Source organism: Channa argus, chromosome 24, assembly GCF_033026475.1.
Source record: "Channa argus isolate prfri chromosome 24, Channa argus male v1.0, whole genome shotgun sequence".
Taxonomy (NCBI): Eukaryota; Metazoa; Chordata; class Actinopteri; order Anabantiformes; family Channidae; genus Channa; species Channa argus.
The window spans coordinates 5,934,933-6,051,805 of NC_090220.1; the positions used below are offsets into that span (position 1 = coordinate 5,934,933).

The following is a 116,873-nucleotide window of genomic DNA, read 5'->3' on the forward strand; positions in this document are numbered from 1 at the left end:
CACACTGGGACATCCTGTGCTATCCAAAGACCTTTGTATTTATTTGTCTGTTAATGTGTTCTCAGAAAGTCCTCTTGATGTAATTGCTTCATATATTTTTTTTCATATATTTAATTATTCAGCACTAATAACACTGCCAAATTGATGTCAAATGAACGTATTTGATTGAAAAAAAGAAAAGAAAAACAAAACAAAACAGAGGGCGTTTGTGCAGCTTGGATGCTCATCTCAGCTGCAAGTGCAACATCACATGCGCTAGATGGTGCACTGTGTAAGTGAGCAAGTTTAGAGGGTTTGATCATTAGTAACAAAATCTGTTGCTCAGTAGCGCCGCTTGCGCTTGGCCTAGCGGCAATACCTATCAGTCTTGTGTTATTACAGCCCTCATGACCACGATACTGTCACGTTTGCAATACTAAACTGCGGAGCTTCATAGTCGGACTGCCAAAATAAAGCGCTTGCAAAAGACAAATGACTACAGCCTCTTGTAATGACCCCTGGTACCTAATGTAAAGCAAATTTGTTATTGAGCTATAAATTTCATTGTCAGATTTTGTTTTTCTTAAAATTTTGCTCGTACCATCATTCGGGATATTAAGTGAAACAATTCGGTACTTTTACTTTGCCGGAAACGTTGACAGCTGTCTAGTGTGTGTGTCTGGGGATCACTCTGCTGACTTGACAAAGCTTTGACCACGAATGAGCCAATAGGCTGTGGAAGGCAGAGTTGTCCCTGTGGCCGCCATTAAAGAAAGGAATCCATGAATTCAAATGGAAACCAACAGGAACCGAGGCTGAAATTATGATCGAAACAGTCGTCAAAATATAGGCCGATGCCAAATTTCGATAGGTTTTTACGGGATGAATTTCGTTTTTAGACTGAATTTTGCGACGGAGGAGTAAGGCAGGACGTTTTTATTTTTTTAAGCAGAGACCGTTTTGGGGCTAAGGGGGAGGGGGAGAGTTGCTTCTTTGCTCTCCTTTTCTTTTTGTTTTATAAACATTTGTCGCTTCCTTCGCTTAGTTTTAACTCTACGCTTTTGAGATGTGGACTTAAAACCACACCGGCTTTCATCGGCTTTAAGCGCCGGTGGGAAACTGCAATCGAAAGGTTGTAGAATTAACTATCTTCCAGCCAAATGTTACAAAAAATATTTCTCGTTGATTAAGCCTGCACATCTTTGAAAACACAAATCCGCAAATTGTTCTTTATTTCCCGGGAAGTGAAATGATGGAGAGTTGGATCTCGCATTGAAGAAGGATGAGTTCTTGTTTTGTACCAAACGGGGCCAGCTTGGAGGATTGCCATTCCAATCTATTCTGTCTGGTAAGAGATTTAAAACTAAAGGAAAGCAGCCATTTTTAACTAGCTGAGCAGGGGCTAAGCTAACGTTAGCCATCGAGACATCAGTTGATAGTAGCTTAGCTAGGCTTACGGCCTGTCGAGCTGACATCATTTCAGGACAAGGTATCCCACTTCGGTAATGTTACCATGCAACGTTACCCTTGTTGTAGTACTTTGTCACTTAGTTTTTTAATGACATGTCTATTAAATTTCTAAATTTGACTACCTTAGCATTTTCCTGTTCGCAAACAAAACACTCGAGATAAACGCCAATCGCTTGTTAAGCTTCACTTAACTACTTAAAACAGGACAGACCGCAAAATATATCATCTGTTAGCACGGAAAGAAATGTTGTGCATTTTGCTGCCAAAAGCACGGACTGTGTTTCCCGGTGACTTGGTTGTTGTGGCACTTTCTCCCGTTCGTCACAACACTCTGTTTATTATTAACTTGCTGTCCCGTTCTTGTTACATTTCCACTATCTTTTATCAAGTGGTGACACGTAAACCAAACACTTCATCAACTTCGGTTAGTCTTAAACTATGTCACTGAAGCTGGGACACCGTGGTGCGTCTGTTGTTAAATAGCGTTTTGTACAACACTTAAGGAGGAGCGACTGTCAGTGCCCAACTTGCATAGCTTGTTGAGAAGAGCAGACCCCCCTGTGCCTTGTGCCTTGCCCAGAATCCTCTTTTATTGCAACAAGCACACAACAAGATTGTTTGTGGTAACAGTGTTTCTTTGCAAACGTTATTTATGTAATATGTCATCATCTTGTTTGTCAGTCTTTGGACTTCATTTTGCAGTTTTCACACCAACTAGGGCACAGGCCCCAGGCTGATTATATAATGTCTGGCATGAATTTCTTGGCAATGCAAACTTCTAGGTAGCTGCATCTCTCAGTTACACGGAATGACTAGGAATTGGAAGGCAGTGTATAGTGTGCTTTTTTCATTGTCTGTATATCTTTTTGATCAGATCATGCTGTCAGCTGGGGCTAGTTGACATCACCCTAAATACTTGTGGTTGAGATTCTATCCAATTGAAGTTCACTGGTATTTTCGAAATCCCTTGTGAGATAAATAGTGCAGTGAGCTGTGTGATCCGCAGCTCCTCTAGCTAACGTGAAGGTGTTGCTTGACCGTTGAATCTCAGATCTAGCTGGATAATCAGGTACATGGTCTGAATGTGTTTGTTGTTGCAGTTAATTGGCTTGTCAGTAGGCTTAACTACAGTTTCACTTTTAGGTTAGCCATGGACTGTAAGCCACCGTCATGTGCTCATTTAGCTTCCACAGTTGGAAGTTGTTTATGTGACTTGTCAAGTGCTGAAAGGTAACTCTTACAATTATACAAGTAGATTTTTGTTGTAGTTTAAATGGCACAGAACCAATTTAGGTTGCAATGGTGGATGGATAAAGCCTCAAAGTGCATTGGCTCTAGATTTTTCCCCCTTTTCTTTTTTTTATACATCTATATAAAAACATTAATGTGGATGGGAAATGAGAGGCATTTGTGCAATGACATAGAATTTTGTGTAATTACAATATATTAAAATAGCCGTGTACCTGAGGTTGACAAAGCTTCCAATCTGTCAACCCCTTTTGAGGTAATATTTCATTGCTTCCCTCTCTCAATACTACTCTGTTGGGTTGATGTGTGTGTGCTGAACTCGTAATTACAATGTTTACAACAGCACTTGAAGGAAGCGACACTGGCTACAGTGGACAGAGGAGGTAGAGAGGCTGGTAGTTGTGGTGCTGTGCTTGTCTGGCTGACATTTTCCTGCACACAGTGAGACTAAGCATAACACCACTGCTGTTATGACTCACTTGCTGAACAGACTCCACTTTGTGGTTTATGGTGAAAGAATGGGAACACATTGTGGTGTTTTTGCCCCCCTTCATTTTTCAGTACGATACTACTTGTTGCATTATGTTTTGTTTGGTTTATGGAATTTTAAAGTTGGCCTGTTGGATAACTCGGAAAGTAATACTAGTATGTTCATATTATGCAAATATATATGAAGTTGTTTGTAGTTTAAGCTGCCATGCATTTAAGTGTTATAAGTGAGTAGGTTATAACCATTTTAAATCGTTACTGTCGTAGAGTAAACTAAAAAGAGCTGTGAACAATCAGTTCAAATGAAACTGATTGAATTTGCAATTTCTTTAACCAGAAATGCAAATCAAAATTTGTTAGTTTCATATTTGCTTTACTACAGGGTTAACTGTCAAAAGGAAGGGATGGACAACAACAGAGTCTTTGTAGAAAACGAGCATCTGCAACATGATTTGAGCAGCTTCACCTGTTGCTTGTGGCGTATACTGGAAGGCAGGAAGGCGTCTGTTTACACACGGTGTTCCCTACTGAGACCCAAAACCTTAAGCGGCCAGAGGGAAGGTGAGCAGCTGGCAGAGTCACAGGTTTTAAACCCTCCAATACACGTCACCTCAGGAAGCCATCCAGCCCATATCCAGTGGCTTTGGCCTTAGATTCCCTCTTATTGCAGCAGTGTGATTTTTGGCTTTGGCAAATGAAAGGGAAAAAAAAAACTTCTCATGATCCTCATTGCTCACATACCTGAGTGTTTACTAAGACAGAGAAAGTGGCAAAACTGCTCATTTATAGCAGCAGCCACAGTGTTTGAGGCACACTCATACACACAAACTGCACGTGTAACACAAGTTGGAAGGAAATACAAATATCTGTGGCATCCTCTGTTTTTGAACACAGCCTGCTGCTAATATATTTTCAAAGGATTGGACAGAACAACTGCAGAAGGCACATTTATCCTTGATAGAGCAGTCAGCCTCTTGGATATTGTTGATGAGGAGTGGAGTGTGTGTCTAGTCTTTGACAGAAGGGCTATTCAGCTCTGTCTCTGAGTAGCTCTGTCTCAAGCACGAGAGTATGTAAGGACAGAAGTACATTTTTTGTGTGTGTGGCAGGGAATAGATTCAGCCCACTGTTTGGCTTGATACTGTATCAAATCTTGAATAAAACACTTGCAACTTGCCACAGTGTTGCCACCAAGCAGTGTTCAACAGACCTTTATCATGTGCAGTTGACAGTTTGTATCTACTCTGATACATTTCAAGTATTTCAACAGAGACATCAAGATATTATTTTATTGTTTGTAAAGTCATAGATTGCATACACATTAAAGGTAACATATCTTTTTAAAATTAACATCAAGTGTTAAGTCTTGACCAACAGTTATGGATCAGCAGTGCAGATATTTAGCTTACTTCCTGTGTAAACAAAACCAATTCTGCTTGAAGTCTTGCTGGAAGAGATTGGTTCCATTTGCATATGAGGTTTAAAATGAACTCATGCCACTTACTGTAACTGTTAGGACTTGGTGCTGTGCTCTCTGACTTCCAAGCAGTGCAGAAGAGAGAGGAGAAATCGGTGTCAGTGAAGAAATTTTATCTCCACATTGTATAAATTGTCATTACACTTTTACTAATGTTTTCTTTTTTTTTTCTTTTTTTTTCAATGTTGTCCAACTAAATGTAAAAATTTTTTGTTGTAGCATCAGTTATTTATCAGAGTGTTTTATAGGTGATAGATACTGAGTGGTAATAACGAACAAAGTTGTCCGTTGTCTTTGCCCAATGTGCGGTAGTCAGGTCCCTGCAGGCTGTTTTTTCAGATGGTTCAACATGTTGAAGTGGTACAGAAGTGACCACAGTATTAAGAACATTAGTACATATGGTACTGTTGTTGTAAAGTACTATTAGACAAATCCTTGATTAGATGTAGTTATGACCTATCTGTGGTGAGCACAGTAAATCTTGTAAATGTTCTGCACTTATATAGCGCTTTCTACCTATTGGCACTCAAAGCACTTTACACTGCTTCTTATTCACCCATTCACACTCACAATCACACACACTCATACACCAGTGGGGGAGCTGCCCTGCAGCTGGCCAAAGCTCATCGGGAGCAACTAAGTTGGGGTTTAGTGTCTTGCTCAAGGACACTTCAACATGTGACCGGAGAAGCCACTACAAACCAACAACTGTGAGATTGGTGGACAACCGCTCTACCTTCCTGTGCCACAGTTGCCAAAACAAATATTGTGGCAGCTATTAACTTGCAAAAAATAAAGATGGCACACATTTAGCTTGAGATTCTGGATTGAGACAACATGGATTGTTGACACTGAGGTCAGGTGTAAATTTTAAATATGTACCAAATAATATCTAAGAAATTTTGGTGGAGGTTCTCAGTCATCCAGGTTTAGTTATAGGTTTGGAAATGTTTCACCACTCATCTGGATGACGAGTGAGATGTTTCCATCCAAGAAGAAAGAAGTCATGTTGACATGACTCAACCTTCGTATAATGTCTTGGAACATCTGACTGAATCTCAAGACTTTCAGCAGAGCAGAGCTTGCAGTCAGCTTTACTTATATTGTCCTCAGTTAGCTTAAAAAATCTCCAAACTGCTGACCATTTTCTGCATCTGCCAACTCCTCAGCCATTGTGAGTTTAATGTATGAGTGCGATTTCTGAAAAGTTTTACGACATAGCTGATACTGCTATTCGTATCAGGACATTTCTAGTATTCTGAATTTTATTCAGTTGCCTACTTGGCAGAGGAACGTCAACATAGATGCAAATAATCTGATAGCAACAAAGAAAGTCACATAGTTGGGTGATGACTAGATATGTAATATAAGACTCAAGTCTTCAGCTGTAGTAGACTGTTGTATTTCATCCATGCCTCAACAGTGCAATAGCAGTATTTGTTTAGCTCTAAGAGCTGCTACAGAAGCTAAATTTTAGAAATTAACAGGATTAAAGTTTCACTCCCCACAAGAAGTGGCCAGTTAATTGTGACCTGCATTAAACCTTTGTAGTGCAGCAATGGTAAAAAGCTCCATGCCGTTTCGGAAGTCAGCTGGAAAACATTGTGGCGCCACTGAATGTAAAGTTAGATATAAATCAGCAATAGTTACTGAAAAACAAATTTGAGTCCAAACCAAATAATTGTTTCCCTGTGACCAGCCTGATGCCTTGCTCTGTGTGCAGCACATAATCAGGTCTAAAAGCGTGAAACCAATATCTATGGGGAGGAGAGGCCTTTAATAAAATCTGTGGGGCACATAAGAGCAAAACCTTTTATACAGTGGAACACACAATACCTCTAGGGACTGGCTATGGTCAGTTAGATGATGTGGGGGTTCACTTGCTAATTACGTATCTGTACTACTTATGATCTAGTTTCACAGTTAACCGTTGTCGCCACCCTCCCTTTGCATTGTGTGCACAGATGTTTCCGAGCAAGATGCAGGTGTAATGTAAGACTTCTCACACTCCAGCAGGAAGAAGAAGTCTAACTGCTGCAGCTTTGCCGTTACACACAGATTTTGCCCTGCTGTTTGCACCTTGGAACTTGTTCTCAGCATGTTGAACAGCTTTTCGGTTTCTTAGAAGCCAGATTGCTAATCATGGATCGTGATCTTTTGATGATACACCCTGATATGTTGCGATGATGTCATATTTAATCTTTTTTATGCTTTTCTGACAGAAAAATTGGTTATGAAGAGCAAATGAAAAACATGCTTAATATTTATTTTTGATATAACAGTGTTTAGATAATGACTGTAATATAACAATAAATATAGCCAGGACTATTTTTAACCACAGGGTTTTTGATTATTTTTGTGCAAGCTAACAAAACAGACAGCAGTGTGTAGCATCATCTTACTCATTTGTTGATATCCAATTTTGTTCCATCTGATGCCACACTGCTCTATGTTTTGAAAGTCTCCAACATACCCCAATTCCTTAGTGCCACTATCACAATTAACACCACAAGTCTCCCAGCTTAGCCATAGTCAGGCAAAAAGCCCATTGTTCTGCTGCACTTGTTCGAGCTCAGCACCTCTGCACTTCAGTTAAGATGTCCACTGGATTAATTGGTGGAGTACACTGAGGGACAGCTTGCCAACTCAGCCTGAACTGAATAGGACTAAACGGTATGAAAATGAGCTGTCCATGTTCACAGAGATTACTTAAAATGTCTACAAGGATAGATAGAGGACCAAGATTCCCAACAAAAATAGGGATGTACGCTTTAAGGCATTGTGTGTGCATGTGTTAAGGTAGACAGGGATGTCGGTGCTTGGGTGATAAGCAGCAGTGCTAGCTAGCAGTGGAGCGTAATGCTCCTGCTTGAACACTTAATAACGCCGCTAGTGATTTACTGCCCATGAGGCTTTTTCCTGTGTGTTTTGTTCTCTCAATAAAAGCCAGACAGTTTTTATAGAAAGGCAAAGCACCCCCCCAGCACTCACCAATAATGAGGATTATGGTGGTGAGACCACATTTACTAGCATTAGTTTGTTCCTATTTGTGTTTAGAACATGTTGTTCACCATGATATTGAAAGCACCTGAAGCATAAGTACACAGCTAATTGCAGAAACAAACAGATTTTTAGGGGCAATTTGTGTTTTGTATGCAAACACAGTGGCGCTCAATTGTCCTATTTTCTGCATATCTTTCAATCTTTGCATTTCTTTCACTATTTTGTTTTTCACATTTTCACAGCCTAGGTGTCTAGCTGTCACAAGTAGTTGGTAGGTGTAGTACCCCATAAAACAGGAATAATACCTACATTTACACTCTTCTCCGAATGTTTGCTCCAAAGTGCTGAGTGCATCCTGAAACAGTGAGTGTGCACCCTAACACTCTCTTTCTCTCTCCCCCTCCCTTGTCTTGCAGGCTGACTTGACAGGGATCAAATGGAAGAGGTTTGTGTGGCAGGGTCCCACCTCCGCACCCATCCTCTTCCCAGTGACAGAGGAGGACCCCATCCTATGCAGCTTCAGCCGCTGCCTGAAGGCTGATGTGCTAAGCGTATGGCGGCGCAGTCAGCGGCAGGGTCGGAGGGAACTTTGGCTCTTCTGGTGGGGGGACGACCCCAACTTCGCCGATCTCATCCATCACGAGCTTGCAGGTGGGGGCCCCTTGGCATACACATATGGCCATACAGCTTGAAAAATAGGCATTTTGTGTGCAAGGGAGAAACGTTTTGCTGCTTTCTCGTCAAGGTCCGGGGTCAGTTATTCAGTAGAGTTCAGGTTAACAGTGCAAGTAGTGCTTCTGCCACTACTTTGTACTTGTTTATGAAAATTGGATAATTAAAAGAAGAGAGGCCGGCAGTTTTTTAATCTGAGTCACTATTCTGGCAAGAAAAACAATCTATGATTATGCCTTCTTTACCAGTGCATCTTTTGTTGGATTGACTGAAGGTTATATTGTTGTAAGAGTGATGGCTGTAAAATATAATGGAAAGTGTAGCTGCTTGGAGCTTTTGTAACAGGGAGTTGTACATAAATCACTGTCAAGATACATTAATGGATGTACATTGAAAAATGATACAGAATTCACTGCTTCATTGACATGTAGACACAAGGGAGATGCCCTGTAAGTTAGAGCTTCAGGGATATGTTAAAATCTGTATAATCTAATACCTCTTCAATACCTCTTCTGGCTGATCAGCAAGAAAGCAGGGCTTGTAGTGCCAACACCTGTAGGGGAACTCTGTCTCATTATTGCACGTGTGTCTGATAGAAAGTTATCGTATTTAAGTTACCACAGCCCTGCAGCAGATGAAGCAGCACTTTGCTTCTTGCAAAGCAGAACAAGTAGGCTGGTCACATCGACATAATGGTTGTGACCACAGGATGAACAAGAAAGGTAGACGGGTAAGACACTAAGCTTTGTCCTATCATAAAATGAGCAAGAAAATACGTGCAGGTGCAGCCATGCAGAAATGAAACAAATGCATCGGCCTCCACTTTATTCATTTCCCTTTTCAGTAACGTTAGAGGTGGAAGTTGGGGAAAAAGGCCGTCTTTCTTCATCCTCTTTGCTATGTAGATTGAACTTTGGAGCCAGAGTCAACTGTGACCCTTCTTCATTATGAGACATTGTGCCTGAAATTGCCCCACAATGGCAGCTCAAGGCTACTTTGGGCAGCTCATTGAAGCCAAACGGGTTCTCATAATAACCTAAAGCTTGCTGGCTTCAGACCTCTAATGGAGTGTGCTACATTTCAAGTAGAAGGCAGTTGTATGGAGAGTCTATATTTGGACATTGTTAGGGTCACTGCTATGTTCCTAAACAGATTAGGAGGCTATTAGGTATATATTTCAAGAGATTGAAACTGAATAATTAGTGGATCCGTGCTACATATTTATTCGAAGGAACACAAATTGATGAAGATTGATGTGGCTCTTGACAGGTCTTGTTTTAAGTAGTGTTGCTAAAATTTTTGAAAATGTGCCATGGTGTAGCGCTTTTCTCCTTCCATAGCCCCATAGACAAAAACTTGCATTCTGAGCCCCTGATAAGTTGTTTTCATATTCTCCTCTCCCCGTGTTCCACAAGTGTTTTGCACCCTGTCTCAATGCTGTATCGGTGTGAATGGTTCCCATATGGGTGGTGTCCTAATCTGTTTCCTGTTTAGGAAGTTGCTGCTCCCTTCTCTCTTGTGGAACATTTCTTCCTTCTCCTTCTTTCCCCCTGCTGTAGCTGCTGTGGGACTTTGCCAGTGAAATGAAGCGTAGCAGCCTCTCTAGATGAAGCTGCATCTGCTGATCAGTCTGTTTAGGATGGTGTGTCCTGAGACCTAATAACACAGCTGAGACATGGATGAAGAAATGTCAGGATCTGTTTAGATGGCTTTACCTGTATCTGTGCTGCTGTCTGGTTCACTAGGAGTGGATGCTACTGGTTTCTTTTAGAAATGGCACCGGATTTAACTTCCTACTTGTAAGCACCTAGATTCTGATTGGTTTTGACTCTCACCAATTTAATGGAAATAACTGAGATGCCAAATGAATGCTGAAAGAAGAGAAAACTATTGGTTTTCTGTGTTTTGAGCACCAGGATTGAAGAGCGTTGCTCTGTCAGCTTGTTTGCATGTGTGTATCCCAGTAAGTAGAATGGTGATTGATGGCCTGGTCTCTCCTGAGTGCTCTGTCTATGGAAGTGTAAATTGACAAATACCAGCTAGCATTGGCAGCGTAGACAGTGACACGGCCAGCCCAACTTTTGCACCCAACTGGAACGTTGGAACGGTTGCCTTACAACTGCCACACTTTTTTTGCCACTTGTTCAAGATATTATAGTTTGCCTTGCATCCTAGCCATTTTTGGGTAATTTCTAAAGATTTCTTTTCGTTTTGTGTTTTCAGCCTCTTTTAAGTCTTTAGTGCAATGTTGGCGGTAAACATGAAAATCCGCTCTTTTCCTTTCATTTCGGCAGCTGAAATGACGCCCCCCCCATCCTCATTAGATTAGCGTCCTGTGAAAGTCTTTTAATTTTGAGCAAGTGCCATTTCTGTATACCAGTGTGCCAGTAATCCTTTCTCTCCAGGGAGATGAGGGGAGAAGGAGTGAGCTAGAGAGATGAGAGTAGTGAAGGGCGGAAAACTTCAGGGATCTTTTTAACGTCTGACACTTAATCACCATTGAAGGAATGTAAGAGTAACAAACCACCAAGCTCCTTTTCTACACTGTTGGACAACCTGCCTTGCTTGTAAAACAAGAAAACCAATTCTAATCTTCCCCTAACCATGCTCAGAAATAATTGTTAAACAGATATCACTGCTGAAATAAACTGCCTGCTTGCCTCCCCCTCCCTTTATTTGAATATAGGCATGTAGTCTTATGCAAATGCAATGCTCCCTTCTTTATCCTTTACCCTCCAAAAGCGGGTGGAGTCTCCTGACCAGGGGCATCCAAAGCAAAAGATAAATGGCTGCCGTTTCCTCCTCTCAAAGACTTCCTAATCTTTTTTGCATAGAAATTAGGAATGGATGTCTGTATGTCAAGGTAATTGCTCAGTGGTACATTTCTTCTCCTTCACAAGTTATAACTAGTTTGCCCTCAAGTCCCTTTGGGGCAGCCAGTGCAGCCCGTGTGTTTACATGCACTTAACTAACCAGGTAAAATCGATTTTCTTGGGAAAGCTGGTTTCTTAACTGGCCTGTAAACAGGAATGCTAGTTTTCGCAAATAGGGTATGAGACTAAGAAAACGTTGTTTCACCAGGTAGATTTCTCTTGGAGAACGCTGATTTCTCTGCCGTGTGTGTGCATAACCAGGTTTCTAATCCGCTTTCTCCAAAATCACATGTGCATAACAAAAGCAACCAGGCAAGCAGCTGAGTAAAAGGCTAAATGAAGGAGAGATCAGTACGCAGCAAAGCCACCTCATTTTTTATTTAAAATCTGACAAAAATTAAACTGACACAAAGTGCTTCGCAGAAGTCCAAAATAAGTATTGTTCCATGAGAAATCAAATTACTTATCTGCCGTGTGTATATGGTGATTTTCAGTTACTAGATTTCTCAAGTGCATGTAAAATCTGTACATTTACCCAACACACTACGGGAGATTGCACAATTCAAAAAAAAGTTTTTGTAAACAGCACATGAGATCCATGCATCTAGCGAAAACCAAAAGGTGTTTTCACCCGACTACAACGGCAATGTGCTCCACTCATGAGCTAACGCAAATAAAACAAACTTGCTTGCTGAATAAAGTTGGGATAATAATAATAATTCTCACATACACCGCAGATGTCAGAATTCCAGTGCAAGTATGAAATGGGCTTAAGTAACCTGCTTAATTAAGTGTGTGAAAACGCAGTCAGTGTGGAACCACCTTCCCCTCTTGGAGGTTTCTTATCTTTCAGTTGACTCAGCTCCACGTGACTTGACATTGGTCTGCAAAATGTTGCAACCAATCTTTATGTGCATGATTACGTTAAATGTGGAAAAAATTGAGAACAATGTAGAGATTTTTGGAATTGTCTAATTTGACCAATAGGTTTAATTTTTGTATTGGTCTTTTGAATGCAGGTATGTGGAACATTCATTACTGAGGTAGATGGCTGGCATTGTTGTGGGGGGAAAAAACATAAGATGAACTGGTAATCAGCTGCCCTCAACAGGTTATCAGTAAGCCATCACCACTTTGCTCTCTGGAGCACATATGCCCATTTTCTTTAGTGAATGCTGGGTCAGATCTCTAAAGAACGAGAGAAATAGGAAGAGGATTGCGTTTAGAAATGCTTATCTCTTCAACCAGGTGGTGATAAACAACATTGCTTGGTATCCATCCAGTGACTGCACAAATGAAAGCTCAATGTAGCAGCATTCAGTAAGCTTTTTTCACAGGATCTTCTGACAATCTTGTTTGTTGCTGCTGGTATGCAGTAATTCTTGGAATTTTATTCAGCTTTGCCAAGTTCATAGGATTTTTTTATTGTTCATTTGACCATTGCCATCTTTGCATATTTGAATCAAAGGTGAAATAAAAACAACTTTCTCTGCACCTCAGGGCAGAATATCCAGTGCCAAATGACATATTTCAGGGGTCTGTGTGTGCTGTGTTAGCTGAAAGTTTAACTTTTTTATTTTTATCTTTTTTACAGGTCAGCTTTTTCTGTCCTGTCTTCTGTGAAATAATGTCTCATAACTACAATGACTGAATTTCCCTCATATCTGTAAGAGACCTTTTGAAATGCTTCCTGCAGTTTACAGAAGCTTGTTAATGACAAGATCATTATGCTTGTCATTTAAATATCAAAATATCTTTTAAAGTTATGGTAAATAGTCGCTTATATAGTGGTTTTATCCAAAGCACTTTACAATGTTGATTCCCATTCACACACACACACACACTCACTCACACTGATGGCGGTTGCTGCCATGCAAGGTGCTCACCTGACCCACCAGGAACAACTTGGGGGTTCAGTGTCTTGCCCAAGGACACTTCGACATGTAGCAGGGAGCAGGGATCGAACCACTGACCCTGTGGTCCATGGACGACTGCCTATACAAACTGAGCTACACTCTAAAGTTATGTCTTTAAGTGCCTTCAATGCTGTTGTCAAAACATTGGCCTTTATAAAGAGTCACTGACCTGGGTAAAAATGTAATCTGCTATTGATTTAGTGTAAAATGCACTATGTTTGTCAATGTTTTAATTTGTTAAAACTCTGCAGTGGCATTTAGGAACTCTAAAGAGTAAATGATACTGATACTGATACTTTTAGAAATCTGGGACGGCTGTAGCTCATTTGGTAAGGCAGTCGTTCGTGGACCACTGACCCTGTGGTCTGCGGTTTGATTCCCAGTCCCTCCTGGCTATGTATTGAAGTGTGGCAGCTTCTGCCATCAGTGTGCGTGTGTGTGTGCCTGTGTTGGTGAATGAGAAGAAACACTGTAAGGTGCTTTGTATAAAAGCACTATATAAGCGGCCATTTACCAAAATTCGATCTTTTCCACATGTGACTGGTGCTGCTGTAGCCTTTTAAAACAACTTTATAAGTTGATTTATTGGTTGTGAGGCACGTGGTAAGTTTCAAACTCGCCTGTTTCCGAGTACATATATTTTGTTAGACAAGTTTTTGAGTTTTAATAAATCTAATAAATTATGTCTATTTGATTGGTGCTACTCCTATGCAGCCAGCCTTTTTTTCTTGTCTCCCTCTGCTTGTTTCCATCAGCTGGAAACCCATCATTGCTAACATGTGTTTGTTTTTCCCAGGGGCCTGTACCTAAAAACTTGTCTGTAATGTTGCTGTAATCTGCATGACTTGACTGGGGAAATGTAGGATCACATTTGCCTATAACAGAACCATATTTTTTATGCAAAATGTCAAATAATCTGTTATGTGAATGTCTGACTCTGCGCTTGCAATCCTATTTTAAAGAGTGAAATAGTCTATTTGCTCTCTTGGATTGTGACAGGACAAAAAAAAAATCAGTCCCACAGTGATGCAAGGCCTATTGTGAGCACTGCAGCCCAGTGGATGCCCCAGGCAAGGATTCTGAAAGGAGAAATGCCACTCACTCTTAAGGATTTCCAAATGTTATTGACTTGGACAGCCTGTAAAAGTAAAATACAATATTTTAAATGTGTACATATGTTTAGTTATCTTCTTCTTCTTCTTCTTCTTTTCCTTTCGGCTGTTCCCTTTCAGGGGTCACCACAGTGAATCATATGCCTCCATCTAACCCTGTCCTCTGCATCCTCTTCTCTCACACCAACTAACTTCATGTCTTCTCTCACTACTGGATGCTGTAATGTTATGAGTAAAAAATTCCAGAACATGAAGTTTTGACAATGGGTTATACAATTAGAAAAAGTAAGACAGATTTCTGGAATGGCAGTTTTCTGTGAGAACCATATTTTGTCGTTAATCGATCTAATTAAAGTGGATTTTTACCAAACAACCCTGAAATGCCGACCCGCGAATGTTAGTTGAGATTACACACTGAATTCACAAAGTTGCTGATGTATATCAGAGATGATAAGTCAGTAATGCACTTGGATAACCTTGGCTTAAAATTTATTCTTTTCTTCAAAAAGGGTTGTAAATATCTGTGCAATACAGAGAATGATGAATAGATAAAGCCTGACCAGTCTTTAGGAAGAAAAAGTAGAGGAGGCCGATGGCTTTTGTGCTTGGGGATCAATTTTCCAGAGCTAAGCTCCTGTGAGCCACCCTCCGCTTTCACTGCTTTCTACTGCTTTCTACTGCTCCATCTCCCACTCCTGCTCTCTCTGATAGATCTCTGTTGGCTGGCACAGTGCAGGAACTCGGCCATGCATGCAGCTCTGGCTCATGGGTGCAATCTCTCTTTCTTTTCTCTCTATCCATCTCTCTTTTGCCTCTATGTTTAAGAAATATTCATTAATTAGTAATGGAGACTTTAGCGAGTACTACTGTTTTTCTCTCCCATTCCTTGCATATAAGGAGGAAAAAGAGGAAACGGTAGATGAGAGGAGAAAACTTCTGGCCAGAGTTGGTAGAATCCCCCTGAGCACAGTCGATCACAAGGCATTAATCCTGCTGTTTAATGACCGACTGATGCTCTAATTGCTTATACACAGACGAGTAACTGGGTGGAGAGACCACCTCTAAAAATGGTATCCTCGGCTTTTACTAAACTTGTCAAATTTTTATTAGTTTATATAGACCCCAGAAAGAAATAGGTGCCATTTTGTGATTTTTAATTATTATTATTATTTTTTTAAATTTTTGTTGGTTTTAGAAGGGGACAACTGCTGCAGTATATTGCATTGTTATACAAATTGCATTTTTGTGCACTTTGTGTTTCCCTTGCTAGAGGTAGATGTGAGTATTCTTAGTAGAGCTATTGTACACCAGCTTAAGAGCTCCTATAAAGGTCAACTCATCAGGGCCTGCTGTACATGAAGCAGAGATATGAAAGTGTCCTAACTATCAGCTGAGCTCATAAATCTTTGTTTAAATGAGGCCACTCATTGTTTGACCTGTGTACTGACCGCTGTGAACAATGGTTATCAACAAGCTGAAATGTATAGGTCACAGCTGTAATAGAAAATGTAACAGCAGATGCTTTTGATGTGTTTAACTTGTGCACCTAAGTGTTCATTATGCAGGACTCTCAAGATTATCTCTAGGGGTACTGAGATTCTTTGAGCTTCATTAATACACCTTGGTTTTAAACAGCATGAAGTCTCCCAATTCATTTAAATTGCTTATATGACATGCCATTTTTGTTTTAATCTGTTAAAGCAATGAACTGCAACGGCAACAATTTAAAAAGTTGTGACCTTAATGTTGTGTACACTGAGTTTTGACAGAGCGTTATCCAACGATTTTTGGGATTTTGCTATACAATGTTTTTTGTTGTTTTTTTTTTTGCAACTTTTACATTTCTAGAGCACCAATACCATGTACAACATCTAATTCAAACATAAGATTATCCATTCATTGTTGCTTTTTCTGGTGATAGTCATATATGTTTGGCTGGTCCAGCTGTCATTGGATGAGAGGCAGGTTAAATATTGAAGAAATCGCTGGGTTTTCACAGCGTTGACACGCACGCATGGATAGACAGACAGACAGACAGACAACCGTTAATGCTCACACTCACACCTAGACACAGTTTAGACTCCCCAATTAACTTAACTGTGGACTGTGGTAGGAAACCTATGGGGGCCTAGGAAGAATATGCAAACTTGTGTGTCCATGTATATGTGCAGAAGAGCTAAGCCACACTGTAAGAGGAAGAACAAACACTGAGATAATAACCTGCACCTTACACACTAAAACCATCACTCACTTGTGTTTTCAAGTGACAGTAAAATGCCACAAGTCCTTACAAATTGAGAACTGATTTCGAATCCGCATCTCTAATTACCTTTTAACACCTAAATAGCTTCAAATTAGCACACTCTAATTTTCAGTCACATACTGTATGTGACAGAAATGTTCACACTGTAGAACCATGTTATCATTATGTGCTATACTTCAAAACTGCATGTGTGCAGGAATAGTAGTAAAGCAGTGGTGCTGGACATTATGAAGATATTTGATCACAGCATCACTGTGAATAAATCACAGCCATGCATCATGCAAGGTGAGCACCTTGCATGGCAGCCACCGCCATCGGTGTGTAAGTGTGTGTGTGAATGGGTGAATGGGAAGCAACATTGTAAAGTGCTTTGGATAAAAGCGCTATATAAGCGACTATTTAACCAATTTTTTCAAGTGTAACTGACTGTGAATATTGTTACAAATTGATCTTCATTTATTAAATGGCACCTTTTTTTTGAGTTGTTATTTGAGTTTTATTTAGTTGAAGTTTTACATTAATCACAAGCTTTGTAATTGTTCTAAGCAATCCATTTATTCATTATTCAGTAACTTGATGCTGTCTGCAATCAACATGGTATGACATGTTTGTTACGGTGTGCATCCAATTATCACTGCCTTTCAGTTGATTATATGCACAATATCTGCATTTAGATTGTCTGGGTAGATTCAACCTTTTTTTTTTTTTTTTTTTTTTTTTTTTGCAGGAGTAATGTTAGAAAGCCTAATGGGTTTCTCTGAATGACCTGGGAAGAGGGGAAAAAACATGTCTAATGATTATGTTTGTATATAGCAGGAAGAGAGAAGGTGGACAGATGATTGTCCCCCCTCCTTTGCTGAACCCACTCTGTGTTACCCTTTCAATAAGGCCAATGCCACTGAATGTGGGGATTCAGATTTCAAAAACAGAAATCCAAATCTGGCTTTGTTTTGACTTTTAATATCATATAGCTATTTCTAGGGAGTGAGTGCCACATTGTTTACATTGTAACAAATGCTAGATTTTGACTTGAATGGTGCTTCTCTCTTCCTCTGAAGGAGGAAATGTAGCAGCAGGCAAGACATGGTGTACATAAGGTTATTGGGAGCACTTGATGTAAAGCAGATAAGGGCAGATGTGGTCTTGGCAGAAGGAAGCAGACACCGGAGCTATGGTATTTGATGTAAAAACATGTTAAGGGAGGTTAGCAAGTTTTTATTTATTTATTTCCCCCCCAATATTAGTAGCGGGCTAAAGTAGGACTACAGGTTTAACTGGAAAATGGAAGCTATTTGGATGTCTCACATTAGATTTGAGGCCTGCTGCTCTCCTCATATTCCCATCTTTTAGACATTATCTGTCACACTGATCTGTCTCTTCAGCATTAGGTTTTGGCCTAAATTCTATTTTTCTTTTTTCCCCTTTGTCCTTTCTCTTAATCTGCTGTCAGTGCTTTAGTGGGATGGCTGTCTTTATGTGTCGATTTTTCTTTTCTTTTTTGTTGTCTTGCCTGCTGTATCTCTTAGGATGGCCAGACCAGGTGATGCGTCAATCAAAACAGAAAAAATGTGCTTAATCCCCCTTTTTTTTTATTTATTTTTTTTTTTTGCACCCACATTATCTAGAACCTTAAATTGCTTTTTAATATTATTGATTTATTTTTACTTGTAATTTTGTAATTTAAAAAACTTGTAATTGTTAATGGGGAAATTGCTGTTTTCCCTATTTTAACCTGTCTTTGATCTGTCTTTAAGCGTTCCTGATTTTATCCATCAAGATGTGTGTGCACTTGATGAATTAGTTTGTTCCCTTGAAACTCATCTGGCATGTAGCCCCTTTGGCATCTAGCCCTATGTTGTTTTCCTTTGGTGGAATGTATTGTTGTAAAGGCTATAATAATATAACTTCTGCATCAAGTAGCACTGTGGCCTTTCAAATTTGATTTAATGGGGTTATGGAGGCTCTCTCTCTTTTTTTTTTAATTGTTCCTGAAATTAGACGTGATACTCCTACTTAAAGAAAAAAACTTCTAAAATAGCATAACTGCAGCATATAATGGGGGAAATTATATCTCTTTAACATCTCCCTACATGCTTTTCAGACTTGCCAGCCTGGCACAGGGCTCATGATGTGCCTCTTGTCGAAGGAAGGAAATCAGCGTAATGCCTTCTTTTGGTTCCCTTAAAATCATCTGAATATAAACTTAATCTTATCACAAAAGTAAGAGTTTGCTTAATTATTTATTTAATTCTGGTTAAATGGCTTTTGGGATGGCTAGCTCTCACAGAATGAGGGTCCCACTCTATTTATTTTGTCTGTTCTCAAGCACAGACAACGCACTTGGGAAGATGTTTGCTGGAGAGTTGACTGAAAGGAGCTTAAGTACTGTAAGATGTGAGCAATGGCTGTTAATGAAATTAGACAGGCATTCAGGCCAGTGCAAAATGTGATTCAGAAAGCAACTCTGCTCTCAGTTTAACAGTACATTTATTCACCACGCCTGGTAGAGTTTGATATGTTTAATATGTAAGTTTGGTATGCAAATAACTTTATTGCTGTGAATCTAACACTGTCTAATTACAGGTTCTTTGCAGGTGTAGAACAGAAACTCAAAAAGGAGAGTTAGTGGGCTGTCTCTCATTTCCATATCACTGAAGTAACAGGGCTACCTTGCTTTATTATCATTTCATCGTCTTTACCTGTTGTGGATGCCAATACTCCAGCTTGTTGACTGGCAAAGCTCATATGTGCAGGCATTCCCAAGGCAATGTTGAAGGCAGAGAAAGCACTTATTTTGATTTAGGGGAATGAATGAATGAATGAATGAATGAATGAATGAATGAATGAATGAATAAATAAATAAATAAATAAATAAATAAATAAATAAATAAATATTTTTTTTCATTAACCCTGTTAAAATAAATTTTTTATTAATTCAATATATCGCCCTCTATTATATTCAGGTTAAAGCCTATTCTCCACACTAAAAGCCCAAAAGAAAAGGTAGCAGTTTCAGTATGTGCTATAATCTGTCCAAGAAGATATGGTATTTATACATTTTATGCTGTAAGTGTTTGAGCAATAATATGTTTCCACATGTGCACTTTGTTTTATGCTGTGTCACTCACTGATTTGCAGATGACAGAAAATGTTGGTTTTCCCCACAGAACTGAAAACAAAACAGCCGCACTATTGAACTATAAATTTGTGTATGGTTGCACTCCTCATCTCTGGTATTAAAACTCGATATGTGGAAGACCAAACCTGAAACCTCCAAAGCCTTCAAGCCGGCAGCAGCAGGTTTCTGGGTTCCAGATGTCAATCTAGATATGCCTTACTGTTTTGCATTGAACGGAAATGTGAAATTTCTGTATTGCAGTGTTCAACAATAACTGACATGTCCTTGTAAATGACTTGTGATGCTCATCAAAGAGTTGTCTTGGTATAATTCTCAATAGGTAATTATTGTGTATTAGGTGAGTGCACCTAAGGCCCTACTTTGATCAACACGTGTCATTAGTCCATATAGTTGCTCTCCGCTTCGTCTAGGCTTATTAACAGTGTTGTCTACCTGTAATTGCAAGGTGAATCATAATTTAATCTAAAGGGGTGTGTTTAGTCTTTGTCATTGTGTTCTCAAGGCTGCAACAGTATACATTCATATTTAGGCTGCCATTCTTCTCCTGTAATATCCTTTAATGAAAGTTAGTGTTCTGAAAAACAGCAAACAAACACTTGATGTTGCTGCTTAAAAGAAATAAGACAGACTTCTTTATTAATAACTATTTTCCCTGTAGTGTAAGTAAAATGTGGTTATAAAATAAACATGATTTCAAAGTTCGATATTGTAGATCCAGTGTGACTGTAGGTTTATTGTGGCCTTATTATTAAAAACTAATAAATATCTCTAATGAAGGCTGTGCCTTCTGATCAAGTGTAAGGCTGTTTAATGCTACAAGCCGCAACAGCAACACACACTGTTCCTGCTGTAATTATAAATTGAGTTTTTGTATTGTTAAGATTGTCACCGTTTGCTCTTGAAGGTTCTTACTGTTTGAAAGAAAAATGGCGTAAATTCTAAGCTTTTTTTAACTAATCTCATCTTTTTCTGTTTCTCTCTTTTTTTTTTTTTTTTTCCTCTAGCTGAGGATGATGGGCTGTGGGAGAATGGCCTTTCTTACGAGTGTCGCACGCTGCTGTTCAAAGCCATCCACAACTTGCTGGAGCGCTGCCTTATGAATCGCAGCTTCGTCCGTATCGGAAAGTGGTTTGTCAAACCCTATGAGAAGGACGAGAAGCCCATCAACAAGAGGTAGACTGGCGCCACTTGTTCTGTTGAGTTCTTGTCCAGGTCAACATTCCTGTATGGCAGTGTTCTCCATTGGCACCTACACTATGAAAATTGAGATTTTTGGCCTTTTAAATTTGCTCTTCCAGACATGTCCCCTGTTGCTGGTTGTGACGTGGTTTGGTGCCGCTCAGTGGGCTGAGTATTGCTGCAGTAGACATAAAGTTGCATTTTTTTATGTTAAGTGTACAGGCTATGAAAGTGACAAATTTATTTGGGGATCTGTTATGAGGTTAGATATGACAGACCAGAATTTACAAAAAAAAAGAATGCAAAATAACTGATAAAATCTAGCAAGGATCACAATTATAAAATTAAAAGACAGAGATATGTGTACGTGATCCATAAGTAACTGACAATTTACTTCAGAAGTATTTTTACATCCCGTACAGTTTTTTGATTTTAGACAGGCAAGAATACCAGGGTAGAATGGTCTCTGCTTTCTCATCATGCATCCTTGCTACTGATAGTTCCATTTAAATTGTACATTGATAAGCATGGATGTCCCGATAGAAGTACTTACATTTGAGTACATACTGATACTGAATAAAAATGAGTATTAAACTGTTTTGCTTCTAGTATGAACTGCTGGACAGACCTCACTGATTCACTGCAGTTAAGCAAATCCTGTGAGAATGCAAATTCTTGCAAGTTCTTCTGCCAAAACAAATGTGGTGGTGGCTAATGTTTTATAAACAAAGCATATCTCGCTAAAAAGAACAAAAAGTAAAGAAAAAGACAAAGCACAGATTTAGAGTGAGATCCTGGATGGAGAGGTGTGGACAACACAAAATGTTGAGTCAGGAAAATTTGAGGTAAAATAACAACAAAGCAAACAGCAAGTAAAGTTCTAGTTACTGTATATAAACCCTTGTTGCAGATGTCAGTTGCAAATATTAAACAATTTAAAAATATTCTTGAGTATGGCTGTTAGTAACCAGATGATAAGACTTTAGCCAACCAAAGATTGCATTTCGGCTTTACTTGTGTCATCATCAGGTATTTTCGAACCGCTTTAAAACACTGACTTTTTTCCCACCTCTCCGACCTGCACAGATTAACGTGGTAATGGGAGCAGTATCTGAGAAGTTTTATGCGTCTGAGTAAAAGAGCATCTACAATCCCATTAAATCAGTGCTTATCAATAAGTTGATTGGTCAATGTGATGTAGTTGGAAGGTGGGATTGAAATGGAAAGGAAAGGAAAACAATGGATGAACTAAAGAAACAGAAAGATAGAGCAGCTAGAGGAGTGGTTAGTAGATGTGGTGAGAAAATATAAACACAACTGGGGAATACTTTACCTTCCACTTCCTTTTTAATTCTACTTCTACAGTAAATTTTGGTTTGCTAAAAGTGACACTGCCCCTTTCTGGACATGTACATCTTCTGTGCAAGTATAACAAAAACATTTTTGCGAATTTCTCTGAACTTAGTCACGTACATGCAGAACGCAACAGTATGTGGAGGTTTCCAAACCTAACCTTTTTTTTTTTTTTGCTCCAGTATTTCAGCAAATATATCCAAAAATTATTCAAAATCTTTTTTACTTAAACTAGCACAACCTTTTCAATATTCCTACTGTAGGCAAAAGTGTCACAGCTTATGAAAATTCTAAACAGGAGCTTGTAATATTTAATTAAAATAGTGCATTGCATCTCATGTAAATGTGTCTGAAGGCTTAACATACTGACTGAACTATTTGAAAGCAGCAGCAACAACAACAGCAGCTCAGCATGGTTGCACATTGTTAAAGTTTGGAGTCAGTTAAAAGTGCGGCTGCTGTGTATTTGTTTTCTGCTTCCCACAGTTAACTTGCAGGTCACTTGCTTATAGGTCAGCACTTTGGACAGCTGCTGTATCTAAGGCAAACAAAGAAAGCATTGTATAGTAAATGCATCAGGCCTTATTTAACACACTGATGTATCAATAATTGTCAGTATTGGCCCCTATCCCAATACTGTAGATCAGCTTGGGACATTTCTGCAGTGTACAATACATTACAGTTATGTTAGGACTTTTAAAATAGGTGCTGTTGTGCCATTACTGTCTGTTACCCATCTCTGCTCACACTCTGAGTGTGTTTGTGTACAAGTAAGACATCGTCCTCCTCCTCTTTACTATCCGCTGAGCTGGATTTCTTGCCATCGGTGTCTGGGTTTATTGATAAGAGATGGAGGCACATGTCGTGGGGAGAAGATGACTATAGCACTTCTGCTATGCACCACCACCAACTCCCTTACTCTTACTACTTCACACTGTCTCCACATTTCACAGGCTGCCAGTGTTTTCAATTTATTTCAGTTATCAATTTAATGCTTTTCTATGTAAAACAACTCTAGGGCAGCCTCTTCTATTAAATAGTCACTTAACATCTTGCAGATTCATTTCCTGCTTTATTTTGTGTGCATGTGTTAGTGTAATATTGGTTTGGGAGTTGGTAAGGTTGTGTTGTCAGATTTCCCAGTCAAGTGACCATCACAGGCTGTGCAGCAGGATAATCTTGTGTGTGCAAACACGTGTGGTTGCAGGTTAGTTGTGCTGTACAGGTTAGAAATGGCCAATACTGTGCTATCCGTGTGTCTTTATCATCAGTACAATATGGGCCGGCACACTGCGGTGACGGCACACTCAGCTTGACAGTGGCTCACATCTCTCAGGAGAAGTATGATAGATTTTTACCTAACTGACAGAAGGATAGACAAAAGAATACAGAAAAGCTAGCTGGTGATTTAAGCTACTGTATATTCATACACATTTTTAGCACTATTACCTATTTACACAGTATGCTAATCACAGAGGGCCCCAGTCAAGGGGAAAATAAACAATGGTCTTTTCCTCTGCTCTGGAATTCACAGGCCACCCTCTGTCTGGTTATCGCTCTCGCTCTCTTTCTTTTTCTCTCTCACACTCTCTTTTCTTCCCTTCATCCCCTTCTGCTGTCACAGAGCCGACTGGGCAGGTTATAAATAGTGGTGCAACCACTCTGAATCTCGGTTGTCGTCAAGGATGTTTTTCCACTCCCTTTGGTGTGTTTTGTTGTGCCCCAGCCATGCGGCAATTTCAACAAAGCATCACAGACTTGTGATGAGAATTCACTAGACCCTTGCTGTATTTTTTTTTTTTTTTTTTTTTGTATTGTTGTTTTTTTTTTTTTTTAATGTGCATCACTGTTGTTCCCAGACCAGCAGAAACATTCTTGAACTATTATTGAGGTCTATACCTGTGGTTTGTTGTAATTGCTTAGACGGCTGTAGTAATGTTGGATTTTATTTCTGCAGTACAGGCGAATACTGAGTAATAGGCTTCCATGTGATCAACAGATCCTCTTGCTTCCTTGTTTCATGTCACCGTAGAGATGCTCAAGTTTGTCCTACCAGCTCTGCTAAAGAGAACTGAGCGTTTACCACTAGGGAGACTTCATCCTCATGGGCAGCATGATGGTAGCTTTTTACGAATGCTCACTTCTTACATCATTCTCTGTGATTAGATGATTGCAGAAGGAATGAGATGGAATGTATCCAGGGAATTCCCAGTCTTTGTCCACTGTACAGTGTACAGTGTACATTATTTCCCTGTCGACATTTTGTCTACCCTTTCTAAATACACACATGAACTATGCTGGTTAGTTAACAGGTTTTGCCAACACCTCTGCTCAGCTGGCTGATGTTGACCTTTCATCTCTGAGTGGGTTAGACACCATTTAGTATTCCCTTTTGTACTTAATAGCTAGTGGATTTTCAGCAAGGAAAAACAAAACTGTCTTTTAAGCAATATCCTCCTCTCTGAGTGACATTCATTATTTGATTTCTGATGGTCTGAGTCCTGAAATTAAGAATTGATTTCTTGAACAACCAAACTAGGATAGTTAAGTTGCTGAAAGAAAGCTCTTTAACATCTGAAATGGATCCCGATATGCACTTAAGTAACCGGGTTGGTTGAACAAATCAGATTTCTCGGGTAATTGGGGAACTGAGTTTACACGCATGTAACAATGATACGCAGCTCAAACTCTGTGAATAAAGAAATGTATTTATTTTTTTTAAATGCTAGTTATTTAGAATCCTAAAAGGCACTTTGTGTTGGTTTAATTTTCATTCAGACTTTATGTAGACCTTGATTTACAAAGAAGGGGGTATCACAAAATCAATGTTCTTTGAAATCTACCTTGGGAAATTCGGTTTCCCTAATCCCCTACCCCAAATTTGGAAACCTATGTTCCGGTGTTTCACAATTAAATAAATGGTTTTTGGTCCATTAAACGTCCAACAAAAGTGGAAAACGTCTACAACCTTTAAATTGTCTGGACAAAATAAAAATATTTTGATGTCATCATGAAGTTTAGAGCATTAATTTACTGTGTTCTAAATTCAATTAAAAGTGAAAAAAGCTGATTATTTAACAATGAATTATTTTGTTGTAGACTTGATGGGTTATCAGAATAGATTTTTTCCGATAGATCATTGCAACCTTTACATAACGGCACCATTGTGACAAGCCTGTAGTTGTTAGTCATCAGTTTGAAGGCTTTTTATGAGATGCTCCAATCAAAATATCTAAATAACAGATAAAAAACTGGATACCTATTGGGCAACTCCAGTGCAACATCCAAAGCTTCCAGTTGGTGGAGGCTTTTTATGGAGTTCATAATCTCAGAGCTCAGCTTGTGTTGAAATGCTTACATCATCTCAAACCCACTCCCCCCTTCCTCCTTTCTCGTTTTAAACCCGATGTGTGTGGTAAGCAGCAGGCAGCAAACTGAATTTTCAGAATCTTTAATAATGATAACGATAACTATTGGTGCTTCCTGGTGTTTCTGTTGCATCCATTTCATATCAAAAAATGTAATGAGGAATAAACCGTAATGTTATCTGAGACGGAGTCTATAAGAAATATTTAAAAATGGATCTAGAAGTCTTAAAAACTGTTTAAAGAAATATGTTAAAACAGTTAAAAATCGGTGCTCAATTATTTGACAAAGCCTCCCTCTTTTTACATGAACTCCAAATGCAGCAACATGTGTTGATACAGCTGACAGTAATTTTCTTTGTCTGGAGTACTGGTGCCTCCAAGTTGTGCAGCCTGGTTGTTACTGTGAACCTTGTGCTGCTAGGTAGACTTGCTTCAAGAAACAGAGAGAGCGCGGAGAGAACACAAGGGAGGGTGGGAGGGACAGAGGGAGTGAAGGATTGAGCATGGGAGAGCTCATCTTGGTTGTCATGGCAGCAGGGAAATGCACCCTGGGATCGTGTGTTTCCAAGGTGAAGCGGGATGCTTGTTCTCTATTGGTCAGCTTAAGGCAGACTGACTCGTTTTCTTTCTCCTAATTGGCTGTGTTACTGAAATTTAGAGCAACGTTAAAATCAAGCCTGCTTTGATGTTTCAATTTGATGAGGACAAAAGGGATCTCACTTCTTTTTATCTCTTTGGTGGGCCTTCTGTATTTAAAGCAGCATTTACAAGATCCACTATGTACTCCAACTGTCCTGCATTCAGGAGTGTTAGATCACCACTCAACGGTATTTAAATATGCGAAGTCTGCTGTGCATTTAGTTGTCTGACTAAAAGCATCATTAACAAATCAAGCTGTTTTAAAATCAGGCCGCTGTGCAGCAACAGCTCATATTCAAAGACCAAATGATAATGAATGAATGCAAAAAAGTTACACAATAACACCCGCATAAACAAAAGCGACTGTACTTTTCTGTGTGACTGTGTGTTATATGGCTGAGCACATTCTTCCTCCATTATTTTGGCCCAGTGTTGGGAGGTGAATGTGAGCGCCCTGGTGCGCTGTGGCAGGCGGAAGCAGAGTACAGCACTCTGTTAAGTAGGACAGTGCAGGATAAAGGGCCACAGCCTCCAGTCTGGGGCTAAAGCGCTAAATTTATCCCCCTCCCAGCACTGCACAAACATACAGGGGCACGAGAACACAAACGTGCTTGTCAACAATTGCCATGCAAACCAGTCCACACTGAGGGCAGTCAGAGTTGGCATACAAGCTCTTCATTAGAATTATTGATGTGAGACAAAAGAAATGCAGCCAGACAAAGCTGCATGTGTAACATATACTGTGCATGTAAAATAGTAGCTGATACAGAAGTACAGCACAACTCAGCACTTCCTCTCAGTACCTCTCCTTGACACCGTGGAGACACACACACACACACACACACACACACACACACACACACACACACACACACACACATACACACACACACACACACACACACACACACCTTATACCATTGGTCTTGGTCTTGTTCTTGGTCTTGGTCTCTCTAGCAACAACCCCTCCAGGGAACCTGTGGGACCATGTGACCGAGCTCTTTGGATATATCATGTTGCTGGAGAGATCCTGTCTAGAAGATAAATATGGCACTTAAAGGAAAATACCTGTGGTTTACATTAGTATGGGTCATTTTCCTAATTACTATGCAATTATACATTATTGTCTGTTTACAACTTAAAGTGATGTTTGTCTTAGATCTTTCTTTTTAACCTTTATTTATTCACAGAGCGTTTACTGAGAGGCTGTCTCTCTTTTACACACACACACACACACACACACACACACACAGCAATGCTGTCAATTAGGGTCAGCCTGCAGGGATTGAAGGTTCACAAGTTTGCTTTATTTGATCATCAGTGTCCTTGACCTTAAAGAGATGATACATTTTTTAATACCTTTTTAACTAAATATCCATATTTTAACCACATCATCCACAAGGCAGACTGTGTCATTTATGTTATCTAAACTAGTTAAAACAAAATTTCCTCAGGCAAATGGGGTAATTATTTGACTTCTCTACATCATACGCCACTCAGTTTACAAGAATAAATTATGGCTTTCTGTCCTGGATTGTGAACAAGGTGTAACAATTCTAAGTAAATGACACAACACAATCTGGTTTGACTTTGATTAACAGATTTCATGATACTGAACCAAAAGTAGTGTGTAAGGAAACTGGAGAGTGCTAGAAATGTGCAGCCTGTAGGAAGATTATTTCAGCAATTTCCGTTCCTGAATGCCTGCTAGAGGCCCTGAGATGGCAAAGAATTCTGTCGTTGCTAAAAGTTAACAGGCGTCACTGGCTTTTTCTCTATTGTAGCACTGAGAAAACCCATATTCAAAGGTAGCAGCAGAGACAGGTTTCACTATGTAGGAGTGATGTCCTGTGTTCTTCTCTGCACCCTATCAGTTTTCCTGTTCTTTTCAGCTTCCTGACTACTCAGTCATGGCACCCTGCATTCCTCCCATCTTGCCATGTGACCAGAGGCTATCAGAGTGCACAGGGCCAAGCAGATGTCCTGCACTGCACTCAGCACTGCTAATCTGTCAGGTGTCTCCTGCAGTGTCTCTGTCCCCTCATCTTTGTTCATTTCTAAGTGACTGTGCTGCTGTTGGTCATGCAGTGTTGCAGACAGGTGGCCACATTAAAGGGTAATCCCTTATTTGGTGTTAGATCTGTCACCACAGCACTTACGTCTATAGTGTGGCTGTACTCTGATCTAGTCTTGAAAGATTAGAAGATTAGAAGATTTACGGAAACTTTTTATATGATGAGAGAAATCCAGAGAAGCCTGAAACGTCATAACTTCAGTCATGTCTGTCTTCATTAATGATTTCTGAGTTCAAATGGTTTAACATGGGGCTAATGTCCTTTTTCTTAAAGTTGATTGAGATAGAAATTTATCATCAAACATATAGTTTTTCTTTTCTATTTCCCTACCTGAAGCAGTATCTAGGAATGGGTTGTATAGTTTAGTGGAGGGAAGCAAAGTGCAGGGTAATATCTAGCCTCATACAAGACACAATTACCCAATGATGCAGTTTCACATTGTTCACTTTAGTTGAGCTCTGTAATTCATTGCATATTAACATAAGACAGTTCTGTTTTATGAAGAGTTGTTGCTTGTTGTTTTGATGTGGTGCTGAATGCACTTTGAATATAAATCTTTTGTATGTCTTTGCTACACAATTTCCATGCCATGGTATGCCCAGCATTATTTGTGCATGTAGTTTGTGTCACAGATGATTTCAAAGTTTAATTAAGCAAACTTCCACTGCCACTGCACAAACAGCAAAGAAACACCAAGGAAAGTTTACACCTTAAATTTCAGTTGAGCAAATTTTTTTTTATTTAATTAATTAATTTATTCCACTGTACTGAGGCAAACACTGATATACTTGGAATAAATGTATAGGCCTGTCTACTGTTGCTAAAGCTCCTTAAAGTATAAAATTACATACTATGTATTATATCTAGAGTTTCACTTACTACTTTGACTACTTCACTTGAGCTTTAAACTTATGAGAAGGTAAATGATTGACATGTGTAAAGCTGTTAACCCCCTTTTGAAGTCTAATTTCACTGCACATAATAAATGAGCTTTCTGTTATTTGATCTGACTTTGCAGGGTTGTTTGTTCAGTAAAACAAAGATGATGTCCTCGTGTTAGCCTATTTTAATTTCTGTGTGAAACAAATTTGGTCACAGCATTTAGTTTTATTTCACTGTAGAATGTTTCACAGTTGAATTTCAAATCACATAACTTGATGTAATCACGTATCATCATTATTTTCACTAAACGTTTCTGCTCATTTGAACGAGAAATGGCAAACGTAGGCCATGCCATTATGGGTAAAGTACAGAAACCCAGCTTTAATTTAGGATGAGGCTGACTAATTGGCCATGGCTCTGGGTAATGAAGCTTTAGTATTACAACTGAGCAATTTATATTGCTAATGACAAGATGACCTAATGAGTCACTATGAGCACTGCTTCAAACAGGCTTAAAATCCCCTCTTTGTTTCATGTTACTATAATACATTTACGGTTATTTTTATGTCAAGTCAAAAGGATGTACTGTATTAGGTGTTCTTTGACTAGATTGCAATTTCCACGTATCACTCTTGCACAGTAACAAGCATAATTACTGAAAATATTTCTTTCAGAAGAGCTAAGGTATCTGGCTCAGAATGAGATGCTTAACATTTTTAGATGACAGCAGGTGTTTTAGTGGACCCATGTTGTGTGTGTTTGGTTGTCTTTATTTGTGTGTGATCCAGCCTAAACCTGGCGGGAGCTATAACCCGACTTGTTGTCGAGGGTTATGTCAGTATTATCTTTAGTCAGCTCTGGCTGTATCTCTGTGTGTCTGTGATACACTTGCAGAGGATCAGATTTCCCCTCTTTTTATGGACTCGTTCTATCTATTTCCATTTCTCTCTCCCTTCTAAGTTGAATCTGATGTGTTTAAAGGGGCTTACTCTCTTTTCTGTTTGTGGCAGAGGGAAATCAATTCAAAGTAAAAGAGCTCACGTTGGCTTTGATTACTTATGTACATGTGATTTAATTTATTTATTTATTTTAAAGAAATTTGCAAAGATTTCAAACTTTCACACTGTCATTATGGGGTATTGTTTGTAGAATTTTGAGGAAAATAATTAATCCATTTTGAAATAAGACTGTAACATAACAGCATGTGGAAAAGTTTACGTGCGTAAATACTTTCTGGAAGCACTGTATTTATGTGCAGGAAAATGTGTTTGGTTATTGTAGTATTTCCTTGTACACCTGCCCTGAAGCTTTTCACCTGCAATGCAACTATGCTCATATGAATCTTCCAACAGTCTCACTAATTTGAGTCAGTGGCTTTTAAGTTGAGTCTTTTGGTATCTCTAGGACAAACTACCCCTTTTGTTTCCACAGATTGTATTTGCTTAGCTCCGGTTGATGCATAGGCTGTCTTGTGAGATACTGATGCATATATTTTTTTCATATAGTTTAGTAGATGACTTTGTTAATTAATGCTGACTTTTAAGTAAAAAAAGAAACAATGCATTATATGTTTTATTGCACATTCCCCTAGACAGCTGTTGTTAGCTCAGCTTATAATGGCATGGTCATAAGAAAGTTTCTAACAGCGATGCTCCTACATTGTTAATCGTCCTCTGAGAAATATGTTCCATATATGCATAAGATTGTTAGCTTTGCAAACTGTATATTCATTTCAAGTTTGTGCACTTATAGACATAGCTTGGTCCATTCAGCATGTCTCCGTGGACGTCTGTAGAATGCTCTTGAACATTTCTTTTTTCAGATCTCTGAACAAACGCAGACACAAACTATGCTCTGTCCTAAAGGGCACAGATGAGGTAGTAACAAATCGAGGGAATCTGGATAACAACAGGACAGAAACCTGGGCCAACTTAAAGATGTCTCTTTCTCACTCATTCTCTCACACGCACTCGCACACACACAAACAGGAACAGTGGGTATTAGGAGCTTTACTTAAGAGCACCACAGTGGTGTCATTGAGGGTTGGCTCACAGGGATTGATGGTTCACAATTTTGCTTGTCTAACTATTATGCCACACGTGTCCCTAATCTTGTAGACGCACACACACACACACACACACACACACACACACACACACACACACACACACACACACACACACACACACACACACACACACACACACACACACACACAAAAACAAGTTACTCTTAATTCTCAACAACAATTTAGCAATGATCTACTGCCTGAAGAAATAAAGAAATAAAAATTTGCCTTAAATAGATTCTGACTTGCTCGATTTTAGCTGCAATTTTGGAGTGTGTTTTGCCCACATGTAAGGCTGTGGATTTTGTCTCCTTTAAAGAAAGTTTTGGTTCAGTGTTTTCTTCAGCACCTAACCTCCTGTGTGAGCTATGTGGTAAAACTGGAGATGATGCGTCTCTCAGAGACTTGTGTGCTTGGTATTTTGGCAGCAGACGGTAGATGTTGTTACCCAGTGGTCAGGTGGCTAGACAGTAGGGAAGATTATATCACTCAGGAAATGTGTCCTCTAATTCTTGTTTCTTTTTTATTGTCACCACGTCTGACCAGAATTTTACTTGAAAATCACCTTAATATAATAATAATAATAATAATAATAATAATAATAATAATAATAATAATAATAATAATAATAATAAAAGAATCTTTAGCTTTAGCATATTAGTGTTGTATGTAATTTAATAAGCTCACTTTAATATAAAGGTACAATTTGTGCTGCCTTGCAACATTTAGCTATGGTCCTTGTGTCTCCCTAGCACATTGGTCAGTCTCTCAGTCTCTGTTCATAGTCAAAACAATGTATCCTTGTTTATGTGGTGTCTGTTATTGTAAGCTTTGATTCTGGAAACATTGTTTATTAATGTTGTGCCAGAAACAGGGCCGATGCCAGCCCTGTCACTACTGTAGCGCACGACCATTCAAAACATGTTTACATGCCCCAGATAATAATAACAAGCTGCTACAAATGGCAGCCTTCCATGTACAAAACAGACCAGAGGTGATAACTGTATATACAGTACTGCGAACTGCCTAGAGATGGAAGCATGCCTCTTCCTAGTGCAAGACACACTACTGCTGCTGTTATGGTGCTGAGGAAAGGTACATTGGCTAAACGGAAGCTTAGTTCTGAGACTGTGGCCAGCCAAGCCCTCCAAACATCTGTGGAATGTCACAGCTCTTGAGTCTAATTCCTGTTTCTTCCCCTCTGTCTGCATATCTTCCCCAACTCTACCGCTTCATTTTGGAGGCCATGGGACCCATGGCCTCCAAAATGCTATTGATTTCCTCCAATTAAGTTAACCATATTGTTTTTGCAAATGGTTGAGTTCTTTCATCTTTTGACATGCACAGTTTTTCACATTTCCGTGCAATCAATAAATAAAACAACAACAAAAAAAACAACAGCTGAGTCAAACTCCCTGAATGCTTTTAAAAACATCTTATCTTGAACCAAACAAGACAATGAAAGATGGCACTAGAGAACTATTTTGCTAGGTAATAGCATATTAAGAACCAAATAACCAAAAATATAACTCAATGTAGATGTCTCTGAGGTATGAAAATTTGGCAGGGGCCCCATGGTTAAAAAAAATTACAGTGCACATTAATTTCTAGCAACTTATGCAGTAAGTGAAAGAATTTGTATGCTTTGTCCCTTTAGGTCTACGTAAAATGAGAACACAAACATAGTTCTCATTATACCACCAATTAATATTTCAGAAATGGGTGATCACTTGTTTGTGTTCCATCCATGTGACAGTGACAGAGGCTGTCACTGTCCCACTCGGCTCTCTTCCTCTCTGCCGTGCCGTCGTGCAGGTCACCGCTGGTTTTTGGCACCTCATTTTAATGGCAAGCCAGCTGAAGGCAAATGTGCCCACCTGCCCTCCTTTCTATGTGGCCCCGCTCCAAATCCTTACTGGATTGTCTTATTGTCTCCTTACTGAGCCAAAGGCCACTGGCCATTTGCATCTGAGAGGGGTGCCTCTGTGGATAATCACAGTGGTGTGTGAGCGAGTGCATGGTGTGTGTGTGACAGCGAGGAGTGGGAAAGGAGAGAGAGAGAGAGAAGCCCAGTATATTTGCCAGTTAATACATGAAGAGCAGAGGAGAAGTGGGAGGAAAGGTGGAGACTGAGAAAAAAGATGATTAAAAGATCTGTGGCTTTTTTGTCAGGTTACAGCGGCATCCCTCCCTCCTTCATACTCCCTCAACATGACTGAGGAAGAGAAGCAGAACAAAACAAATGAAGTAAGATCCTGCAAATCCAGTTAGTGATAACAGAATTGTATATTGACAAGTATCTGGTTGTTTAAAGACTGTTTAACTCACTATTTTATATACAGTGCTGCACCAAAGAGTTTCTTTCCATGAAAGAAAGTAATGGAGAAAAAAAATGACATGAGAAATATGAATTTGTAATAAAACAAAAAATAAAAATGTTTTTGTCCTTTAGCGTATGCACAGTGTACTGCTGACGTGTGCTGTTGAATCGTACACATGCTTAGCACTGGCCTTAGTTTTTGGCTGTTTTTGAAGTGCAAGCAGTATCTCAATAAAGGGTAGATGACATGCTAAAATCCCCGAGAACCTGAGTCTTGAGGCAGGTACCACATCCTTTCAATAAAAATAATGTGTAATGAAGTAAGAACCCTGAGGGAGTTTCTGGGGACCCGTAGGCAAAGTAAGAGAAGGTTCTCAAATGAAATCACAATTTTCTTTAAGAAATTGTTCAGACAGTTACTGTGTTTGAGCACATAATGTCCCCTACTTGTTGCTTTTGTACAAAGTAAACATATGAGATGACTCTTGTTAATCAGTGACTTGGACAGGCAGATTTGATTACTATTTTAAGCTTTTATGGCTGCATTCCCTGGAAATCTCCTGTGTTTCTATATTGGGGTGTCTGATCTGTGGATGTCTTGTCCATCCACACATAGACGAACAGACAGGCGTTTACTGCAGGTAGCTTCACAAAGCTTTCCTTTAGTGTCTCAGTGAGAGAAATAGTGCTACAGAGAGGTGGTGCTGCTCCTGTTGATGCTGCATGCTCCACTTGGTCAAGTGTTAAGCACCTGTTGACATCTGAACCATGTCTCTGAGTAATAACTCAGCCATTCACTGGTCCAAGTGTATATGGTATATAAAAATCGCATCATGTACTGCAGTTTCCAAGTCGACCTGTAATACTAACATTACAAAAGCGCAAAGTAAACTTTTATCCTGCCACTAGAGATTGGTCTTCTTTAAGCGGACTAGATTAGATTACACAATCGAGACACTACTGTGATGTATTGTTATCATTAAGAATGAGACTCCATAATAAACTCTACCAATAGTCTGACTCTAAGGAATTCATCTCTACAACCACATTTTAAAAGAAATGAATTGGAAATACTATGGTTGGGGTTGTACTTCTGCTTGCTGAGCCACAGATGGCAGCCCTCTACCTCAAACACAAATGTGTGTGGTCGGTAGTTTCAGGTTCTCATTATGTGTGAGAGGAGAATGGTATGCTGCATTTGTGTTGATGTCTGCAGAATACAGCATGTTTGGTCTCTCTGTGTTGTAGTAATCTCTCACTTGCTCTCCCCCTTTGTCATACTCTAGGCCATTGCCCTCCCTTTTCTCCATTTACATAAATACATTACAGTATTAGCTGCATGTGTTTTACTGTTGTGACAACATACATTACACAGCAGCGTTATTATTGCTTAACAAGAGAAGCTGGGTAATTTCCAAATAACAAAAAAGATTAATGCTTAAAAGGTCCACAACCTTTGCCAGTCCAAGTTTACCACTGCTTCCTCAGTACACGCGAGAGGGGATCATGTATGTGTACTGTTCTGCTCCCATCCTTTGGCTCACCAGGTGGTTTGGTGAGTCACAGCAGCCAAGTGTAATTTGCTACATCAGCACCAGAGCAGTTGTGACACACCTCCCAAACAAAGACGTCTTTGCTCTCTGTGCCAGCATGTGGCCTAATTCCCCGGTTGTCTTTTCACAGCCTCACCTGGCTGCTAACCAGTGTTTTCTTCTTGTGTTTGGGCTTATACTTCTGCCTACCCTTAGCTGACTGCTGATTAACTGTTATAATACCATTTTATCTTTCATTCCACCTCTTGCACTGTTTAACTGAACCTGATACAAGACTTTCCTGTTAACAGTAACATGAAAAAATAATTTAAGTTGTGAATGTGCTGCTTTGGAGAGTAATCATGGTGTCATTTTGGCTTTCATGGTGAGGTTATAAACAGTAGAATTACACCAATCCTCAGAAAATATTTCTTGCACTTGTCCTTGCAGATTGGGGGACAAGGTTCCATTGCCAGCAGGCAAATGTTGAGTGAGGATCACCTGTGCAGAAACACAGAGGGAACTTCATTATAAAGAGAGACAATTATCAGTAATGAGCGGATGGATTATCTCAATGGCTTATAAGTCAGGATACATATAGTCAAAGAAGTATAGTATTGAACATGTTCTTTAACATCATTGCAGTATCAGTGTACAGATATTTAAAAGATGTGGAAATGGCTGAGGGTATCTTCATGTTTCACTTGCCTTGACATACCTTCATTAGCCTACTTTCTTCCAGCTCAGGGGGGCTTAGAGCAGCTCTCTTCTATGTAGGTGGTATTATCTTATTGAAGTGCACACACTCTCTCCATCTATTTCTCTGCCTTGCTCTCCCTGTCTGTTCCCTTTCTTTAATCCACTGCAGAGTAGGTGTGCCAGAAAGCGAGAGTGACAGTGAGAAAAGACTGATATTTGCTTAACCAAATCCTTGGAGGAGGCAACCCTCTTTGATCCACTTGAAAATTCACAGCGTCCACTTTCATTTGGTCATTCGTCACTTGCGCTGTCTCCTCTGTTCTCTGCATTTGTGTGATGTGTGTGTTTGTGGGTTTGAATGTTGGGTGACATGGCACAGGAAAAAAATAGGAAAGCCCGCAGACAATGCCCTACATTTTTGTTCTGCCCCTCTCTCCTTTTACTCTGCCTCGTCCTTGCTCTCTATTTTTTCTTCAACTCGCCACTCTTGTTCTGTGCTGTTGAGGTCAGACTGGCACAGACAGGCGTTGTTGTAAGAGGAAGAGCTTTTGTGTTGTGCATGTATGTGCGAGAGAGGAAGAGAAAAGATATTGTTAAAGCTCCTTTGTTTTACACACAACACTGCCCTTCCTAGGGCAAACCAGCACAACCCACCACTGCAAATTGCTTTGTTGACCTGTTTGTTTACAAAAACTATTATTCAAAACAAACCCATGTGATTAGTAGAGTATTTAACATTGTAGTGGAAGGATGCAGCTGATCATAAAACTAAATATAAAAATCTGTATCAAAGTAAAGATTCGTCCAGTTAATAGAATAATTTGATATAAAAGGTGCCTTAAATACCTATATGTTGAGAAGGTGCAGAGATTAGAAGCTTCCTCTTTCAATCTGTCTCTAGCTTCATCTTTTCTTTCAAGAGTCTCATGAGTTGAAGCAGGAAATGGAGAGATTTCATTGTAACCTTTGACAAAGAAATACACGGGTTTTTCTAATCATATTTTCTCTTTACCTTTTTTCTTTTTGCTAGTTCTTTTCTTTTTCTGTGAACAGGAACATGAATAAGACCTTCTGATATGCTTCTTACACCCCCCCCATCTCCCCATCTCCACACTCTATTGGAGTTGCTCACTGCAAGTTGTACTTCCTTTCAAATGTGCATATTAAAGTAGTGTGAATCCCAAATTACTCATCTCGCTCTTTCTCCTCTCTCCTCTAACACACAGCGAGCACCTGTCCTGCGCCTTCACCTTCTTCTTGCACGGTGAGAGCAACGTGTGCACCAGTGTGGAGATCAACCAGCACCAGCCCATCTACCATCTGACGGAAGAGCACCTCACTCTGGCTCAGCATGCGTCCAGCCCCTTCCAAGGTGAGACTCTGATGCCCCTGTCAACTTTATACTCATACCAGTGAATTCTGAGGTGCTCTTAAAAGCAGTGTTTCAGATGACACAGTGACACCAACATGTTACACAACAACACTAAACACTGAATCCTGCAGGAATTGTGCAGCTCATTTTGGGCCAGTTGGAAACACACACCATATGTGACCTTGTCCTGATATAGAATCATAGTGACAGGTTTTCAAACAATTCAGTGCTGTTACACGTTATTCCCACGTTTACAAAAAATCTGAGTACCAGGAGCTGGATGAGGGGATAAACAGCGCATACTCTGTCACTTTGATTTGTCCCTGAAGTTGTAGTGTCAAACTGTTGTGGCAAGGACACATCATTACCGTTAAGCGTTTTGAAATTCATAATGGGTGATGTCTGAAGTATAGTAACAGATGAACAAAGAGGGCTCAGTAGACTGAGCATGATTTGGGATGAAATAAACATTGCTATGTTTTGCTTCTTGTCTTCTCTTAAAACTTTTTTTTTGCCTCTAGGCTGCCTTGGAATTCTTCCTATAAAAATAAAGGGCCAGAAGCCCACTGATATTTGAATGTAATTGTACACATGCTTGTGCATTTAAGCATTCGGACCAAATAAACTTGGCAGGCTATTTTTCTTGCTTTTTTAAATTCAAAATGTCAAGGAGAATGCCGAGGAGAATCCTCGTACCCCACAGTAGTGCAAATACATTTAGATGAAGTGCAAAAATGTATTTATTGTGACAAAATGTGCCTTGTATTCCCCAAAAGTGCATCAAACTGTGTAGAGTTGCAAAGTCAGATAATAAGTGAACAGTTTTCCTTATGGCAGTCCAGTAGCTTTTTGAGTTTAAAACTTTAAAACCTTTGCATGCTTTGGCTTAGCAATCAGGTAGTTTTTTTAAACAAGGAAAATGCTGGACTGCTGTGGCAAATCATCAAGGATTAAAAGATGAAAGTACATAACCCATTGACCCAAGAACATACGGTACAGTTTACTAAACTTCAAATAGATATATTTTATGCAGTATAGTTATACAGAAAATTTTGTGGCCTGAATGATAATCCATCATTGCTTTAGATTCTTTACTCCAAAAGTATACCTGTATGTGTGTCAGAAGTGAAGTATGATAGCTGAACAAAACATTAGTCAACTGTTTTATTTGTGTACCTTCCATGATCGTTCTATCTCTGCCAATGTCACCCAAATGGACCTTTTGACATAACAACAGCAAACCCCCTAACCAGACACTAGCTGGAAACAAATTTAATACCATTCATTCTGGATTAGAACATTTCACAAAGCATTTCTGGTTAGTCAGCTTGACTGTCATTGCACTTCGTACAACAAATGGTAATGGTGAGAGTATTTATTTATTATATTATGTAATTATAGATTTTTATTGTATAAATTATTTATTTTCTTTATTACAAATACTAATAAATTAACTTTAAGACAAGAGAGTAAGCAGCAGCTTACATTGTTGTATCAGTTCAGTATTAAACCAAAAAACTATTATATAAAATGCACACACACACACACACACATACATATATACACACACACACACACACACACACACACACACACACATATATATATATATATATATATATATATATATATATATATATATATATATATATATATATATATATATATATATATATATATATATATATATATATATATATATATATATATATATATATATATATATATATATATACACACACACACACACACACACACACACACGCACCTACTGTTGTATAGCTTTAGCTTTTTTTGTGTGTCCTTTACATTGGTGTTGAACAATAAGTTTATTCTACTCTTTCTTTAAAAACAATTAAGTGATACATGAGCCCCTTTTTCTTTTTTAATCTTCTTCCTCTATTGTTAGTTAGATGTTATTCTGCCGTCCCTTCTTCATACGCCCCCTCCAGAGTAATAACAGTGATCAGTTCCTCCATTCACCACAGTGATTTCTGTACAGCCAAACCTTTTACTGTCTCCAGAGCTCTCCTGATGGGGTGGTAATGTCCCATCTAGTTAAAGGCTAGTGCCTTTGATAAAAATGAAATGATCGTAGGATGTATTCTTATGGTTTTCTATAGGGATGGTAATGGGTTTTGCTAGTCATTTAGGATGATCATACTGCTCCCCAGTCACCAACTAGTAGACAGTTAGTTATGACTCATGTTATTGATCTGTGAATGCCTGCTCCACTTTCTTTCTCTTTTCCTTGTCATGTAGTTCAGGTCTTTAGTTCCACCATACACACCTCCTTTTTGTGGATATCTGTGCATGTATTTTACAATCAGTTATGGGTATGGTGTAGGTCTGTGTGCAGGTGTTTTTTTCCACTACCACAGTGTATCTGCTCCTAGTTAACCAAGCATAATGATGAGGAAGGGCTTGACTTCCATCCCCCTTTATCCATCCATCTCCTCCCCATCCTCTCTCTTCACCCGCCCTCCTCCCCCTCACCTCTGCCAAGCTTGGTTTACTGTGCAGTAGAGCGCTCCGGCAGGCAGACCTCTCCAGGATGTGACCTCATAAAAGGGCGCAGAGTGAATGTAATGAACTCTCGGCCCATTACACTGATCTGAGCACATTTGACATGTCTTCAGGGAGCCGGAGATAGACTCACAGACTAAGAGAAAGAGGCATAAGGGATGGAAGGGGGAGAGGGGAGGGTGTGGTGGTGGTGGTGGTGAAAATGGTAAACCACTTCTATAATTGTGCTGAATTTGAACGGTCTTCCTCAGCTGGCCTCAGGTCTTAAGAATGTGCGTGCAGCAAGAAATGCAAAAATTCAAGTGAAAAGGAGTGCGGTTCAGTTTTAATTTATATGATCAGCCATAGCTGGAAGATGTGCACTGCAACTACTACTTGTTTTCCTCTTCCACAGCAGCTTCTTCTGAGCTGCTAGAGACTTGTCCACAGTGCTGTCTACAGTGTCAAAGACAAACAACGACAACAAGGCTAAAGCAAACATGAACACATTGATTGTTGTGGATAGCACACACCCCCCAAAAGGAAGCTTGGGTGCGATCCTTTACACCAAGCGTGTTCAGGCTTTTAACAGTCACTTTTATTGAAGGGTTTAAATGCGGTAAAGAATTTTTTTTTTTATCTCCAAAAGGTGTCTTAACTTTGCCTGGTAATCCTTAGTATTGCTACTCTGTCACTGTGTTACTTATCTTTGACCACCAGCTGCCAGCAACATCCTTTAAATTTTGATCTGTTAGTTCTTTGCCACTAGGAATTTTCAAACCTTTCCTTCTAAAGTTGTTATCCTTAAGCTTTTGGGACTGGTTGATTTTCATGACCCCCCCATGTTACTGTGTTAAAAGCAAATACAAATTAACACTATAGAAAACACTGCAAAAGTGGCTAATTTGAAAAATAACGTTCCTTTTCTTTATCTAATTTAAGGTAGTAAAGATTGTATATCAGTGTAGGCAGATTTGTGACTTGTGAGTTTTGGCTTATATAAACAAAACTTTAATTGATTTAAAGGTGGATAGCCTGTCACCTATAGCTCTTCATTTAACACTTCACTGTGACCACTGCTGTCTGTTCCATAACCCCTCTATTAAAATGAAAGATGGCCCACTGCTCAACTTTTTTTTGCAGTGTCATTGTTATTGCCATACGTAGAAAAAATCTTTGCCCGTCACATGCTGGTAATAGGATGCAGAAGGAGTGAAAATGATCGGGTTGTTATAGCATTGACTTGTCCTAACAATTTTAAAGGACTATTGCAAATAAAATGTAGGCAATAAAGAATATCAAAAATGAGCATTGGTGTCAGTTTTCCCAGAGCCCTCTCTACTGCAACAATGCTTGTGCCTTGTGTTCTTTCTCCACCCATTTCTTTCTTTTGGCACCCCTATTTTCCCATTTGGAAGCTGTTTTATGATTCAGCCATAGGATCAATACATGGAGACAGCCTAGTGAAGATATATTAGAAAAGCAGAGCAGAGAGGGAAGTTACCAAATGCTAAATTTCACACTCACCCACCCAATCTGTTGGTAGAATCCTTTATATTGCCTGCTTGTCATTCAAATGTATGCTGAATGCATAAAAACAGAATGGGAGCTTAACAATTTGATGATTTGTGTCAGCTTGTTATGTGCTAGGTTGATGTCCATGTAGTTTATAAGCTCATATGTATGCATTATGCATATTGGTTTATGGTATTATCTGCATTCTCAGATGGATGTAGGTCTGTTTTTTAGGCAGTTTGATCGGCTCCCTGCATGATTCCCATAGGTCTATGCAGTTTAGTGTGTTTCCAGACGAGTGGCCCTTTTTATAAGCCTCTGTTTATGAGCTCTGAGAGGCCACCGCTTGCCAATAATTGGCGTCTGGATTGCTCTGTAAGTATTTGGCAAGACAGCTGGGACAAGCTTGGTCCATTGGTGCTCTGGAAAGGTCAAGAGCTCTGGTGATTTGGCCAGAGGTGGCAGAATGATGGGGTAAGGAAAGGACAAGGAAGGAACGTAAGATGATCAAGAAGAAATCAATTATTGCAAGAATGAAAATAAGGAGAGATGATGGAGATCAGACAAAAAGTAATTAAGGAAGACAAATTGTGGAACAAGGGTGAGAGGATTTACAGTATCCAGAAGAAAATGCACTGTGAATACTTAGGAGCTGAAATGATTTTCTATGCAACTTGAAAAAAGTATCAAAAAGGCTTTTATTTTGAAAGTGTTTTTCATCTGTGTGTGTTTGTCTGTCTCCATTGTGTATCATGGGAGAAAATCTGTTGGGTAAAGTGCTTGGCCACAGGTCTGAGGCTGATCACATGACCTGATACAGCTGTGTTTGTTGGCAATGACCTGCTGAGTCACAGCGGCAGCAGCTGTGAACTGCTCAGACTTTGCCTCGCAAAATGTTTAAAAGTATTAGTCCTATTTAAAAAAAAAAAAAAAAAAAAAACAGTTACATTTTAAAACAGTCCCCTTTTGTGATTTGAGGAGAATTTCTGGACCTCTGTTATAATGGGCGCCAATGGGGGTTTCAGATGGCACTCTCTCCTCTCCTGACCAATGACTAAAAGAACCGTTATTTCTGTCACTATGAGAATTGCATTTCCTGAAAGAACGCAAAAATACCTATGTTTTAATGTTTATAATGTTGAGGAAAGAGGAAAGTAGACTGAATAAAACAAGAAAAAGAACGAAACAAGTTGAAAAACATGGAAGCTGAGAAGGTAAAGTGCCCGTGATGCCACCCATTCTAGCTGGGCCAACATTACGCAATACACACTAATGGAGGAGTTAAAAAATCACCAAAAAGTACCTCAAACTAAAACTGTAAAAGATATTAAAAAGCGGAATACAAGGTTGATAGCTGAAAGTCTTGTGATTTAAGGAAATTTTGAATGGTCTCTCTAGCCTGACGTATCTCCTACTAGTTAAAGCTGAAATAGGACAAAGCTGAAGAGAAGTTGAGGAGTGTCTTCATTCCTTTGAATTAGAACAAATTGCAGTGTATATAGTATAAAAGATAATACAAAGCTGAATGAAGAGCTCGTGTCCTTAATAAGCTGAAAGTTTTAAAGTTTAAACAGTGTTTCTAGCTGAAAGTTGGCCGAAGCAGTGCCAAAAAAAAAACATACGGAAGATGAAAATCGGAAGAATGATAAAAATAATACGAAGAAATGTTAGGATATCATATTCTGTGAAAGCTCCAGCTTCACAGTAGACAAACTAAAAATGGATCAGACTGGAAGCAGTAGCAGGCATATGTAAAAAGATGGACCCAATAAAGAAAGAAAAGCCACACATGGCAGATAAAGAATTTTTAGAATGGAACAGAGGAAGCACATAATACACACATTAGTGAAAGAACATGGGTGGATGATTTGTGTTGTCAGAAAGATGCAGGCTTGATCTTGTCTCTGCTTCCACCATTCATAGTTATTTTCATATGCCGACTAATATATTCTCCTCTCCTCACCTTTTCTTCTCCTGCTAGTGATCTTGAGTCCTTTTGGCCTAAATGGGACACTGACTGGCCAGTCGTTCAAGATGTCAGACCCACCCACCCAAAAGCTGATCGAGGAGTGGAACCAGTTCTATCCCATCAGCCCCAGCGCCAAGGGGAGTGTCTCAGAGGATAAAGCGGAGGACATGGACTGGGAAGATGACTCCCTGGCCTCCGTGGAAGTCCTTGTTGGTCAGTTTTTAAGAATGTGTGTCAAAGAGTGTAATCTCTATGAGGTGGTCTGTCTTTATATTTTAGTTTATTGTTCCTATTCTGCCTGTGTGCAGGTGGAGTGCGGATGGTGTACCCAGCCTGCCTGGTGCTTGTGCCCCAGTCAGACATCCCTGTTGTGGCCCCTGTGGGGTCCTCCCACTGCACTGCCGTCTACTCGGGTGGCCACCAAGTGCCTGCTTCACAGCGAGAGCCCGCTATGTCTTTGGTGACCCTCACCCCTCCCACATCGCCTGAGGAGGTGCAGACAGGTAGTGATGTAGTTTATAATGCAGAAGAATAAGGTGTCATTCGGCTGGTTGCTTTATTACTAAATGGTCTGTTAACCTCACTCTTCCCCTCTCCAGTGGACTGTCACTCGGCCCAGAAGTGGGCAAAGATGCCTTCCTCATCTGATGTGTTCAGCGTGGACAGAACAAGTCACCATGGAGGGAAGATTCCACGTCGGCTAGCCAGTCAGGTGGTGGAGCGTGTCTGGCAAGAGTGCAAAATCAACCGAGCCCAGAACAAGTAAGTCTGTTATTGTGTCTAGAAAGCAGCACAAATTGATTAACCATGCTATAAATGAAAAATACCACAGCCCCAGATATTTTCTTTGCATATTTATTGGGACAGTGGCAGATTAGAAAAGCTTTGAAAGTACCCTGTGTTGCCCTTATCAGCATGGAAAAACATTGCTTCAGAAAGTGTTTGTCTCTAACAAAAGTTAGTTATCTTAACATTTGTTATTGACCATTTGGGTTATTCTTCCAATGTAAACCGTTGAGGGCTTGAGGTCTTGTGCAGCTATAAAGTGTTGATTTTATGGATATGAGTTAGTAGATGTTCACAATCTTTGCCTGGTTAAATAATAGGCTTAAAAAAAACATCTATGTACAAAAATAAATTGCTGTCAGTGATGGGAGAGATTTGGAGATGTTATGTGGGTGGGTTATAGTTTAATAAAATGAAACAGACAAGCATAGAAATGAAACACCAAAACAACCTACGTAAATGTTTCTACTCACCTTTCTTCCTGTTTGACTTGTGCTCTGCAAAATCAACAACACTATGTTCAAACAATTTGCTAACTCTTTCATCTTAGTCACAAGGGGCTGCCTGGATGAGCTATTTTCTCTGCTAACAATGCTTCTTGGGTTTTTCTTTTATTTTTAGGAGCACTGATGAGTTCTAGGTGTAACAAGCAGAGTAAAGAAGATTGCAGTCATGCACAAATAACCTAACTACGTCAGTTTCTCCAAGGCTCTGTACACGCATCTGGCCTAGCTAGAACCTTAGGTCATGGTGTGGTTACATTTTGAAAAGAATTATGTGCGATAGCTATGCTTTGTATAAAAAGTTAAGTTTTGAAAACATAAAAATGTCCTTTACATGGAAACTTAGTAAAAAATAAAAGATAAGATAAAAAATTATGATCACAAGTAATTAAAGTGAGAGAGAGCTTGCAGTTTTGTCCCTTGGTCTTTTGTATTGTTCAGCATCAGTGAATCTGACACATTGAGAGCACGCTGGGATCTGTTGCCTCTTGACCAAACACGGAATGTCAGCTGTAGTTAAATGTTGGCTTGTCAGCCAAAATATTATTGCTCTAAGCAGGGTTGTAAAATCAGCCTCAGCATAAAGCTTTTAACAATTGCCACTGTATGAGACAAAGCTGTACACTTTTGAAGATTTTGTCACAATTTTAGGATTTGTGCTGAATGAAAGAAGAGGACAGTCCCCTCACTTAAGTAATGCTGAACGAAAAAGAGCTGTGGAAACTCTAGACTGTCAGACAGCAGAATTAAGTTTGAAAGCTTTTTTTTTTACCCCTCCCTAGGCGAAAGTTCTCAGCAGCAACCAATGGTACCTGTGAAGAGGAGCTGATAGAGAAAGTGGGAGCATGGGATTTTGTGGAGCCTTCACAGAGGTCATACTGCGGCTGTTCGAGGTCAGTCATTTTCTATGCAGATGTACATTGTGTGCACGTGTCTTTACTCACAGACACTTCAAAGAGATTATACAGAGCATGCAGAGCTGTTTTATAGTAGAGTACAGTAGAGTTTGGCAAGGCTTATTATTCATATTTAAAATTTTATTATCTTGATCCAGCGACAGTAGTCTGCGTCTAATTGTTTTCTATTTTATTTTATTATCTTTTATTAAAATTATTTTATTTAACTTGTATCTGTTTGGGGCCTTTACGGTTTGTCTGACCTTTTATTGTATTGGATTCTTGGATCTGTACTGCAACCTTGAGTGTCATGAAAGGAGCGTAGAAATAAAATGTATTATTATTATTATTATTGTTATTATTATTATGTAAATATTGCACCAATATCCAATTTTTAATTAGGAGAATAAAAAATCTGTTTATAACAGAATAAATTAAGAAAATGTGTGCCTTGTCATTGACATTTTAATGTTAAAGATATGTGTTTAAACCTGCATCATTTTATTTATCATCATGAATGATGGCTTTCTAAATTTAGCTTCCTGGAGAAGCTTGTTTTTTTATGTTTATTTTATTGTCAGTCACATTTTTGTTGAACGCCTCTTTAGAGCTTTGTTCCTGAATTTAAAAGCAGATCATTTGTCCCCTTCATCCTTCAGCTTATCACCTGTCTTGGACAGCCACAGATGCAGCCAGCTGTTTTACTCAGAAGGCCACATGTTAACACAAACCTGTGCCATTCACTGCCATTTAAAATGTCCAGTCAGTGAGAAGGTCTCCTCAATGGAAGTCTGGCCCATTTTAATTGATTATTTAATAGGAAATACAGAGTCGTGATTAGGAAGCAAAGTATTTTTTGTCTGGGTTTGGATAGCAGCCCCAATATAAGTTTGTGCATATCCTGTAAGGAGAATCCAATGCATCAGGAAAGCTGACTTGGACCATAGACAAGAGCAAAGTGGATTGGGCAAGTCAGTCGGAGCATGTTAATTTGTTGGAAGCCACCCAGCTCTTTGGTGACACAGAAATGGGAAGCCCCATGTGTAGCCACTTCTAATGGCCATTAGCGTTGTGTTGTTGATGGAAGCCTTCCACGTATCTGCTTGACTGTCCAAATTGTGTGCTATTACGGGGGCACAACTTTTTCAACACGTAATGTGTAACCATAACAGTGGGCTGGTGAACCGTGAGATGTTGACCTGAGAAACTATGGTACATGTCTAAATGGGTGCAGGATTAGAGCATTCTCAGTTCGTTCTCCGTTTGTGCAGAAAGTCCAAAGATGGCTTGGTTAGCTTGTCAGCAGGGTAGGTGGCCACACAGCAGGTGGTAAGAAAAGCAGAGTTATTGTTCCTATTTTTAAATTCCCATAGTAACCAATTTGCAATTGTAAAGTCAAGTATAAATACAAAATATTTTTAATGATAATTGTTGATTGGTTGTTGTGTAATTTGATTGACTTGAGATCAGATCCAATGGTAGTGCAGCACATGTTGCAGGGTAGAGTCATTTAGATGAAGATTTAAATGGAAAATCCTCAAATGCATTCTATGCTCTGATTAATTCTTTGTGTGCACACTGCCGTTTTGCTTTGTGTCAGTGGTGCCTCATAGTCTTAGCATATTTCCCTGTTTGTCATATTCCCTACAGATACAAATCAGTGAAGCAGCGAACAGGCAGCACCACAGGCCAAACTCAGTCAGCCAGCCAGCCCTCCCAGCCTCCTACCAAGCACAAAGCTGGAGGAGAGAAACCAGAGAAAGGTGACAAGCAGCAAAAAAGACCACAGACGCCCTTCCATCATCGGTGTCTGACCAGTGATGAAGCCTCAATGGAGACCGAGGCAGTAGCAGGCCAAAGGTTGGCCATGAGGAGCCAGGATGGAGGAAGATTCCCTAGTATTCGTTCTGCAGATGTGCCTGCCATCCAAAAAGCCCCCCAGCTTCATAGTGGGACAGTCAGCGCTGGGCCATCTGAACAGGCAAACTCCCCCCAACCACCATCACTTAGCCCACACCCCTGTGAGCGTGGCGAAGAGTCAGGGGAGGGCATGAAGAACCCTTCCACTCCCAACAGCCAACACTTTTACCAGCCCCCTCCTGAACCTTGCCTGGTTGGTGTAAAGGGTTCAGGCGACGAGTCTGGAGGCCCTGAAGGTCTGAATCAGCACTTCCACTCCCATCACCCCCACCCTCATTCAGGAGCCTCAACTTACTCTGAACCTCCCGAGCCCACTGTGTATGTGGGTGCAGCAGTCAACGTGGAGGAGGAAGGCTCACACGCTCCATGGAGATTATTCAACCTGCCCCGCAGGAAAGAAGCTAAGCTGCCCATGCCATTGCTACCAGGGGATAAGCTGAGGGATGAGTCCTCTTTATCACAGGATAATGTGGTCTCCATCACAGAGTGAGTAACACCTGGCAATTAATAATTGCCATTTGATGACCCCTTACTTTCTCTATCACACACACACACGTACACTCATGCCACACACCTAAAGATCTTAACCCAGGCAGGGACACAACTGTAAATCCAACCCCTCAACAAAAAATCAATCAATCCAAAAACAAAATGCTTGAACAAAACATGTTGATACAGCACCTCTGTAGATCTGATTTGCTTCACTTGAAAGATCATGCAAATGGCATTGCTTAAATACGGATAGGGACTTTTTTAATTTCCACAAATATCGGTAGGTACAGTACATACATGTGTTGTTTATATGTAAAACTATGCACACACATGCACCTGCATATACACACACACTTAATGATACACTGATTAAACAGGCAACCAAGTCCCGCTATTCCTTTCACTGCTATAGTCACTGTGGGCCAATTTGGAGCAGTCTCACTTGTCCAGAAAATGGAGTTGGGTAACTTGATAATTTGAAGGAATAATTATTTAAAAAAAAAAAGTTCCCATCCCACCTCGGCCCTCGTCACTCATCTCTGTTTCAGAATGTTCAGCACTTAGCTGTGCACAGCATGTGAATCTGTTATGTGCCCTTTTGACATCATATATGCAGGGCCAGCACTACTCATTGATTCCTACACAAACACACACCAGAGATAAAGACAGTGGAGAAATGGTAGAGTTGGATGAAAATAACGCTTTGCTACAGAAACACTTTGTGCTGGTTATCAGTTTTGCAGACAGTGAAATGAGATTGCACCAAGAGGACAAGCAGGGCAAAGGATCACAGATGGACAGAGTAAGGGGACTTGTCCTGTGCGATGGCAAGCAAGGATTACCAGCAGGCGGTAGAGTGGCTGCAGTAGAAATTATGGTTATGCAATCCCCAGGACCCACCACTTGGATGGGCTGTTCTAGTGAACTGTAATCTTCCCAGCACTTTGTGGCGGATAATCTGTGGCCCAGGCCACTGCTCACTATCACTTCGCATCAAAGCTGGACAGGCATGACAGGAGGACAGAAGCACAAAGAAATGTAGGTGACCGTGAAGAGCGAGGGCTAACACATATGTTGGTTCAGTCCCTACTGTGCTGCTAGGCAGCCACTGGTTTTCTTCGTTTTCTTCTCTCCGTATTCTGTTACATGCGAGGAGCAGATAGGCCACAGTGATATAACAGGTGATAAGTGTCTGTCATTAAGAGTATGAGCAGTGAGTGTTGCTGTCACCACATTTCTATAAATTTCCCAGAGAAGTGATTGTCTGACAACAAACATAATGCATCAGTTCTTCTGCGTGACAGCTGTCACAATTCCCTGCAATTGCTGCCGTTTCTTAGTGCATGAAAACATGCTAGAAACGCTATATCAGGCAGCCTCATGTCAAAACAGTTGAGGAGTTGAGGAAATGCTCCAATAATTCACAACAAGAATAGGTTGTATAGATTGTCTGTGAACTGTAAATCTCTGTGATCTTACTTTAGTCATCACACCTTTAAAATGTCTGTGTTCCTAGGGTGATGTCCACCTCTAAATGGCCACTGAAGGTTTCAGAAGAACGCATTCAGATGTATCGAGCCAGGAGAAACCAATACCTATCCGCTGCCATAACTGACGGAGATCACGAGCCAGAGGTAGACCCCTATGCCTTCGAGGAAGGAGACGTCAAGTTCACATTCTCTAACAAGAAAGATAAGGCAGGCGGTGAGCGTGAGCCAGGCAAAAAACATAAGGTAAGACAAGAGTGTGTCTTGGAGTGTAAGTTGTCCAGACCAAGCAGTCTTCCATGGTTATGTTGGAAATTGTTGGACAAGTGGTGTTTTTATATTGTTTGACATTTGATCTTCTGTTTCCTTAAGGGTTTTCTACACCAACTAAATGCATGAAGTTCAGTTTATACATCACAATAACTGCTGCTTCTGTGGATTTTGAACAGTATCCAAGAAGTCCCATTATAAAAGTAAAATACCAAAGCGCTCGAGTTCATTGATGTTGACCTAAAACAGCCCACTATAACTTTTATCACCTTTGTTTCACCAGTGTTCTGCCTAAAAAAGTGCTACACACAGTAAAATTTCTATTTCATTCTGGTATTCAGCCACTGTTTAAACAAAAAAAAGTCACAGAAACAGAGAGGAGAGACTACAGCACAAACTATTTTCAGGTCTGATAATATCACATTAATGGTCCACAAATTTCTCTTGATAGGTTAATTGAGAATATCTTTATTAATATAGTTTTTAATTAAAGCATGTGAAATGTAGGAAAATGCCACTGAGTATTGAAATATTCTTTCTCACCCAAACTTGCATATTCCTAAGTAAGAAATGCATCTTTACAATCTACAGATTGTGGCCTTAGTGCAGATGTTGTGCTCTGCTGCAGATTGGTCCTTTTTAAGAGAGAGTAATGGAATTAATGGCTAGGACATAACATTCTTCCCCAGCTACAGCTGCTCAGCATACAGTGTACACTCAACCAAGAGCACACACATACACGTGCTGAGGGACAGACCCCCAGCCTTCCCAAATATTGATGTCTGAGGGGGAGTCTCATTCCTTGGATCATGATTTCACTGTGATTCACACTGGAACTCTTGTTTGCCACAGCAGAGGCAAGCAGTCCATTTTCTCACATTGTACTGTCCAGCCACGTGCTCTTAGTAACAACATAAAGCTTCATTAACACAAGATTGTTTTCTTTAAATTTAGTATTTATCTAATTGACCCAATCTCACAATGTACAAATAGTCACAGTTGACACATCTTTCCAGTGCTATTAGTCCCTTCCAATCATCCCAGCTGTCTTTTTCCTCACAGGGTGAAGATGGTGGAACAGGCCCAACTGATGGTAAGAAGTCTCTTTATATCATATGCAAAATATCACACTGCCATCTTGAGAAAACCTTGACAGTGAAGCCAAAGGGCACATGCTACATCTTGGAAGTCATTGAGATCTGAGGAAGCTGCAAAGTGAATAAAACATGTCAGTTACATGTTTAATTTATTCACTGCAATATGTCAATAGAAACTACATTCATTCACTCAATTACTAGCATTCTTTCTCAGTTATTTTTAATTTAAGTTTCATATAACACATTCGTCACGCCACAATAATTTTAGTAATTCAGTTTGGAAGAAAATCTTTTTCTGGTCTTGATTAAATAGAGAGTGAATTAAGGCCAATCAAGTATAGTCATTAGCATAAATATAGCTTAAGGCAAGATTTTTGATTCAGTTACCCCAAATCTATTTGTGGACATTAACAGTTTGAAGCATGATATATTAATATTAACATTAGGTTTGTCTGTGTCTGTGTGTATGTGTGTGTGCAGATGCTCAGCGGGCAGCTGCTCACAACCGCATGGCCTCTACCAGCCTGATCCATGAGACAGACCTGGTGGTGTCCATCAATGACCTGGACAACCTTTTCAACTCAGATGAAGATGATCTGGCGGTTAGTAGAGACCCTGGCTAACAGTGCATTAAATGTCTCATAACACAACGTGTGGTTTGGCACAGAATGAGTGAATGTGTTTCCATTGGCATTCACGTGCCAAAGCAAACTCTCCACCATGGCCATTATTGGCCAACCACTCGGTTACCCCTTGTGGTTCATCTAAGGTGGTGTCATGTGTGATGTTGTCCTAGAGGTTTCGCAGGTTTCAAAATATACCAGGAATGAATACAGAGCAATAAACAGACACTTTGAGTTATTGAAGTCATCCGGTGATAAAATGCTTCACTTTTTTCCACAGCCCGGGTCCAGGCGACCGGTGAATGGAACAGATGAAAAATTTGGCAACAAGGAACCAAAGCCATCCACTTTGGACCCCGCATCCTGCATTAGTATGTATTTCTACATCTCTCTCTACTGATGTTTCTCATATCCCTCAACACTGATGTTGCTGAAGTGTTGATCTGGAATCAGATTCATAACACCTGTGAGCCCCTTAAAATAAAGAATTGTACACTAATATTTTTGCCAGAACCCACTTTAGAGTTAAACGAGTATTCCCCCGGTTTATAACTCCAGCTAATTAAAATGTCATCAAATTCTTAATTCACTCAATTAAAATTGATGCTATTACTATATAAGCATTACTTTGATGCGGCAGCAGCTCAGTTGGTAGAGTGGCTGCCTACCGACCATAGGGTCAGAGGTTCGCGCCATACTCTTCCCGACCACATGTCGAAGTGTCCCTGGGCAAGATGATGAACCCCCAACAGCCCACACCAATCCCCAGCTGCTCAGTGCTGATCCCAAGCCCAGTAGAAATTGGTGAAGGTTGCGTCAGAAAGAGCATCCAGTTGAAAACCTCTGCCAAATCAACATGAAGACAAAATGATCCACTGTGGCGACCCTGACCTTACAGGATAAGCCGAAAGGACCAAAAAAATAATCAATCAATATAAGCATTACTGATGCTCACACTTGGATTTGCCACCTAGTGGTGAAGAATATGGCTGTAATTTCCTACAGAGTGTTTGGCTCATAACTGACATCTCAGTTATCCTGTGGTCGTTGTTTTCTTTGTTACTATAGTCATTTGTCTTTAATGCAACAGGAACCCAAGGATTTAAAGGAATTTATGCAAACTACTCGTAGATCAGCCAAATACAGTTAACAGATCAATTACAATCTTAGACTCTACCCTTTTAGCATGAATTGTCCTCATCTGTGATGAATCCTGTTATAACAAACATATTAGCAGTTCGAAGCCTTGGATAATTCCCACTATGAAGCATACAGTCTTTTCACCAAGAAACCAATCATTCTTTTTTTAAAGTCAGTACATGTCAATAAATGTTTAAAATGAATGTGATACTGCTTTTACTAAACAGCTCGGCTGGTTTCTGTAAATATTCCCCATAATAACGCAGGGGAAGAAATGCAGCAAACACAAACACACAAGTTAACTGCCAATTGTGTAAACATGTAATAACTCTAAGTTGAGGTACCTGTTTGACTTTAAGCATATCTAATGAGTTATCATCTGTTACGTATTTGTATAACAACTGCTAATAACAGTTGTTTGTCATATTTGGTTGCAGAACATGTACAAATACATCAGCAAACATCTTGATGCACACTGTTGAAACAAATAACAGACTTGTGACAGCTTAAAATTATACAGTTGCATTAAAACATTACATCATTCACATGATGTGTATAATACTAAAAGTATGTTAAAGAATCTTAAAGAATGATTTGTGATGAAGGGCTCTATATGCAGTATAGAACAGTTCAAGATTGGAAAATATAATTTAGTGTGTCTCATTATCAGCTTGTTTAGGGGTGTTATTTATAATGAATTGTGTTTGAAAAGACGTTTTTTTTCTTCACATTATTTACCAAACTGTTCATTTTCTGATTCAGTTCGATGTTTCTCTCTCCTACACAGGTTCAGCAGACCTGCACCAGATGTTTCCAACGCCTCCCTCGCTGGAGCAGCACATCATGGGCTACTCACCCATGAACATGTGCAGCAAGGAGTACGGCAGCATGGAGCCCAACCCAGGCATGACAACACTGGACGGCATCTCATCTCTGGGAGGCCACTTCAGGATTGAGGTGGAAGAGAGCTTCTGCAGCCCCAAGCCATCTGAGATCAAGGTGGGTCTCGACTCAGTAAATCTGTCAGGTATTCAAAACTGACTGAACAAGCAGGTCGGATGTACTGAAATTTACAACCAGTGGTTGTCAGTGGGGAATTACTGTTGAGGAAAAGTTATTTGTTTTGCTTCTTCAGAGGCAATGTAACGTACACTTTGAGAGAATATCTATCTCCATGTCCATTGTGACTAAATCCAGTACTTGACTGGGAATCAGTCAATCATGTACCTAGATTTTTTTTTTCAGTAAACCAACTTTTACATTTATTGGTTAAATTCCAAACAGGATCTGCTCATACCTAATTCTGTTTATGCAGCAACTGCCTATTTATAGTTGTTGAGTAAATTACACTGTACATGTCACGTTTCATTTTCTGCTGCATATTTATTATATCCTATCAGAAATTGTACATTTAATGTTTATAAGTAATGTACTTATATATACTTGGATGAAATGGCCATGGATTAAAATTATTATTTTTTTTTCATCTCTGTAGGACTTCTCGTTTGTGTACAAGCCAGAGCTATGCCAGGCATTTGTAGGCTGCTCCATGTTTGCTCCTCTGAAAACATTGCCCAGCCAGTGTCTCCCGCCTATCAAAATACCAGAGGATTGCATATACCGCACAAGCTGGACCATGGGCAGAGAGATGCTCAACCCTGTGCCTGTCATGACCTTCCTCAACAAGGATAGGTATGCTACTGTAATAGATTCCATGTCAATTTTTCCATTATCTAGATAGATTTCCTCCAGGAAAGTTTCTATCTGATTTTTATCTTTCTAATGTCTGTGGACCCAATTCAATTTTTTTTTCTCATTATTTATCATGATGATCTGGACAGAAGGTTGCTGAAGCAATCTAATTTACATTTGCTGAAGACATGGCGAGGCTGTGGTGGCTGGCTTTGGGTGCAAGAAGCATATACTCTGCTCTCTTACTGTCCACACACCCTCTGGTCTCTTCCTGGACAGGCCCTTACCAGTATGCTCAATTTTCCATGCGTGGATGTCTATGGTGAAGCAGGGAAATGACTGTAAAATGCCTTCTTGGTTCAAGATCTCACTAGGGTGGTGAGATGGGTCTTCAAAGTTGCTCCATGCCACCTCAGGGCTTTGCAGCCTGGACTTTCTAGTTTATCCATCACTGTCCCTCATAACTATGCAGACACTAATAACTGTTAGCAAAGTTTAACAACTAGACTTTTATTAAAGTACATTAAAGCCTGACAGGAAGTGTAGTGCAGAACAAACCAAAAATATGGTGAGTACATTTGAAAATTCTAATATGAGTACGACGCAGGTCGACTATTCAGAAAGAGACCCAAGCTTGGCCAGATACCTTAAAAAATGTAAATAAATAATATAATAATAAATAAAATAAATGTATAATAATAAGTAATAAATTATATATATTAATAATATAAGCGAGAGAGAGCGAGCCCTGGCCACAAGAGAGTATGTGGACTGAGCACTGGGACGTCCTCGCAATGGATCTGTGCCAGGGGTTCCCTACAGCGATATACTGTACTCAGCTTTTCCTCCCTCCTGCTCTCTCATACAATGTCTCACTGCTTCCTCTCAGTTGCTTGCCAGCCCAAAAATAAACCTTACCTCAGAGAATGCCTGTTGAAATGGTTATTAAATGTCTTCCTTTCTCCTGTTGCCTCTTTAGCTACCAGTGTTTCATTTTCCCACTTTTCAGTATTCCTGTTGTCGCGCTCTGTTCCTGTGTAACATGTGTGCAGTCTAGGCCAACTGTGAATTGTTTTAGTAGTGAGTGCTGTGGCCTACTGCCTTATTACTTAGACAGTCTTTACAAATTCAGAGAGACAGTCGCTTAATTTGCTTTAAAAAGGGCATGTGGAAATGCATATTTTTATTCTTCTATGTGACATTATGTTGTACTTGGATGTATATCTAATTTTCTAGATTTTTTTTTTTGCACTGGTATTTGGACTTAAATAGTTGATTATTGTCTAATAGGGATTTTTTTTTTTTTAATAATTCTAATAGTCTTAAGGACCTTTTGGCTACTTCATAATCATAATATATGTCACTGTTTCCTCTATCATATGTACTCTACTAAATTATTTTAATTCTGTTGCCTTTTCTAATTTGTCTTTTAATCTTTCTGTATTCAGTAATATCCCCAGCGTAGGCAGCACCATGGACCAGGACTACAGCCAGACCTTCACCCCTCAGACCCATACGCCCTTCATGTCAAACAGTGCTCCACCAAGTAACAGTGGCACTGGCATCCTACCATCCCCTGCTACCCCACGCTTCTCTGCCCCCACTCCCCGTACGCCACGTACCCCGCGCACACCTCGAGGCCCTTCCAGCGTTCAGGGTTCACTGAAGTACGAGAACTCTGAACTGTACTCACCGGCTTCCACCCCTTCAACCTGCCGACCGCTCAACTCAGTGGAACCAGCCACAGTTCCCTCCATTCCCGAAGCTCACAGCCTCTATGTCACCCTCATCCTGTCTGAATCGGTCATGAACCTCTTCAAGGACTGCAACTTTGACAGCTGCTGCATCTGTGTGTGTAACATGAACATAAAAGGAGCTGATGTAGGTGTTTACCTAAGCGACCCTGTTGGTGAGGCCCAGGAACCCTGCACCTGTGGATTCAGTGCTGTGGTCAACAGGCGATATGGCAACGGCTCGGGCCTCTTCCTTGAGGATGAGTTGGATATCATTGGCCGTGGTTCCGACATCAGCAGAGAGGCAGAAAAGCGCTTTGAGGAACTGCGGCTCTCCTCACTGGAGAGAACTGGAGTGGGAAAGGGAGACCGTGTTCCAGATGACCTGATTCTCCTCCTGCAAGACCAGTGTACGAACCCCTTTTCACCCATTTCAATCCTGGAACATGAAACAGTAACACGGGGGCCAAGTGGGCCCCCTCTACTGCCCTGTGTGAGGGTGGAGGAAAGGGACTACCACAGCGACTGCTACATGGCCCTGGAGCATGGCAGGCAGTTCATGGACAACATGTCAGGTGGGAAGGTGGATGAGGCGCTGGTCAAGAGCACCTGCTTGCACCAGTGGGGCAAACAAAACGGTGAGAATAACATTCAGAAAAAGGTTCTGACATGTCATGAACTGCTTTTTCCACCAATTGTGTTTTACTTTTTTAGACCAACGTTGCAAATTTGGTTTTTGTATAGCCATAAATATAGTTTAAAGAATCTGTCTTCAAGTAATCTTTATTCCACTAGTTTTAATACTTTCAGAAATGTATTATTTTATATAAATACATTTTATATAAATTTAAAAACTGATTTTTTTTTTTATTTTTATTTATTTTTTATTTTTTTTACAAAAACATTTTTTTTTTTTGGTAAAAACTTTTTATTTATGATGAAAATGTTCATTCAGTTTATTGTATATGCAAGACTTTTTAACAGTAATAAATTTAAAATGTAATCATTTTATCAGTGATATCTGATGAACACATCTCTGCTTTTTTGCAACCAGTGGCTTCTTATATTGTGATTAATCTTTAATTTTCCCTTTCCAGCAGTGGACGTGAGTGCGTTGTGTTCTCAGGATGTGTTGCGGGTCCTCATGTCTCTCCAGCCTGTACTCCAGGATGCAATCCAAAAGAAGAGGACAGTGCGGTCATGGGGGGTTCAAGGGCCTCTTACCTGGCAGCAGTTCCACAAGATGGCTGGACGAGGCTCTTATGGTAAGACTGAGGAGTAGCTGGGGAAGTCGAATTCATAAAATACAGGGGTGCTCTGCATGTAAAGGACCTAAAATGTGATCAGTTTTTTAGCTTCATCTGAATCAGTATGTTCTAGCTTCATATTGGCTGAACACACCTGATTCAGGTAATCAACAGTGACTCATTCAGGGATAGTTAGGAAACAAGCAGGGTAGGAGTCCTTGGGGACCTGTGCACCACCATGAGGTATCTTGTGACCTCCCTGCATGTCTTGCGCTTGTGTGAGAGGCAGAAAAAGTGGAATACCTGGGACCGTGTATGTTTAAAGCGTAAACAATACACTGTTAGGTTTAGGTTTCACACCACTCTCGCTCAACACAGACAGTACTTCTATTCAAGCATGTGTCTGATAAAGAGCTGCAGACTGTACTGGCTATAATACCAGGGTCTCCTCTCACACGTTGATTGTATAAGCTGAACAGCCAATCGTAGCGATCTATTTAATTAACGGGACAAATATATTTTAGGGATAGTTCAATGTTAGTATTGTTTCATTTGTTTAATTGGGTTCCATTTATCTAGCTATAGGACTGTGTGACAATCTCAAAAGGCTTTGTGTGATTTATGTAGAACTAGAGAAAATTCATAAAGTTTTTTAAACTTTCAAGCACCACTGTAACTCACTTAGTATTTGGTGTTTGTGTGTGTGACATTTTGGGGTTGTGTGTGGTGGTGGTGGTGGGGGGGGATGAGATCAATAGGCAGTGTGGTCCCACTGCTATGGTCCAGATGTCAGCTCTGTTGGGAGGAGCTGTCAGATCATTTTGACCTTGCAAGTTGATGCACAGTTGAGGCCAAAAAGAAAAGGTGGGGGAGCTGACACCGTACCTGTTAAAACCACTGGTTCACTGTTCCTTTACATTTTTTTTATGTTGTTCCACTTTGATTTTCCCTTCTTTCACCTCCTCTTTCCACCTGATTCCCACAGGCACAGACGAGTCCCCAGAGCCACTGCCGATCCCCACCTTCCTCGTTGGTTATGAGCATGACTTTGTGGTGCTGTCACCTTTTGGTTTGCCGTACTGGGAGAAACTATTGCTGGATCCCTTTGGCTCCCAACGGGATATTGGCTACCTGGTGGTTTGCCCTGACAACGAGGCTCTACTCAGTGGCGCCAAAAGCTTCTTCAGAGACCTGACAGCTGTCTATGAGGTAAAGACTGTGAACAAGGGTGCAAACCCTTCATTGTTACCACTGTCCAAATTGTATTCACCTCAGGTTTGTTAGCTATTTGAAGTATTACAGCTGCATATGGTTTATGTAATAGAATGATTATGACATGTATAGACAGATTTGTCATTTTTCTTGTATTTTTGCTTCCTGGTAGTTTTTACACTTAGTTAAAATTAGATGTCGCTCTTAAAACCGAGTTGGGGTGCAACTACTCAAAAATGTAAAGCCATCTTCATAATAAATTAAATTTATCAGCTTGTTAATGTGTACATTCATTATGTTTGCTTCTGTCTCTGTTTTTCTTAAGTCATGTCGACTGGGCCAACATCGGCCTATTTCCAAAGGCTACCCTGATGGCATTGTTCTTGTCGGTGGCAATGGAGCCAAAAACCTTGTGGATCAGCCAGTCAGTGACTGGTTCCTCAAGGCTTCCAGCAGCAACAACGATGCCTTCAATAAGCTCAAACTCTATGCACAAGTGTGCCGCCACAACCTCGGTATGTGCCATTTACCGCCTTCTGGGAAACTGTCGCATTTTTGATCCTTCACCATCCTAGGCTTTTCTGTCACAGTGCTTGGTTCAATCAGGTCTTTGTTGCTGAATTTCCACCCTCAGTACCACTTGGTTTAGTTTATAAAAAGGTTAGCTAGAAAGCCTTGAATGCTTGAAAGAGAGAAGAGCTTTGAAATGTGACAGCAATGTGATCATTGTAGGATGAGGTCAAGTTGAAATGAGTATCTTTTTATATTCTCCCAGCGTCATGCCATCAATAAAAGTCCAATGATTTATTTCTCTATCTCTTTTTAGCTCCATACCTCGCATCCCAGCCACTGGACAGTTCTCTTCTCACACAGCCCTGTCCCCCACCCTCATCCAGCCAGTTATTCTCCACACAACTGTCTAGCTCCAACTCTAGCTCAGTCACCCAGCAGGGCTCAGTAAACGCTGTAGGCTCCTCTGTTCCAAACAACAACAGCAACAGCGGATCTGGAAATGGCTCTGCATCATCTAACAGTCTGGCGACATCCTCAAACCAGCCTGGTAGCGGAATGCCACCTGCCAAGCCCGGCTCTTTTCCCCCTTTTGGGAGCATGGGCAGCCAGGGCCAAGGTGGCCCCCAGAGTGGACAGCTGGGACAGCAGGCTAGTACCCAGAATACTGGCACCTCAGGGGACAACTCTAGCAGCCAGGCCCAGGGGCCTACTGAGCCTCCTGAAAGGTATTGCTGGATACATAAACTTACACAGAGTTGCCTAAAAACAAAGAAAAACAAAAAAATGTTTGCTTTATTAAAGAGCAGTAGCAAATATACAAAAGAGAAAATATGTCTCATAAAATCAACACTGAATTGAATACACTGAATTTTTAAAAAATTGCCTATATTGGAACAGTAATATCTGTTGCCTTCAGTGGCAGAGCTAGACCATATTCATAGGGGTGGCCCAACAGAGACCAGTACTGAGCCCATACCCCTTTCTTGTCTCTCTCTCTTTCTGCTCTTTGCAAACCAAACCGTGCCATATATCAAACCTACCTGACAATAATAATCATCCATGTGAAACACAGTGAACTGTGTATGGATTAAACAAAGCTTCACATAGATGATTTTTAACTGAATTTCTTGAGTAGTTGTTTGTAGCCATGTGACCGTAAATATTAAATTGTGACTTACTGTGCTGAATTTCCTAAATTCACTAAATGTAACAGAATAGTTGCTTACATGAATGAAATTACAGTGGACAATATGAACTTAATTTCATAATAAAGTGAAAATGTATATTCTACACTGTAAAAGATGGACTTAATAGTAGAAATATTTCAAGGTAATATAGACTAATTCTTTAACTGTAGCAAAGGGGTTACCAAGAAACTGTTAAATATATTAGTAATCAGCTTTTGGTCACTGCTTTTTAAGGTTGGAGTTTTCCTTTAGTTGATTAGTTGACAACAGTCTAAGTACTGTTGTACAGAACTAAGCTAAACCGAGCTTCGGAGATGTCTCTGACCATTGTAGTTTCTGCCTGACTTGGATTATTTGCTTGCTTTGTACCTCACTTGTAAGTTGTTTTGGATAAAAGCATCTGGCAAATGACTAAATGTAATATTACTGGTTTTGTGATTATTGTGCTTTTTCCAGCACTTTGGATCGAGAGAAGGTAGGCGTTCCCACAGATGGGGAATCCCATGCAATCACTTATCCACCTGCCATTGTTGTTTACATCGTGGACCCCTTTAGCTATGAGGAGGCTGATGGTGGCCCAGGTCCAGTACCAGCCCACTCCAACGTGTGGACACTGGGTTTACTACGCTGCTACCTTGAGATGCTTCAGTTCCTGCCAGCCCACATTCGCACTTCTCTTTCTGTACAGGTTAGTAATACTCCCAGCAAAACACACTCACTCACTCACTCACTCACTCACTAACAACTTTACTTTTGTTATCACCACAGGAAAGACTCAATTGAAATCTGACATTTAATATTTTTACTCATCATACTTCATGTCACTAAACAGTAAGCTGGCATGGAAGGTGGAAGGGAATACATTCAGTAGTTGGAAATATTTCTATTTGTTTATTTTGTTATGGCAAAAGGCGATTATTGTACATTATTGTACAGTGTAAATTGTGTGCAGCTAGTGTTAAGATTTATTATACTGCAAAAACATGAAGACCTCAAACCTCTTGAAAAAGTACAACAACATAAAGCTTGTGGAGATACACATCAACTAAAATGAGCCCTCTGTGGCTGTAGAGGATGGCTATAAACCTCAAATGGTTAAACAACTAAAACAGAAATTTAATCCTGAACAGCAGCTATAGCAAGAACTAATAAAGCCTGTGGCTACATATGTGATGGATTAAATGTTGCCCATTTCCACTACTGACCTTCCATCCATATTTCAGACCCTAACCCTATGGAAATCTAATATGAGTTACTTGCGACATAAAGTAGTAAGTAAGGAAATAACATTTAATTTTGAATTGAGTGATGAGTAATCGATTACACAGTTTGAATAACAAGCCTAACACCTGCTGGTGGTAACTATTAGAAGTAGCAAATGTTTCATGTCTCACAGTGTTAACAATTACAAATTTCAGTGTTAACATTTATACCTGACTCTTCTGGTTATTTAAAAAAAAAAAAAAGATCGTCAAACACACTGGTACCTAAAAAGGAATATTTAATACACCTCTGCCGCTTAATGTACCAAGTTTTAAACTTGCATTAATTATGAGACCTGACTTGGTTTGTAAATGTCCCTTCTTAATCTGTCTTTAAAAAACAAACAAACAAAAACAAAGTGTGATTCAAGTGACAACATGAGATTTAAGTCGGGGGCTATTCAAGTCATGCTTTAAATAAATACTTACGGTCTTAGGGTACGCAACTTTTTTATATACTGGTCATCAGTGTCTATGCACAATATCAATGCATGTTAATGTAAAATGTTTAAATCAACATTCTTGCCCAAATGCTTTCCTCTCACTTCTCTCTCAGTAGTAGCTATTACATTCATGCTGGAAAAAATAGAACAAAAAGATTGTTATACTTAACCTACATCTAAACACTTCTTTTTTTTTTTTTTTTTTTTTTATACGTCAGATTGTGCCCTGCCAGTACCTGCTTCAGCCAGTACGAGGTGAAGACCGTCATATCTACGCTCAGCACCTCAAATCTCTAGCCTTCTCTGTCTTCGCTCAGTGTAGACGGCCACTGCCCATCTCCACCAATGTCAAATCACTGACAGGCTTTGGCCCAGGCTTGGCCATTGACACTGCACTGAAAAGTCCAGAGGTAAATAGAACACAGCCAAGCTATAGAAGTTTCACTCTGATTACTTTGACATAATCTCAGTATAAAAGCAGGAACAGTTGTTGTACTAGCATTCAGTTGTGGTTCAGCTCTTTAGCTGATCAGTAGCAGCGCCCTGTTGACATTCATTGTACTCTGATTGATAGGCAAGCAAACAGAGGCTGACACCGTGGCCCTAGCAGCAGTATTTCAGTCGCTTTTACCTCAGCAGCCAGACATGAACCTGACCTGATATGACCCAGCCTTTCGCCCCGGCTATGTTCAGTCTGCCTCTGAAGAGAAAGAAAGCAATAAGATAGAGTTTTAAGTGCTAACCATCCTTGTAGTTTTTTTTTTTTTGCTGGAACAACTCCAAGGGAACTTGTAACCCTCTGCTAGTCTAGAGTTTTCTTTCCATTATCTGCTTGGCTAACTCTCTGAGACCTCTATAATGGACTCTCGTCTCCGGGTTTAGACAAAGGGGCCCTTTAGTTCAGGACCTAATTCAGTTGCTTCCTTCATTGCAGCCAATGCTACCTTTTCCTTTTTAACACATTGGCAAACTTTAAAGCTGCCTTTGCTCAAGAACCATGTGTTGGATGGGACAAAGGGACTGACCCAAGTCATAGTTTTGCTTCTACTTTAAGTGTGAACTTAGTATATATTCAAATTAAAGCACAACATTAACATATCTGAAGCATGTTCAATTTCTGTTCATTTGTTCATAAGAGTGGAACATTTATGCAAAATGTTTTATCTTGACATCTTCATCTCCCAATTTGCAGAGGCCGGAGTGTCTGCGTCTGTATACACCTCCATTCATCTTGGCACCGGTGAAAGACAAGCAAACAGAGCTCGGGGAGACATTTGGTGAGGCATCGCAGAAATACAACGTGTTGTTTGTAGGATACTGTCTGTCTCATGACCAACGGTGGCTTCTGGCTACATGCACTGACCTGTATGGGGAACTCCTTGAGACCTGCATCATCAACATTGATGTGCCCAACAGGTAGGACAGCTATCAGCATCTCAAACCCTTCCAGCCTATATTGTTATTACTATCCAAAAATGTTGCTGACAGAAAAATTGTACTGCAGTATTTTTGTTTATAGAGCAGTCAAAGAGCCTGTAGTTTTTTTAGTAGTTTGTCTACATATCATAACATTTAAATGCATCACATCACTCACAGAATATTCCGCATTAGGTCACAGCTGCACAACAAAAGTCTATTAGCTTACGAATGGTGGTGTCAGCTACTCTGAAAATGTCTCTGCCTGATATTAAAACTGTGATTTCTGTGTCAGATTATGACACTTTTCACTGAAATATAAATTTTGGCAATTGAGACATAAAACAGGGAGGGTCTACACAGGCTCACATGGGGCGGTTGTCCACCAATCTCACAATTGGTGGTTCAATCCCCGGCTCCTCCAGTCACATGTCGAAGTCTCCTTGACCTTGAGCAAGACACTGAACCCCAACTTAGTTGCTCCCGGTGAGTGTTGGCCAGCTGCATAGCAGCTCCCCCATCGGTGTATGAGTGTGTGTGTGATTGTGAGTGTGAATGGGTGAATAAGAAGCAGTGTAAAGCGCTTTGAGTGCCAATAGGTAGGAAAAGCGCTATATAAGTGCAGACCATTTACATGTTCTGTTTTTAACATTTGGGATTTGTAACTAAGCACACTGTGCACAGTTGTTGATGAAAAATGGTTTTGAGTTGTGTGTCTGGCTTGTTCTGCAGGGCACGGAGGAAGAAGGGCTCAGTTCGGCGAATGGGCCTCCAAAAGCTTTGGGATTGGTGCTTAGGACTGGTGCAGATGACATCAGTTCCCTGGAGGGTAGTGATTGGACGACTAGGCAGGATAGGGCACGGAGAGTTAAAAGGTAAAGATAACTTTTAGCATGACAAAACAAGAAAAGCTAGAGACTACACTGTAACATGTTTTCTATAACAGTTCCATTTCTATTTCACCCTTTGAATTTATTATTTCGCTGTTTTCTCTTGACGCTCTAGACTGGAGTATTCTGCTGAGCAGGAGAAACCTCCAGTCACTTAGTCGCCGTCTGAAAGAAATGTGTCGAATGTGTGGCATCTCTGCCTCAGATACTCCCAGCATCCTCAGCGTGTGCTTGGTTGCCATGGAACCCCAGGGATCTTTTATCATTATGCCAGGTATAATGTATGGACAAGAGGAAGATTATTAAAAAACAACTTTTTTTATTAATTTATTTTTTTTAAAGGTACACTTATCAACAGAGTTGCATTAACAAGTAAGGCGGTGCTGAGGTGTGTGAATGCGTGTGTGTGTGTGCGTGTGTGTGCAGGGGGGGTGATTGATTGATGGCTGCAGCGTATTACAATGCTTGTCCGCTTCTTGTCCAGAGTAGATTGATGGCAGGGAAGATCGTGTACCTTTCTCTCATAAAGCACTACCTCTCAGATGCCCATTGATCTCATTGCGGTGTGATGGAGAGCCAGGTCGATGGGTTTATCTTGGGAAACGAGTGGGGGATTGTCAGTGCATCATACAAGGATTGTGTTGAGTGATGCTTGGCGAGGACATCTCCTTCCTAAAAAGCTCTTCCGACTGAGAGAGATTAGAAAGTCTGTGTTAGCTAGATGTACAAACATGCCAAATGATGAGTGGGGATTTATTTATTTACTTTTTTAATTGTTGTAACTTAATGAGATGTTCACACAAATGGTAAAAGCTGTGCTGACATTTAAATTTTTTTTCTTTTATGTTTTAAAGTTCATTTCTTACTTATTAATATTGTAAAATGAAAAGCAAAATATTTTAGCAGTCGCCTTAGCATGCGTGACCTCGTTAAAAGCTGTTTTTTTGTTGTAAAGCCTTAACAGTGCTCAGTTTTAAGATTTAAAAAACTATACATAATTAGCAGTTACACTAAAAATACATTGATTTAGAGATAGAAGAGAGATAGAACTTGGCTCAAACGTTGAGAATTTGCTTTGAGAATAGTAAGATTTTCTTTTTTCCCCATTCTGCTTAGCTGCCTTGTTTATTGACCTGTCACTCTCTCCTTCTGTGTATCCCATCAGATTCTGTGTCTACAGGCTCAGTGTTTGGCAGAAGCACCACCCTGAACATGCAGACATCCCAGCTGAGCACCCCACAGGACACCTCCTGCACCCACATCCTGGTCTTCCCCACCTCTGCCTTTGTCCAAGTGGCCAGCTCCAATTACACCAACATTGACCCCAACATCGACATTCTCAATGCCACCACTGGTCAGTACCTCTCCTTCATTTATCTTTTAGTCATTCTCTGGGATGCTCCTGTCTTTTTTTGTCTGTACCTTAAAGCATCCTGTGATCTAAAAGGGAAATGCAGCAATTACTCAGATTTTCCAGTCAAATCTCTGCTGTCTGTGCCTATATCCTTTCTGTTTACTTTTCTAGTCTGTCAAGAATCTGTTGCTGTAGTAATGTGTGCTCACGTAATCTACACCACCCTCATATGTCTTCAGCTTATCGCCTTCTTCAAATTAATTTGTTGTCAGAAATATGAATCAGGTTCATGCTCACTAAGCCAAAATAATGCGCTATTGCCATTAATTGATTTTTTTGATGCGTCTGACCTGTTGAACTCATCTGCTCTTCACAGATGGGTCAGATGCAATTGGCATCTTTGACCTTCTGGACCAGGAAAATGAATTGGTGGATCCAGACATCATCAACATTTCACCCACCACTTCACCAGTACACTCGCCTGGCTCTCATTACCACCATGGTGGTGATGGCAGTAAGGTGAGACATGGCTGCACATGCAGTCTGTTAAATTACTTTCATTACAGCATGTTATGACACATGGAAACAGAATAACCTTGAGTTTTTATCTTGTGGCAGGGCCAGAGTACGGACCGAATGGAGTCTCATGAAGAGGTTCCCAACCTCCTGCAGCAGCCATTAGCCCTAGGCTACTTTGTGTCCACGGCTAAAGCCGGCCCGCTACCTGACTGGTTCTGGTCAGCCTGTCCGCAGGCTCAGAACCAGTGTCCACTTTTCCTCAAGGTACCAGGCTACTTTTTTTTTCTCTTTAATTTTTTTTTTCTTTTTGGAGCTTGCTTCCTACACAAGAACACAGCGAATTAAATGTTTTGATTGAACAGCAAGACAATGTGGTGGTATGTAAGGGTACATGAAGCACATGCACTGTAGTAAGTCAGCTAATGCAAACAAATTAGATTGATACTCTCGTGTGAGCACTAAACATATTTTTTCTTTAAACTTTAAGATGTAAACTGTGAGCTAGTCCCTGTTGCAAGTTGGCAGAATTTATAGGCATGATTAATCAACTCCAAATATGTTCTGTGCCATTTTAGTTGCTTATGTGATCCTACATTAGCAAGTGATGTTAGGGTAATTGAACTCTTATGTGTAAACAAGTGGCACAAATAAAGAAAACTGCTTCACTGGTTTTGATTTGCAGTGATATACATTGCTTTTGAAATTAGCTACAAACTCAGCGCTGCTGTCTCTTCGCTCTGCAAAGAGCTGTAATTACTTGGATGAAAAGTAATAAAAGTAATCATTTTATTATCATTCTTTTGACACTGCCTCTTTCCCCGTGCTCCCCCTCTCAGGCCTCTTTGCACCTCCATGTGTATTCAGTGCAATCAGATGAGCTACTGCACAGCAAACACTCCCACCCCCTCGACTCCAATCAGACCTCAGATGTACTCAGGTAAACAACACCCAACACACTCCACCCCTCCACTACAAATGCTCAAAATATTATTATTACCGCGTTTGCTGACTGTGTTTACAGGGTGATATACATACAAGTTACATATAAATTTAAAATAGTCTTTAAGCTCCAAAGGCTTTATGTAGATACTTTTTTTACACGTATTGCTTAACATTTGCCTGACCTAAACAGAGATTTTTTCAATTTCCATAAGTCAAATTCTACAAAATACATAGCAATGAATTTAGTATTTTGATTTTCAGCTAAATTTATTATGCTTTTTAATATTCTTTCTAGAACCATTTGTGCAAACCTATAAATAACTTCAAAATTTAAAAATAAATGCTACTTTTTTGTGTGTATGCCTGACAGATTTGTGCTGGAGCAGTACAATGCCCTCTCCTGGCTGACATGTGACCCGGCCACACAGGACCGACGATCATGTTTACCCATTCACTTTGTGGTGCTCAACCAGATGTACAACTTCATCATGAACATGTTGTAACCAACAGTCTGTTACAGGACAGATGTAGAGGGAAACATTTCAGAGAACAGGAGAGCGACAACTCCAAAGGAGGTTTCATCAAGACTGAAGAACCGTACGGACCAGATCCAGACCAGAGTATGGAGCTGAATCCTGCACCAAGATGCGATTAGATGCCTTTTTGAAAGCTGAGGCGGTGCTGTCCCCAATGGCTGCTAATGGTTAAGACAGTCCTGTCCCTATGATTTAAAGACATGCACATACAGAGAAGGGAATAAAGAAGAGAGGGAGAAGTTGATTTTCAAATAATGTATGTAAGAGAATGACAGATTGGTTGTCATGGGTTGTAGCATGGCAGCACAGTCACTGGCCAGTCTGTACTGGAGAGATAAGTCTTATCTGTAAAGTTAGTGCAAGAAAAGGGACATATTTGATCAAGAAAGGAAACTCAAGAATGGATCTTTGGTTTTAAGATCTGAAATTCCTTTTTATTCTTTTGGATGAAATAGTATCCAAATGAAATGCCTGCATCTATCTTATTTATTGTTTTTAAATGTATAATTTGTCTTATTTCTTAACCTTTTTTATATATAAAAATGGAGAAGGTTTATATCACCTTCCTGCTTTAAAGCAATTGGTCTAAGATATATGTAATCGTCTTAATTAAAAAACAACCAGGAAAAAAAATCCCATAAAAACTGAATAAAGTCCCAGTAGGTTGCTTTTAGAGTATTATTTTTTGTAATGGAGACAGAATATTTGTATTGTCACAATGTACAGAAGAATTAGAGTGGAGAATTATGTTCCATGCCTTTGAGCATGATGGTCTTACAGCAAAGCTGTAGCTACAGAGGACTTGTACAGCAATGAACTTCACTGTGCTCAAATAAAGAGGTACATTGTTGTATATAGTATTTTATACCACACATTTAGACACAAAAACCAAATGGCAATATATATATAAATAATTATATATGAATGCCATGCCAGCACTTGGTGGTGTGGCTTCGGTTTTAGGAATAAAGTGCGTCAACTTATTTTCCTGTGCTTGTGTTTATTGCTTTGGGGAGGGGGGACTGTGATGTGCAATTGGACAAGGACACCAATAGTGGAGTGAAAGGAGAACTATTGGCATCTCTTGGAAGTAGCTGACCTCAGGTTTGATCTTTTTGTTTCTTTAGCAGAGAAAGAAAACAAGAGCTAGAAGGTGAGAACATTCAGTGTCCATATTACAGCACATCCCTTTAGTTTCCTGTACCTCTCCTTACTGTTGATCGGCTGAGGTCTGGCTCTTGTGGCCCCACTTCTGATTGGTTACAGATACATTTAGACCAAGCCCATTTTACTTTAGTGTGAAAGTAAATGTGTGGTGTAAATGAATTCTGACCAGCTGTGGATGGCTGCCCAAAAAATGAGTTATTCAGTATTTGTGCACACGGGAAGATTTACTGTCTGGATTTCTCCTGTTCAGAGGAAAATTGTACTATTGAAAATCCATTGGTATTGCTCTTGATTTTACATATTTGCCAACATTTGTTGGCTTTAAAATTTTGACCATCAAAATGTATTTGGTCTTTTTGAGTGTAGATAAATACATTCAATATTTAATAAAACCCTGAAAATTAACTTTCAGTCTAGTGCCATGTTTTCTTTTTGGGAAATCATGGTTGTTTGTAGTAATTACTATATCTACTTCTACTTTACTCTAGGTCAGTTCTTACCACATTCTATTCACACATGAAAGACATTGGAATAAGCCTGCAAAAAAGTTTATTATATCTTACTTGTCAATAGCTGACTTGCCCAGAGCTTAAGTCAAGTGACAGCTGGCAAATCATTCTTTCGAGAATTTTCAGCAATTTCCTGTCAGCAGGTCTAGCTTTCATTTTCTTTGTCAATTCCTTGAAAATGACAAGATGTCAACAGGTCAGTAGCTGGGTGGGTAAAGAAATCTAGTGTCTATGTCCTCATACATAACCAAGCCATGACAGCTCCAATCTTGGTGTAACATGGTGTAATCTAAACTATTTCTAGAGGTTTTCTGCATTTTTTAATTAATTTATTTTTATTTATTTTAGTTTTTATTTTGCTGACTTACACAAGAACGTTGGTATCCAAGTTGTTGTCGGTTCATTATAACTATTGGATTAACTGTTCAACACTAGGGCTGTTCAAACTTTGCACTGGTTTACTTTTATCCAAAGTGTAACGTTAGGTAGTCCAGTATTTTTTTTTATTATTTTCCCGAGGTGTGTCTGTTTCATTATTTAAGCAGGTTAAGAGCTTGAATGAAATTATTGCGAAACCACCGTTTTCTCTGATCAGTGACAAAAGATGTCAGTCATACTTGTATCAGCCCAGTCTATTGTGTCACAGCGCTGCCTGCAGACAGGGCAGGATTAGTTCGAGTACTATCAGAGCTGCCACACGGCGATGATGACAAGACCAGTTCCCTAACTTACACACTGACATACATAGTTAACTACAATGGATCTGCTCTCCAGATACAATTAAAGTCCACCCTAAATGGACTAGCGGTAACTAAAATCGACGAGACGTGAACCATAAAGCTAGATACATTTCCATAAACCTACCGGGAAGCGCTAGAACGACTTTTCTCAGGGTTATTGGCTCTGGACGCCACTATAGAGCTGACCCGTACAAACCCGAGTCCCAGGTCCCAAGGCCTTAATGGTGAAATTTCTTTTTAAAGAGTCAATCTAGCACATAAGGTAAGCTTACTCTTGATGAATAATTGTATATGCATGAGCTGCAAAACGTTTACACGACTGGGTCATAGCAGCGCCACACGGGAATGAATAGTCTGATACCTTAGCCTAGCCTAGCTATTAGCATATAGAGATCTAACAGACGGTTCAAAAACAATGGGAACTGCGAGCGGAAGCTAAGTTGCTGTTAGCTAGCTAGCAGCTAGAGCTAATCAGCTACATAGAGCGATCATAGCCGTATCTGACGAAATTGATTGCATTTTAAAGAGATATCGATTTCATCTTTTGATATTGAGCTTACAGCTCCTTCTGTTAAATATAACTCTTTTACTGCCTTCAGAATTGGCTAACGGTAGCTTTAGCACTTGCAGCGCTACCTATGCGCGACACCCAGCAAGTCAACGCTTCTTGGGTTTCAACAGCAGTAACACAAATTCATTGCATACACTTCACTTATTTGAAACCATAAGAACAGAGTACAATCTTACTATAGAAAGGCTTTGTCACTTCTGTCTCCCGTTATCTGAGACTTCATATACACTTGGCCGGTCTGTTTATCGGTTAGTGGGTTTGTTGTGGTTTGCTAACAATACAAGCTCATGACCTATAATGATGACTAGACTACTCTACTTGTTCTTTTATTCATAAGAGTTACTTGCAGAGAGATGGCCGACAGTACAGGGTTACAGTTCGTCAGCCACTATGCCTTTGAGGCCATGCAGAAGGTGGATGTTGTGCGCCTGGCTGCCCTAAGTGACCCAGAGCTGAGGCTGCTGCTGCCCTGCCTGGTGAGGATGGCTTTATGTGCTCCAGCTGATCAGAGCCAGTCCTGGGCACAGGACAAGAAGCTTATACTCCGCCTGCTTTCTGGAGTGGAAGCTGTCAACTCCATCGTAGCGCTTTTGTCTGTAGACTTTCATGCCTTGGAGCAAGATGCCCGAAAGGAGCAGCAACTCAGGTATAGCTGACTTAGACTTGATTACTATAATTTGTCATACATACATACATTGCTTTCTTCAGAAAGCTAAAGACATTTCGCCACTGCTGTATATAAACCCACACAGACAAATACACAATGTGCTGTTTGTTGTGTCAGGCACAAGGCAGGTGGCTCTAATGGAGAGAGTATTCTGGTGTCGCAGCTTCAGCATGGCCTGACTCTAGAGTTTGAACACAGTGATCCCCTCAGGAGACTCCGTCTGACCCTCAGTGAATTGTTGGCCATCATGAATAAGGTATAGTCAGAGGTCTATACATAGTAATTTAGTGCCAAAAAATATGAATATTTTCAAAATGGTGTAAAGCGTTTCAACTTGGCATCGTTAACACTTCATAAATTGGAAATTTTAGTTATTAGGCTGTGCTACTGCATTTTGTTCTTTGCAGAGATGTAAATGAGACATTTGTTGGATGTTTGTATATGGACGGAGTGGTCTAAATATAAAGACCTTAAATATAATTAAAATGTGTATCTATTTAATCTGTATCTCATATGTAAGAAACACCAGTGCACAGCTTTCTCTACCTAGGATGGTGTAATATATTCACCCTAAATTTCTGGCAGCTGCAGCTGCTCTCATTGACTGACACATTAGATGTATTGACAACAGTATTGCAGTGGTTTTTGCGTACTTTCATCTGCACAGATTAAGATGGTTCAGATGATTGATCTACACTGTCTGCTTCTAATTCCCCTGATATTTTTCAGGTTGCAGACTCAAACGGAGAGTTCTTCTTAAAGTCTTCTGAACTCTTTGAAAGCCCTGTTTACTTGGAAGAGGTTGCAGATGTCCTCTGCATTTTACAAGCAGGTACCTAACTCTTACTATTATTATTATTATTATTATTATTATTGGTGGTGGTAGTAGTAGTAATTTTACTGAAAGGTAAAATTTATGAAGGTTTGTTCCAGGTCCTTTTATTCTGAAGTGGGCTCATTGCAAGTATGAGAACTTTAGCATCTAAAATGGAATACCATCGATGACATTTGCAGAATTAGATCATATATGAAAGTTTGCATCACAAAGCTAAACTAATCTGAAGTCACAAAATGAGACTTTTTACTATAGATATTGTGGATTTGCACGTCTAGACATATACAGTTAGGTAAATGTAACACAAAAAAATCATTGTTCCAATATTTATGAACTTAACTGTATACGACTAATATATATATAAGTCTCTATAATTTAGAACTAGAAGTTTTAAGTACATATGTCTGGGCTGTTATAAAATTGTGGCGCTTGTGTTGCTATTGGGCTGTTAAAGCAGTAGAACCCAAAATTTTGGATAAGTGATTAACTTGTTACCTAAATATATTGTGTGAAAAATCTTATTTAAATTTTTTGTAGAGCTTCCTTCCTTGCTGCCCATTGTGGATGTGGCAGAAGCTTTACTTCATGTTCGCAATGGTGACTGGTTTCTGTGTCTATTGGTTGCCAATGTCCCTGACAGCTTCAGTGAAGGTAATTCATCTGTGTTGTAATGCTGCTTATAATGTCATCTGATAATGTGAGAGTGGCTGGTTAAGTGCCACTGCCAACTTCTTACGGTTAGTAAGTTCCTGTGATTAGTGTTGTGTGTGGCACAACTAGGCTTCTATATATAATTACCTTGAGTACTTTCTGTAATAATTTCATTATAATTTAGGAGACTTACTGAATTGCGATGTCATGTTTTCATTCATAGTTTACATATTTTCTGCTATAATTCTAGTTGTGCCACTGGGCTGATCGATGATAAACATTATGGTCCTGCTCTGGCTCACTGAAAGTGTAGTGTGTAATTTGAGAGAATTATTATAAGAAAATGCCTGCTGTCTCCAGCATCTTCTTTTCACACAGAGAGTCAAAGCTATGGCAATAGCTTATTTGTGTGTTACTTAACCTTTAAAGCCAAGGAATCATTCTAGTTTTGTTACTGGAAAAGAAATCGATTGATCTCAGGTTGAAGTGTGCAAAGTGACTCTGTCTAATGTGAGAGTCCGAGAAGCTTCAGGGTCTGTCACATTGAACACAAACTGCTAAACAGGCCCAACTCCACTGGCATTATAATATGATCCAGAATTGGCAGACATGGAAGCTAAAGTCATTTCAGTGCATATAAGAGTCTCGGCCAAGAATAAACATTTTTCCTTTTAAACTGTCAGCTGTGGAAAAGCCAGAGGGTAAATGAGATCAGGCTTTGGGAATGCTGTCCCATCATGGCTGTTAAATCTTATTTACAGGCAAATGTGTCATGAATAAGCGTGGTTATGGTGGAACATGACTTGAGATAAGAGAAATTATACACTGATGTCTGTCAGTGATGCACAGAAAGTCAGAAAGCCTTTTGGCAAGGATTACATTATTAAACCCAACACGTCTCGCAACACTGAAAATATATTAACCCCATAGTTTTTCACCTTTCCATGAAATCAAAATCAGTGAGCATGTTGCTAATAGATAGTGTATCACATGATTCAAATCATTAAAATGTAAAATTTCAATACAAATTAGGTCTTGGTTAGGTCTTGAGATTTATATGCTGCTTATTTAGTTAAAGATTAATGTCTGTCTTTTCAGTTTGCAGGGGTTTAATCAAGAATGGAGAGCGTCAGGATGAGGAGAGTATGGGTGGTCGACGCCGGACTGAAGCCCTAAGGCAGCTATGTCAGATGAACCCCTCCCAGGCACTTAACATCAGAGCAATGGTGGTCAGTTACACAATTAATAAAATCAGTTAAATCAATTAATAGAAGAAAGATTAATACTTTTCATTGTAATTTCTGGCATCCTCAGTTCAGGCAAAATATAATTTGCTTTCCATGATGATTGTTGGCCGAAGGGGTCTGTTCCACTTTAATGGTACCACAGATGTATAATTTGCCTTACATAAAAAAACAGATGTAATTTCTCACAGGAGTTACTTACACATTATTTATAGGTTCTGGGCCTGGGTGTTTTTTTTTAACCGTGTTTAAAAAAAAAAAAAAGAGGCCTGTATGTATTTTCAGAGCTCTCATTTTAGAGATTACTCAAGTTCTCCAGTCCTGAATTTTAAATTCAGTCAAAAAATATCTGTTCGTCTGTTGTTTCTATTTGCAAATCTAGAAAAGATAATTCTCTCTATGATGCTTTTTTTTTTCCTAATATGAGCAGACTAAATAAGAAATACTGCGACTGATAAATACTGCTAGGCTTTTAACATGCAACAATCCTTGCCACCCTTGACTGGTTATCTGTGCACGGCTTGGCATTAACACTTGCCTGCTTGCCTGGGGCGAGTAAACTATGTTCGGGCAAGTAAAGTACATCATGCGGTTATCAGGTAATTGAAAAATAAATGTGACTGTTTGCAGTGTTTATAATCTTTTATTTCAGATGAACCAAAGACTGGATCATTTTATTTTTCATTTTCTTCTGTCCAGTCCCTGTTTACCAATTTCACAATAACTTCAGGAAGCCTTAATAATGTGGATCCACACTACAAACAAAGCGTGCACCCTGTTTGTTATATTATTGTAACTTACTTAAGCTTTCTAAGGACTCTTCAACAACTTTTACAGACTTGATTCAAATTTATACTGTCTAAATAGGGCAAATTATCTGTGTTTTTAACAAAGTCTAGGTGGCCCTGGGTGGCTGGGCAGGGCCACACCTGGCTGGGTGGGATTCGAACCCACTGCCTTCTGCATCCCAACTGGAGCTTTACCACTGAGCCACCAGGCCTCCTTCTCACAATGCTTTGTTAATGGTTCTAAAATCACGACTGTGCAGTAAAGGCAATTTTTTTTTTTTTTTTTATCCGAAGCCCTCAATTGCGGAATTACTAGGCTGTTGAGATCACTGAGGCAAACTCTGGGGGCAACTCTGGGACAGGAGGTAGATCAGTCATCTACCAATCCCCAGCTCCTCCGGTGACATGTCGAAGTGTCCTTGTGCAAGACACTAAACCCCAACTTTCTTGCTCCCATGTAGGCCAGACGCACAGCAGCTCCCCCATCTGTGTGTGTGATTGTGAGTGCGAATGGGTGAATGAGAAGCAGTGTAAAGTGCTTTGTGTACCAATGGGTAGAAAAGTGCTATATAAGTGCAGACCATTTATCATTTTCCATTTATTCTATGTATCTTTAGGTGGAGGAGTGCCACCTACCTGGCCTAGGTGTGGCTCTGACTCTGGACTATAAACCAGATACAGCAGATGAGGCAGTCAGTCCTCTTGTCTCTTATGTCAGCGGCTTACTGCTGGGTACCAATAGCAAAGTCCGTACTTGGTTTAGCATGTTCATTCGCAATGGACAACAGGTGAGTGGCCAATGTTTATGTGTTGCATTTTATGTTGTTTTAGCTCCACATACAATTGTTCTGGTTTCCATAATTATACAGAATCTGATAGTTGAAGTTGGTAAGTATACAACGATATACAAAGAAGATATCCAGTTGGTATGTGAAGATATATGAGCATTTTTTGTCATCATATTTAGCACAGAACATTAAAGTAAAAGTTGTGTGTGTGATTTAAGTCACAAGATGTTCTGGTGTGCCGATGTAGCATATTACAACAGTTTAATCAAATTAAAGTTAACACATAGCCACTTCTTTTGAGGCAACAGGATTGAGAACTGAGAAAAAGTGCTCCATACCTCTTTACCTTATAACTGTTCTGAACCATAGTTAAATAATGCACAGGGAATTTACTCTCTGCAAGTTTATTAAACAGTTAATTGCTGAAGTAATTTATCAATCCAAAATTCCAAACATTTGGTTGCTGCCTTTCTTGGATTTAAACACTTGAATGGAAGCATGCCAGTTGACTCATATGCTTCTCTCGCTTTCTCTTTGTTTTGCCAGAGAAGGAGAGAAACTAGCTCTGTGTTGTGGCAGATGCGCAGACAGCTGCTGCTGGAACTGGTTGCCATCCTGCCACGCTCACGCAGCACCCATGTACCCAATAATGGTGATATGGACGAGGAGAACAGCTCAGGGTATTCTGGCCTTAGAGAGGAGCATGTGGTGAAGGCCAGTGCTCTGTTAAGATTGTACTGTGCCCTCATGGGTATTGCGGTCCTCAGGTAGGTCACATAGTAATCAATATTCTATTAGGTATTCAATGAGCATAATACGGAAACGTATGTTATTTTTTTAATTTTAGTACATATAGCCTGTTTCATAACTCAGAATAATTGGTTTTGTCCACTACAAATACTAAAAAGATTGATTTGGTTTTGGCTTATCTTTTACAAGTTTATGTCTTTGTGCTCTCTCTCCAGACCTACAGATGAAGAGGCAGAGCAGCTGCTGCAGCTGATGACCAGCCGGCCTCCAGCCACTCCTGCCGGTGTTCGCTTTGTCTCCCTGTCCTTCTGCAAACTTCTGGCCTTCCCTACTCTGGTCAGGTAAATAAGTTTAGGCTTATTAATTTCTATTTTTAGAAGGTTTTTTTTCATTCAGCAAAAACCAATACTGTATGTTGGAATCAGAAACCGTATTCAGCTAACAGCTGGTCCTGAGCTCTGCCAGTGCAGGGTGCCTGCCAAAAGTCTTTTTTCTATCCTCATTGAACACTTTTTGCTACATGGAGTGTGAACGTGTGTGTGTGTGTGTGTGTGTGTGTGTGTGTGTGTGTGTGTGCGTGTGCGTGTGTAGCACCCCAGAACAGGAACAACTGATGGTCATGTGGCTCAGCTGGATGATCAAAGAGGAAGAATACTTTGAGAGGTAAGGAGAATCTCTATATTCATGACACTGAAGTATTACTGAAGAAAATATTTGATAAAAATCTGTAACCGTTTATTTGTCATGTTAATATTTTTGTGATTTCTATAAATGTCTTTTTTCTTATCGTTCTAAGCAAATGCTTGATTATTGTAAGATTTCGATAAAAAACGATGTCCTCCCATTATTTTCACTTTCCTTAAGCTAATAGGGTTATGCTCACTGAACTCTCCCTTTACATGAGTATATCAGCTACAGAGAATATTGAAATGCTACAACAAATGGGGAAGAATAACAGGAGCTGTAATAATACTTGCTGAATGAACAAGAAGCAGCTGAATATGGAATGCATATGAGCTACATTAGTTGAGCAGGCAGGATGACTATGGTGACCACTCAGCATGGTGTTTAAATGGGTAGAGCTCCCCAGGTGCTTGTGGCTCCCCACTGTTCCCTCTGGGGGGATGGGTTAAATAATACATTTGCTGGTTCAAGTTTCTAACACAACTTAGAAATCATAGATTCTTGATATTCATCTTGCCGAAACCTTTCCAGGACAGAGGAAGCTCTTTTTTTCCCCCCAAAATGAACTCTTCCAACTAACATCATCAGTTTATTAAAATTGTCTTGTAGGAATAACCATAAATCTAAGTGCCTCTTCTCACTCGCCTTGCCTGCATATGTGTGTGTCTTCCTCTTTACAGTGCTGCAGGCGTATCTGCTTCTTTTGGAGAGATGCTCTTACTGGTTGCCATGTATTTCCATAGCAACCAGCTCAGCTCCATTATTGAGTTGGTGTGTTCTACTTTGGGGATGAAGGTAAGGTGGTAGGTGGGAGAGATGCATTGATCAATACATCAGTCTAGCTGACCAGTTACTGGCCCCACTCCTCCACTGTAGCAGTAGAGGTAGGAAGGCAATATCACTGATGTAACACTTGCAGCATACAGATATCTACCAAGATACTCACATACCCTGTGGCCAATTTGATGTTTTATTACTTATTAAGTGCACTATTGTTTCCTGCCTGTGTGCTAAATAGTTTCCCTGTCTTAGTGTATTTTCCACTAAGATGTGTAATGTAATTGTATTCAGAGCCTGTTTGTTTCCACCTCTAGGGCAATTCTCTCACTCCAGTGTTGTGCCTGCCATGTAGAATTTTTCTTATAAAATATGAAAGGGGGAATTACAAAATACTAGCACAATTGCCTGGAGGTTCTTTTCAGTCAGAGTAAAGCTACCCCTCTTGATGTTCTTTGTTTTTTGCCCTTGTTCTTCATTCCAGATTGCCATCAAGCCCAGCTCTCTCAGCAAAATGAAGACCATTTTCACACAGGAGATTTTTACAGAACAGGTCTATACATTTAAAAGTCTCTGCTCTGGAATATGTCTGCCTCCAGTGATGACCATGTAGATATGGGGCATCATGGTTACTGCCAGGCCATCAAAAAAATATTTTGCAAATGAATTACTTTAGTAATGTGTTGCAAAATGTGCATACTATGCTATAGTTTTAATGAAATAGCCAGAGAAATTGAATTGGATTTTAAGTTGTATTCAGAATATATACTTGTTCTTTTTATATCGATAACTTATTGTTTCTGGTGTTTAGGTGGTTACAGCCCATGCAGTTAGGGTTGCAGTGACCAACAACTTAAGTGCCAACATCACAGGGTTCCTCCCTATTCACTGTATCTATCAGCTGCTCCGGAGCCGAGCCTTTACCAAGCACAAAGTATCCATCAAGGTATGATAAGTGTGCTATTTGATGTAACTCATAGTTATAACTTTAATGGATCATTGATCTTCTTACAATTATTGCCCTCTGCTGCTGTTCTGGTATGCATCTTCCAGGACTGGATCTATCGCCAGCTCTGTGAGACAACCACACCTATACACACCCAGTTGATTCCCCTAATTGACGCTTATGTCAACTCCATCCTTACTCCAGCATCTAAAGCCAACCCAGAGGCCACCAACCAGCCTATCACTGAGCAGGAGATCCTCAATGTCTTCCAGAGTTCTGCTGGGGTAAATCAGCCCTAGGCTTCATAGAAAAAACCTACAGCTTAACAGGCCATTGTACCTTTTTATTTGTGGTTTAAATATGTGTTGCATTTTTTTTGGAATAATGTTTTGTGAGAGTATTTAAGGCTAGTGGTTTTTAAAATTGTCAGTTGTATTTCATGGCACTTAAGCTTTAGCACAACTTAAAGAGTTTCTCCTTATACCTCCTTGATTTAGTGTACTTAATTGTTGTTACAGCATTAATTATTGTTTGAATTAATTTCAACACTTTTCCATGGCAGATTGTACTTTGCAGTTCAGTAGTGTGTACCTTTTATACTTCATCGCCATCCCTACATTTGAAGTTCCTATTTGTTGCTGTCTGGGTTCAGGTGGTACAAAATTTTGTGTAGCTACATTACAAAAATATTGTGAAAAATAAGGAAGTGAATAAGAAATTTAATTTAGCTGTATACCTTGTCTTTAACATAAAACAAGGTGTTTATAAAGTAAAGTAGTTAATAATAGTTAAAGGAAATTTTACAGCGGGTAGATTCGGTTGTTGTAATTGTAACAACAATTTTGTACCAACCCCAAGCATCCCAGGATTTGGTTTTTATAGGATGTCATGCCACATTCACTGATGATGCAAGGTACTTTACTGCCTGGCCTATAGCTGTCATTGTCCTTCTCTCTCTCTCTCTCTCTCTCTTTCTCTTACTCTTAGCAAGGGGAGGGTAGTCGAGGCGGGCGACAGCGCTACTCCATCACCACACAACTCCTTATCCTCTACTACATCCTCTCTTATGAAGAGAACCTGTTGGCTAGCACCAAACAACTAGGTATGTATAACTAGGATGATATTTGTATCTGATTTAACAGAGCATTTCCCCTTGTGCTGATGGTCCTCTTTTGTTTGCCCTTCTAAAGTGCCTCAATTGTCATCTCCTCCACTAAAGAAGGCATTGTGTGTGAGATGGAGGGAATTTGTCTTGCATTGAGTGAAGAAAGGCAGCTTTTGTCCACTGTTAAGTTGTAGGAGATGCTCTCACTCTGGATGTGCAGTCATTTATCCTTTTCTCTCTTGACACTGAATGTTGGCTACTTTATAGAGAATAAATTGACGACTGACAAAGAGCCAAGTACAGTGACTATGGGAGCTAAGCTAACCAGGTCAGCTGTAGGTTAGATTGAGCATAAGCAGGTAGCCTCTTCAGTGTTTATTCTATCTCATGATGAGCTTTCCTCTTGTCCTTCATTAGGCCAGATTTATGTGAGGTTTTATACCCATCTCTTTAATTGCTCTGTTTACCCAAGTGCTCCAACAGCCTTCAAGGAAGGAGTAATGATGCCCATCAGCAGTGGTAATGAACCCAAGTCAATGAAAAATCACCTCCACCCTTCTTATGCATCAGAACAGAGTCTCTGGTGTCCTTACACAGCCAGATTAAACAATTATGCTCTTTCTCGTTGTTTTCTTGCTTTACAAACTCACTGTATGTATTTACTGCCTTATCATTTCGCTTCTTCGCTGACTCTTTCTTTCTCTCGTTTTTAAAGCTCTTATGCAGAGGAAACCAAAGTCGTACTCAGCAGCCTTGATGGATCAGATTCCCATTAAGTATTTGGTTACCCAGGCCCAGGGACTGCAGCAGGAACTAGGGGGTGAGACTTAGAATTACCATTTGCTTACATGTCCATATCCATGTTATGTATTACTTTAAGACCAAGTTGTTCCTTGATGAAAATTAGACTTTATTAAAAAATGTGGGTATAATACAAACAACCTTTTATTTATTTGGTTGGTTAGTTAGTTAGTCCTTTTGGCTAATCCTGTGAGTTCGGGGTCCCCACAGTGGAACATTGCTGTTGCATGTGGATTTTCTAATTGGCTTGGACTGGCACTGCTCAGCTGGGGAAGGGAATGGGCTGTTGGGGGTCAGTGTCTTGCCCAGGGACACTTTGACATATAGCCTTGAATGGGGATCACTGACCCTGTGGTCCGTGGATGACTGCCTTTGCCAACTGAGCTACATTTTAAAAGTATAAAAACAGCCAAGCAACATTTTATTTCTCTTTCCTGTTGCTAGGCTTGCATTCTGCCCTGCTAAGGCTGCTGGCCACCAACTATCCCCACCTATGTCTAGTGGAGGACTGGGTGTGTGAGGAGGAGGTGACTGGCACCCTGCCACTCCTGAGGAGGATGATGCTCCCAAGCAACACCTGCAGATACACTCACAGCCAGCTCCACCAAGGTGAGCAGAATAGCCTGAGTGATAGAGAACTATTGAACGAAACAGGATTAGGAAAGAAGGTTAGGGTTAATAGTTCTGAATTCATCATGCATTTAAATTCTGACTGAATTTCCAAGTTTTGAGAAACTGGGAAATAGTTAAGATATAAAAGAGTAAAAGAAAAAGGTTACATTAATGCTAGATGCTTTAAAAGCATCACAGCATCAGTGATAATCTAAAAGTCAGGGTTGTGTAGGTTAGATAAGGGAAGAAATTCAAATGCTGTTTAATACATTCACAGGTGAAAGCCTTTGCCCAACTGCACTCTTATCTCAGGTAATGCTTAGAGCTTTTTGGGATTATGATATATTTTGGCTTTTCATTGATAGAGATGTTTGACAGGATTCCAAATTATAATAGATCAGTTTCACAACACAATTATGCCGGTTATTGTATGACACAAGTGTTACAAAGCAGCTAAGAGTGTGGTTTTAGACACTCTGCATTTCAGTCTTTGGGTTTTTGTTGCAGTAAATACATTAATTAATTGCATTCATTATGAATAGGAAAAGCAAAGTTAAAAAAAAAAAAAAAAGTTTTTCACCTCATGGGATTTAGTGATACAGTTTGGACAGATCTAGTTTTGACCCCTATTTGATTCTCATTTTTGTCATCCTGAAAGCTTAAGTACATATATTTGTTTGAAATTGGTAGTGTGCAGATTTATTTGATGCACCAGAAAGAGGTTTTGTATATATATATATATATACATATAACATGTGGTGTACGCTTAGTTCAATGAGGCATCACAACAAGGCATCACAGCTCTAAGTTTGTAATTCAAACTTTTGTTCTCACCCCAGCCTTCCAGAAGTTGCCATCTAGCAGTCATAGACTGATGCGCATCCTGGAGCACCTAACGCTGCTTTCACCTGGAGACCTGATCCCTTATGCAGAGGCCCTCACAGCCAGCATGGCACTATTGCTGGAGCCTGCTGTGCCTCGTCGCATTTTGCAGACCCTCAACAAGCTCTGGATGGGCCTCAACACTGTGATGCCTCGCAGGTACATAAAACGGGCAAAATTAAATCTTGGGGACATGGGAAAGAGAGCAGTATTGTAGTGGCCTCAAATGAGAATACAACATTAGAAAATGAAAATCAAATAATGCATCATAATTGGTTGTATGCCCTAAATCTGTGGCTTCACTACTGGGGCTTTAGCAAGCATGTTATCTTCACTAATTTTGCAATTTTGGGACTTCAACTTAATAATAGTCTAAAGTATCATATAAATATGAATTAATGGCTTTTTGGCTGCTGGTTCACTTTTCAATTGTCTTTGGATCAAAAGGTCAGTAGTAGTTGACTTTGTGTCATCTCTCCTAAGGCTCTGTGAGACAAAGTAAACTGATTAAAGGAAGATATGTGGAACAAGAGTTGTTGCCCTTAACCCCAGGCTGCTTGTTCAGTGATTATTGTGTGAATAGATCAGAGCTATTGAACCAAGCAACTTGTGTGAACACACAGGACAGAGGAGGGTGACCCTTACTCTCCCCAAGGGGCCATAAGAGCACACTTAGCAAAGTTCTGAGTAGACATCCTATCGATCCAAAAGAAGTTTCTAATAAAAACAGGTCTGACCAGGAAAACTAAGGGAGGTCTCTTCTTGAGGGCAGTATATGGGATTGTTCTCTCTCTTTATTGTTCCCTCTTGTAGTACTGGATGTTGCAGAGGGCCAGATAAGGCTCTAGTAGATCCAGGAGAAGGGCAGCAGTGTCAGATTTCACACAGATCAACTGATTGATGCCAGTGCACCAGCTCCAGGATGACTTGGAATGCCAAGAAAACCCTGCTGTTTGTAGTTTAGCACTGGCCTGAGAAAAGAGACTGTGTGTAAAATGCTGCCCCCGGAGCAATCTAACTGTTCTGAAAAATTTTAAATTCGCAAAAAAGATTTAACTGTGGTAATTTTGGAAAAATAATCATGTATGTAGATGCAATTATTGTTTATTGTAGTCTTTTATAGGATCTGTTAAAAATACAAAAAAAATATTGTTTCGGAGTCTTAATATTTAAAGTCTGCATTGTAATGTCTGTGTGTGTGTGTGTGCATATATAATACACAAACACACACACAGTTATATAAATATATTCCCTGGACAGTGGATCATGTGTTCGTCAAACAGCCATTTTAAGAATGCGCTAACTTAAGCTCCTAATCAGGCTATTAAAATTTTTGTGTTGCAGATTGTGGGTGATGACAGTAAATGCCCTCCAGCCCTCAGCTAAACTGCTCAGACAGCAAAGGTACACTCAGAATGACCTAATGGTGGATCCACTTATTGTGCTGCGCTGTGATCAAAGGGTATACAGGTAATTGCAGAAAAACTATGTCATATTGTAAGAAACTAGATGTAGTTGGGACATGTACAGTAGACTAATAAAGAGACAGTATTTTTCTTTTACCTGATATTTAGTAAGGGAACTTTGTGAATGGTTTTGGTTTTGAATATGCATCTGACTGTATCCTTCCAAATTGCACTAGATGACCACAAACAGACATTTCTTTCGTACTAGTGATGTAAACTGACCACGGTTGATTGTACAGATCACCTCCCCTGGATTAAGCACCCATGGGATCCATGGACCACACAGCTACAGTGTACAAACTTATGCTAGCAGTAGTAGGAGACTAAATTGATTCACTCTGCTTAGCTCACTGCCCCTTCATTATGAACATTTGATATATTTTATGATTTAGATTTTATAATTCTTTTTTTCTTTTTTTTTTGGATCTATAACTTTTGTAGTTGCAAGTATGACTTTTAATTTTTGGTACCAGGTGTCCTCCTTTAATGGATATTGTCCTACACATGCTGAATGGCTACTTGCTGGCTTCAAAAGCCTACCTACCCTGTCACCTGAAGGCAACTGCTGATTTCGATCGCCAGAGCCCATCGGTCTCAAACCTGGTGGTGCCTGGACAGCCAGACACACCTGAGGTCACAAGGGAGGAGTTGAAGAATGCCCTCCTAGCCGCGCAGGTATTTTAACCCCTAAGTGACACACTCACAAACACTTTCACGTACAATCTCACATTTCACTTTCTTAAGTGATACACTTGTCATATCATGGGAAACCAAAAATGCAAAAATAATATAGCATAAAATTGCTCAAATATTTATTAGAGGTGGCTGTTCTCACCCAGCCATGGTAACCAGGTTTCTGTTTAATCTTAGGACAGCGCAGCAGTCCAGATTCTCCTGGAGGTGTGTCTGCCAACTTCAGAAGAGCAGCAACAGGGAGTCAACACAGACAGCCTTCTGAAGAGCATCAGGGGTCCCATGCCAGGGAAATTGAAACAGGAAAGCCTAGCGCCAAGAACCAGCGGGGGCGTGGATGATGCTGAGCCAGAGGGAGGCCTGCTCAGCGACTTGAGGGAGGTGCAATGTCTCATCTGTTGTCTGCTACATCAGATGTTCATTGCTGATCCCAACATTGCCAAGTTGGTTCACTTTCAGGTAATAAAATGGCAGAAAAGGTGGCTGTCTTAAAGTAAGATGTCTCAAACTGTGAAGCCTGTGGTTTTAGGCATTACTCAACTGTATTTATGTATAACATTTCTATATAACTAGATTATCTTGCTATTCTCAGGATTTTGCCATTAGAGAGTAATGTTGTCATGTACCATGTCACCTTTGTGCAAGTATGCCATATTGCTGAAAATACATTCAAGTCTTTTTCAAGAAGATGGCATCATATCAAGTCATATCAACTCTATTAGTCATCACATTATGATGTGGCATCAGTTAGTAAAGAGACTGCAGTACTCCCACAAGTACCAGATGGCCATATGGTGGACTTGCTTGATGCCACTCCTCCTGTAACTCTTAAACTTAAGAATTTGCATATATACAAATGTAGGTTATTTATGTGCCTAAATGACATCTTAAACCAATTTCCTTATTCCTTTCTTATTTTTTATATTTTAGATTAAGTTTTATATTCTCTGTTCTCTTTCTTTTTCTAATACTCTCTCATTCAGGGTTACCCTCAAGCTCTGCTGCCTCTAACTGTGGCAGGCATTCCCTCTATGCATATATGTCTGGATTTTATCCCAGAGCTGCTGGCACAGCCCCAACTGGAGAAGCAGGTGGAGTCCTGACATTAAATTTTGTAGTCGCTCTCTTACGCTGTTGCTTTTTATAGTGATTCCATTAGTTGCACTCGGTGTTTGCATACGTTGAATACATTCACTACGTAAGTAATCAGAAAGTATGTATAACTGCTGTAATTTTGTGTTCCTACAGATATTTGCAATCCAATTGCTGTCATATCTCTGTACTCAGTATGCCTTACCCAAGTCTCTCAGTGTGGCTAGATTGGCCATCAGTGTTATGGGCACCCTCCTCACAGGTCAGTGAAGAGCTTTACTTGTCTTACATCTCATACATTTAGACAATCACAATGTATAGGCAGTTTTTTGGTTCAGTATGCATTGATGTTTTCTTTCCCTATATTTGGCTGCCATCACCTGGTCTTTGAGTGTTACTGCAGCATTCTATTTTATTACAAAAACTCTGTGTTTACCAGCCTATTAGCCACTGAAAGTGCTGTCGTTCTGCTTTTTAGTGCTGACTCGTGCCAAGCGTTTCTTCTTCTTCATGCCCACCTTGTCATGTCTGGTGGCCTTCTGTCAGGCTTTCCCTCCACTCTATGATGATGTAGCAGCTCTTTTGGTACAAGTTGGGCAAGTCTGCGCCTCTGATGTAGCCACCAAAGCCAGGGATATTGACCCTCTCATTGCACGTATGTATACTTGGTCACCTGGGTGTTTTTATATGTAATTGGTTAATGGGATTAGTAAGAATTTTTATCATCATTATTACAAAATCTTCTATCAGTGCTAATTCCTATCCTAACTTTATACTTGGTAAAACCTTTTCTCACTAAAGCTTTTAGTGTTTTTCACATGCATCTTTTATTTTAAATTGTAATCTAAGCATTGTTTAAATGTGGATATAGTACACAATAAACACCATACCAACAAATTAATAAATAAATCTGATGTGTTGATTGTTCAGGACTCTGTCAATGTAATGAAGATCACTGATAATGATCATAATATATACCAGTACTCAATACAGCGTGTAAGCCGTTGGTTCTTTTCCAATTTTAGGCCTTCAGTATCTGAAAGAGAAGCCTCAGGAAGCTCTGGTTTCAGGAGGTTCCTTAAAGCTAACTTTGCCACAAAGGACAGCACATGAACTGGGTGGAGCTGACCCTGACGTTCAACTCTGCTACTGTGTCGAAGCCACCTTCATGGACATCATCAGCTCCACTCTTCATGGACTATAAACACACACACTCAATAACAGTAAAGTTCTACATCAAGAAGGGGGAGCTGGACCTAAACCAACTGTTGAGCGCTCCTTTTAAAAGACATTCAAGGTCTAGACACAACTTTATCTTAAGCAGATGATCTCTAAGAGTGATATATTTGTCAAGGTTGGGAGTTGCTCTTATTTCGTGCACATGATAGGACATGTACTGAATAGCATGTTCTATCTGGGCTAAATCACACTGTTTCAATATATCAGATTTTCCAGTTTATTTTTAAAAGTATGTTTGTGTGCTGTTTGTAGAAAACAGTTTGCAGAAAGTCAAATACTAAAAATGTTACAAGGGTCCATTTGACCTGTCAGTGAAACCACTGTAGGCATATTTTTTAAGCTGTAGACTTTTTTTCTCTGCAACTGAAAAAATTGCATTGCATTATACAGTATGTACAGGTTTTGTACTGTATTTGTAATAAAACACGTATTTAGAACAAATGGAAAGGAAATCGGTTAATAATATTTGTTCACTAATTTATGGCTTATTTAAGTCCCTAGAGAGATTTTTGTGTGTGGCCTACGGATTTATTAAGAATAATTTGATGGTATGGTCATTTTCAGTGGAGTGGACGAGTCCCAAAAACAGTTACGATCTCGCGATGCTGGTGTTGTGCGAGACGTTAGATGTGAGCTGCTGAAGGCGCGAACTCGCAATAACTCGAGAAGGAAATTACAGACAAAAAGTGGCGTCCATTAAGGCTATTTAATTTATTCTATAGAATTTTGACGTTAGTGAAAAACCAGTGGAAATGTTTTCAGACCTGACAAGACCGACGTGAGGAACAATCCAGACACTTCGTCCGACTAGGACAAGATGGTCCTCGGGCCAGGTGAGCGAAAACCACGTCTCACTACAGCGTTAACTAGCAAAATTCTCCTCTTCTAGAAACCAGTTAAGATTAACTGCTAAAAGATAGAGACCTTCTACTTTTACTCCCATGCGTAGATAAAATGAAAAATGCGCAAGTTTTAAACTCGAGATGCCACATTTACAGGGATTCAGTGCAGAATCAAGGCCACGTTGATTCACACTTAAGTGACTTGAATTGGAGCAGCTAAGGTTAGTTCGCTTAGTTAACTTAATAACCCTTAGACTAAATCAGTCAATTAAAACAATACATGGAATGTAGAAAATTTGAATTTGGTAGATTTACAATTAGTTTGGAACTGTAGATAATGTTATGTCATAAACGCACAAGGTTTTTCTATGTTAAGCTATGAGTTTGCTTACTGGGCATTATTATTCCACAGGTGTTTCTTCCAACATTGTAATGTTATGGCTTTTGCCTGATAAATCTTGTCTACTAGTAGCAGATGCCTGAAGTAGAGGCATCATTGTAGATTGTGACTTCCCCAGACTCTGCAATCTTAGCTATGGCTCTCACTGAGACTAAAGAAACAGATGTTTTACAGTCAGTTGAGGTTAACTCAGTATGTTATATATTATCGCAGTGTCTGTATGATGTAATGTGTTTTTTTTATTTATTTTTTTGAAGTTGTGTCTTTAAGCAGATAATGTGAAATTTCCTAAATATGCATGGTCTTTACTGGCTCAAAATGACGATAAGGTTATACGATCCTGATCAGGTGCACACACATTGTATACAATATTTTTTTACAAACAGCATTTTAGGAAAGAAGAAGAATTAGCATCAATATCACATGAATAACTTTTATAAAGTCTCAGTGTGTGATGTCCATAGCATAGCAGCTTGTGGCACCAGATGGTGGTGTAGACCCACAGAATTCAGAAACAACAACTGATGAAAGACATCTTACACACGAGTAGTGAGAGTTTGAAGTGGTAGCCTAATAGGTGGTCACATCCTTAAGCTATAACGTAAACAATGTAATCATATCGACCACTGTTAAAGAAATGTTTTCTTTTTGAAGCTTGAGGGAAATTCACAGTAGCCCTGAGCTCTCAAAGCACTGCAATCTGAGAAAACAGATCCGATGTGTTGTGGCTTTTGCACTGCTTTTCTCAATTTGGTTGTGTTGGGCATTTTTTTTTTGTACGTCTCTTAATTCTGCCCCTATCTTGTCTAATTGGTGTTTTTTTTTTATTTTTATTTTTACATTTGCTTGTGTTTTGTCTATTTGCATGTGTTTTGCGAAATAGCAGTGCTTTGAGCTTCAGGGCCACCGTACTCACCTAGCCAGAATGGGCTTTTTAGGTAATAAGGGCAGGTGAGAGGTTTCAAACCTGTTTTGTGTAGAGGCTGTTTGGTTTACCCCAGCGAACACTATGAATAAAACTTCATTAATTATAAAATAATTAGAAATAAATTATAGTAAATTAGACATTTCAGTCTGCTTAAGATGAAACTACAGAAAGATCAGTCTTTACCTCATAGACAATCTTAGACTTGGACTTAGACACAGAGGTCATGTCTGTAGTCTGGTTTCACTCGGACAGAATGCAGCGATGGACAACAGCAAGTTTATTTTGGCGTTGCATTAGTTTAATACAGTGAATTAATGTTAGCTAGTGTCAGCCGATTGAACCTGAACCGTTACAAAGTAACGGCAATGATCAGCACCAGATAAAAGCTGGTAGCCACTTGGTGAATTAGATGAAAGCACCTCGTTACTCAATTCTATAAAAGTTGACACAAATGACAATTTAAGCACACTTAGAGCCACGATAAGAGATTGATGATTAGTGTTTGCTTAAACATTATCAAAACTATTAGCACAAGTGAAGCTAATGCATGTCACCACTGACACGAGAATCAAATTATCAGTCTGTATATGTCTCTATTTCGGTCCTCTCCCCCATTGACCGCTGGAATAGGTTCCGCGCCCCATGACCCTCAACAGGCCAAGCAGTTAAGGTGGAGGGATAGATGGTTTGGTAATCAATTTCAGCAGATATTGACCATATGTCTAAGGAAACCTGATCAAATGTGATGGTTTAGTGGATAAAGTGTATAAATCAATTGGGCCAGGGGTAGTCATGTATGGTATTCTGTGGTAGTTTTACAAGGAGAACTTGTTTTGCATCCTGAAAGAAGACAATTGGAACATGTTTGGAGGTAGAGTTACGTTATCAAGTATTAGATTGCAGTAATGTCCCTCTTTAAAAAAATAGAAATACTCCATAGTATTTTCCCATTGCAGCACATTTAAAACAACTTATTGGATTTTCCTATGAGATTCTATACATCGGCTTACAGTAACTCTTGAATAACAGCAATATTGAGATATTGAGTACTCTGCTAAAATCCTTTTCCAGGCTCCTCCTGGGAGAGACATCGTTTTTTGCTTACATTTAATCTTGGACTTGACTTGGATGATGACTGCCGTAAACAGAGTTTAACGGACATTTATAGACCCCAGCTACACCAGTTGCTTTATTTTCTTTTTATGCCACTCACTGCACTTATTACTACACATTAACCGTATTTTGACAACCTTTAAAGGCATATCCTTGTAATTCACCGGGGGGCACTCTTGCCACACTAAAACAATTTCAGAGAACATGGTTTCACATTTAAATTTAAATTAAATTAAAGTTCTCTGGCAGACATTGATTCACTTGTCTATTGTATATGAAACTAGATTAATCACTAGGAAATTTAATAAGTAATGACACACGAAAGTATACATTTTATTAAATGTTTAAATATGTTAATGATATCAAATAATTATATATAATATACATGTTTTGTAATCTTTTATGTGAAGAAATTCAAGCAACTTGCATCTAGGAAGTTTAAATTATTTTATTATAATGTTTTTCTCTGTGTTGTGAAGGCATTCATGAAGCCCTCTGCAGCAGTTTGTTATGTTGTTGTAGTTTCCCAGTGCTGTGAGAGATGCCTGAAGCAAGTGAGTGTAAAATCACACAGCACTTTAGTTTTCATGTGTTATTGCTGTGGTTCCAATGTTTTAACACCTAAAATACAATCTGTACAGAAACAGTGCTGAACAGGACACACACAGAATTTGTAGGAGCCAAGACAGAATTACATATTTAAGTAAGATATTGTTATTTTTTGTGTCAAATCATTTCATTATAATAAGTCCTAATTGTGCCATATATTTATAGTAAATTAATCATGTGAGTCAGGGCGGTGAAACATGCGTAGTGGAGGCTAGGAGGCGGATGTAAAAGAAGGGCAATGGAGAACTGTAGAAATTGTTGAGTTTGGCACAAAACAGGTTTTGACCGTATATTATGATAACAAAAGACAAAGTTAAATAGTGGATTCCCTGTCATTAATTGAGAGAAGCTCAGATAAAGGACCTTAAGATTGGAAAGTTAACAGTTTTTGTTAACTTTTTTAAATCTTAAAGAAGTGCTCGGATAGACTCATCTGTGAAGCCGTAAGTCTGGAAGGTTCTGTGAGTAGTGAATACATGTCGAAATGTTCTGTCTAGGATTTGATATTGATAAGAACAAGTGCCTACACTATCTATTCATTTTAAAGAATGGGACAAGAGAAACTCCAAACAAGACAAACATTCAATTTCCCGTCATTTGCTATCTTCATAAGAACCAGTGCATCCATTTGTAATTAGATGCGATTCACATGCAGAAATAACCAACAGAACAACACAGTTGTCTTGGAAAGGAGTTAAATGTGACTAAAGTAATTGTAACCCTAAAGTTAAACACTGCAATCCACTGCAAAGCAGAGGAAAAATTAGAATTCATTTAAAATGGTAACCTTTCAAATCAGAGAGTGAAAAGTAAGCAAGTAATTTGCTTCTGAATTTTGTGCCAAAGATGCTCAGTATTAAAAATAAACATTGTATAAATTCTAACAGAAGATGAAATCTTACTTGAGTATGTAACATTAAAGCCTACTACTTTCTTTATTGCACTTTATTGCTTGCTTTCAAATAATGAAAGTCCTGACTAAAATATGAGATGGCAGCTAATGTGAAATCTGATACTGCATTTAGACTGTACAGTCCACCCTAAATGTTTAGCAGTGTGATGCATCTCACCTCATAACCAATCCTCATAACCTCATAACCAATTTTATGCACAGCAGTGCCAAATTAAAGTCAGTTTCTCTACTAAGTTGCCAAAAGCACACAGTTTGAATTTGGCTGTTTAGCAGTTTAAGCTGATTTAAGCCTTTCTTTGACATTTGAATTGGCAACAACAAAGATTAGTGGCAGCTGAAAGGAGAAGCTACTAACTTCACCTGAACAAGTGTCAGATCTGTGGTCAGAACTTATTCCCAGGCTGTAGCTTTGTGGGTTTGCATATTTTCATGTAATTGTCATGCTCTTTATAAATGAACTTTGTATACAGGCTGTCTGACCGGGAATAAGGCATCTTTTATAGGATTATACAAAGTTTAAAAATAGTTTTGGTTCACTGTGACACTGTGTTGGTATGAATTAGATTGTGGTTTAAAGCTGCAGTAACTGCATCTCTGAACCTTTATTCAGTTAACTTCTTATACCACAACTATTGAAATTAGCATTGTGCGTGTTTAAGAATAGTTGCGTGAATTGTCAGATTTCTAAAAAAGGTGCATTAAATATCTGAGCGAATGAAGGGAGGACGAGACATATGGGGTAAAGTGGACTGCAACAGGTAAGTAAATAAAGGACAACAAACTGTTTTCTAGACGTATTGTAAATACCATCCAATGAAAAAAGGAGATTCAAAGCTTCTATTAAATAGCTAGCTAACTATGGTTTATTTTCTTACACTGTTAAAGATATGTGCATTAGTAAAGTTTGTAAACAGCACTACAGTTATCAGTTACATATATGGACAAATCCACCTGCCCTGCTGCAAATGTTCATGGGAGCTATAGTTCTTCTGATGCTAAAAAATGAAATATTTGATTAACTTTGTTAAAACTGGCAAAACCTTACCTAATGGAGATTACATTGAGTCGGTGATGCTAATGGTTCTGAGGATATCTTGCACATGACCTGATGATTTTGAAGTGTAATTTTCTTTCCCAGGCCTGGCAAGTTATACAAGGAAATTTAAACACCAGGCTTATTTAAAACAGTTTTACAATAATGTCTCAATCTCTTTAGAAATCCGTTTAACAATGTTGTTGAAAAGCACTTGAATATGTTCCTAATGCATGTAGCCTGGTGTACAGTACCTTCAGTTTTTTCAATTTACATCAAAGGTCTATTTTCTTCTGTTTATGTCCTTGTAATAAAAGGGAGCTCTTAAGAGACTGAAAAAAAATGCGGCTTGTTACAAGAGTCATTGAGGTTTTCTTTCCTTGTTGGCCCTAACAGCTTTTTCAGAGAAAGGCACTTCAGGTATAATGCAGCATTATATACCCCACCATTAAACACAAACACCCACAAGCTTCTGTGACTACTGCAAAGCCATCAAAAGGACAATGGCTGTCTCTCTAGAGTCTAGTATTTGATTGCAGTTTGGATTTGGAATGTTTATTATAGCGGTGGGAAGTTTTGGGAAAGTCACGATTAGATTCTTGGTGTCGTCCTTTAAGTCATGATGATTCTTGATTAAATAAATGATTCGATTCAACAAAAAGAAAGGCATGAGATTTTGGCTCTAGTCTAGTGCACTGTGCCACTTCATCAGTCCACTGAGCTGCAAATGAAACTTGTAACTGGCCGTTAAACTGGTTGGTTTTGATTAGGGTCATTCAGAACTGCAGTGTACAGCTTTTTAACTCTTTTTAGGCATTTAACTTTAACAATTACTGTATGCAAGTAGCTAATTTTGTAATTTAATATTGCTAACATCACTGTTACATCATTGCTTAAAACAAAAGGTTGTCTGCTCTGGAGTAAAGTAAAGCTGTAACATTACATCTGCAGTAGTAGAGAAACCCCTTTGGTGGAGCATTAGGAGTCATCTTGATCCAAAAAGCTGAATAGACACAGGTATTTTGAAACTAGTTAAATGATTTGCTCCACCAGAGCTTACTGAAGTGCTGCATTGTTTTTTTTCGGAGTCTATTAGTTAGCACCACCGTGTGTATAACATGAGCCTGCTGGATTACATATTATTGATCCTTTTATTAATCCTTTACTTTTGCCTGGCAAAAGTTATTATCAAATAACTAAAATGCTTTTAAATGTTGGAACTGGTGTAAATAATAGTTGCAGTTTGAGTTCTCCTCATGGACAGCAGTATCATGTACACGTGTCTACTACCTGAAGCTGTTACTGAACTGGCAAACAAAGTGTTATAAGCCACACAATTATTTCGACTGACATGTCAGCAATATAACAATTTTAAAAAATGAGTGTGTTTTACTTTACATTGCAAGATCAACAGCAACTTGGCACCATGATGTAATGCCAAGTTTCTGTACCACTCTTAAATGATGTAATGTGCATGCAAATCACAACAAAACTTGGCAAAGTTACAGCAAAGTTGAATTGAAGTAAATATGCATGCTCAGATAATTTTGTGTCTTCACCAACACATCCACACATCAAGCAAACGCACCAATACAAAACCTAGCAAGCCAGCTAATAAGTTATTACTTACTGGTCCCACAGCAGGTTCACATATATCTTGTTGTCTCTTTGAACTCCTGCTTGAAAAGTCTGGTACTTGACAATCAATGTATTTCTCATCCTGGCTTCCTCAAACATCACCTTTGTGCTGCATGTGCCATTTTCAGTTAAGCTAATGGATATATTATGAAAAAAACAAGCTTCAGTTTGCAGTGTAAAGTATTTGAGGATCCAGGTATGCTGTGGTTATGGCAGAGAAGCCCATTGCCTTATTACTAGTGTGTGTGTGTGTGTGTGTGTGTGTGTGTGTGTGTGTGTGTGTGTGTGTGTGAGAAGATGCATGCTTCATAAAAAAAAAATTAAGTTAAAGCAGAAAACCACCTGTTTTGTATTCATAGGTGTGGTGGAGCATTAAAAAGATTAACATATGTTAACTGATTTGGTTGGAACTGTTCCTGACCTTTCAGTGATCACTGACTGGAGGTCATTGATTTTTCATTAACAACAACATCACTAAGTGACTTAATTTATTTACGGCTTAGATGTAAAAAGGTTGTTTTACCTTATCAAAAAACTGGGAGAGGAGAAGTGAAATGGTGGTTTCTCTCAGAAATTCCACCCAATTCCATCTTCTTTGGCTGGTAGAAGCACAGGTAATTGATTACACGGAGCAGGAGCACTTTGTCAGGCCTGAATGCATTTTTCACTATATGTTGTCAAGAACAAAGCGACACTATTAAAGCTTTCGTAACACCCTTTAAAACTTTTGATTTCCCCCTTGGTCGAGCAGAAAGTGCCGGGAAGACAGCAATTGGAAATTAATTGGCAGCATGTCAGCTCTGTATTTACATTTTGTTCTTTTAAAGATGCAATTAATTACAAGAGATGAAGAAATCTGCAGAGAGATGAAATGCATTGCGTTGGTTGCCCTCCTCCCTGCAGACTGTCTTCTGCTCTGAGGGAGTGATGGAAGGCTTGCCAATTAACCACAGACTAAAAAAGACCCAAAGCTCCAATGTTTCAGCAGGTAAAAAGGCCCAAATTTAAATTGCCTGGCAGGAGATTTAATAGACAGACAGTAGCATGTGGTTTGCATATTCCTGTGCTTCAAGCTACACTAGGAAGATGTAACAAAAATGTTCTCTTTCAAGAGTTTTGTTACTCCAGAAAAGTATCACAAATTAGGTGGAGGGAAGGTGTAAACTATAAGTGCCATATGTGAGGCTCCTATTGCTTCTACTTTGGTTGCTAAGCAAGCTGTGCTTTAATCTGTATCTAACAGGTCTGAACCAGAAAACCCGTCAATGATTACTTTTACGTAAAGTCAGTCTTAACAATCTTCATTATCGTTATCATCAAGAAAGCAGTTATTTGAAATTCTACAGTCTTTTTGGACCATCAGATCATTTATATGAGTGGCATTAACAAACAACACATCGGACAGACACTGAGCAACTTAGGAAAAGGAAAACAAAATATGCAGTTAAGCTTGCATGTGAATGCCCCTCCCCTCCTTTCACCTGGAGCCAATTTCCATTATTAATGCTGTATTTAAAGTAGGCTGTCTTCGTGTGTTCTGTGCTAGATTGTCTATTAAGCCTATTGTCTCTTTCACTTTCTAGCCATTTTGCCTTTGCTAATCCCCACCTGGATCTCAGGTTATGGGTTTTGCCTGATTATTGACAATGACAATGCTATTCTTGTTCACGCTAATCTTAAAAAAGTGGTTATCTTTCTGCCTGACATCCAGTTTCAGAGTTGTACATTTGGATCCTAGCTAGAACTGGTACACTATACATTTTTTAACTAGCCCACACACCCTTGAAACAATGCAAATGAAATATACAAGACACAACTAATTTATTCAACACTAAGAAAAAGTGAAGCTGTCAGATATTCCCTAAAGAAAAATAAGGATATTTTTGGTTCTGCCCTTCTCCCTTGAGCAACCACAAACACAACGACAGCAACCAGGAGTTGCTGCAGAGCTTTTTTAAAAGCAACATATGCATTTTTTTTTTACTGGCAGTACACTTGTCAAAACGAGAGAAAGGGGCATTTGAAGTTTGGCTTTAGCATCTCAAATGCCCCACATTTTCACATCTCTTGCAGTAAGTATGGAAAACTTTAAGAAGAAAAGGAAAGTTGATGAAAGAACTTAAAACGGAATAATGCTAGATACCTTGGGAGCTTGCTTGCTTCGTGCTTTACTGTGAAGACCAAAGAGGGCCTTTTAAAAAGCTTGTATAATTGATTCCACCCAGAGGTAACCCAAGGCAATCACCTACCTCCCCAAATGTGAACACTAAATCCCTGTGTAAAGAGTACTTGTTTTTGTGCCAATCTATTGCTCTCCAGTCCTTGCCATCTTTTTTATTAAAGCTTTCATCTTTGAGTGTGAATAACTGCGAAGTGAGTCAAAGCTGAATAAACATAGTCTGAATAGGTGATTGATGAATCAATTTGTGTCTCGTTTCCCAGGGCTAGTGGTGGCATTCACATCGATTATGTTGCCCGTGGTTGTTGGCCAAAATGCAGTCCTTGGAATTACTTTGTCTGTTGGAAAATGTCCAGGGACGCCTCAGCCAAACAGATGGCTCCCAATGCTGCAGTCATATCCATATTAATAGCATGATTACAATGCATTATAATCGAGATCTTGTTATTAACGAATTGTTTTAAAAAGCAATTATGGGTTTTGATTATCCCCCAGCGCCACTATAAGGTGTGTGTGTGTGTGTTTTGACGGTGGTCCTTAGAGATGGCAGATTGATTCCTCAGCTGAGGGCCATGTTTAGTCTCCTGACTGACACCTAATGAGCTTGAATGAAATTACTTCTGCATAAAGATGAAAGTGAGCAGAAGAGATCAGAGTTTGACAGTGGAAAACGCAGAGTTGATGGTAAATGCATTTGTTTTTGTGAGTGAATGTTCAGGTGTGTGTGCGCATCTTAGCGTGCACATACTATAGTATCAGTTTAACACGTTGTCGCCAGTTCATTTTCTCTCAAACAATGCAAATGAACAAGCTGAGGTTTGTGCCTAAAAGTGTATATTTTTTATGCTTTTCAAATAGAGTGAGCAAATATTTTATTTTGCCTGTACAAACATGTACAAAATATTTAATGGCATTACTTTATGGGGTGCCAAATTCAAAAAAGTACAAATTTCAATTGCAATACTATCTATTCTTATCATCAATGTGAATAGATGACAAGTTCAGTCTGGTTCTCTGAAAATTTTAGAAAATCAATGAGAAAGTCTAGGTAGACAGTTTGAATGAAAGTAAAAGGAAACAATACTTTTTTTCTAAATGATGTTGATATACAACAGTTTAGAAATTATCCTACAAAAAACCCAGAAGTTGAAACATAAGGGAGACACCCTGCTCTATTAAAGCACATGCTAGTTTAAGATCTTATAAAGGGCAACGCCGTCTTCCCTGATCAAGAGTAACAATTGGGTGGCAGTGTAAAAATTTGATCCCATCTTCGACCTCAACTCTGTTATTACCTCAGGTGTGAAATCCTTCTACGCTCACGCAGGGAGACCCATTCGGGGCTGCTCAGCTGTGAAATTATATATTTTCTGCTCCCTCCGCCTTCTCTTACCTGCTCCTTTCACTATCCTCAAATAGGATGGCATGGTACTTTTTTCCTTGAATTAAAAAAATCTAGAGCTTCCTGTTGTGAAGTGAAGTCGATCTCCCCCAGCGCTGAATAATCATGTGCCTTCCTGTGAAAGGGTTTCGCAGCTAATAATGAAGGGCTCAGACACTGCAGAAACACTTTGACATGGCAGCAGTACAGCGACTATACGCTGTGGTCATGAGATGAGATGACTGACTTCGTATTGCCAGGCGACTGAGCTAATGTCATCTTGTAAAAGCACTGTGAGAAAATGAATTTCACACAAAGCTCCATCTGGGGACATTTAAATTGAGATGCAATGAAAGCACAGCAAAAGAAAGTTCCTTCTGTTAGATGATTATCACAAGATAGTTTGAACCCATTTTTAACTGTACTCTGCCATGTTGAGTTAGTGCAACCAGGCAGCTTGGATCATGGTTATCTAATCCTGCGCAGGTCCTATATGACTTTTCGCATGTCAAGACATTGATGTGCTGTTTTATCTTTAGCTTCCCATGTGAGAACAGATTGATGATCAATGGAAAGATGTACTTCTGCATCTTTCAACCCTGCCAGACCGGCAAGAGAGCAGTTTGAGTGGAGCTTTAAGGCTCATACAGTGTTGGCCATGTCACAGTGCTGGAATATTACAGTATTAAATATTACAGTTGCAGTTGTTACTTAGTTTGAGTGTTTTGAGTTAGGGCTGTGTGGTGTGTAAAATGTCTGTTTTGTTTAAAAGTCATCACAATATGCAAAAAAAATATTTAAAATGTTTAAAAGTAATGTAGATAGGGGGCCTGGTGGCTCAATGGTAGAGCATTGGGTTGGGATGCAGAAGGCTGCGGGTTTGAATCCCACCCCACCATGTGTGGCCCCACCCAGCCAACAAGGGCCATTTTGGTGCTGGTCCCAAGCTGAAAGCCAGCGATTGTTTAAAAATAATGTAGATGATGGCTGGTTTTATCAGCTGCCTGGAGTTAGTCTGTTCCCAACATAAAAGATGCTCCCTGGGGAGCTGGTATAGCAGAAAAAAGTTATTTAAATTGCAAATGTGCTTCATAATTTTTGTTACCTGTTCTAGCTATAAATAGTATTAATAGTAGTAGTTTTCATCCAAATTGTATTTGATACACCTTCAGCTAGTAATGTATACTAATGTTCATTTGTATACATTTACCCTAACCCATTTGTATACCATAACGCTAACCCAACCCATCAGAAATTAATTTACAAAATGTTTTTTTGCAAACATTTGCACTAATTTAAATAATAATTGTAATAATTTTTAGTTAAATCTTTTCTCTCCTTTACTTTTTTTTTTTTTTTACTTCTAATGATGAAAGACAATAATGCACCTTTAGCACAAATTATTATACTAGGATTAGGGTTAAGTTTCCATCTTAATATAGTGAAATGGCACATAATGGGATGCAAACTAAATCTAACATCATAATAATGCACATTCAGCTAGTACAAGTGTTCTTTGGTATGTAGGCCTAAAAGCTTATGGGTTAATCAGCACTGTAGACCAAAATAAAATTAAGACCCTATTTCAAGGAAGATTCTGTAATATTATTACAGGCTGATACAAAATCAGTCATAATTTAAAGGTACCAGAAAATGTCAAAACTATTACTTACTCAGAAATAAGTTTATAAACAAATTTGAAATATAAAGCATGGCTGAAACAACCAATGCTAGATAATCAGGTATTTTAATACACTCGCACACCCTTGCCAGTAACTGTAAAGTTAGATGCCTTTCAACAAGCAGCAGGAGCTCCATACCTTTTATAAAACAACAGGTTTTGCCTTCTTGCAGCCCTCAGTGGAATGAGGCTGAAAGTAGAACTGCCTGCAGAATAATTTAACAGGACTATGTGGAGAGCCAGGGAAAAGACAAAGCCCTCCAACATGATCTCCGAGGACCCCTCAGCAATCCACTGTTCTCTTCCTGCCATCACCATTACTGACAGTATTGATTATGGCCCTGGGAGTGATGATAGCATTCAGCTCTTCCCCTCCAGCAGAAGCCACAATCAAATGGCCGTGTTGCCCAAATGATAGATTGTCTTGGAAATGAAAGGGGAGCTGAGGGCCGGGGAGAGAGGGAGCGAGATAAGGGTGATTGAAAGAGATAAGATGGGAAGGTGGTCTGAATGGATGTTAGTTGGGGTGGGGTTTAGGGTGGGGGTGGGGGGCATTAATATAGCTCAGTTAGTTTTCATAGCTGCTGAGGAATGTCCCTGTCAGTCATATTAAAACATAAAATGTTGGTGTCTGAGGTAGTGGGTCTTGGCTGAATCCAGAAGATGAAAATGGTTGCTGTACTTGCATCTTTACTTGTTGAAAATAGTAATAGGGGAACCTTTAAAATTGTCCTGATTGCTGGATGCTTGGGACAACCAAGCAGCTAAGGCTCATATGGAGGGGTGGGCTATATGGCCAAAAAAATATAACTACAAAGGAGAGAACCTGCGGGACCAGTATGTTTGTTACATGACTTCCCTTTGCCATGAGGACGTTTCTTTCTGCTCAAATCAACTTGTTGTTGCCTTCTCAACAGCCTGTGTATGTTTCCTTGTTTCGGGCTTGAATGTCAACTACTTAACTGAGTTAATAAATAAACTTAATATATAATAATAAACTGAATAACTGAATAATTGTAGAGAGAAGTTGATGTGGAACATTTATCAAAAAAAAAGCCTGTCTGTTTGTCATTGTGATCAGTGAAACAGTTTTTGCAGTAATTATTGAGATGCTTTGATTGCCCAGCTGTACTCGTATGTTGCTGGTTAAATTTAAATTGGACATGGGACAACCTGCATAAGAAGAGAATATATATGACTTAAATATTTTCTGGAAAAGTCTACATAAATGAGTGGGACATTTTTCTCTTAGGACACACACACTTCACATTACACCAGGTGGCTTCTTGATTTATTAAGCACGTAGCTGAAAGGTCTGGTAGGACTGTATTTCTTTGCATCTTCTTTGGAAGAGATTAGAGCATTTTGACTTGATTGGAGGGTTTTAGAGAGAGTGGCCCAATGAGATGGTGTTCATGGTCTCCGTAAACCTGATCTGCATTTAGCGTTATTAATCACGCCAGGCTGTAATTACTACTTTGACACAGATGTCTGTCCTTGTAATGAATGTAATGAACTCTGAACACACTTTGGTCTGTTCCTTTCACTGGAATTACTGGAGTCAATTAAAGATGGATGATTGTTGACTCTTTTGACAATCTCATTTCAAATTCCACGAACCACCCTCATAGTAAATACATTTCTTAACGTGAATAATATAATTAGTTTTTTTTTTTTTACTAATCCTAGTTCATGTTTACTGCCATCACTTTATGACAACCACATCCCAACAATGAATGAAAATGCAGCTTTGTCCCAATGAGATAGTGTTCATTGTCTCTGTAACCCTGATCTGTTTTTACCATTATCAATCAGGCCAGGGTGTAAATGCTATTTTGACACAGATGTCGTTTATCTATACCCATTTTCTCAGGTTACAGTCAGCTTTCTCGCGAAAGATGAATTTTTTATTTGTATTTTTCATTTTTTTCAACTGTCATTTAAACTGGAAAGTTGGTTCCCGAAATCAGTGAAGGGATTTAGAGAATGCTGGTTTCCCCAGGTGGATTTGTGTTGGAGAACCCTAAATTCTTTGCCATGTATTCGTGTTAATAATTGCCTTTCTCCAAAAGCACATGTGCATAACAAACGGATACAGATGGGGAAATAGCAGATGAGTGAAAGGCTCAGTGAACGGAGAGATCATTAACCGCCTCAATTTTAAAACGAAGTCAGACAAAAATTTTAACTAGCACAAAGTGTCTCATAGAAATCGAAATAATTCACTTTCTCCCATGGGCTTTTTAAATAGTGTCTTCACCTTTTTTTTCCCTTTTTCTCCCAAGCCAACACACTCGCTGTGAATAACCTGTTAGTGGATAAGAGACTGTGAGCAGAGCGAATATTACTGTTATTCTGAGAGTTTTACATGTTTATCATGTGTCCTGATAAACTATTTTTATTTGCTTTTTACTTTTTGTGCTGAGTACAGTAAGTGTTAACAGAGTAGATAGATTATACCATGACCCCACAACTATATGATCAGGTTTCCTAATTCTACCCACTCTTCAATTCAAGTGCCTTTAAAATGTCTCTGGTTAAGTCCTTTATGTGCTCAACAGTTTTTACAAAAACATGCTGTAACACTGGCTGTGTAGGCTGCAAATGTGTTTGCCTGTTATTGAAGCTTGTTTTTTCCACCAATCAATATGCAGAGAGGAAACACATGGATAACACATTTTATATGTCCTGTTATCAAATAAAATTATGGCATTGACCTTACCAACAGGTGATCTAATCTGCCGTTTGACATTTTAAGCTATATAAGCCTACAGTCACTGCAGAGGGAAGGGAAATAGTCCAACTTGTATAAAAGTTGGAAGAGTTTCAGGATCATTTGGAATATTATTTAGTACCAATTTCCATGGCAGCAGCACCAATATCTAGAAGTGGATGTAACTTGACTACATGATTTCACTCAGTGCCAAAACCTTTTCCCAAGAACATTCTTCCATGTTTTTTCATGGCAGGAGTAGAGTTACTAGACAGTTCCTTATCCAAGAACAACAGGAGAATTTGAGTCATGTTTTATTTGCTGAAATAAAAATGCTAGTTTGACACTCAGTGACATGTTAAGAAGAAATGTTGGTCTGTAAAGTGCATGTATAAACTAGTGTTTGCTGTCCCTCTTCTCTACCACAGCTGCAGCCCCAGTTAGACCATCAAAGGGGCAGATGAAAGGCTGACCTAGAGCGTTGATTCAGCTCTCCAGTCCAAACACTGACATATGCTGTTGTGACTCTTGGCTGCACTTGCAGAGGAAGCCAAGCAGATGGAGGATGGGTGGGAAAGGTAGGATGAACAGTTGTCTCTGTGTGTGTATATGTATGTTTGGGGGGTATTGAACCTCCATACTTCAGTGTGACTCTCTCTGTTTTATATGTGCATTTTCATAGACACCTGTCACACTGAACTGCTGTGGGTTTTAGATGATCTGCTTTGCATTTGTTTGACACTTTAATGAGGGCCACTGCTGTTTTCCTTTACATGTCAGTTCCAGAGTGGTGTGAAGAAATGAAGTGGTTGTTACCTTGTACGAAGTGTCATAAGTTAAAAAATCTGACAAAGTTATATATATAAAGTAACTATGTGAGAGCGAAGTATCAGGAATTTGAATACCACTGCTAACTAACGTATTGTAGATTAATACCTTTTTTTTTTTTTTTTTTTTTGGATCAGTCCCCAAACTAAATTAATTCACAAGTTCTAAAATGGCTTATTTTTTAATTTAGTTCCCCTATAGGCCATGACACACCAAACCAATGTCAGAGAGTTGGTCTGGGCTGGCAATTAGTACTGTAACACACCAAAAAGATGACAGCCGGACACAATCTATCCACGATTGTGTGATAGAAAGAAAAAGCAGAAAACCTGAAACCGTGAATATATAAACTGTAAACAAAGACTTTAGCAGTTTTATTATGACAAATTGATAATTTGTCTGAATTGCTTTAGTTGCTCACTATCTTGGTAGCATTGGTATGCTAAGCTGAACAGCCAATCTGTTTGGGGGATAGTTTGAATATTTTGAAAAATGGAGATTAGTGCTTTCTCTGTTGTCACTCAAACGGCAGCACTAGCAATTCTCTGAACTTTGGACGGTATTGACAGTTGTCACCAATTCCTTGTAGAAGCATGGATATTTTTTGGCTTTGCTAGTCAACAAGCTGGAGTAATGGCAGCTACAGCAGGTGTGGTCACAGAAATAATACCAAGGAAAGGTAGTCATGTTATTTCAGTGATATGGCAGTGGCAGACCACCATCTCTTGCTTTTGTTTGCCTCTGTGCGTGAGCTTTACATTAAAAGAAAGTAAAACACTGTGTCTACACAGAAGCTAGAGTGTTAGCCACCTTTTAGCAGCCGTTACTGTGTGACAGTGTGCTGTTGATGCATGCTGCCAAATATGCAATTACTCGGGGGTAGGTCTTAATTTGTGTTTTTGTTTCAAAGCGGCTCCTGGCATTATACTTTATCAATGTTCTGCATATGTAAAAGGAGAACAGTCTTGCCTAGGGGAACAGTGTATAGTTTTAAAAAACAGTCTTTTCATGAATCATTTTTTGTCTTGAGTTAATGTAGGGAAATTACTAACTTAAAATAGTGAATCAGCCAGACCACTGAAGAAAAATGTATTTAATTTTTTGCTATATTGCCCAGCTGGGTAATAAGGTAATGATGAACTAATCTGTGCTTCTAGTATGACTTGCTGGCATTAAATCCTTATCAAGGAATAGACATATGGAAATTGATAAATAGTTCTCAACACAGTAAATATAACAGAATTACAGGATTAATCGTTGTACTAAAGATTGCACTAAAAAGGGTACAATTGAATGATTTTTATGCGTTTTAGGTAAAATGTATGGTTACATTTAGGAAATAAACTTGCAGTGTATCTTAGGACAGCAGCCTTTTATAGAGCTCAACATTGAGCTTGGTTTTGCCTACTTGAGAGCTGCTGGGGTCTTTTCAGGACCAGAAGTGTGGCCAAGCGTTCCCAGAACACTGTTGGAGTCTGCATGCAGAGAAGCCTCATTTGTTGCTGGTCAACCACAGCATGTGGCATTCAGCAACAGAAGAGGAGAAGTGGTGCTCTCTTTGTGGATACCAGAGACATGTAGGCAGGATTGTGAGGCTCTGATGCATTTTCCTTAGTTTGTCCAAATATAACCGCAACTGAATTCAATTATTGGCCGTGCGTGTGTGTGTGAGTCGCTTTAGTCAATTACTTGAGCAAAAGGTAAACTTGGTTTGATAAAACTTTAAGAAAAACAAGCATAGAAGAGTCATGAATTAACACTCTCCACTTCAAGGGTTCAAAATTACAAAAAAAGAAAATAATTAGACAGAGACAATGATGACCTGGTAAGTCAAGGTCCAGCCTGAACTCCCAGGCTGAGCTGATGTACTAATGACTTTCCTGATACTTTAAAGATGATTGGTGTTTTTTTGGGAGAAAACACCTATTTAATTTTTCTAGAAGATGCATAATCTGCATATACATTAGGCTGATTTTCTAATCACCATTCGCTCAAGAAGTAAGTGAAGTAAATGTCAGATTGTAACAGAACCCAAAATGTTTGACATTAAAGGAGCACATAAACATATATCGACAAATGTATTTAAGGGCTGCACCTAATGATTATTTTTTTGTTTTTGTTGATTAATCTATTGATTATTTTCCCATTAAGCTTTTTTATTTTTCAATTAACATAATAACATAACATAAAATGTAAATTCATCAATTGTTTATATTTTAAAATAATAGCTCAAAGTATGCTCTGCAGGGAATCATTCCTCCCCCAAAAATATTCTTATTCAAAATTACTAGTCCTAACTGCTAATCTGTTATTACAGGCTAAGTCTCTCCACAATAAAAAATTATCTAGATATGTGGTGCAATCTACATTCCCTCAGTAAACAGTTCAGTTTACTTTAGTTTCAATACTATACCACTTCCAAGTTCAACCAGTTTCTGTGGCGATGTCTGCAGAGCTGGAAGGTTAGGAATCAACAAGATAGCAAATTGTTTTACCAGCTAGAGTAGAATGGGATATTAGAATTGATTTAATTAGCTGGCAATTACATGTATGAAACAATTTTTTTTTATTACTATTTTGTAAACCCCATAAAGTATATAACTGTAACTGTGTATTTGTTATAAGTATATAACAGAATCTTCTGTATTCACTATAGTTAAACAGCAAAGTCACCATATAGACTCTATGATATCTCCTTAACCAAATTGAAACTGGATGAAGTTTAAGAAGAATTCCTCCTCTGTCTGCTGCTCATGGGGACTCTCTGCTAATAGCTCCCTACAGGGTCCTGCCTGGTTTGGGAGTGTGACTGTCTCAGTGACCAACTGAACCTGTGGCACATTTGGATGAAATGATTAGGTGCAGTACAATACAGCTTTTATAACTTCCAGCCTTGGCTCTGTGTAAGCTAATGTGTTCATAATAGCTAAGGATTAGCTAACAAGCCTGTTGTACTGAACACATGACGGTGGATGGGGAACTGCGGGACACCTGATATTATGCATGTTCTGCGTGTTCATGGTTGTGTGGCGATTGTGTGCTGCAGACAGGGACACTTGGCTGAGTGGTGTCTTGAGGAATTCCTATACAGCGATTTCAGAAGAGAAATGTTTATGTTTTCGTCCTCTAGTTAACCTTTAACAACTAAATTCTCACACTGATGTAATTTCTTTATTCTCCTAGATACCAAATCTTTGTGTACCATTAATTTCTAGCCCACCTTGCAATGTGTTAAAAGACATTTTGTAATTCAACATATTTTTGTAATTGATTACATTGAAGCGTCACCCCACTCCTAATGTATTTATAATAAAATAATATGGATAATATGGTCACCACTGATAACTCCTAAGCTCTTAATAGTCAAAATCGCGCTAGAGATTAGTAGAGTATCATAAACATGCATTAGACCATGTGATATAAAGTCTAATATTTAGAATAAATTTCAAAACATTACAAAATCTAAACTGGGACAAAGGGCAGATTAGTTATTGATCTATACCGATGAAGCCTTTGAAAGTACTTTAGTTTCTATGAAGTATGTCATGGTACCCTAGTGGAGACTTTATGTCAGGAATGTAGTGTGTTTAATTCTGAAGATCAACGGTTTTTTGCTTGTCCCCTTCAGGGGTTGCCACAGCGGTGGATTTGGCATTCATTTCTACATTGGATGCCCTGCCTGCCACAACCTCCTATTGTATCCAAGCTTGGGACCAACCCCGGTTAGGGTCATAAAATCCAGCCTGCAGTTTGTCTTTTCAGCCACCAGACATCACAAAGTCTGCCTCATCCCCATTAGATTACATTACTTTTTCATACATGTTCACTCATACTGTCTCCTGAAAGGTTCTTTAGCAACTAAACTGCAAAGGTAAAATAGTTTTTTTAGGGAATATTTGATGTTTGGAGTATAACTAACGGCAACATGTCTTTGGAATGACGGAAGCAATACATATACCTGCAGAACCAAATACAGGTTTCTCAAAGTAGCAGGATGGTGAACTGGTAAAATTCTGCGCTTTAATATCAGACTTGCGAGTTTGATTCCAGTATTGTTCCATGAAGTAGCCACTACCAGTGACCATTCAGGTTTAAAGTATTTTAATTATTTATTTGATTACTTCTCCTCTCTTCCTTTAGTTTGAACCACAGGCCTACAGATCACAAACTACACAGATGTGCACAGATGGCAATTCTGTGCACTGGAGCACATTGTGTGTAAATATTGCTGACTTTTCCATTTACAAATGATTTATAAAAAAAATTACGCAGCTCTTTTCTCTTTAATCTAAAAATACAATCTACTTTAAAAAATGGTCTCTCTTTTCTGCTGAAGTGATCATGGTTCACTCTAAAACTGCAGGTCTGACCTGTAAATGCACAAAGTTTAAATTTATTAGTTTATTCAAACTCTGTCTATAAATGTGAACCGACAATTTCGGACCTCGCTCTGCCTGCCAGTAAACAAGTGACCGGTTTCCTGTTTCATCTCAGGGAGGAAAACATCCTTATTTCAGCAGTTTAGCGCTGTCTCAGGTATATATTGTTGTGAAAGTTGTAAATAGTTTTGAAAAGTAAAAACTACTTAGATTTTATGTTCATTGAATGTGATCCACCTGTGTATGTTAATGGAGTTTATCACTGTATGTAGAATTGTTAGGTCAGTTATTAAGAAACCAATCAGCTTTTTGCAAGAGCTCAGAGAGGCAGGTTGAAAGGGACATAATCACCACAAAGTTATTTCTACTTGATTTTAAATCAAAGTCACACCACCTCTGACTGAAACTGAAACTAACATAAAGTGGCCTGTACAGTCAAAATTATTACAAATTTTAAATTGTCGCAGTTTTATTTTATTTTAAATTTTTTTAGCTTTTCCCGCTGCACTCCTTCATTGATCAGTCTGTATTATTATTCCATCATAGGCTAAAGTGTCCAATGTTTAGTCCTGTGTTGTTTAATATAATTGAAATAATATAATTTAAATAAAAACAATTGCTTTACAAAGGTGCTGAACAGGGGGAGGGTAGGTAACCATGGAGATGGCCTCACACCTGAGAGTTGCAAATGATGACTTCATATAAATACAAATGAAAACCCCCTAATCCCTGCAGGCATTCTAGTTTTACTATAGAGAGTAACTAAAAGTGAAAACCCATAAAAAGTTTAGACAAGAAGCAGATTTACTTAGTTTCTGCTTGCAAGATAAAATAAGCATTTTTAATAACTGGAATCAGCTGAGAGTAGAAACATCCCCCCAGCTCGCATTTCTTTGTTACAGCACCACCTGTATTGGTGGCCAGTCCGTGATTGTTCGAATCGATAATATATCCCATATGGACTCTCCACGGAATTTCAACTGTAATTAACTCAGACCCGCCTTGTTAAAGCCCTAAACCACATACTCAGAATCACGTTACAATGCTGTTTTAATCTACCAGGTGGAGCAGTAATTAATGTTTGGATATTGCAGTGTGTGATGATAAAAACTTTCTCTCAAATCATAAACCATATACTGTAGCTCTTTGTTTTTCAGTCGATGATCTGCATTGTGAACATTACGCTGCATGAATCCTGGTGTGTGTCTGTTTGACTTCGGGCTAAACACACATCAGCAGAGCAGTGAGGTTGAGGTGTGTTGTGCTTGAAGACATAATCTGAGTGAAACCATCTGAAAATAAGGTTTTATTTCTCAGATTTACTGGCTTGTGTTAACACTGCTCCCTCTCTTTATTTAGTCTATACTTTCTCTTTCTCTATGTCACAGACAGCAGCAGTAGTGGGATGTAGCCACCTGCCACATAGTTTTTATCACCTATATTGAAGCACTGTAGTGGTCCACTGGTTAATGTAAAGCTCTCAAGCTCACGTGACAGACCCGAACTTATCTTAATATAACAAATTCCATTGTTGAAAGCACAGCTCACAAATTTTAACATTATAGTGACAGAAAATGCTGCTTTTTTCTGTGTTCATGTTGCTGTTATGAGATGTTGTGCTTCATTCAGTCTGACTTTATGTGGACTTTATTTTAAAAATGAGGCAACATCACTCTGTTAATAATCTCTCAATTCATCTAGCTTTTTTTTTATAGCTTGCTATAGCATCAAATGCACATAATTATTGAGCTGTGTTTAGCATATAAATAAACAGTTTTAAACCAACACTTTCCCACCAACAGATGTGTCTGAACTGGCTTTAAAAATAACATTATTGCAGTTAATATTACCCAGGTCTGTTCATTGCCATTACAAAAGTAATGCTAGTGGTTAACTAGGCTCAAAGAGGTGAGCTCGTTTTTGAAGAGGGGTAGGGGATTAAGAAAATCTCACAGATTTCTCACAAAGGCAGATTTCTGTGCCAATTTCACAGATTTCCTTATTAGTTCAGCGCAAGAAACAATTAAATATTAATATCAGTTGATGGCAAATGTTTAGCGTAACGTAGATGGTTTTTGCTTCATCTTGCTCAGCAATTAGTAAGGATGGCAGTAGGACTGATGGTAAAAACCACTGATAAATGTAGACTGTAGGTCTTTCTAAACATTTCAACAAGTTTTTCTGGTGATGTCAGTTTCAGTTTTTCCCAGGCCTGTATAATAAATTAAGAAGTTGCCAAACTTTTTGGAAAACTTTCACCAAACCTGCTTTAATTTTAATATTTAAACAAGTCTGTAAGGTTATAAAAAGTGATGTGAATTCTCAGATAGTACATATTGTTATGAATTATATTTGGTCAGCGCCATTAAATGTCCATCTGACAGGACAAAGAGGGAGGAAATGGGAGATTTGAGGAGATTAGATTGAGTGAAAAATGTACAATCATGAGCATTAGTGTTACCTTGTAAAGTAGTAGTACTACAAAGATGGATTACCCCTAGTTCTCTGCTCTCAAATGTATCACCAGGGGCTGGCATTGTCCTTCAATTTAAACCATAAATGAAACTTAAACACGACTCACATTGTATGCCAAAAAATAGATTTAGTTAATTTTAGTTTAACCTCCAGTAGGTCTACGTTTTAAAAATGCAAAAATGCAAATTAATTCCTAAAAGCATTTTTTCTGTGAACATAAAAACATTCTTTTCTTTGGAAAAACGTTTACTGAATGTGGCACCTAACTTTTTTGGGGCAGGCACTACCATGTGCTTTTTGCAGTTTTTTACCTTTCTGTAGGCTTTTCAATTTTTATTTATTTATTTATTTATTTATTTTTGCAGTTTTACATTAAATTTACTGTTTTGCTTTTATTTTCTCAATTTGTTTTGTTCCAGGCTGTTTGTTTTTTTTTTCTTTTACAAATTTTAGTTTTGATGAATGAATGTTAAATGTTATTACCACTTAATCATCGTTCCCTCTGTCTTATGATAACTCAAATGGACATATGGATATTTACATCTGTGGGCACTTACATTTACATTGCTCTCCATCTTTCCTATATTTATCTATCTTGGATAGCTTCACAGCAGCTTTATTTTTGACCAGAATGAGTGAAAAAGCTTCTCTATTAAGCAAAACAGTTACTCTCTAAACACGACAAATTAGGATGATGGATGACTCGCGTCTTGGCAAGCATCCCTTGAGACATCAACATACAACTTGAATAACAATATAAACAAAGAACATCAGAATATTTTTTATCCCGGGAATTTGGTGCTTTGATTTTCTCCCTTTGGTTGATTGTTCTTTATCACGCCTGACACTTTGTTCTATTTGTGGAGATTTGTAGTGCAGGTTTTGATGCATAATGGATGGGGCTGACTTGAAAAAGTGCCTTGTGGAAAGATGGTAGAGAGCTGGAGAGGGTATGTCACTGTTGCTTGCTGATTGCTTATTATTGAGCCCAGGTGCCCCTGGGATTGTTGGTATGAAGCATGAACACTGTACTCCGTCATACCTTTAGCTGTGACCTACATGAGGTATATAGAGTGTATCAACACTTGGTTTATCCGCCAAAATCTTCTTTCCTTGAAGAATTTGGCGAAATTATTACGTTTTGTCTCCTTGAAGACAGAATATCAAGGTCAGCTTCATGAAACCAACACTGGTCTTGCTGAGAGCTTTCTGCTAATCTGTTCAGAAAAACTCATTACTGAGAACTAGTGGTAAGATATCTGTTTAAAAGATCACTATTAACCTTGAGGGTCGAATAGCAGAGGGATCCTTATTGTATTATTACTGTTTGTATATTTCCAGGGGTAAAAAATTTCACATTTCATTTAATTAGAAATTAATCAATAAACATTATTTTGTTTTTAAATTGATAATGTTTCGTGTACACTCACCCAGGATACATGTTAAAATTTGACCCTAGAAAAAGGTGGAATTGTCAGCACTCTAGCTGTTTTTCTTATTTCTTCATCTTGTTCCTGTCCACATTCATTTTGCAACTTTTGTAGCCTAGACAGATACATTTGAAAAAGGAGTTATGTTCTGTGGTGACAAGAATTGATTTCCAATTTCTTTCACAAGGAATACATCATTTCTAGTAACTTTGGCCTACATTTCTACAGCTGCTGATTGCTGTAGATCAGGAGGACAACTGCCTTCACCTGAAGGCCTGCTTTCCGAGTTTAGAGAGGCAGAGCACAGAGTGAGTAAATATTTCTCTGTTGGTACTGATGCTTCCTGTATTAAAAATTGGTCGTGTCCTTTAAAGACTGTTTGACCACTGAGTGGTTTCTGGCAGGCTTTTCACAACACCTTAATTTTACTAGTACAAACCACTGTAGTAATACCACAAATAACAGTTATGTCAGTTTGATGCTATTTCATGTGTTTTCTGTTTTATTATAGTTGAATAAAATACAGTAGCTGTAGCTATGATGATGTTCACTCATATTACTCAAGAACATCTTCAGATCTGTCTTTCTGCAACCTGACAGCCATGGTCCTATGCTGCTGCCACCATCAAATAACTGTAATTGATGTGGAATTTATTAATCTTCAGAAATAAAAAAATAAAAGAAATAAAACTTCAGAAATTAGTACAGTCTGGCTTGTTGTTTTGCAGCTTATAATAACTAAAAGAACTTGAACAGCCTCAGAAAATATATAAATAAACATAGTTTGCATTTGTCCCTGTTGATAATAATAATAAAATTGATCAATTATTTTATAGGAGGCTCCAAATTATTTATTTTTTTATATTTTAAATTCAACCCAAATTTTGTTTTTTACTTCTTTCCTGTTTTGTCTTTATTCACTCACTCTGAAATATAAAATACTTTGTATTTCTGTTTTGAAAACCCAATAGTGGATTAGGCAGTGAGATTTATCTTACATCCAGTGATGTGTGGATACAGGTGAGGAGCTGTGGAGGTACTGTCAAGCTAACTTATAGCGAAAGAAGGCATGACAGTAATTGTTTAAACATCGTAATGTAATATAACTTTAGATAGGCACTAATACCTAACGACTTACATGTTTCTCTTTTCAAATAACAAGTTGTATCTGTTTTGGAGTAATTCTTTTATCTTTTTTCTCAATTTGAGAGCATAATTTAATCATTTTATGTTCACGTTTTGTGATGCTTTCTCTTAAAACCCTTCTCTCACACTCAAAATGTATGCTCATGTAGATTTACTATGCTGGCAGTCACAATTTTCCCTGCTCTGTCCCAAATTGCTGGGAGGATTAAAAGGGAATCAATGGGCAGGTTTATGATGTTTCTAGCACTCGAATGTTGTTGTAGTCTACATTTATTGGACATAACTGATTATCTGAGGCATGTTCTGATGCCTCTAGAAGAGATCTAGCTTCTGCGCCCCCGGGGGACTTATTTGGCATCATAGGTAAGTCTTACCCACCTCCAATCCGCACACAGTATAGGTCACTGCCACTGACAGAGCTATGTTGTTCTATGGGAAGGCTCTTCATTGTAAGATACAGCACCAAACCCATCTAGAGAGGAATTGATGCACAGAATTAAAGGCTGGGTGAAATCTGAGTGCTTGAGGACAACAACAGAGGTTACTTACTTACCATGCCACCACAGCCTACCAACACAGTTTAAAGGTCCGTCTTTCAGGTTAAACACAGCAGTATCACATTCATTAGTCCAATCAGAAGGTTTGAGTTTCCTGTATGAGGTAACATTGGATTTTTTATTTATTTTTTTGACCTTCCCCCTTCTCTTTTGTCCTGCCGTAGGAGCAAATAGTGGCTTGGCTAAGGAGCAGCAATGTAGGATGAAGTGTTGGTAATAGAATACCATCCTAAGGAAAGATTTTATTCTCCTTGCTGATGGGGTACAACTATCATTAACTCCATCAGCCTTTGACATTTTGGAAATTACTTCAGTTACTTCACTCCATTACCATCAATAATGTGACCCAAAAACTTAACTGAAGATCACGTTAGATGCCACTTCTTGGGACTGAGCTTGAGATTATGGAGCAGCAGGCAGTGGAACACAATATCTAGCCTCGCAAAGTCCTCCTTCTCAGTCGAAGCGAACTCAAGCAGATCATCAAGGTAACACAACAGACAATGTGGAATTGTGAAATTCAGGTCTCCAAATATGCTGAGCATCTTACGCATGGATGAGGCAACACTGTTGGATAGACCCTGTGGCATTCTGTTGTACTCGTACAATCCCATTGGAGTTGTGAAGGCAGTGTATCTGTGTATCGATCTGCATCTTTGACGGTCCTTGCATTTAACCATCTAAAATCAGTGCAGATTCTCAAACTGCCATTCTTTTTTCCAGACCAGCATGAGTGGGGAAGCATACTCACTCACACACTTCCTTATTATTTCCTGTTCTTACATTTCAGACAAGACCGTCCGCAGCTTTTGGTAGTGGTCTGTAGTGGATATTTTGAGAAATATCAAATTCTTGAACAGCCAGAAATGGAGACACGTCTGTCACACTGCACTTTTTTTTTCTCAAGGTAAGGGGCTTGTCTGACAGGTTAGTAACTTTCATAGGAATCCATCTGTCATCCCACAATGGAGTTGTGACTTGACCAACCATGATGTTGCATGACATGGATTTGGATGAGGTGGGTTTAACAATTACTGTGCTGCCAGGTGAAAGAGGGACATTATTAGGTAGCTTACCCCAGGCTAGATGCTTTTTTTTGGCAATAGGGTGAGAGATTGTTGAAGCTTAACTGTGCCAATTTTCCAATAACATGAGTTGGCTATAAGGTCAAAGAACTCCTCCAACTCTGAAGGAGGACTGCCACTGGAGATGAGATGCCAGGATTCACTGGTTAATTTCAGCTGGTGCATGAGAAATCTAATAATATTTGTGCCTATGATCAAATCATCATGCTTCCCAGGTGCAACAGGGATGGAAAAAATACAGATTTTACAATAGTTTAATTTCTACCTCGTACATACATTTAACCTTACTCTGCGTGCCACCACAGCCTATCAGCACAATCTCCTGAAACAAAGGAATGGGTGCTGCAAGTACACCATCGCTTAGCATTATCTGTTCGGCTGTATTCTGTACAGGCCTTGGAACCTGATTCAAGCATCCCTTGCAATTGAAAGCTATTGTATATACTAACAGGAGTGTAAAACAGTTAATCAGATTGATTCAGACTGCGTGTCCTGTACTATTACCCTAGTGCCGACCGGCGCTGCTGCACATGCCTTGACATAGTGCCGTTTCATATCACTGTGGAGGGTCTTTCCACCTGTGCCCACACATCCCCTCACCTAATGCGGGCCAGCTAGTTTAAAGTCTATGACGTATGTTGACTGCGAGATGGCTGATGATTGGGGCAGTGTCTTTTGATGTAGTTTGGCTCAAAATATGCCAGGCATAGGTGTTTCTGCCTGCAGTGTGCATAAGTGGATTGCTCTGGCGATTGGCAGACCCTGCATGACCTAAGGCGGAGTTGATCGGGGGGGGGGTAGCTTGCTGGAAACTTGTTGTGTGACAGTGCATGGTTGAACAGGTTGATTAGCATATCCATGCATTTATCATTACAGGGAGGTCTGACTGTTGCATCTGTCTCAGTCTGTGTGGAGGTGACTCTGTCACCGAAATGTTGAGTATAGGAGCCTGGGTCTGGACTGTAGCCTAGTCTAAGGTGATTTAATTTGCAAAGCAACAGCTCCTTCATTTATCATTGGCCGTCCATTTATCTGGTGCTTTAAACTTGAGAATGGCAGCGAATGTGGGATCTGGACAGTACTTAAAAAAACAAAATTGCGGCCTCTTGGGATGGGTCCTCTATATTGAGGAGGCCTAGTCTCCTCAATATAGAATTTCAATAAAATATGACTGTAATTCAATGTTAATAACTTAAAATAATAAGTAAGACCCCTAAGGTGATTTATATTTCTATTACTAAATAGCAGGTCATACAGCAGCAGCCATGAGCTTCTTCTCTCAACTAGGATTTGAGGATTGTCACAGCTCTAGTAGTAGTTAAGTCGTAGTGTTTAGGGTACATTTCATTGTGGATGACCAGGACCGAAACAGGGTGGCTGGAACATTAGACCCACCCATGACTCCACAACCCACATTGACCTCAATAATAAACACATAGAATTAACACCTTCTTGACAGCTTCAACCTACAAACTGAGAAATTCTACCTTGTAAAAGTAGAATTCATGGCAGAGCCACTCTATTGGATTGCATTTAATTGTATAGGTGCTCATAATGTTATCCCTGATGGGTGTATTTTTACAATTTACCATTTGGTCACTAATATTTAACAGGAATGGTCATATAAAACTTAAAATATTAATAGGCTTTTTCAATGACAGCAAAGTATGGGACATTGTAGTTCTCTGTCTTTAAATACATTACATCCTCATCTGACCAATGAATGCTGAAAATAATTTAACTCCAAAGTCTTTTTCTTGTCCTTGTAATTTTGTGCTCTCTTGTGAAATTCAGTTCCTATCCAAGTTTACCTTTACAGACACTGATTTGAGTGTTGTTTAGCAAATTGAGGTTAACTTAACATGATACTGACCCTTGTGGATATGTACATCGGTCATGGAAGTAAATAAATCATGTATGATGTATTCTAAAGTAAAACACGTATGTATGCGTACATGCAGAACACGGAAGTATAATTCCGAGTGTGTGTAATTTTATTTTAATTTTATTTTTAAATTTAAATTCAATGCACAACACATTGTACAGCAAAGCACACTTGTCCTGTTATACGAAGCATATCAGATTTACCAATAATGACATGCATAGAAACAATTTACTGGGTCTGTTATCAACATACATATTGGCCTATTAGTGCTACTGGAGTACATTGAAACAAACTGTGTTATCCTTAGATTTGTGTGTGTATCTATATCTCTATCTACTTTGTATCGCTCTCTCTCTCTCTATATATATATGTATATATACACATGTTTCTTAACCAAACATTAATTTAAGGGTTATTAATTATTTTTTAGTCTAGTACTGTGGTAAGCCCCCACTAATTCAAAATAGAGCTTTACCTTTTACAACTCTAGACAAGTGAATTGTGTCATCTTTGAGTAGTCTCTCAATTAGCCATTAAATAATTCCAGCTACATCTAATTTCTTGTCAAATGGTAATTTCAGTGACACTAATTAATAGTTGCAGATGCTTCAAAGGCTCCTAGCTTGCAAAACACCAAAGGTTCTCCTCAATTTAAAGTTAGCCATGTTGACTTGAAATTCCACTGCCCCACTTACACAGAAATACCCACTCAGAGAAATTATACCTGAGCACATTAATTTGGACAGAATGATTGCTCTAACTTAAATGATACATTTAGAGGATAAGCTCATTTTTTACATCTTAAACAGTAACAGTTGTTCACTATTTACAGAGGGATGTAACGCAAGGGCACCAATATTTCCGCTCTTAATTTATATTTCCGCTCTTAATTTACATTTCTGCTGAATGTAACCTGTTCTTGGCTATGCTCTATGCTATCTATTTTTTAAAATAATTATAAATGTTTTAAGTATTTCTTGTAATGCTCATCTTTAATGCTGTTATGAGCAAACAGATCACAGGGCTTTTTCGCTTAAGTTTTCCTTTCAGTTTCAGGTAGTACAAATTGGCAGCGTTTTGCTTTTGTTTTATCCTTTAATCTGGTTCTGCGAACAAGTGCATTTTTTGATCAGTACAGCTTTTTCACTTTTTAAGAACAATATATTCTAATAATATTTACCCTATTTATAATTGCTGGTTGATAAGGATTTTTAATGCTACATTTTTTTTTCTTTCAAGGCATTTTTCTTTTGTTTCTTCAACATTTTCATGCTCTATTCCTTATACTACTTACGGTTACCCATAATTGTTCTTTGTTTATGTGGCAAATGAAGGCAATTAGCATGATTTAGTTTGATACAGCGGATGACCACC

General features: G+C 39.2%; 2 protein-coding genes across 4 annotated transcripts; both read left to right on the forward strand.

Moving 5' to 3' along the window:
- Positions 1-714: 714 nt before the first annotated feature.
- On the forward strand, positions 715-68,261 carry med13a (mediator complex subunit 13a). 2 transcript variants are annotated; one of them, XM_067493987.1, is made up of 30 exons: positions 715-1,327; positions 8,083-8,317; positions 20,646-20,814; positions 36,983-37,128; positions 43,130-43,330; positions 43,426-43,620; positions 43,717-43,879; positions 45,189-45,299; positions 46,953-47,708; positions 49,231-49,447; positions 50,534-50,564; positions 51,049-51,170; positions 51,472-51,562; positions 53,119-53,330; positions 53,827-54,023; positions 55,472-56,394; positions 56,854-57,021; positions 57,989-58,212; positions 58,541-58,730; positions 59,042-59,453; positions 60,372-60,603; positions 61,839-62,030; positions 62,813-63,036; positions 63,769-63,911; positions 64,042-64,200; positions 65,092-65,280; positions 65,657-65,799; positions 65,899-66,063; positions 66,636-66,736; positions 67,112-68,261. In XM_067493987.1, the coding sequence occupies exons 1-30, from the start codon at positions 1,262-1,264 to the stop codon at positions 67,242-67,244; spliced, it is 6,510 nt and encodes a 2,169-aa protein (XP_067350088.1). In that variant the 5' UTR covers positions 715-1,261; the 3' UTR covers positions 67,245-68,261. The 2 variants fall into 2 exon arrangements, with proteins under 2 accessions (XP_067350088.1, XP_067350090.1); XM_067493989.1 differs by lacking the exons at positions 715-1,327; positions 8,083-8,317 and adding an exon at positions 33,378-33,452 and having other exon boundaries at positions 20,674-20,814.
- A 1,359-nt stretch (positions 68,262-69,620) lies between these two features.
- On the forward strand, positions 69,621-86,740 carry ints2 (integrator complex subunit 2). Of its 2 annotated transcripts, none has more exons than XM_067493990.1 (25): positions 69,621-69,955; positions 70,602-70,910; positions 71,049-71,187; positions 71,661-71,763; positions 72,304-72,417; positions 73,516-73,646; positions 75,067-75,237; positions 75,784-76,004; positions 76,203-76,328; positions 76,579-76,650; positions 77,352-77,466; positions 77,933-78,001; positions 78,260-78,394; positions 78,502-78,678; positions 79,382-79,496; positions 80,215-80,319; positions 80,745-80,909; positions 81,752-81,953; positions 83,139-83,264; positions 83,734-83,935; positions 84,131-84,412; positions 84,937-85,044; positions 85,202-85,307; positions 85,524-85,700; positions 86,071-86,740. In XM_067493990.1, the coding sequence occupies exons 2-25, from the start codon at positions 70,618-70,620 to the stop codon at positions 86,247-86,249; spliced, it is 3,633 nt and encodes a 1,210-aa protein (XP_067350091.1). In that variant the 5' UTR covers positions 69,621-69,955; positions 70,602-70,617; the 3' UTR covers positions 86,250-86,740. The 2 variants fall into 2 exon arrangements, with proteins under 2 accessions (XP_067350091.1, XP_067350092.1); XM_067493991.1 differs by having other exon boundaries at positions 70,614-70,910.
- Positions 86,741-116,873: the final 30,133 nt, after the last annotated feature.

Bases quoted from the DNA above. Each gene is read 5' to 3' on its own strand.
- med13a (XM_067493987.1), top strand. From the start codon at position 1,262: ATGAGTTCTTGTTTTGTACCAAACGGGGCCAGCTTGGAGGATTGCCAT. The intron at 43,880-45,188 runs GTAAGTCTGTTA...ACCCCTCCCTAG, and splicing joins ATCAACCGAGCCCAGAACAA to GCGAAAGTTCTCAGCAGCAA. The intron at 65,800-65,898 runs GTGAGACATGGC...ATCTTGTGGCAG, and splicing joins ATGGTGGTGATGGCAGTAAG to GGCCAGAGTACGGACCGAAT.
- ints2 (XM_067493990.1), top strand. From the start codon at position 70,618: ATGGCCGACAGTACAGGGTTACAGTTCGTCAGCCACTATGCCTTTGAG. The intron at 77,467-77,932 runs GTAAGGTGGTAG...TCTTCATTCCAG, and splicing joins GTTCTACTTTGGGGATGAAG to ATTGCCATCAAGCCCAGCTC. The intron at 83,936-84,130 runs GTATTTTAACCC...GTTTAATCTTAG, and splicing joins ATGCCCTCCTAGCCGCGCAG to GACAGCGCAGCAGTCCAGAT.